The sequence below is a fragment of the Monodelphis domestica genome, chromosome 5 (genome assembly GCF_027887165.1).
Source record: "Monodelphis domestica isolate mMonDom1 chromosome 5, mMonDom1.pri, whole genome shotgun sequence".
In the NCBI taxonomy this organism is placed as follows: Eukaryota; Metazoa; Chordata; class Mammalia; order Didelphimorphia; family Didelphidae; genus Monodelphis; species Monodelphis domestica.
Genome location: NC_077231.1, coordinates 270,836,341 through 270,980,519, shown reverse-complemented (window position 1 = coordinate 270,980,519; position 144,179 = coordinate 270,836,341). Strand labels below are relative to the sequence as shown.

The following is a 144,179-nucleotide window of genomic DNA, read 5'->3' as shown; positions in this document are numbered from 1 at the left end:
ACACAATCAACTTTCTTGTCAGCAAAGAAAATCTTCAATTGTTTGGAAAGAGTGTGTGCTTGCTTGATACTGGGAAAAGGTATATTTGTTTCTTTCTTTCTCACACAGCAAAATGCGCACACAAAGAAGGAAAAAAAAATAACCCTAACTCAAAAGACCAAAGGACAGATTTGGCTCAAATGTTCCAAAAATAAATAAGTTAAATAGTGTCATAGAAAAACTTCACCTTTGGGCTGCAGCCATGTACAAAGCAGTTAAAAATAGAGGAACTTTACAACATTTAACTAGTTAGGGTACTACTCATTGATAGAAGCTGCAGGGGATAAAGATAAGATCTGGATTGAAAGCCAGCCACCCCATGGTTCTGATATGACCTATGGCAGATAACTTCATCTCACTGGACCTCAGTTTCTTCCTTTGTAAAATCAAGGCATTAGCCTAGATCCTGGACTCAAACCTAGGTCTGTGAACTTTTCTATATATTTGGATAACTATATTTCAGCTTAGTCGAGTTCCTTTGTAATCATAGGTATTTGATTTTGTGCAATTAGAAATGTTATTCTCAGAAAGAATTCATAAGTTTCACTAGAAACTCCCCAAAGAGTCCATAATGCAAAGGATTAAGAATTGCTGGCCTGGAACATCTCTAAGGTTCCTTCCCACCCTAAAACCTGTGACACTAACAGCAAACACATAACTTAATCACTGACTATTTTCTCTGAATATATTTCAATCTATCCCTTCAGTTAGCCTGACTTCAAAATCTAGAATGGAGGGAGTTTGGAAATTAGAAGATCTGGATTTGAATTCTGACACTGTCATTTTCTTTCTGTGTGACTTTAGGCAAGTCATTGAATCTCTGTGGACCTTGGTTTCTTCAGCTTTAAGTCAGGGGGATGCTTTAGGAAGGCAGGAAGGTCCTTTCTAGTTCTATATTTATGAGCCTGTGAATTACAAGGTGAAAGCCACATTAACATTATTTCAGAAGTGCTACTTTAGCCATTTACAAAATATCCTAAGGGGAGGGGCGAGTGTGGGGCATCCTTTCTTTAGAATTGTAATCAGATCCTCTAAAAGAAATGCCCATCAAAATGGAAGGCTGGTTGGAAGCCTGCTCTTGTCCCCACCCCAGGTAATGTGATCTGATTTCAGCCTTTTCAAGCTAAACACAACTTTTTCTCCCCCTCTCCCTCCCTGCAGTCCTTCTAATAGCTGATGAGTTCAAACTGATGAGTTCAGCTTCTCCGGAGGAGAGCAGCATCTCAATCAAAGACCTCTGTGTTAGGACAGACTCCCGTCTGCACATTTCTGGTCCCTGGAGGGTGTCTCTCATCATTGTAAATTATTTTTTTTTCTTTTTGATGATTTTGTTTGTAATTCTCTTTTATGATTTCCCTTCATGATTTTATTAGGCACTTTTAAGTTAAAAGCGCTTCAGCAGCGGTGCCTTTTATTGGCAGACATTCAGGCACTACCAACAGTTGGTTTAGCTAAAGGAAAGTTCCCATTAGTCAGAACCAGACTCAAATCTGTTCTCCTTTTAGGAAGGGCTTGTTAAGTGCAGCCCTTGCTCTAAAAAAGAAAAATTCCTTTGGGGGAAGGTTCCTGGCAAAGGAGATACTGACATTTAGGGACCATTTTGAACTTGGTATTTTAGGGAGTTAAACCTGCATTCTCAGGGTCTTAAATAATCTGTGGGTTTTAAGTAAGGGCATATTGCTTGTTAAAAAGTTGGCATTTGCAGGAAACCTTCGGGGTGTCTAGCTCTGCCCTCTAGTGGTTATGCTTATGCTTAGGAAGCAGAATTAACCGTGATAAATTTGGGTGGAATTTTCCATTCCCCCCCCCCCCAAAAAAAAAATTCTTTAACTGCCAAAAGGAGTTTTTCCAAGTGATGACCCAGGATTTTGCCTGGATTTTTAAAGGGATGGAAAATTATTGACACTTCAACAGCGCATTCTACTTGACTTCAGAAACTATGTTGGCTCTTACTACATTTAGTAAGCTCTTCCCCTTCCTGAGGAATGACCTCCACCTTTCATTTTGCTGTTGTTGTTAAGTGGCATTAGTTGTGCCTGACTCTTTGCCACCCTATTTTTAGGAGAATGTCTTAGTACAGGCAATGGAGTGGTTTGGCATTTCCTTCTCCAGAATGTTTTACAGATGAGGAAACTGAGGCAAACAAGTTCGGTGATTTCCCCAGGGTCACACAGCTAGTGAGTGTCTGAGACCAGATTTGAATTAAGGAAGATGAGTTTTCCTGACTGCAGATTTTCATTGTATCCGCTGGGCCACCTAACTATGTGTAATTCCCTACAGATAGCTTGCTATGAGAACTAAACTGTGAATGGATTTGTAAAGAATAGGGGCATATTGTACTTATGCTGGATTGCCTGCAAGTCTTTTCATCAAACTAGGCCACATAGATCATTGTTCATTTTTATGGCTTATCTCGAATAAATTACTTCATTCCAGAATATCATTAATATAAATGGTGGTATGATAGTTAGTGAGGGGTAGCTAGGAGCGCTGGGCCTGGCATCAGGAAGACCTGAGTTCAAAACCAGCCTCTAACCCTTACTAGCCATATGATCCTATGCAAATCATTCAACCCCTCTTGCCTCTGTTTCTTCATTTGGAAAATGGGTATAATTATTGCAACTTCCTCTCAGAATTTTTATGAGGATAAAATGAAATAATTCTGAATTACATAGTGTTTGCAAACAGAAAACACTATAAATATTAGATGTTATTATTAACAAGAGTAATGCCTAACATAGAGGTGTTTAGCACAATACCTGGTGCAGTAGATGCTAATAAATATTCTCTTCCCTTCCCTTTCCTTCCCTTCCCTTCCCTTTTACATGAATGATTTTTAAACATACAGACAAGTGACATTAACCATAATCAGTTCTAGGTCACTTTCCTCAGTGACTTGGCTAATTCCATGTTTTCTGGGGAAGAAGGAATGATGTTCAGGTGACATGCCTTTCTGAAACATTACCAATATATCATCTTTTATCTTGCAAAGATAAGAGGGTCTCTGGCTTGCATGATCGTCACTGGTTTCCAAAATGCAACTTTGGTGAATATTTGTCCTGCAGAAATTCATTCAAAGTGCTGGGCCAAGATAAGAAATTAAGTACCCTATTTAACCACACTCTTTCGACCAAATGCCATAAACCTGATAGCAGAATATTTGATCATCTGTATAACTTAAACAAGCAATAGATTGCTCTTTATCTTCAGACATCCTCCCAAGGCAACACATACTCTTGTTATATACCTATAAGTTTGACTAGTGCTTCTCCATTATTAGGAGCTCTACAGTGAAGAGATGCTAGTTTGAAGTACATCCTCTCGTTTGACTCCTTACAAAGTGCCTGTTTGACTTAAGTTGGCCTTCCTGGTTTTTATTATTTTGATTTATTAAAAAATGTATCCATTTCCCAAAGGCCTGCAGGCACATGTACAAAAACAGAAAAATGACAAGTTAAATTAAAGCCAGCAGATGAAAGTTAACATTCCCTCATAAAAACAAAATAAAAAAAGCCAAGAAAAATCTCTTACTAGAAGGAGAGAAGTAAATGGAAAGAATTAGGCTACCTAATGGCCAGTAATGAGGACTCTTCCAGGAGGAGGTATAGGCTTAAAGTTATTGTACCCTTCCCTGAAAAAGAATTTGCTGGTTCTTTTATTCAGTTTCTGCTCACGTCACCCTAATCTATTCACATCTGCTAAAGATTCCTTTACATTATCCTCAAGTACAAAGTATTGAAATATTGATTGAGACAGTTTCATGTAGTTAAATTATCAGAGATAAAATTGAGCAGGGTAGTTTCAGCTACATCCTTACAATAATATTTACTTTTCTGGTGGCTCAATTTAGTGATTCATGAAATCATAAGTCTTTTTTCTACATAAGTGATTTTCTAGCCAAAGCTCTCCTATCTTTTATTTATACATCTCTATATTGCCCAGCATATGTTTCTTTCTTTTAATTCAAGTACAGAACTTGGCATTTGTCTCCGGAGAATTTTATTTCATTAGATTCAGCCAACTTTGGCAGCCATGGGTATCTCTTGGGACCCTGATGCTATCACCCAATGCAAAGGTATTGAAACACTGGGTTCCTGAGCCCCTTGCTGGCCATAACACTCCTGAGTGCAAGCTGAATCAGATGGAAATGCAGTACCTATCTGATTTTAATATATTGATGTAGTAAAAAAGAAAAGAATCATATGGATGTGTGGTTTTCTAAACCAATAGGTGACCTACAGAGAACCTTATCTATAGTTTAGTAGCTCATTTCTATTTGAGTTTGACACCTCTGATCATGAGATTCATGTATTAGCTATAGTTCTGAGAACCCTATGGTCTAAAAATCTGACAGGAATGACATCTATGCCTTTGTCTGAGATACTGCTAAAAATGTGGAACAAAAGGGAATGAAGGGTAGATTCCTGGGGCATACTACTAGACATCTCTTTTCTCAGCTTGACTTTTAAAGATCTTCATTCTTTGGGGTATGATCATCCAAACAGTCTGAAACCACTATTTTATACCATAAACCATCATATCTCTCTCAGTCTCTCTGTCTCTGTTGAGAGAGAGAGAGAGAGAGAGGGGGGGGGGGAGAGAAAGAGAGGGAGAGAGAGAGAGGGAGAGAGAGAAAGAGAGGGAGAGAAAGACAGGGAGAGAGAGAGGGAGGGAGAGGGGAAGAGAGAGAAAGAAAGAGAGAGAGAGAGAGAGAGAGAGAGAGAGGGAGAGAAAGAGAGAGAGAGAGAGAGAGAGAGAGAGAGAGAGGGAGAGAGGGAGAGGGGGAGAGGGGGAGAGAGAGAGAGAGAGAGGAAGAAGAGCATAAGAGAATGTGTCAAATGCCTTACTGAAGTCTAGGGACACTATGTCCCTATGAATGGCCTGAGCCATTCCACTTATATACCAGTGTGCTCTACAATACATATATACATGCTCTACAATATATATAAAGACAGAGATCTTACCACTCTCTCCAAACTTTCTTTTTCAGGCTAAACATGTCCAATTCCTTTAATTAAGTCATATACGGAATCATTTTTAATATATTTGAATTGGCTCTCACTGTTACTTAGGAATGGCCTGTTCTCACTAGACTCATGCTGGCCCGGCTTGTCAATAACAATCTACTTATTTTAGGGTCCTTGAATATAATTAATCCAGGACATGAACTCTCTAAAAGCACTAAGTGCTCTCTACCATTTGTTCTCTTATCTAGGGCCCTAATTCCCTGTTCAGCATTATTGTTCTATACATCTCAGGGTGAGTATCATTTTCCTTGATAAAAAAAAGTAGAAACAAAACCAAAATGCTGAGTATTTTTGCCTTCAGACTCAAATCCAGGAAACTAATAGCATTTATATACCTTTATTCTTAATTTCCATGAAAATGAATGATGAGAGATACTATCTAGGATACAAGAGAATTCTTAGTAGTCTGTGCGGATCACTTACTGTGTACTTGGAGTAGCTTCTAGCTATCAAGTAATCAAATACTTAGAAAGCTCTCTGATTCCATGTGGGACCCCATCAGCAATGCCAACCACAGCTTACACCCTCTGGACTCACTCAATGGGACTATTGGCAATGCCCTGCTATAAGTGTGCTAACTTGTTTGAGGGAGTGTTTTTTTCCCTCTTAATGACACAAGTATGCCAGAGAAGAATGTGGATTATTCATCAGTTATTACTTGCTTTCACCAAATCATTTTGTTTTCTACACATACATTCCTTTGATGATGTCATTTATTCCTCATCAAGTTAATAGTTCCCTGTTTGTAATTCATTGGTACCTGCTCATACCCAGCTTGTGTCTCTCCATTGTTACCAGTCTTTCTTTCATTTTAGTTCTCTTAAGAATATGGTATTCCATGATTAACAGTTATGCAACAATTCTGGGAAAATATTACTATTAAAATGATAAGCATTTTAAAAAAGAAAGTTGGGACCACTGAAATAACTTCATTTTCTCAAAGAAAATCCAACCTTCTTTTCCCTTCCTGTTCAATCCTAGGGCAAAACCATTGTCATTCATCACTGATTATCCAAGATGTATGTGCAGGAATGAAAAATTTTAGGTGTTCTATACACATTAACTGACTTTTTGTTGTCCTAAATCTAAACTCCATGTCCAAAGACCAACAGATGGACGTTAAAAGGGGTATAAGGTAATGATGGCAACTAGGTGGCACAGTGGATAGGGGACTGGGCTTGAAACCAAGGAGACTCCTCTACCTGAGTTCAAATCTAACCTCAGACACTTTCTAGGTGTGTAACCCTGGGTAAGTCACTTAACCTCTTATTACTTGACAAACGGATCCATTGGCTCCTCTGGAGAAGGAAATGGCAAACTACTCCCATGTTCTTGAGAAGAAAATTCCATGGATAACTATGGCTCCTAGACTTACAAAGAACCAGATATGACTGAACAGCAATGATGATAGCAACATAAAGTAATGATAATAATGATGACAGCTGTCAAGTTAAATAAAATCAAATAAATAAGCACTTGTGAAATGTCTGCTGGAGGCCAGGCACTTTATTAAGTACTGGTGAAACAAGAAAAGACATAAATAGCCTCTACTCTTAAGGAGCCTACTCTCTATTGAAGGAGATAGTATGTGGACACTTATGCACAAACCAGAGATATACAGGATAAATTTGAGATGATCTCAAAAGGCAGGCATTAGTATGAAAGGAGACCTGGAAAAACATCTTGGAGAAGATAATATTTTCACCGAGACCTAAAGAAATACAGGAAAATCAGGAGATGAAGGTGAGGTTGAGAAGAATGGAAATTCAGGAGATGAAGGGTATAATCAGCAAAAATGCATGGAGTTGGAACATGGCATGTTTTGTGTGAGGAATGGCAAGAAGGCCATCGTCCCTGGAAAGGTTGGAAGGGACAAGGATATGAAAAGCTTTTAAGAACCAGCAGCAATTTATATTTGGCTCCAGACGTAATGGGGAGCAACTACAGTTTGAATAGAAGAGTCACAGAGTACTCTCTTCCCACTCTACCTTCTTCACTGGACTAGACAGAAACCATTTCACATTTGATTTTGCTGCCATGAGCTGCAATGATCAAAGAATATAATGATTTCAAAATTAAAGTGAAAAGTTTAAATTATTCTTGGAGCAACCGAAGTGATAAGGAGACTAGATATATTTTAGGATCACCTTTAATTACCTACTGGAAGCAATTGGATTTTTTTTCTTTTCCAATAAGCATTTTTGAGCACCTTCTATGGGGATTTTTGCATTCTAGTTGAGTAGAAGATACATTTTAAAAGAGAAATAATAATGGATCTGACTTGGAATCTCTGCTCTGCCAGAGACTGAACTTGAGGGAAGGATCCAACTTAGTATTATTAGTATAATAGTTCAGCTGTGGAATGATAAGATGGAAGCTAGACTAGTATAGTATAGTAAAAACTGGTATGTGAAAAAAAGGAAAAAGATCTGAGAACCATTACAGAGGAAGAATGTCAAAGACTTCGGAACTGATATAAGAGTATTGGAGGAAATAAAGAGTTAAGATGATTTCCAACCAGGGTGCCAGCAGAATGATGTTAACAGAACTGGGAAAATCCAGGGGAAAATGTTTTTAGGACAGAGATGGTTCTGGTATGAGATGCTCAAAATATATCCAGGTGGACATGCTCAGGAAAGCCTCTGGAGCAGAATATTCCAGGGAAGGGAAGAGCTGACATTTATATGAGCATTAAAGATAAATCAAAGTAGTTTCCCAAGTGAACCTCTAAGAAAAATTCACAATGGCCTGGGTGGCTGTGATTCTGAGGGAAAGACTCACCACCTTCATGATAATTAGGAATGATTAAAAACCAGTTGGTTCCTAAAGAGTTGCCAGAGGACAAAATGGGCCGTGGACTCAAAAGCAGGTAAAACTGGGTTAAACATAGAGATTCCTAAAATAAGGGAAGACAGTTTCCTCCCTTACATACCCCAGATGACTATTTCTATATACTCTCTGAGAAGTCTAATGAGAAAGTCAAGCAGGAATGATTCCACAGCAGTGTTCCGACAGGGTCTGCCCCATAAATCAGCCGTTTGCCATATCTTGGCAGAAGTCTTAGTAGTTTGGCGAGAAAAGAGCAGCAGTTTGAGCATGCCCACCTTGAGGGATAAATAAGGCTTTATCTTCTCTTCCTTTAAGAAGGTGTGTATGATCCTATACATATCTTATCTCTTAGGAAATCTGGGTTCCATCAAAATTTAGCTCAAATTCCTGTCTTCTCCGAGAGGCTATTCAGCTGCCAACGTCTCCCTTTCTGGGATTACTTTTGATCTACTCTGTATGTGCTATGTATGTGCTTAATCATTTACGTGGTTTCCTTACCTATTAGAGTCTAAGCATCCTGAGGGCAGGCATTGGCCTTGCCTTTTTTGTACCTACAGAACTTAGCACGGTGCCAGACACTAAAATATTTACTAACTTTGTGAGCATCCACTATAGATTTTCTCCCTCTCTCTATTTTTCAATTTTACTCTTCTTTAGAATTTAACAACCAGTTTTTTCCTTTAAAGATGTTTTGAATTAAGGTAACTATTATCTTTTCCCTGATACCCCTCCTTTGGTCTCTTTTCTCACATGGAAAATCCTGTATTTTCATCTTATTTTAAGACTTCATTATGAAACCAGATGCTCCAACTTGATCTTTTCCTTCTTGGGCTTAAAATAAAATGCTGCCAGGACTGCAGATTTTGACAAATACAACTGCCTTCCTCTCTAGACCCTGTCAGCTGCACAATTCTTACAATGTTCAGAGCTGGCCTTTTATCAAGAGCTGGATCTAACTATGTGGGCCCTCTAAACTTTCTTAACCCTTTCCTGTTTGGTCAATAAGTCTTGTTTTGACTACTCAAGTAGTGTTTCTAGGGATAGGGGTTGGGTCTGTGGTTTCTTTAGTAAGAGAATTCTGCCCTCTCAAAAAGAAATTAATCCTTTCCACCAATACAACTCAGCACCATTAGTTTTAGAAGATTGTACTAAACACTAAGAGGTTAAATGATTTGCCTAAGGTCATACAGTCAGTCTGTGTCAAAGGTAAAACTTGAACCTTCCTCTTCCTGGTTTTGATGACAACTTACTCTGTACTATGTCACAATGCCTCTCAAAGAGATGGGTAGTGTCTTTTATTAGAGAAGAAGCTGCTCCAATCTGGCCTTCTTTTCTCTCCATTGTGGAAAGAGTGTGATTCTTAGATGCAGCTCAAAATGCATTTTTAATGTTCTCAAACATTTGCTATTTTTCTTTATCTGCTTCTTGTCTTTTCCCTTTGCTGGTACCTTGTCTGCTTCTGGACTCCTTAAGGAAAGTCACCCCCAAGGTTTTGTCCTTGGTCCTTTTCTAGTCTCCCTCTACATTTTCTCCCTTAGCAAAAGTATTCAGTTCTTGGAGATTCAACTATCACCTCTGCAAAGACTACTAGATGTCTAGCTCCATGCCCAAACACCCTTAAGAATTCCAGATGTGTCTCTCCAATGACTTTTTAAAAATTATATTTTTTAATTCTTAATTACACATGGAAACAGTTTTTAAAAAGTTATTTTTGAAATTTTGTGATCCAAATTCTCTTCCTCCCTCCATCTCTCCCTGCCCTGCATACTCTCTGAGATGGCAAGTAATCTGACATGGGATATACTTTCCAACGATTCTTAAATGAATGGCCCATGGCTCTCTCAAATTCAACATGTCCAACAACCAAAAGGGTCTTTAGAAATCATCTGGTCCAGCTTCTTTATTCCTCACTCCCAAACCTGCTACTCCTTCTGTCTTCACTCTATCAGTAGACCCACCACCATTCACCAGCTATCCTATGTTAAAAACCTTGACATTGCTTTGAAGCTTCCTTTTCCTTCACCTTTCATATCCAATCATATCCAACTAATTCCATCTCTTCTCCCTCTAAAAGATCTCTCATATCCATCTTCTCTCTTATTCTCCTGTCATCTTGTTATTCTGTTTGTTGACCACAAGGCTAGTCCTTCCATCTCTACACTCTCCACCAAACCATTCACAATGCCATTAGATCTTGAGCTCCTTTAGAGCAGGAACTGCCTTTCACCTTTCTTTTGTAGCCATCAGGTTGTCAACTTGTCAAGGGCAGAGATATCTTTTTACTCTTTTTGTATCCTAAAAGCTTTGCACAGTGCCTGGTACATGGTAGGTGACTGATAAATGTTTATTGATTGCCTCAAAGACTTATCTTCCTTATGCATAGACCTGGTCATGCCATTCCTCTGCTCAAAAATCTTCAGTGACTCTTTGATAGAAGCTAAAGGCCAGCTAAATAGTGCCATAATGTATAGATTGCTGAGCCTGGTGTTAGGAAGATTCATCTTTATGAGTTCACATCTGGCCTCAGAGACTTACTAACTCCATGATCCTCAACAAGTCATTTAACTTTCTTTGCCTCAATTCCTCATCTGTAAAATGAGCTAGAGAAGAAAATGGCAAACCATTCCAATATCTCTGCCAAGAAAACCCCACATGGAGTCACCAAGAGATGGACATGACTGAAACAATTGAACAACAAAATGGAAAGTAAGTTTCAGATTTCTTAGCCACACATTCAAGGTCCTTTATGATATGCCAACTTATCTTTCTAGCCTGACCCCTTATTTGCTCTATTCTATAACCACACACACACACACACACACACACACACACACACATATATATATATATATATATATATGTATATATATATATATATATATATATATATTTGTGTGGCCAAACTTTCTTGCTTCTTGTGTCTTTGCTCATACTATTCCCTATCCTTAAAATGTTGTCTCCCATATTTCCCCCCTTGCTTATTATACCTTGTGAATTTCCCACTCATCTTTTAAATTCCAATCTCAATGCCACTTTAAAAAAACCCTTACCTTCCATCTTGGAATTAATACTGTGCATTGGTTCCGAGGCAGAAGAGTGGGGAAATGCCACTTCTTCCAGAAAGTCTTCCGTGATTCCACAGGTTGTTAATTATATGTTTTCTCTTAGATCTCATATAGTAGTAAGTTACTTGGCATTTAAATCTCTCTTACATTTATGCTGAATAATTTCTACTATAATTTGGGGAGATATGTCATATCTCCCCCTAGACTGTAAACATCATGTGGGTCAGGACTCACTTATTTCTTCTCTAAAATGTGTCTCTCTCAGGATTGCACACAGTGCATGCTTAATACATGCTGGTTAACTTTAAGTAAGTTGTCATGGTAATTTCAAGAATACAGTAAGTACACTGAAAGCTTTTATTTTTTTAATGCTGGAGTGATTTTTCAGTGAAAACATTTTAGCTTAGTATGTTTTAGATATATTCTGCATTGCAATTATTACTTATTCGGGTTCAATTATTTTTGCAATTGCTGTACAAGCCCAGGTGTTCCATTTAACGTCCCACATGCCCTGAGTGCCTCCCAGATGAAGCTTTTTCTTTGGATCTCAGAAGTTTTCAAAACACATGTCGCCCACATGATCTGCTGCCCTTGCACATGAAGATGGTCAGGATTTGGAGTTAATATTTAAGGCCAGCTGTAGACATATACTTACTTAATTGGCTCACAACCTGCCTGTTCCAGGCCATAGCACAGAAATGATTTGAATTCTGTTGCTAAAGACACTCATGTTTTTACCAAACAACAGTCTTCTGGAAGCTGGCCAGTACAAACACAGAGAGCATGCCGAGCTGAAGGCGTGTGCTAGTGATGGTGTGAGGGAAGACTCGATTCTCAAATACACAGCTTATCACACATCTCAGAACAGAATTTACAACATGGTGTCTTCCTCCATAAATACTCACTAATGCTGAAGAAGATGAGGGAAAAGATTAGTATTTCAAAATAGATGTTAAGATTTGGTGCTGGAAGAGATCTCAGGGACCAGCTTATCCAATCCTACATTTTACAGATGAGGAAACTGAGGCCCAGAGAGAGAAAATATATTGGCCCAAAGTGACATAAGTTGTAGTAGTAAAAGGGGAATTCCAACCAAGATCCTCTGATTTAATACATACTGTTCTTTCCACTGACCCAAACAGGGGGAAATTATACAATTGTCTGTCATAAGTTGTGCGTATACACACATATATGCATGCATATGTTGTCTATTGTTTCCCTTGACAGAATTCTTTGGGGGCAGAGGTGTTTCATTTTCTTAGTGCCTGGCATGTAATATATACTTAATAAATGTTCATTGATCATATGAAGAAATTGAGCACTGGAGAGGGGGAATGACTTATGGGTATATAGTTAGTAAGTAGCAGGGTGACAACTTCAACCCTAGTGTTTTTACTCCAAAGTAAGCAATTTTTCCCACTGTACCATACTTCCTTAATACATCTCAGATCTGTATTATAACTACTATTCGAACCCACATCTAAAGACTTTTCTAAAAGATCAAAGATTACCCCTGGAAGGAACCTTAAGGTTCATAAGGTACAATTCTTTCAGTTTACAAATGAATAAACAGAGGCATTGAGGTAAAGTGACTTGCCTAGGCTCACATAACTGGTAGATATGTCAGGATTTGAACTTACATGCTGTTGCTTAAATCTAATGCCCATCCTGCCTTTCACATTCAGATTCAAGATCCATATGGACCATATGATTTATCAAAACATATTAATTAAATTAATAACCATATAGTAGTAGTAGTAGTCTCTCGGTAACCGAGGATGATGATTGTCTTTGTGCATTTTCATCTATGATAGATGAGTGCGCACAAAGACACTGGCGCATGAGGGAGATTTAAGTGGAAAAGTCATTGCACAGAGACAGTCCCACTCTCTCCGCGTTGGAAGCCTGGGTCCATTGGCACGAAAAGTCGTTACACCTGGAGACTTCCTCAGCTGCATTGGATGGCCATATTGTCTTTTGTGCTCCAACACGCCCTGTGCGCTCCACAGTGCTTTGCTGCGTCGCCATCTCAGCCGTTGAACCTTCTTATTGGTTTCTTCCGCCTGTTCCGCCGAAGCAGTATTTATTATAAATTACATGTAGTATTTTACATAAAACAAATAAATTAGAATAGGGTAAATTACAATATTAGAAGACAACACCTCTATGATACTAAGAAGTACAATTTGGTTGGGGAGCTCATCTTCATCTGCAGCATCTCTCCCTTATTGCTATAAAGCAATAATCACTGTGAATAAGTTTAAAAAAAAACCATAGAAACCATTGTGGGCAATAAGCTCTTGATCTCCTTCCCTAGGTGGAAAAAATGTCATCCAAAAGTAGGACTAGATAAACTAATTTACAAAATTTTGGTGAAGAGGATGTTGAATAGTTGTAAGCAATACAACTTTATAAAACTTTAGTAATCAGTAGGGAAGAAAGTGAGTTTGAAGTAAGGTTGGCATAATATTCAACTAAAAGAGATCATCCTGAGAGCATTAAAAAATGAATCTGGAAGTGGAGCAACAGAGGAAAAATGGAAAATAATTGTCAAAGTTTTCTAAAAAGGATTATTTTCTACATGAAAGACAGTTACCACAGTTCCCAATGTGAAATTTTACTAAAGAAAAGATCTTAAAAAGAGCTTCACTAGTTTAAGTACACACAGACAAGGGTCATGTTGGAGGGGGACTTCTTTTTGAGGCCACTGAGGGTTTAGTTCTCAAGATACTTGAAAAAGGAGAAAATACAAAATTATCAGAAAACAAAATTACAGAAAGCATTATTAATAAAAACCAATGGTCAGAAAGATATCATTTCTATGAAATCTATATGTTAACAAGGGGCACATTGAACAAGAGCAGCCTCGATGAAAATTTATGAAAAGGAATGGACAGGCTTTTGCAAGTAATATTCTATAGCAGACTACATCTTTATAATTACAATTGTCCGAAAAGTAAAGAGAATACAAGATTCCAATATACATATTTTTATTACTAAAATAGTGATTTTATTTATTAGAGCAAAGAGCAATATTAATATCTCTCATCCAACAAGGTGTCTCCAATGTATATGATAAGAATTATAGAAGATTTCTTGAATGCTTCAAGTAACACTAAATGTAATTTTGTTCCATAATTATTTGGTAGCAATTTCAAGTAAGGCATAAGACAGGAAGACATTTGCTTGCCAAAGTTTGTCATGGAGATTCTTCACTGCAGATTCCAAATGGAAGAGGAATGAATTCCCTATAGATACCAAGGCTCTCCAGATGTTCCTGTTTCTGATGAACTGATGATTGTAGACAGGGGTCTTAAAGACCTTATTATTGAACTTCAAATCAAAAGTAAAATAATTGGCTGTAAGGAACAAGGACAGAAAGGTACTAGTTGCCCTTATTCCAGGCCACATCTGGGTGCTTGTATGTTGTCTTCCTCTCCTCCCCCCCCCCCTTGTCAGATTGTAAGCTTCTCAAGATCAGAATATAAACAGTCTTTTTTCTTTCTTTTTAACCCTAGAATTTAGCATAATGCCTACTATATAGTAGGTGCATACAAAACACTTGTTTACTTAGGGATGAATGTCAGTCCCATAGCATCATTTTATAGAAAAGGAAGCAGAGGAATAGATAGGTTATTTATATTGTAATTCATTAATTTTTAAAAAGGAAGGAACCTGAAAACATTCCCAATTAATACAAAATTCTATTATATACTTCACTACAACAACTAACAAAAGACATTTAACTATATAAATACATAAACAATTGACTTCCGGTCAAGATGGCGGCTTAGAGAAAGCTAAAGTTCAGATCTCCGGAAACCCTTCCTGACCGATCTCAAACTATAAGCTCCTAAGGCGCCGAAATTCAAAATGATCAACAGCATAGATCCTGGGAATCCTCCTCCTGGACCTGGACCTGGATCAAAAGGTATGGCCCCCCTCAAAAGCCAGAACCCGAGATCACTCGGACCTAAGGGGTAGGAGTACAGAGTCCAAGGCTCCGGGAAGCCGCAGCCCAGCGAAACAACAGCAACCCTCAGGGTGGGCAAGATAGCCTCACCAGCTGGATCCTGCTATCCAAGTCTCAGTGAAAGTCACTGCTCTCGGAGCTCTGGGAAGCCGCGGCCCCTTCCCCCACAGAGAACAGGGTCCTCTGAAACAACAGCAACCCTCAGGGCTGACAAAACAGCCTCACGGCCAGCTATTCTGAAGGCAACTTCTGGAAAGCAACCCGACCCAGTCCAGTCGAGGGGGCACCTTAGCAGCAGGGAAACAGAGAGAGCCAAGGGAGAGTGTGGCCCCCTGGTCCAACCCTTCCATTCCAGTTCCAGTGAAAGTCATTGCCTTAAGGCATACTCAGTTTAACCCAGGGAAAGCTCATAGAACTGACAATCTGCCCAGGACTAAAGCCTCTGAACACCAGACAGAGATAAGAAAAGCTAATCCTCCCCATTCAGAGATGGCAAACTCACAGAAGCACAGAAGCCCCAAAATCCCAAGAAAAATAAGAAGAAAGGGGCAACTTTGGACACATTCTACGGAGCCAAAATACAAAATACAGAGGATATAGAAGACGATACACAAGAAAATGCTCTGGAACCTTCCAAAGGAAATGGAAACTCTACACAAGCCCATGAAGAATTTTAATCAGAAATGACCAAAAAGATGGAAGCCTTCTGGGAGGAAAAGTGGGAAATAATGCAAAAGAAATTCACGCATCTACAAAACCGGTGTGACCAAACTGAAAAGGAAAACCAGGCTTTAAAGGCCAGAATCAGGCAACTGGAAGACAACGATCGTGTAAAAGAGCAAGAATTAATAAAGCAAAGCCAAAATACCAAGAAATTAGAAGAGAACATAAAATATCTCACCAACAAGGTGACAGATCTGGAAAATAGAGGGAGAAGAGATAATTTAAGAATAATTGGACTTCCAGAAAAGCCAGAAATAAACACCAAACTGGACATGGTGATACAAGATATAATCAAAGAAAATTGCCCAGAGATTCTAGAACAAGGGGGTAATGCAGCCACTGACAGAGCTCACAGAACACCTTCTACACTAAACCCCCAAAAGACAACTCCCAGGAATGTAATTGCCAAATTCCAAAGCTCTCAAACAAAAGAAAAAATCCTACAGGAAGCCAGAAAAAGACAATTTAGATATAAAGGAATGCCAATCAGGGTCACACAAGACCTTGCAAGTTTTCCTTAAAAAATTTGGATATTATAACACTTTATGCATACAGATACCATATTGATAATGCTTCATTATGTATAGTAACCCCAACATAATATAGTTACTCTGTTCATCCCTTCCAATTATATCCATTTTAGCCCCAACTCTATCAGAGATCATAATTACTGTTCTTGCCTTGTATCAATCAGTTGAGGCATAGTATATTCTGCTCTGGTCCCTTACCTTCGCTCTATGTTTGCCTCTCATTTTCAGTGTTTCTTGTTAACAACACATTGTCTTTTTTATAAATTTTTTTTAATAATTTCTGCTATCCATTTTCTTCCCATGTATGAATTTATCCTATTACACTCAATGCCATAGTTACTAGTTGTGCATTTTCATCTACTCCATTCCTCCTCACTTTGTCCCCATCTTCCTTTCTTTCTGCCATACCCCTCCTAAGATGTCCTATTTCCTTTCACAAATACCTCTCCTATTCACATCCTTTTCCTGGAATCCTCCCTTCTCCTCTCTGTTTGCCATCCTAATTCCAAATTGACCTAATTTTCCAAAGGTCACTTCCTTATTCTTTTCTACTTATCTTTTATTTCTTTTTCTATCCCCCTTTCCAAAAATCTCTTCCTTATTCCCCAATTGTACCCTCCTACTTCTTGATTCCCTTATTCTGTGACTTTACTCTACTACCTTTGATATGTACCTTCCCTATCTTTTCTTATCCCCTTATTGTCCTTTCTCTTCCTAGTCCCTTCCTTATCCCATCCACTTCACTCCTGTTTCTCTTTACATTAAGAAAATTTTTTACCCTTCAAATGATGTATGTTGTTTTTTCTTTATTCCAAGTCTGATGAAAATTGAGTTCTACTAATTCCAGCCCTTCACTCTCTTTGTCTCCTTCTCCATGAAGGTTCTTCCACTTATTCCTCCTCCAAATAAAATAGTTATTCCACTCTGCCTTCTCCTAACTACCATTTTGGCTTATTTCATTCTATTCTCTCCATACCTGCCCATTCTAAATATTCAGGCAATGATGCCATTCCTAGGAGCCCTTGAGGACATTCCTATAGCAGTATCCAACAATTTAAACCTTGCGGGTTGCTTATGATTAGTCTTTAATCACCTTTGTTTCTTAGAGATCAAATTTTCTTCTGAGTTCTGAATTTTTTCCAGAAAAGGTGGAAGTCCTTTAGGTCATTAAATATCTATTTTTTTCCTTTTATAATTATGCTCATCTTTTCTGGATCAATTATTCTTTCTTTGTAAGCCCAGTTCTTTTCTTTGCAAAATACTGTGTTTCATTTCATATGTTCTTTTATTGTGGCTGCTAAGTCTTGTGTTATTCTGATCATGGCTCCACAGTAGTTAAATATTTCCTCCTCCTTTTAGTATTTTCTCCTTAACCTGGGCCTAAAAAATTAGCATTGATATTTCTGTGCATTTTCATCTTTTGGTCTTTTTGAGGTGGTGATATGTGGATTCTTTCAATTTCTATTTTACCCTCTGTTTTGAAAATTTCTGAGTAGTTTGCTTTCATAATTTCTTAGAATATGTTGTCTAAATTCTTTTTAAAAAAATTATACCTTTCCAGGAGTCCAGCTACTCTTATATTATCTCTCCTTGATCTGTTTTCAAGGTCAATTGTTTTTTCTATAAATTATTTCATATCATCTATTATTTTATGCTTTTTATTTTGCTTTATTATTTCTTGTTGTCTTAGGAAACTGTTGGCTTTGCTGTGCCCAATTCTAGTTCTTAATACATTATTTTCTTCTGTAAGTTTCTGGATCTTTTTTTTTATATTTCAGTTATCTTTCATACTTTTTAAATTTTCTTGCATTGCTCTTATTTTTTCCTGATTTTCATCTACCTCTCTCATTTTGTTTTTTATTTTTTTCTTTTCTTCATTTCTTTTTTCTTTTTAATTTTATTTAATTGATTAATTTAGAGCATTTTCTCAGTATTATAAAAATCATATTCTTTCCCTCCCATCCCCCCAACCTCCTTCCATATCTGATGCACAATTCCATTTGGTTTTACATGTGTCTTTGGTCAAGAGTTGAGTCTTTTTTCAAGCTCTTCTGGCATCTCTTTTTGAGCTCTTGGTCACTTATTGTATTTCTTTGCTGTTTTTGAAGAAGGCATGTGGCTTCACTGTCCTCTGAGTTTGAGCTGAGTTCTTCTCTGACCCCATAATAACTATTGATAGGTGGATTCTTTCTCCTTTGCTTGCTCATTTTTATATTCTTTTTAATTATTTTATTTTGTTCCGTTTCAGAAATCAGGCCAATAAACTGAATTATTGACTTTTTCTGGACTCCCAGGATTCCTATTGTGTTGTGTTGATGTATGTGATCTTAAGCTTCAGGATTTTTTTTTTTTAGTGTGTTTGCTTTTCTTCCAAGTTCCATTTAGTTATTGCAGTTTTTATAGTCCAGAGTTGGATGTACCTCTACTCCCAAATCAAAACCCAGTGATTTACCTCAGGTGCTCCAACAAAAGCCCATTAGCAGTTCTGCCAATCCAAAAATAGGAAGCCAGTCCGCCTCCCCTGTGGCAATGACCAGGGTCTTCACTGTCCTGGATGTGACCACACCTGATGGTGCCCCAGTCCTTCAGCAAATACATTTGCCAGTACCTGCTCTTTCCTCACTCTTCCTGCCCCATCATTGCAGCCCTGAACATAACAGATGTCCAGATTTCTTAGGTCTCCAAAGTTTTTTGTTAGCAATGAAATTTAAGTTCCTGCCCTTAGGATCCGGCATCCCCAAATCTGAGGTGTGCACTCCTTTCATTCCCGGCCATGTGCCAGCTAGGGTCTCCTGAGCAGAGGTGACTATACACAGAGCTGTTCCCAAGGTCCTCCACCTGATAATTCAGGTTCCAGTTGTCTCCATGGGATGCAGGACCCCCAGTATCCACATACAAGCTGAGGTTGCTAACCCTGTCCTCCAGGGCTGCTTTGTGGATTCCTTCTGTTTGTTTTATCCCTGTCCCCAGGGCCTGCAGCAATGGGACCAAGGCCAGGGAAGTCAGAAATCTTTCTCCTAGTTGTCCTTGGCTGTTGAGTTTCTCTCTTGGGACCCCTATCTATTTTACCTGCTTTTAATGTCAATTTTATGGAGTTACTTTGGTCCTTTGTGGGGACTTTTAGGAGGACAGGAAAGCTTCACACTCTACTCTGACATCTTCCCCCAATTGTCTATAAAAATGTCCCAGGCTTTTTCTAGGATCACAATTTGTGTGGAACACATGGAATTGACATTGTAGATTTCATTCTCTATTAACATTTCTCCTGAACTCCTCTCTTCACAGACCATTCAAATTTCTTTGAAGTCCTATTTGGCATCTGCATGAGAATTTCTCTATCACTGAGCCTCCAGGCTACAGCTGGGGTCTGAGAGCCACACAGTTGGTGACTCAGGGTTGAAATCACATTTGCCCATCTCTTGCCCCTCTTCCTTTCCTCAGTAGTGAGACAGAGATGAACTGAACTGCTGGGAATAGAGTGGGAATAATACTCTGTTGCCAAATCCATCCACAAGGCAGACTATGTCTGACTTGTATTTACTGCTGTGAAACTACTCATAAGTATGGACTTCACTCACAAGTGGATAATATTCCATCAGAGCAAACATGCTCTTTTCCAGAGATATTTTCATTTAGTCCCTGGAAAAACAAATGGCTGGAGTTCCCTTTTCAAAGCGTGGTTATCAAAGCAAATATTTGGCCTGTTTGTTTGCTTAAGGTTTTAGTTATGCGCTTCCCCTTTCCTGCCACCCCTGCTTAGGACCATAAGAACATGCCGGGTAGCCGCATGCGGCACGCACGTGCCCTTTTTGGTACACAGAGTAACTGATTTGGAAACCTGTAACTGTGGCTATGAAGCTCTGTTTGGACACAAAGGTAACAGGCACAATGCAAGCTTAACTTTTGTGTGCTGGAGCCCTTGAGCAGTCTGGTGAAATCTATGAACCTCATGTTTTGTTTGCCTACATTTGTGCCTGAAAGAAATGCTAAGTTCCTCTTAGAGAGAAATGAAAAGAAAGCTGTGTTTTTTTCCTCATCCAAATTCAGACTCTCTGAATTAATTCACAGACCCCTCCAGGGGTAGAACCAGGCTAAGAAGTTTTTTTTGTTTGTTTTTTTCCCACTCACTTGCTTCTTAAACCTACATGGAAACCCTGAGGAAGCCCCTGCGGAGTACATCGTGGTATGCAGAGATCCAATTTCCCACTTGCAAGGATTCATAATAATACAGAAAAAATTATATGAAAGGGGGAAATATTGAGGTAGATCACTAGTCCCTTTTAGTCCCAAATGTGAGACTTCCTCTGAGGGAATGGAATTCCCTTTCTCAAGTCAGGCAATTGAATGTCTAGAGTCCTCCCATCTTTGAAAGACATCTCTAGAGTCAGATGGCAGCAAAGAAAAACGTTTCTGTAGCTTCACTTTTTTCTGGTTGCCATTGCTTGCTTTTCCTCTATCACTATGTAGATTTGGGGGGAGTAGATACATTTAATTCACTCTCACAACTGTGAAAGAGAGAAGGGAAGGAACAAATATTTTTGGATAATCAACACAATAGACTGTTCCAGGTTCTTTCTAATATTGTGATCACTGGCAGAAATGGATACATCCATTAATATATACAAGAGTAGTCCATGATATTTATTTATTATGAGGGGGAAGGAGAGAACAAGTATTTATTAAGTACTTAGTCTGTGCCAGGCACTGTAATTTCATTTGATCCTTACAACAACCTTGTGAGATAGGTGTTATGTTATCCCATTTTATAGTTGAGGAAACTGAGGCAAACAAGGAAAAAAACAACCCTTCAGTTCCATGGATAAGGGAAGAGTTCATGACCAAACAAAGGATAGAAAAGATAACACAAGATTAAATGGGCAATTTTGATGATATAAAATTTAAAAAAGATGTTGCAGAAACAAAACCAATGCAGTTAAAATTAGAAGGGATGGATTCAATTTTATAGACATGAACAGAGTTTTCAAAGGAACAAATCCTAGCTATCAACAAACATGAACAAAATTGTCTGAATCGCTAATTAGACAAATGTAAATTAAAGTAAACCTGAGACTTCACTTTATGCCCTTCAGATTAGCAAAATTACAAAAAAGGAAAATGACAAATCCTAGAGGGACTATGGGTAAACAGTCACACTAATGCACTGTTGCAGTTTTGAAATGTGCTCAAAAGGTCTCTATTCATTTATCTCACTGTGAAGTCCCAATCAAATAAAAGAAAGATTAAACACACCCAGATGTGCAGAAATATTTATGGTAGCTATTATACTGGTGAAAGTTGGAACTAAAAGGAACTAAATGAAGAAGAAATGAATAAATTGTGGTATATGAATATCATGGAGTTCTGTATGTTAAAAAAACAAGTAAGAGGATAATGTCACAGGAACTTGTCAAGACCTATATAAATTGCTGCAGAGGGAAGAAAGCAGAACAATTCAGGAAATAACAATATTATAAAGAAAAATAACTTTAATAGATATGATAACTCTGAGCAGTGTGATGGCCACCCACACTTACAGAAGACTGATGATGAAGCCTGCTCTCTTCTTCTTGACAGAGATGTGATGGACTCGAGAGGAAGAATGAGACATTTTTAGGTACACCCAGTGTGGGAATTTGCTTAGCTTGACTATATTTGTTAAATGACTTTTTCTTTTCTTTTTCTTTTTTTTGGAGGGGTAGTGGTAGAGGGAGAGATTGATATGGAAAAGCAAAAATGGAATAGTAATAGGGGAAACAAAAATAAAAAAGGGAGTTATTGAGCATCTTTAAAAAAACAGAAAAGAACAGAAGGAAAATAAGAATATTGGACAACCAGGAGAATTTTGAACGCTCCAGGTTTATCTTATTAAATACATAAGAAGAAAAAGGCAGCTATTGCAATAGAGACATGTACTTTTGATACTGATTTTGTGTTTCACTTGGAGAAAACACATTGTAATTGGTATTTAAGTTCATGATGAAAATTAAAATCAATTTAAAAAAGAAAACTATGAAGTATGTCGCATACAAAATAATATACACATAAGGTCTTATATATACAAAAAAGTGGAGTTCTTGGATTTTGTGGAAAGTAAGAGCTGATTTGTCATGGGAGAGAAAGTACATAATAGGGAGAGAGGGGGTGGGAAATGAATTCTTTTGTTTAAGGGGGAAAATTTTCTGTTTTTTCTTCTTCTTTCTTTTAGACTAACAAAGACATAGGCACAACTTTGTGATTAACTGGACCAACTAAAAGGAGAGCCTTTATATCAAAGAAGTCAGAGATCCTTTGTATAGTTGTAATATAAGCCTAGTAATTAGATTTAGCTTCTTTGGTTCTGGCTAGTGGTTTGGAGAGATGACAATGCTCAGAACAGATAAGCTGTGTCAATTAGACATGAGAAACTAAAAACTGTATTAAAACCAAAAAGTGGGATTCCTTAACCTTTTTGAATGGAGGTGAAGTTGGCCACGCCACTGAAATTTGGGTTACCAGCTGGAATCAAAGTACCTTTGTTTCTAAATGGTGCTAAGTTACAACTGCAAGTCTCCAGAAGAGCTTGGCTCTTTGGTTCAGTTTCTTTCTCTGTCTCTGTCTCTGTCTCTCTGTCTCTCTGTCTCTGTCTCTCTCCTAATTCAGAATGTTGGTAAGAAGGAAACTTAAGGAATCAGAAATTGCATCATGGCCTTCCTGGGGGTTGGGAGAATAGGAAACCACCCACCCCAGATTTTCTAAGTCTTATGCAGAAAGATTCAAAACTGAAGATTCTAGACAGACTTTAGTCAAGCCATTAAGTTTGTTTGCTGTCCCTGAATAAGAAAAGGCAATATGAAGTTCCTAGCCCTGATGAGACTTCCTAATGTTGGCTCTTAAAGCCTTACTGGTCATGAGACTAAACTGTTCCATAGTCCGCTTTCTTCTGCCAAGATCTGTTTTACGTGCAACTGGAAATCCCTAAAGAGTTCTAATATTAAAGAAATGATGAAATTCTCTTTTACCCCAAGACCAAAAAAATAAACCCCAAATACTCTCAAACCCAAATCCCACAAAACCAAGCCCCCCAAATCCAACCTCAAACCATGTATTTAAATTTAGAAGCACTCGAAGATTTTTAGGAAATTAGCTAAAGGAAAGAAAAATCAGCAACTCTTATTTAAACACTCACTCCAGAACATATAATTATATTCCCATGATTATGAGACAATTCCAAGGCATCAATGGGCTTGATTTTAAAAAGAAAGCCATGTATTTTGTCTTGATGGCATCGTTTCATATACTCTCATGCTAAATTGGATAAACACATGCTGAATTTAATACTCTTACTGAAAGCACTTAAAACATTGCTTATTATACATTGTGTTCCAAGTTGGCCAGGAAAACTATCAAGAACTGAAAGTGTAAAAAACAAATAAACAGGATAAACTAGATATATTTCTGTAAATTCCATGATTGAGTCTATCTGAGAATCCAAGGGCCAGAACATTTTTTTCCTCTTCCTAATAATACTGCCTTTATATGACCATGGCTGTATTTCAAATATTAACCTAAGGATTTAGTAATTTTCATGGAGAATTTAATCCATTTTAGTGGATGAACCAGGATAATCTGAATGAGGAAATGGAAATGAAGGGAACAATTTTTCCTTTAAATTAAGGGTTCCTTAACAGTTTTTTTATTGGGGATCCCTTTGGTAGTCTGGTGAAACCTATGGACCCTTTCTCAGGATGTTCTGTTGCTTTGCCTATTAGAAATATTACATTTCAATTAGAAGTTACAAAAAATAAAGGCGTAATTTCTTTCTTCATCCAAATTTAGGAACCTCTTAAATCTAGCCATCTCTTCACTATCAGTAGACTCCAAGTTAAGAAACTTTTTTGGAGACTTTTCCCTATTCATAGAACTTAACTTGATAATAGTTATTTATTAACATATAATAATGTAGCTTGCCACCTTGAACTATGAATTAGGTGTCTAGTGTGAGGAAAGAGTTTATAGGATCATAGGTTTAGAGTTGATGGGAGATTTAGAGATTATCTAATCCTAGGCTGTCACTGTATAGGACTGGAGATTAGAAATGATTCTTTCAAATATAGGATCAAAAGAGTCAGGATCTAAAAGCAAACCCAGTTCCTTTGATTCCAAATTCCCACTGTGCTCACCACTACGTTACACTCTTCACAGTACTGCTGAGCTGAACATACTGTCTCATCTAATTACTTTGGTTTTCTGGTTAAATAAGAGAGTTTTGATAGAGTGACATATTAACTGGCACAACAGATATATAAAAATCTGAAAAGAAATAGCTACAATTAGGAAGGGGAATTTTAATTACCAGCTGGGAAAGAACTCTTTGGGGATAGTAACAGAGTAGTCTAGCTTTCCCTTTTTATTTATTACTAATAACATTTTTTAAGAATATCGTTTAGATCTTTTTCTCTTCTACCTTTCTATCTCTTACTAAATACAAATTAGAAACAAATATTCTTTTTATTCACCTGTTGACATCCTCAGAGTTAAACATAGAAGTTCAACTTTGTTGTAGCACTTTATATTGTAAATGATGCCTACTTGGAATATAATCCAGGATTCCCTTTAAAGCTAATGCCAAGACTTGGTGGCATTTCCCACTTTTTTATTAATTCAAAGAAAACTCATGTTTATATAATACTTTATATATTTACAAAGAAATTTTCTATTAAAAATATGGTAGATCATGTAAGTATAATTATCTCCACAGGATCATTGAGGAAATAGACCAAGTGGGGTGAAATGATTCATCCAAGATGGCACAGATAGTAAATAGTGGATTTGGAACTCAAACTGAGCCAACACTGTTAACCTTTTCATTATAATCTACCCGGCCTCTCAGTGATAAGAATGCTTTATGAAACTTAGAAGTGCTTTTCAACAGATTTAAATTGGCTCTCTTTGTTCAAAAATGTGTTTGGGGACTATTACACATTTTTTTTTACAAAGGACTATGGTTAAACCAAGAGTGGATGCTACTATTTTGCTATAATTTTTTGAAAAGAGAGTGTACATCTCTTTGTTTTCGACTATTAAAAAGATCCATCCTTGACAAAAGTATGTCAGTAGGTTTCAGATCTGCACTGATTGTAAAACTGTTGCAATTGTATTTGAAAACTTTACAGAGAATTTGATAAACATGGTAAAATTCATCATGAGCCAAGCCCTTGAGGGCCTTCTCTTCATTAGAAATGTATTAGGAATGGCATACAAAAACAGCATATACAGCAAGACGGGCAGACTTTCCACCTCAAACCCCAGCTTGAGATATTGTAGGGCTCATGTATATCTCATATACCTTAGAAACATAAATGACTTAGGAAAGAAACAGATTTTTTAAAGAATGAAACATCCAAAGTGAAGGACAAGACATAAAACATCAAATGGGCACACCAAATGAGAATGGAAATTTCCAAGATCAGCAGGAAGTAAAATGAGAATTTATGTTCCTTAGTGAAAGCAAGTCAACTGAGTCTCTATTGGTTCAGGCTCTTCTCCTCTCCTCTTCTGGCTTCATCTACTTTAACAAATTAGCATGGAAAGCACCCAGCAATGATTCTTTTTTCTCTTGCCACCAGCCCCAAACTCTCTCACTCAAGATCTAGCTTCCTATTTCCAGCTACCTACACGATATCTCCACCATCATGCCACCATCTCAAATTTAATGCATACAGAACCAAACTGAGTTTCCTTTCTCTCCCAAACTGGGTCTTTTCCAGATCCTTCCTCCGAGGTTGTTCTAAATCTAAATTATCATCTTTGACTCCTCCTTCTCATTCTCATATCCAGTCAGTCACTCAGCACATCCTGTTGGTTCTTTCCATAGTTTTCCAAACTCATAATCTCTGTTTCTCTGTCTCTCTCTCCCCCTTCCTCCCTCACTCTCTCTCTGTCTGTCTCTATTGTTATGTTGGGATTTTGGGTGAGGAAAGAAGAGGGAACATATAAATAATTAAGATTTGTTGGTTGGAAAGGGGAGGAAGGAACAGGGGTTTAGGAGAAACTTATACTAGTTATCTAACATCTAATATCTATAAACTATCTAAACTTATCTCATTCATCCTTTGTCACACTATCTCTGTCTCTCCACCCTCCTGTCCTCCTCCCTCCCTCCTTCTCTATCCCTCTCCCCCTGTCTCTCTCTGGAATGTATTTAATGTATGATTGTATGGTGTCTCGTGTGAACCTCAAAAACAACTCAAGAAGGTTAATGCTATTTCTGTAAAGATTTATGAAATTAAGTCAGGAGTGATTTGCACTCTGATCCTGCCTCTGACACTGTTCAAAATCTCCATTTATATAACACCCAATAGCTGTTTGAGGGCATTACACTTAGCCTATGGAGAGCCACCATTTCCTCATTTGCAGTTCAAAAGGAGTCTCCTTATGGCCATTATTTAAAGGAGATATTGGTCTTTTTTTTTTTAAACCCTTACCTTCCATCTTGGAGTCAATACTGTGTATTGGCTCCAAGGCAGAAGAGTGGTAAGGGCTAGGCAATGGGGGTCAAGTGACTTGCCCAGGGTCACACAGCTGGGAAGGGTCTGAGGAGGAGAATGATATTGGTAAAAGCTAAGTGACCCCCCTAGAGTCTCACCACTAGTACATATGGGAGGCAGGTTGCAAATTTGAGTTTTCCTGACTCCAAGTTCAAGACTCTAGACACTACACCATCTATCTTCCTCAAAACTATCTCGTATTTATATCGCATCCTCTGTTTTCAAGATGCTTCTACTTACATGAACTCATGGATTCCTACAAATCTGGGGGCAGCTGGAACTAGCTCCAATCACATTGTTAAATTTTTAGGCCGAGCACTTACACCTCAGAAAATGGCAAAAACAAATCAGGGCTTGATTTTTGTTTTGTTGATTAGCTCCACTTAAGAATGTGATGGAGAAAATGTATTCACTATTATTTTTTCTTTCCAAGAGCTAATTAAACATTTATCGGCATACCACTGAGTAATAGTAATCATTACCTCCTTACCTAGGACTAAATAGTATCTGAGGTAAGATTTTTACTTGTCTTTCTCCCTGAGGGGCAGTTAAGAGGCACAATTCCTGGAGTCAGGAAGACTCATCTTCCCAAGTTCAAATCTGGCCTCAGATATTAGCTGAGATTTAAATTAATATCCAATGCTCCAAGAATTATATTTTATAAAGTTGAGTAATAATCACTTGAAGTAAAGGAATAAAAAGGAAATAGAAGTAAAAAAACCTAACCCTAATTATCTAACAAAATTAAGACCACGTGAGCAATAGTCTCCTGGCTCTCGCCTCATGCCACCTCCACCAAACCTGATCACAGGAAGAGAGAGCAAGAGGTGGGAACACACCAAATTTATATCCTGCCTCCATCAGCATGCAAGGTGAGGAGAGTAGGGTGCTGGGAATTGTAGTTTTGGGGTTCAGATTCCAATTACAGTGGTTTGACCCAGGGAAAGTCACTTAACCCTGATTGCTTCAGTTTCCTCATCTGTAAAGAGTCGAGAAAGGAAATGGTAAAACTCCTCCGGAATTTTTGCCAAGAAAACCCCAAATGAAGTTTTAAAGAGTCAGCCGAGACTGAATTGAAGGAAGAGAACCTTCTCAGTGACTGGATTACGCTTCTTGCTTATGACTTCCCTTCTGTTAGCTTAGTCTGAGAGCTGTTCATCTCATGCCTGTTTCTGAGATCACTTTTGGACTACAAAGGAGGAAATGGTGGCTCTCCAAAGGTTGAGTGGAATGACCTTGAATAGCTAGCAGGTGTCAAGAGCTGGATCAGAATCTGAGCCTCTCCTCCTGACTTTGTATCATGCTCTACTTGATACACAAATGAAATAAAAGAAAAAGAAAGGTTACTTTTTTTCACTTTCCAGTATGAACCGTATACAATGTGTTTCCTCTATTAAATATTTAATAAGATTTCATCATGTGTTTGCAGACAAAATGTTTTAATTTATTAATACTACAAGACAGCTGGAAATCCCTCGCATTTTATTTCTTGATCCAAGTGTTTGTTTGGGATTATTCAGATAATATAGTATGTAACATGGATTAGTAAAATGAGAAGAGTGTTGCCAGTGATAGAGAGCAAAACAGTGTTGCTTACTAGAACCGGAGGGTTGTTTTGACGGATGGCACAGTGCCAGTGAGGATGGTCGGTGACAAACGCTGTCCTTTCCAGACCTAAAACCTCTGATCGTACGAATCTAAGCCATCTTCCAAAAATTAGCAGAAGGAATTTATGTTCAGGTACAGATAACTACTGAGGTCCCCTCCAATTGGGAACTTCTGTGATTACCTTAGAAGATCTAGTCTCAGATGCGAATCTGAACAGACAGCATAACAATAAGGTTTACAGTTCCCATACCAAGTTGTACTTTCTTTCATTTTGGTGGACTTTGGCTCTCTGCAAATCCAGGTACACATATTAGGTGTCCTCCAAGAGCTTTGGTGCCCCTCCTAAGGTGGCCATACCAATCAATCCGCAAATTCTTATTGATTGCTTATTATGTGTCAGGACATGAGCCTGGAGTCAGGAAGGCATCTTCCTGAGTTCAAATCTGGAGTCAAACACTTACTAGTTTATTAGTCCCTTAACCCTGTTTGCCTCAGTTTCCTCATCTGTAACATAGGCTGGGAGAAAGAAATGGAAAATCACTCCAGTACCTTTGCCAAAACACCCCAAATGGTATCATGAAATCAGACACTACAGAAATGACCGAATGACAAAATGTATCAGGCTTGGTGTTGAACACTGGACATACATAAAAAGGTAAAAAAACAAAACAAACCCCCAAAACATGGTCCCTGCCCTCAAAGACCTCATAATCTAAAGGGAGAAACCACATGTCGAAAAAAGACACATACCAGATGTATACAGAGCAGATGAAAGACAATTTGGCAAGGGAATGAATGAATGAGTAATTGAGGAAAGGTCTGCAGAATACAAGACAAATTAGATCTTGGTAAAAAAACAAAAACAAAAAAACTAGAGGAACCAAGAGTTGGAGGCAAGGGGATAGGCATGGGAGACAGTCAATGCAAAGGTGTGGAAAGGAGAGATGTAGTGTTGTGCTTTGAAGATCATAAAGTCAACTACTCTAGGACAATTGCTGAGTGGGTAAAAGGCATAAGAAGCCTGGAAAGGTAGGAAGGGATTACGTTGTGGAGAGACTGAAATATCAAAAAATGGATCTTAGATTTGCCCCCAGAGGTAACAGGGAAACTTGGGAGTTAACTGACTGTTTGGGGTAAGGGTGGGGAGGTTGCTATTTAGTCACTTATGATTCTGAAAATTTCCTTCTTAGCTCTTGGGAGTAATCTCTGCCTAGATTCCTAAGAAGCCCAGGAAAATCTTACCCATGGGTTAGATCTGGTGGCTGGTGACAAAATAACTTAAGAAACTAAACTGAAAAAAAAAAAAAAAATATATATATATATATATATATATATATTAGCATGCTAAGGAAGTCTGCTTACTGATAGCAGCTTCTGCTACCCAGATAACAGATTTGGTTTTCATAGTTTTCTAGAACCATTGAAGGTGGTCAGCATTTTGCAGCAATTTAGGAAGGATGAATAAGACATTTCATAGAAGAGGAAGGGAAATCAGTCAAAAGGAAAAATGATTTCGGGGGAATATTTGTCATGGAAGGGCAGTGGAGAGAGCGCTGGCCTTGAAGTCAGGAATACTCATCTTCCAGGATCTTTGCCAAGAAAACTCCAAACGGGATCATTGAAGAATCAGACACAACTGAATAACATTTGTCATACAGCTGGCATAGTTTGTCATTAGAATGAGAAGACACCCTGTTCAAGGGTAAGAAAGAAAAGGAAGAGATCAACTACTTTTCTAGTTGTTAAAATTCCATTAGATTTAAGCCAGAAGGTTGAAGTAACAATTTAGACAAATCTGTAGGTGTCTTTTATCCAAAGACGATAGCTGTTGTTTTTTATTTTTTAAAACTATTTATAAAGTGAGGATAATAGCATTTATATTAATTATTTTATTATATTAATAAAGAGCATCCTAGTGCTGATGTGAGGAACAATTTGTAAACTGTTTACTTTGGGTATTTCATTTTCTCCTAGCCACTAGCATCCCCTTTACCAACTTCAGGTCTTGCTTGAACCCTCCTTCAACCTAATTGAATCTATCACTTTACATTGAGATCTTCCATTCTTTCTTCTCCTCCTCAAAATCAAGCTCTAACTCTCTTCATTACAACTATAAAGCCTTCCAAAGTGCCTTCAGGATTCCTTCTTTCTCCTTCAGAATAGTCTCCTCTGAAATCCCAGTCTCTCAAAATCTTCTCCATGTAAGATTTAAATCAATGTCCAACACTCCAAGTATTAAGTTTATACAGTTTATTAATAATCACGAAGTAGAAGGAATAAAAAAGAAATAGAAGTATAAAAACCTAATTAACTAACAAAAGTGAACCCCATGTGGGTAAGTTCTCCTGGCTCTCAAAAAGCCTGTGTCCACAGCTACCTGCAATCACAAGAAGAGAGAGGGAGAGGTGGGGCTACACAAAATTTATTTCCTGCCTACCTCAGCACTTAACCTGAGGAGAGTGGGGTGCTGGGAATTGTAGTTCTGGGGTTCTGATTCCAATGGCACATCCAAGCTATATATTTCCAGGTTTTTTTTTTTTTTAAATGATCTCTGTATGGCATCATCTAGTTTCTTCAGCATCCTCACTGACCTTGTCTGGACGTCTTATAGCATGTCCTTCATGAAACTTGGCACAATACACTGAACACAATACCCCAGACATCTGACGATGATAGAGGACAAAACAGTCACCACATCCCCATTTTCTACATATTCGCTAGTACCATACTCATGTAGCTGGAGCTCCCCTGTTGCTTGGGGATCTCTCCTGCATGAAGCATGGGAGAGTCACCATGTGACAACCAGAACAGATGTCTCTAGTTCCTCTTCCCCAACACCCATCTCTAAGGGTCACTCCACTCTAAGAGAGAAGAGCTACTGGACCAGAATTATATTTGCTCCCTTAAATATTTTAGTTTTCAGGTTCAAGCTAACTTCTAACCATTGGTTCATTATTAGAAGAACTTCAAGCTGTATACACATCCATAGCGTGACTCCCTTTCCAACAAATACTAGATCTACATCCAGCACAGGAGGTAGCAGAAAAATCCATGTTCAAACTAGTGACAAAAAAGAAATTTGAGAAGGTATACATAAATGAATATATGCCAGATAATACAGAGTAAAAGACGTCTAACATTAGGAGTTCAGTAACTCAGTTTATCTCAATTCCTTCTCCTTTCTTCTGTCCTATAGAATTTTATTCTTATTTTTTCCTATGACACATAGAAAAAAATTTTAACAATTTTTCCCTGATATTTTGTGAGCCAAATTCTCTCCCTCCCTACTTCCCTTTCCTCTTCCCCAAGACAGTAGATAATTTGTCATGCAATATATCCTTCCATATTCGTCATAAAAGACATATATCACGTACAAGAAAAAAAAACTCATGAAGGAAATAAAGCAAAAAATAGTATTCCTTAATCTGCATTCACACTCCAACAGTTCCTTCTATGGCTGCAGATAGCATTTTTCATGTCCTTTGGGGTTTTCTTGGATCCTTGCATTGCTGATAAGTTTAAAACGTCCTTTGCAGTTAATCATCAATATACTATTTGTTACTTTTCTCCTTGTTCTGATCATTTCACTTTGCATCAGTTCATATAAGTCTTTCCAGGTTTTTTCTGAAATCAGCTTGTTCATCATTTCTTATGACACAATAGTATTGTTACAACCACATACTACAACTCGTTCAACCATTCCCCAACTGATGGACATCGTTACATAAATTTAATGTGTATCTGACAAAGGTATGCTCAAAAATGTCACAATTATTCCTTTCTTAGTCTCTGTGCTCATGCAGGTAGGTACTCAAAGTTCAAATCGGAACTAGGTTACTCAAGTGAATTATTCTAAGTATTGCCATTATATGTGGTTGAACAAAGTCAAAACTAGAACTAAACTCTTGACATTTTCCAGATATAATTATAGTAGCTAGCTTTATATTTGGGCATAGAAGATGTTTCCAAGTTTATACAGACAAAATTACACCACTTCTTTCTTTGCTAACAGCTATTTAACCATTGCAATGAAAATGTGCCTTAAAAACAAACAAATAAAATCTCCGACAAGACATCTGCTAGACAGATTTTATATTATTCATAGCTTTGAAGGCAAACAAAAGTCTTTAGGCTTCTCTGGATCCAAATTTTGAAAGGCTTATGTTTCATTTGTTTAAACATCTAAAATTAAGTTGTTGTTTGTTGTTTAGTAGTGAGGAAGACACGATGATAAAAAAAGGTATGGCCCCTGCCCTCAAGATGCTTTTGATCTAGTAGAAGAAATCAGATATTATACAGAAATACCATAGTATTTTTGGTGCCCAGATGAGGCAGAGAGATCATTTCTATTTCTGTTAGAACAACCCCTAGATGGATTAATCAAGGAAGTGGCATTTAAGATGTATTTCCAAGGATGAGAAGGGAATCAACAGGCAAGATGGGAAAGGGAAGAGAGACTGAACATTCCAGTCACAGGGAAGAATGTGAACATAGAGGGGAAAGAATGCGATGTTTTTTGACACCAGTAGTCCAAATGGACTAGGATTTTGCTCTTTTCTTTGGGGAGTAGCAGAGGCTTGGAAAGTAAATTGGAATTGTACAGTGAAGAACCTTGACCATGAGACTAAGGCACTAAGACTTGATTCTAAAGGCAACAGGGAAGAATCAGAGGAGATTTTTCAAAAGCAGCGTAATAATTTGTACTGTATATAAGAAGGGGGTAAATTGTGTATTTTAAATGGATTGTTTAGAGGCAATTGCAATACTATAGATGAGAATAATTAGGACCTGACATAAAATGATAAGAGGGAATAGTAATAGCAGATGCTAACAATTCTTAACTGAACAAGTTTGTGTAATGGAAAGAAAATTTCTTACAGGTTGTCTATGTTTCAAAACCTTGAGCTACTCATACTATTTGTCTTGAGGGTATATATGCAAGTTAAGATTATTTGAATGTGGCTATTTAAGTGACCTAATGATGGATCTAACCTGCAAATCTGTCTTTTTACTTATAGATGACAGGTAGGTGGCATGCTGAACCTGGGATCAAGATGAGTTTAAATTTAGCCAAATATAATTATTAGGTGTACAAAATAGTAGCACTAACCTCCCAGGATTGCTGTCAGGATCAAATGAAACATTTATAAAGCACTTTGCAAGCCTTAAAACACTATCTAAATGTTAGTGATTACTGCTATTATTAGACCTTTCTAGATCAGCAGGTGTGTTGTTGACCAGAGAAGTCAATAAAGAATATGTCCATGTCAATAATACATAGCCTTGAATTAAAATGTTAAATGCCACGAGTCCTTATGCAGAGTGGGAGCATTTTCTTACAGGAGGATCAGAACCTTGGTGGTCTAGAACCTCATGACTTGGTTCATTTGGCATTTTTGCTAGGATATGAGATCTACTACTGGGTTAGCTAGATGTTGACAACAAATTTGAATATAAGAAAAGACATTCATTTTGAACAATTAATGTAAAAATAATTCTAGGTTACAGTCCAGGAAAAAAAAAGTTTGTTTATTTAGAGCCGTCAACTAGGATTGTAATAAATAATATAATATACTAGTGTAATAACAGATGTTCTCATGCAGTTAACACAGTTACAGATATACAAGAAAGCTGGCTTACATTGTTGTTGGGATAAATTCAGAAGAGCATTTGGCAATACAATAAAAATGAATAGTTACAATTATAGAACAGAATCTTTCTGTTGAACTTATTTTTACATTCTTCTCATACATCTCTGAATAAATTAATACATCATCCTCTTAGTTTCTGCCTTTCAGCATGCCAGACAATTAAGCCAAAGCAACAGACAACTGTCAAAAGACAGAGTTGATGATTTATGTTACAGATGAATATTTCTGAAGTGTACCATCTGACCACATTTGTACAAGTTACCTTGTTGAAAAGAGATTTTGGAAAAACAAAAACTTAAATTCATATGCATTTCAGTGCTGAGGCTGAGCTATGATATGAGCCAGTATTATTTAAGTAATAAAACATGCTGAGATGAATTAAAAATACAAGTAGAGGAGAATTTTTTCAATTTTCTAATGCACTGTAATGTAATAATTTTCCATTTTGATATCCGGTATGCTGTACTAGACATTTATATTCTGCCTGTAAGGGATGGCAAATTATCCTAGACTGTAAATAAACATATTCTATTTAAAGTTTAGAATTAATTTTTATTTCCAATGTCACAATGGCCCCAAATGATAAACTTTAACAGAAGATATTTAAAAAGAAATATAAATTAAATATATCCCAAACACTGAAAAAGTGTTTTAAAATTATTTACAATTTATCAATGATACCAGTGTATATCTTCATTTAGCCAAAAGTATAATATTTTACATCTAATTGCCATTTTTCAACCCTTCTATACGTATATGCATGTATCATCTTCCTTATAAACACATGGGCAAATCAGTTGAGCGAGGGAGAACGATCCGTGGTCCAGAGGAGTTCTATATACGGCCATTTGGTTTGGAGACAACGTTTAACTGGTGTGTCGTCTGTCTGAAGCATAGGATCTTCAAAGCCCATAACAACTGCCGTGCCTTCAACATACATGACCTGTTAAACAAAGATGATACCTACAAATTTAGCCTACATGTTAAAAGAAACTCCATGAGGGATCTAGGCAATCTTCACAGCAAGTAAACTATTTCACTCGGTTTCAAAATGTTACAATTAATTTTGTCTCAGTGGAAATTATGAATATAAAAACATCTTTTCCTTAGGTTAGAGACAGAGTGTGCATTTGTGATATGTTTACAGGGAAAATCCAGAAATAAAAAGTAATGGGTATGGCTGCCTGAAGATTTTGGGTTTAATTTCCAGTTTAATAGCAAAAAATACAAATAACCTCATTGAAAACATGCAAAACAGGGGCAGCTGGGTGGGTCAGTAGATTGAGAGTCAGACCTAGAGACGGGAGGTCCTGGGTTCAAATTTGTCCTCAGATATTTCCTAGCTGTGTGACCCTAGGCATGTCACTTAACCCCCATTGCCTAGCCCTTACCACTTTTCTGCCTTAGAATGATTCTGAGATGGAAAGTAGGGGTTTTAGTTTAAAAAAAAAAAGGAAAGAAAACATGCAAAATACCTCTAGCTTATCCAGCAAGACAGTCTCAATTAAAGACTTTTTAAATTTGTTTAAACTTTTTTTTACCTGTACATGCCTGTATGCTGCATGTATATGGAGCATTCAGCTCCATACAAGGTAACAACTAACACATTCTAAAATGTTCTTTTGGCAACAACCTTCAATGTCATGAGGCTCGATGTAAAGCTTGGGAGCACTTAGATTTTTTGGCAAAGGAATGATTCATTTCTTCAATAAATGCTTCTATGACTTTTTATTTTGTTTTGCTTTGGGTTTGGATTCATGATTTCATCAATGTGGAGAAGTATAGGGATGCAAACTTCTATTGATGCAGATCAGCAACTATGTACTCATAGTCTCAGAGAACTGCCTGGGCCATAGAGAAATTAAGTCATGGGGTGAGTATGTAGCACTGGGAGGAGGTGAAGTGTGTAGAAGGCTCTTTATGAGGCCACTTTTACAAATTTTAGCCAAAAACAAATCTCATTTCAATATGATATGGAAAAAGAGTAAATGAATATGTTAAAAAAAATTAGAAGCAACTAACAAAAAGAACATTAGGGAGAAAGATACATAAGAATAAGTTGAATTGTATGGAAGGAAGTAATAGAAAATATTTATATGAGGAAACACATATTTACCTATACAGACACATAATATGCAAGCACATGCACATACATCAAAGATAGGCCGAAGGGTAGCATATTTAGTGGATTCTACCTCCTAACCTATAAACCTAAATGAAAATCAAAAGAAAATATTCCAACCTAATTATTTTATTTCTTCATTAAATTGATTCTTATAATGCTCCATATTATTTTCTCGATTAAGAAATATCTGCCAATCAACAAGGGCTCTTGACCTAAGTACCTATTTTTAAACAATATAAAAAATGCAGTGTTTTATACTGTAAGAATGGCTAAACTTTAATTTCTAATTAAATAAAATTAATTAAAATTAACATATAAGAGAAGAGAATGTAATAATTAACTTTTTGAAAAGTATACTCTCAAGTAAAAAATGGTTCAAACTAATACAGGTGCCCTCAAAGTCTTGTTTTGGGACCCTCTGCATGAACAAAGTTTTGTCATTAAGATACAAAAACCATAAAATATTTAAATAACTATAAAAGATCAAGAAACCAAATAGCTTGAAAGGGTCTTTCCACTAGAAATACTTTAAATGAACTTGAGCACTGTTCTATATCATTTGATTAGAGAATCGGGCACAAATTCATTCTGTTCTACAGTTTGGCAGGCATGTTCTAAGGTGATTTGTATTTGTATTTTTATTTTAGCCAAAGCCTTTGTTTCCCTTTTTCCAAGTATAATTTTTTTAATTTTAAGTTTCCAAGTTGAGCACTCTTTTATGAAAAGCATACATAGAGAATGCCATCTATGTTTTTTTAAAGAAATAAGCCCATAAATCATTTTTTCTTGCAAAGAAATTCCCTAAATATTCATTCAGATCAAAACTCCTTTCATTATCATTATCAAAAACTTCTGCTCTAATTTATTTAATACTATAATTCTGCTCTAATACAGTCAATCTCCCTTTCACTTTATTAGCTTTCTCCTTTAACCTGTTCACTATATACCTCCATGATTTAATTGTAAAGATGTTCTGAGAACCAATTTCCATAAATTTTCCATTCCAAAATATGTAAAGTCAATTCTTGTGGCCTGTTGTGATTTTTCCTTTTTTTTTCCCTCTTTTTGGTTATTCAGACCTTTGTCATAGGTAGAGTTGACATGACTGCCTAGAGAGAGACTGTTATTGTTGTCAAGAAGGCCAAGTACAGGCCCAAGAGTCTAAGACTCAATTCTAGCTACTGTTCTACCAAAGACTTGCTGTATGAACATGGGAAGTAACTCAACGTCCCTCTCAGCTGCCTCACCTGACTTCTCTTGCAGAGATAACTAACCAGTGGCTAGATAGCCCTTTGTGTGACAAAGTACTAGTCAAATCTTCAACTTTGAATGAAGTTCCTATGGGCACACTAGTAAAGAGCATCTAAGTTTTATCTCTATAGATCTATATATAGGGTCACTATACAGAAATAAGATATATTCTCATGAAAAGAAAGAAACACCATCTCTTGCTTGCTATACCTTTTATATATTACAGAGGGGGATGGAAAGACCCAATAAGGAAGTTGTGGCTTTTTACCAAAGGGGAACTGAAGGACAAAGTAGACGAAGAGGTTCGTTAAGAGTGAGAGGTAAAGAAGTGCAGCCTGAAGGCTCTAGTGACAGTCAAGAAATATTAAAAGAACTGAAGGAAGTCACGGGGTAGATCTTTTCTGGAAGATTTATAGAAAGACATGGTCAAGAATTACATTGAGAGAGAGGACAAGGAGGGCTATGATTTGTCCTGGAGAAGAGAGAGGTAATGTGGATGATATATGAAACTAAAGTACAGTTTGCTTTTAGTTGTTAAGTAGAAATTTTTTTCATTTTATCCAAGAGATAATCAAGAAAAATGGTCCAATTCAATCCAATCAAGTTAGTTTTTGTGTGGCACAAGTTCTATTCCCTGAACTAAAAAAAAATGCCTGTGACAATAACATGCTACTTGTAATCTTTATAAAGAATCCATTTCCTCCTTTCAAGTAATTTTAAAAATCTATGTTAATCAGAACTTTATCTCAGGGAACTGACTATAATGCTGCCAGAATAGCATATGCACATCCAAAGATATTAATATGCACATAAATAAATCCTATTTTCTGATAGTGAGAAACAATGCTCTAAAATCAGATACAATTGATTAGAACATGGTATGTATAAAGGATAATATAGTAATTGATAGAGAAAATAAAGGTAATTTTGAGATCATGTGCTAATGAAGAGCTCTCATGAGTTATATACTCAAATATTTCTACCTCTGACCCAATTAAGAATAAATAATTTAGGCAAATAACCATACCTTTTCATTATAATTAGACTGCTTTAATCCATTGTAGTGGTATACGGTAAATGACTCTGGCACACTGGAATCCTATGACAAGTAAAGTATCATTAAATATTTAAATCATGAATCAAATTGTGTTTAATTAGTAACTTAAACTTTAAATGTTGAGCCTTCAGAAGGCTTAAAAGACATGTATCAAGAAAAATGCATTGGGGATTTTTATTGACTCTAAAAACACTTGTTCTCAGAAAGCCAGACTTGCTGCAGTATATTGCAAGCTCATTCCAATGGCATAGACTTTGGACTTTCTGAAAAGAATATTCCTTGAAGGCTGCTGACTCTTGATTAGCAGTAATAATGAAAAAGAAAGGGTGTCAGAGAGATGAACAGTTTTAGAGCATTAAGGAAATCTTACTCTACATATAATTGTCCTCTCTATGACACCATCTGGAGGATGGCTTCCAAACTAATGCTAATTTAATTTCCCTGCAACCACCTGTGATCAATCCCTGCCAAAAGGACAAAGAACCAAACTCCTTTTACCTGGCATTGGAGGCTTTCTGCACTCTGGCCCTAGCCTACTTCTCTAGCCTTTATTTCAATGTCTAATTTTCATGAACATTCAACTCAAACCAGATGTTTTATTCATCCTCTCTTGAACATACTTTCACTTTGAGGCACAATTTTCCTAATTGCTAAAACTAGACTATCAATTAGAATGTTCACCTCTCTCCTCCTGTAATCCTATCTATCCTTTCAGACCCAGGCCATATCCCATGTCCTCAAGGAAATGTTCTTTCAACTACCATGGCAATTGACTGAAGCGCTGATTGGGCAATTAATTCCCTCTCGCCTTATTCCATGTTTACCTGAGTCAGAAATTGTGAGTTCTGTATTCTCTGCTGTACCTTACACAGTTGGTGCTCAGAAAAAAACCCAACAACATATATATATATATATGTGTATATATATTTCTATAAATGTGCTGCTTGTGTGTGTTAAGGATAGCATTTTAATAGGAAAAATTTCAGGAACTGTCACAAATGACAGTGTTAATTCACTTTAATTAAAAAAATATATATATATATATATACACCCACTCCTATCTTATAACCACTTCTAAACACAATACCCGAAATTAAATAGGAAGATATCCAATTTCTAAAAAGGTTGGTCACTACCTGAAGTATTTGTTGGTTTATTTTTTTAACAAGTTTATGGATCTTCCTATTAGGATAACATACAAAATGAATGGGAATACCAATTATTTCTTGTTTATTTAAGATGTCATGTCATTGAGAAACATATTTGTGGAAAGCATATTGGAAATGAAATAAATAAAAAGAAGAGTATTAGTCCAACTAAAAAAACAAAGAGGACTAAGTCTATAATGGTAAAAAGCTAGTAAGAAACCTAATAGTTTAGAATATCCATTATTAATAAATCTTATACATTTTGAAACTTTAGAATCCATTGGAAAATACTTTTGTAACTTTCCCTCCATTAAGTAACTACAAAAGATTTTTTTAATCACTAGCTTAGGTTTTGAAAACCATTTTTTAAAAAAACAATCAATCTTTTTCATTCTCCTAAATTTCCATGGCAATTGTAAGTACAGAGGACGTGTAATCTAGTAATTTTTAAAAAATGATAAAAATTTCATGCTAATAATGCTGCTGACCATTTTAGGAATGTAAATATTATGACTCAGAGCAAGTGTTCAAATATGACACATAAGATTTACAATTTAAATTCTTTTAGTCTTCTAAAGAGCAATTAAGTCTTTAACATTTCCCCCCTTCGATTTTGAATTATTTTCCATTTGGCAGTTATCTCCTTTTTTGTAATAGTGGTGAAAATGATATGGATAATCTTATTAAAGCACTTATCTTCAACTTACAATTGTGTTATTATTTGAGGAATAAAGGACCAAGGCATATTCAGGTAATTGAGTAATTCAGTTAAGTGGCAAAATCTTAAATTCAGAGACAAGGAACAATCTATAGGAGAGGAGAATTAACTTGCCCATCATTCAGTCCCAGAATTCAGTGTGATAGAGAAGGGAAGGTAGAAACTTGTAGGGAACAGAGGGATAACAGTCAATGTAGTCCTATGCTGGCAGTTTCCCCTTAGATATATTTAAAAAAATTTTCCTCCTTCAAGAAGAAAGAGGTTGCCTTTCTTAGAAGGTATTCATACTACCTGCTCTCTTAGCTTCCCCCCCCCAACCCCCCCAGAAAAGAAGTGGTCTAGTTTTTAAAGATTCTGGGGTTCATGGGAATTGGCTGCAAGGAGCCCTGCTGCCATACAATCTTGCCTGTAAGTTTGGCTGCTGATACCAAACTCTGGTTTCAGTAGAGCTCAGAGTATTGTACTTTATGAAGTGATTTAGTGTGCTGCAATGTATTTTTTATATATAATTATGAATTATGCTATATTTTTAATAAAATAAAAACTACATAAAATTGCAATTTCTTTCCTAAAACTAAGTGAATATTCACAAATATCACCAACTCAGGGAAATATTCCCATTAAATATAATGTAATTTAAGTATGTATCTACATGGAGAGGTATATTTTTACTGTGAGAAGCTTTAACAAAGCAGAGATTTCTTGGCCTAAAATAAATTTACAAGTGGTAGGATAATTTTTAATGTGGAGAAAAGTTATTAGCATTATCTCTGAGGAGCTCAAATCTATTAGCACTCAACTAATACAATTCCTTGATTATTTTACCTGCTCAGGAAAGAACTCCTGGAGAAAGGGACCCAGTAAAATAATTCCTAGTCCTTCCGGGTCTAATTTGTTCTTCATGAGGTTAACACTATAAGAAAATCAGAAGATAAAAAAACAATAAGTGCACTGGTACATTTTTATTCTTACATGATTAAAATATGTGGCATTACAACACATCTCACTGCCAAAAATTCTGAGAGCTGTTCTTTTTAGAACCTTAATGACAAATACATAGGAATGGCACTTGATTTGCCAAAACATGGTTATTTTTAAATCAGAGTAATCTGTTACTACTTACAATTTAAATTGTGAAGATAATTTTGAAGGTTCATTCCATATTAGGTAAAGTCATTTTAAAATTGAGTTTTTATAAGCCTAGACTCATGACACTGCCTCTTGTCAGAAGAAATTTCTTTAATTATTTTTTTCTTACAGGGATATATTTCACTGTAAAAATGGAAATCTACTCCCTTCCCCCCCTTTTCCTGGCATAGTGGAAAGTATATTGGGCTTGAAGTTGGAGATCTTTTTCCTGCTTATGCTGGTATCTAGTTGTGAAATCTTGAGCAAGTCTTAATTTCCCTAAGCCTTAATTCTTTACCCGTGAAATGATGGCTTGTTGTTCTTGATCAATAATTTTACCTTGAGTTTTATCATGCCATTATTTAAGAAAGAATGTTGGACTAAGAATCTGAGATAGTTGGGATCAAATCCAAGCTCCAAAAACTTATTAGATTGTGAGATTATAGGCTTTTTTGAGCCTTCATCTATAAAAATGGGGACATAGCATTTATTCTAACTAATTGTGAAGAAACACCACCTTAGTGTGGTATGTAAAAGTGAGTTTATAATAATATGAAGCTAACTCTACCACATGCTATATAAAATGTAATTCTTATAAAACGTCTATCAAAAGGGTCATTTTCAAGAACCAAAATATAAGGCAGTTGAGTAGAAAATCTTGGCCTAACATTTTGGTGTGGAAAAAGTGAATTACTCAGTCCAGAAACATAAATGTGTTATGATTTAAAATGGTCATAGTATTGGCTGCTAGTTGAAGACCTCAAAGACAAACCACTTTGTGCTTTGCTCCATTATTATCATTTTATTATAGTTCTTATCTGTTGGGGAGGGTGAACACTATACACCAGTGCTACAAAATATAAAAATATTACTCTAGTTTGGTTTTTAATTCTCCTCTTTGTACTCAAAATATTTATACACATATATATGTAGAATAAGGATATCCAGCTACCTACTATTTTACAAAGCAGAGCCTTAAAAAGTAAAGGATTTAATTATTATATTTTATCTAATAAGTCTGAGATAATTATGTCAGCAGGTTAGGACAGAAGACCTATAAGGTCAGGGTCAAGGATTCATGCCTTAAGACTGCTTAAAAATTATAACATTTTTACAAAGGCAGAAAAATCATTTAAATACTACAAAAGTGGATGTCGGTGATTATACAAATGTATAAAATTGGTAACAAGAGTGACATGACTAAAATCTACCCCCTCATTGCAACTAGAAAACAATTTAAACAGGTCACTCTTGTCCTCTTCATACAGAAAGGACACCACCAAATATTGTGAAACAAGGGAAATGTGGGTTATTTTTAAATTGACTTAAACATAAGAGATGGGTAAAGAGAATAAGCAAAAATCATAAATGGAGAAAAGCCCCAACTTTCTCCCCCAAACTGAAAGGCTTTGATAAGGCACAGTCATATTTGGAAATAAGTTTAGTCTTTATTGAGAGGAAGCCTATTTGCTACATACTATTTGCTACAGCAATTAAGGCTCCTTAAGACATTTTCCTTTATCTTATAAACCTGCCCACCTATACTTAACTATTTAATCTGTCTAAATGATAGTTCAAGGTGATATGATTCTGGGATATTAATTTAGCCTTGATTAGTTTATAAGTGTTTATATGTAGTTGCAAACTTTCAAAGAGATCACATCTGAATTTCATCTAAAAAACACAAACAGGCCTGTGAATACCAATTTTGTTTATGTTGCTTATGCTGGATTCCCTTGTTACATACTTTGCATGTTAAAGTTTGTTTTATTATTGTCAGATGAAAAATGCACAGAACATAAAAGCAACAGAACCTGACATTCATGCTATTTCTCAGAAGCAACAGAAGATACTGGTCAAGTCTCCAGATTTAGTTTTACATTTGATGAACTAACATTCTCCTTAGTATAATAAAAATACAAATTATCCTTAAGGAGAAACAAAATGAAAAAAAAATGCATAAGTATATGTGAAAAGTGCCTCTGCATAACACCAAGGTCATGAGGACAGGAAAAAAAAACAAAAAACAACTAAAGCCTGAGTGTATGAATAATCCCTCCCTTCCTCTCCTCTTAAGGCCGTATAGAAAGACTGAATTCTTCATGTACAGGCATTTAAAGAATGCAGAAACAGATCATTTAGTCATCTAGAAGTGTTCCATATCTTTGTCTTTAATATACAAGGTTGAAAGTCAAAGTGCTACTGGTTATTAATAGAAAATACTATTTATCAGTATACTATAGATTTATTTATCAGTATACTATAGATTTTCTTCTAAGCTGCCCAAACCAGTTTTGAAATGGCAAAATAGAAAACTAAAAGGAGATTCAAAAACTAAGTTTGGTAGCTAACAAATAAAAATTTGAAGATAAAAAAATATTTTTAACATCATTCTTTTAAATGCCTAATAAAAGAAACCGATATAGTTAGGAAAGCTAATCTTTCAGTGACAGTCTCAAAATCCTTCTTCTTTTATCCATCCATCCAAACTGATCATTCCTTTAATGAGAATACTATTCACTATGACATTTGTGTAAGTGTACATAATCACATACATTTCAAGAAAATAATGATGGTAAAGTACATTTTGATTTTAATGAAAATTGTATTTGTGGTTAATAAAGGCTCTAATTTCTTATTATCTTACTATTCAGGATCTGATACAAGGTCCAAAGCTTTCATCACATCTTCTAGAAGTGTGTCAGGTATAAAGCCATTATCTGCAAAAATAACCAAAAATTCAAAATTATTTCAAGAAGTGTTAATATCTTTGTAAATACAATCTTCAAAAATAATTGTAGTGACACAAATTTTCAAAAAAATCAAAGGGGAAAAAAGTGAAACACATTAAATTTATTTCAAATTCATTACCACATTCTCAATTGGACTTCTACTTCTCTTAGCTTGGGCTTAAGGACAATCACTTCTTTTCATGGCTAAAACATTCTAAAATTAAAAAGGAAGCTTAATAATCTTAGTTTTAGAATTCTATCATGAAACTCTAAATAATGTGATCTTCCCTAAAAGCCTTTCCTACAAATGGTATTAAAAAGGACATAATTTAAATTGATATTTAAATATAAAAATTTATGGAAACATTCAGAGGTAAACACATCTTTTTTAAAAATTTTGTTTTAATCATCCAAAAATTGTTTTTTCACCTCCTTTCACTGTATCCCTCTTGACCTCAATTGAAGAACATAAGAAAACCTCATTCCAAACATGTATAGTTAATTAAAATGTTTCACTTTGGCCTTGTTCAAAAAGTACTTCTCCCATTCTGCATTCTGCATCCTCCAACCTTCTACCATGAGGTTAGGTTTTCATCATTAGGCCTCTGGTACGATTATTTGTCATTTTGCGTGTAAGAGTTCAGCCCAATAGTACCATCACTTTCACATACTATAACTTGTTCATCCATTCCTCAATGTATGGGCACACCCTTATATTCCTATTCTTTGCAACCTCAAAAAGGGGGAAATAACACACACACACACACACACACACTCTAAGAGTTTGTTCTGCTTAGGACAAATCCCTTCCTTAATTTACCCTCCTAGGATTTCCTTTCCACCCATTTTTCTCCTTTTTGTCTGTTTCCCTGTTGTGTGAAATATATTTTTGCATTTCTGTCTGCATGTTCTTCCTATTTTGGACTAGTTTAGATGAGACTGAGATCCAGGTGTCAACCATCTCCCACCACCCCTTCCTTCTTGTTTATATAGATATCTACTGGTGCACCTTCAGTTTTTCTTTCCTTCCCCTGAAACTCACATGTATTCTTCTTTCCCTCTCAATTTTTTTCTTAGTGTCATGAAGACATAAAATGAACACTCCAAGACCATGTCTAATTGGACTCCCTCTATGAAGCTTAATGATGATAAAGTTCAGAGGAGACATGTATCATCTCCACATATTTGAATGTGAGCAATTAATACTTGCTTTGTTCTTTATCACTGTTGATTCATGTTTGCTCTTTAATGTTTTTGTTCATTCCTGTCATTTAAACTATTAAGTTTCTATACAGTCCTGGTCTTTTCACCAAAAAATGCTTGGGAGTTCTATATTTCACTAAAAAAATCCATTTTCCCCACTGTAGCATTATACTCAAGTTTTGCTAGGTATGTTGTTCTTGGTATAAGTCCTTTTCTTTTGCCTTCCAGAATATCATATTCTAATTTTTCTGCTCCTTTTAAATTCTTACTGTTTGCTTACACAATTTTTATCTTTGATTTGGAAACTCTGAATTTTGGCTATGATGCTACTTGGAGTTTTTATTTTGGAGTTTTAAGTAGGAGGTGATTTGTGGATTTTTACTATTTCAACTATGTCTTCTGGTTTTAAGAGATTTGAGTAGTTTTAAGATCTTATATATGAGACTGAGGCTCTCTTTTAGGCCATGGCATGGTGTTCAGATAGCTTAATAATTAATTTTTTTTCTCCTCAGTCTGGTTCTAGGTAGGATGATTTTACTATAAGATGCCTTACATTTTCTTCAACTTTTTTTTTCAGTCTGTGGACTTTGTTTTAATATTTCTGGTTGCCTCAGGGAGTCACTGGATTTGATTTGGTCCATTCTAATTTTCAGGGAATTTGTTGCTTAGGTGAAGTTCTGTACCTCTTGTGCCAAACCATTAATTTACTTTCTGATTCTTTCTTCCACAGCTTTCATTTCTTTTTCTGTTTTTTTTTTTCTTTAAGTACCCTCTCTCCTCTTTTAAAAATACTTAATTCTTTTTGTTTCTTAAACTCCTGTTTTGTCTCTCCCAGGAACAGAGTTTGTGATGTTGTGAGTTGTTTGAGTTAGTGCCAGAGCTGAATTTTTCTCTGAGGCTTTGCTTGTAGCTGTTCTAGAATAATTCTCTTCTTCAATTTTGTGTCTTGAGTATCTTTGCCATCACAGTTCATTAGAGAGGGGTATATGGACTGGTACTAGGGTACTGAGGGTTGTTGTATTGCAATATCTCAAGGACAGTCAAGGAACTTGAAAGCTGCCAGAGTTCCCAAAGTGGTCTGATTTAGAGAAAAGTTTGATTGTTGGCCTCCTAGTTAGGGCTCTACAAAAAACTAACCTGAGACTAAGGCTGGACAAGAGTAAACTGATGACAGATTCAGTTCCTGCCAGCCAGTTGAAAAATTCTATTAGTTTAGAGTGGGGCCCCCCTTTGGTCTGGGATTTCTATATTGGTTATTCTTCTCTAAATTGGGCTAGATGGTTTAACAGAAACCACTTTTTTAGGGTACATGAAGTCTGAGCCATGCTACTTCTTGGGGCTTCTAAGTTTTTTTTCTTTCTTAGTGTGCTGCCAAGGCTTCTTTACCTAGGATGCCACTTCTATTCACAGGTACATATCTCAGTCCTCCTAGGATCTGTGACCCAGAATTGGATAGTGGGCAACAAGCCTATCAGTTGTCACCTGTACCCATTGGAGTGTCTCAGTAAGGATCTGACAGGGTCGCAGTTTAGTCTACAACTTCTTGTGCTGGTACAGTTTCTCCCTGGGTGCTGGAGTGTTTTGCTTGCTTCTGGTGGACTCAGTCCCCAGTGTCTTGTCTCTATTTGCTGAGCTCAAGCTGGACAAGACTCATTGTGGCTTTTTCTAGATTTCCTTATCAGGATTCAATTTGGTGCATTTTCTCAATTTGTATATACATTTATTACTGTTGAAATAATGGTTCTAAGCTCCAGTTGTAGGACACTATTACTTCATTTCATAAAGCATATTTATTTTTTAAATATAGTATTGTATTTAAACTTTGAAGGGAATTAGGTGGTATTCTTATTTAGACTAATGAAAATTTGCCTTCCCCTAACTGCCAACCTGAGATAATATGTTTTCATTTTTAATGTATTTTTCTGTAATAATTCCTTCACTGCTTTTACTAGGATTTAATTAAAGAATATCACAATGTTAAAATGCAATGTAGTATTTAATGTGGATAGAGGCCATTTTGTGAGGGAAAAAAAAAACCCTTTTCAGCATGATGAGAAAACAGTATGGGTGGTGGTCAAACATACTAGGCAGAAGAAAAATATGACAATAGAAAAGCTTCTAGGATATTTTAGAATTAAATCAGTCTTAAACAGACATATCATTTTATATCCATAAATGTATAATGCCTTTGCCCCCATACCTACTTACTCATTCCTGAGGATTTTCTCCGTTTTAAACTACCTTGCAATAAAATATATTGCTTAGCAATTTTACATCCTGCCAAGTAGAATAAGAGCACTGCTTCTATAATCAAACAAAGCAGTCACTGCAAAGTAAGATTTAGTTACTCTTCAACAAAATATGGAACATACTGTACTGCTTCCCTCTCGATGTTTTATTTTATTTTTCTGGCTCTTTTACAAAAATAAGCCCATGTGTTGTTCTGAGGAAATATATCAATGGGGCATGATTAAGTAATGAGAATCATTTAATAAAATTCAAAGTCACTACCCTTTTATAGTGGTTAATATTAAAGCACCTGTGAAGGTATTTTAATATAGTTAAGCGGAAATTTTATAAAAAGGACAAATTTAAGTACGTATGAGTCCTTCAGGCTTAGAGAACTCTAGGCAAAAAAAAAAGATATCAACCACTTATTCTGCTTAGTTATGTTCATAATGTTCATAATAATGTTAAATCATTTTTCAAACTTGGATAGAACTTATTGGGCTATCTAGAGAAAGAGCTTGATGTGAAAACCATCAGGTCCTTCATGAGCCATAGCACATACCTTAGATAACTCTACTTTTGCATTGGATGATGCTAAACTATCCATGTATGATCACTAGGTTCCCTTTTGGTAAATGGCAAATACCTATGAAGTTGTTGATAATTTCAGACTAGAGAAGGTTTATTTGTTGATGCATACAAAGTTTATTGGGCTTTACTGGGATTAAATCTACCTCCTTTGCTTCATGTGCACTAGAAATGGCAAACTTGCAGCCTGCAAAACACCCAAGTGTAGCCTGAATCAGATAAAAATGTAATTGAGAAATGTTTAAATAACAAAAAAATAAGACATCATAGATAATGATATAATTTGTAGTTTTTGAAGCCAATGTGCAGTCTGCCTGGAATTCATTTCTATTTGAGTTTGACATAGCTGATCTACAATATGTTCTAGCTTTAACATCACACGAACAACCTCCATATAACATTACTTGAATTCCTTCAAATAAACACACAAACCTAGGAATGTATACATAAAAAATGGAACCATTTTATGCCACTATTTTTTTCACATGTATTATTCTTAAACTAAGAAAATATTTAATAAATATGTTGAATATCTTAAGTAATCTGAAATATATCAACAGTTTTAAATATAGTTTGAGATAAGTAAGGTACGAAGAATGCCTATACCTTTCTCTTTATTGCATTTTATATCTAACCATACATATAAAGCTTTAAATAGAACCATCACTTTTAGAAAATGAATAGAAACACAACTTCTCAAAATATGTGTAAAAACTTTAGTAATCTAGTAGCCAGGAAATTAGCATTTTAAAGATATTGACACTATAGAGAAACTGGTAATTGAAGGAAGAGTATGGGGGATGCCTGGGCTATATGGATATAAAAATACAAATTTCAAAGGGAATTAAAAAAAACATATTGGTCAAGTTCTGTTTGTTTTGTGCTTTAATCAAAAGGCTACAAAAATCAAGACATAGAGATGTTGGAGTCTAGAAATGAGTAGTGTTATGTATGAAAATATGATATAGTGATAGGGCACTGAACTTGAAGTCAGGAAAACCTGAGTTCAAAACCTACTTCACTCACTTATTAGCTGTGAGTGGGCAATTTACTTATGACTCCGTTTCCATATTTATAAAATAAGTTTCCATATTGTAAAATAAGGGGATTGGATTTCATTGACACTAACGTGTCTTAAAGCTCTAAAATTTTAATATTAAAAATTGGCTAAGGTGAGGCAAAGAGAAGTAGAAAATAAGAGGTGGCAGGGATGAGAGGAAACCATTGTAAAACTCATTTTAAGAGATTCTATTTGAATTGTGCTTTTGAAGGTTCCAAGAGGAAAAAAAGGACATAGTCCGTTTAAGAAAACAGCAATTAAAAAGATGGCAGAAACCCAATACTAAAAACTATAGTTTCTGCAGTTTCTGCAGAGCCAAAGAATAATTAATGCTAAGTGAGTCCTGATGGAGTAAGGGACTTGGGAATATGACTGCTTTTATACTAGGAGGAAATCACAAAGCTGGACTTCACACAGATAAGACAGAAGTACTATTTTTTTCCCTTCATCTTTTCTGTTTCTAATCACAAACATAAATGATCAAAAGGATAGAGGATATATGGAAATGTTTGGGGCCTTCACTGAGTTTACGTAAAAGTTTAATGAACTGACATGGGATGAAGCAAACAAAAAAAAAATCATTATGTGTTTATTAAATGACTAATTGGTAGTTCAACAAAATTAAATGTCTTTGATTCCTTTGAATCCTGCTCTAGAATGGGCTCTGGATTTATAGAACATGAAGTAAAGGTATAATAAATTTTAATAGCCTAAAAAAGTTTAGATTCATCACAATTATTTGTTACTCTGAATATTTTTTGATTCCATTCTCATTTGTCCACTTTATGTTTAATCTTTGTGCTTAATCTCAAATCTAAGTGTTCCCAACTTAAAGAAAAATTTATGTAACATTAGCACATTTCAGTACATACACACTTAGAAGTTTACATACACACAGAAACAAATAGGAACTAATTAGCCAAGGATATCAAACTATTACATTTCTCTTGGGCCCACAGCCTGATTTTCATTAAGCCTGCTGCATGATTTCCTTTAGACCTTGAGCACATGGAATAGTGTTTATTTTTATTGTTGAATTAAGGATTACTCCATAGGTTGGGAAGTGAGTAATGGAAGTTGATCTGCCAAGGCCTTTCTAAAATTAAAATGCTGATAGAATTCCAAATGATGAAATAAACAGTTTAAAAAACATACATTATGTATATGTAAAATGTTAGACCTCATTTAAAAAAATAAGCAAATTAAGATAATTATTAGTCTAATGTGCATAGAAAAATATCAAAATCTATTGAGTGAATTGGAGAAGGGTAAATAATGTAATAATTTGGATACTTTTGCTTTAAAAATTATTGGAAATGAAAAGTGATATAGGATGCTGGACAGAATTAAGAGTCAAGAAAACCTACTTCACTTCCACAGAACTTTTCAAACAAGCTCATAACAGAAGTTTTTGAATGATAAGGATAGAGCAAGGATCAGGAATGACAGTGAGTAATAAGGAATTTGTGGCTCTTTCTGGTCCAGTGAATTAGAAAGCACTAAGAAGTCAAAACAGATGAAATCTTGGAAGCAAGATTTTCCTTCATATATAATTTGGAAAATTCAATACAAAAATAATCAAAAGTTTAACTATTACCTGTATGTAAATGATTTTTATATCTATATTTCTATATTCTAATTCATATCTACATTTTTACATAGCTACAACATTCCATGCTTTTCCATGTGAGTAGAGGGGAAAAAATAAACATTAACATGATTCCCATTATGTGCCACATGCTAAAGAACAACCCTGGAAAGTAAGTGCTATCATTAAGATCATTTTATAGTTGAGGAAATTGAGGCAAACAGATAAAGGGACTTGTCAAATGTCATATAGCTAGTAAATCTCTAAGGTGGATTTGAACTCAGTTCTTCTTCCTAAGTCCTGCTCCAGAGCTCTATCTAATCTCACTGCCAAAAGAACGCCTAAAGTAGACCTTTTGACATCTGAAATTTACATTATAATATCATTATGATTACATGATCTCTACTAAAGGAGCCAGAAGTCTTTTCTAAATCCTCATCATCTGCATGAAGCTCTTTTTGGAGCATTTGATATTGCTGATCATCCAGTCTTTCTTAAGGCTTTCTCTTGGTTCTTGTCCAACCTCTTTGATGAATTATTGTCTTCATTCCTAACCGGTTCTTTGCCCTCCACTCATAGATATTGCAAAAGACTCAAGTGTCTAACGTGATTTCTCTAGTTAAAAAAAATAATCTCTGCACTGTGCAAAGCATTGTAGGAAAATAGCATAAGGGCCCACAGCCAGCATAGCTCAATGTACTATTTAAAAGGACTATCTAAGTATACAGAGATTAGTAATCTTGCAATGCTAAATTATCTTTTGACCCTGTAATAACATCATCAGGCATATAACAAGGAGGTCAAAGAGGGATGGTAAGTAAGTACATAGGAAAATACTTGCTGCAATTCTTTTTGTTGTTAAAAAATGTACTAATCAATCAGGGAATGGCTGACCAAATTACAGTATATGAATATAATATTCCTGAATCTTAAGAAATGAAGAACGTGATGGATGTAGAGAAATTTGGAAAGACTTTTGAAATGATTCATAATAAAATGAGTGAAATCAGGACAGAAAAGTTACATGTTAACTAGAGTAGAGGAAAATAACTTGCAAGGGTTATAGTATTCCAATCAAACTGAGCCTTCAGGTGACTGATGATGAAATATGCTTCCCACATCTTGGCACAGATACTAGATGAGGAACAAAATGGGACCAATATATTGATTTGTTTTCCTTTATTAAATCTGTTATATCTTTTATATAGGGGACAAGTCTTCTACTTGGAGAAAGGGAGGTGATTAAGTAGAAATTGACAGAGATGCAAAAAAAAAAAGTCAATAAAACATCTTAAAAACAAAAAATGCAACAGAATCTCACAGTTTCAAACACAGTCTTCTTTGTTGCACAACAAATTATGTAGGTTTATGAATGATTGTTAAGTTCATAAAAAATGTAAAATTTTTACCTAAGTGGTATCTGGTTATTAAGCATGACAATTCTTTTTCTCTTCTATTTTTCACTTTTTGAGAAGTATATTTTCCTTTTATTCAATTTAATAATGTGCTCAACCTTATATTAAGACTAAGATGAATATTATTATATATGTGCATGCATGTGTACACATATATAGAATATACAGATGTGTACACATATACAGAATATAAATAGCACACATATATGTGTATGTACACACACATAATACACATGTAAGAGATATAGAAGAATGAAGTCACTAAAGTGAAAATAATGGAGTTCCTTACCTTCAGGGTCATAAGTTTGAAAAACTCTCCTGGCTTGCTCTGAAGGAGCTTCAGGGGCAACTAAGGCCATATCCTGAAAAGATAAAAATCTTCAAATGCAATCTACTTAATTCAACAAACACATATCTGTACAAAGCACCATGTGAGGCACTGGTAATGCACAGAAAAACAAAATAACCCCTGCTGTCAAGGAGCTTATGTTCATTAGAAGGATTTAACTTGTACACAAATAAGAATAATAAAAATCATCTGAAGAGCAATTAGCTTCAACAAAGGTAAACTAAAAAATTTCTTTATCAAAACTAAACAGAATATAATCAACAGCAGTAGATAGTTGTTTGACATTATTGACTTGCTGGGAAGCAAGAGGCATAACTCGAAATAGGCCTAACTTCAGAATGCTTGTTACTGACAGCCAGGTAGTTCTTACACATTTTTGTTCAGAATAGTTGATGGCATGGTGTACTATATGATATGACTAATATGTTGAAAAACCCATTAAATCAAGATCTATTTCAGATCCATGAACTCTTATAGCATGCCACCTGCCAGTGTTATGTCAATCTGAATGTCTTATATCAACTAAAATAAAATTATATAAAAGTTTTTATCCTCCATAACAAACTTCCCCATAACAGTATACATTACTATTTTACTAAACTTTCAAACAAGACATTTGGAACTTCACCTGTAAGTCTTCAGTCATATGTTCTTCACATTCTTCGGGAGGGGTCAGGGAAACAGGGAGGGGTTAAGCTATTTGCCTTGTGATTTGTGTAAGGAAACCCCCAGTATTGGAAACTTCCTCCACTGATACAACTTGGCAATTCACTCTTATGTTATAGCTTAAGTCTCTATGTATTCTTACATTGTTTAGCTGAGGCAGGAAGTATAGTGAATGGAAAGCTGGGCCCAAGAATCTAAAGATCTAAATCAAAGTCACAACACTGAGCTATGCTGGCTGTGGGCCCTTATGCTATTTTCCTACAATGCTTTGCACAGTACAGAGATTTAATTTTTTTTTAAACTAGAGAAATCATGTTAGACACTTGAGTCTTTTGCAATATCTACGAGTGGAGGATAAAGAACCAGTTAGGAATGAAGACAATAATTCATCAAAGAGGTTGGACAAGAACCAAGAGAAAGCCTTAAGAAAGACTGGATGATCAGCAATATCAAATGCTCCAAAAAGAGCTTCATGCAGATGATGAGGACTTATAAAAGACTTCTGGCTCCTTTAGTAGAGATCATGTAATCATAATGATATTATAATGTAAATAATATACAAATATAAATAATCATGGGAGACATATTGGAAGTTTGAGGATAGAATACTGAAAAATTAGGATAAAAACCTTAAGTAGATAAACTATCACTGAACATGTTTTGAATTCTTCTAAAACAGGGTATCTTGATTATTTTTTTTGTGTGTGGCTAATAGTTCTAAAAATAATGTGATTTTGTTTTCAAAAGGCAACTCACAAATGCACCGGGAAAAGTGTGAAACATCTTAAAAATATGTTCTTGAATAACCCAAAGAGGTTTCACAATTTTTTCCAAAATGCAAAATTTAAGTCCTAAGCCTTGTGAACTAAATTCAATTGAATGATTTTCAGTCTGACTGTTCGCAATCTCATTTGGGGTATTCTTGGAAAAGATACTAGAGTGGAAAGCCTTTCCTTTTCCAGCTCCTTTTACAGATGAGGAAACTGAGGCAAACTGGGTGAAGGGACTTGAGCAGGGTCATACAACTCATAAGTATCTAAGGCCAAATTTGAACTCACATAGTTGAGTCATCCAGATTCCCAAGGTAGTGCTCTATTCATTGTGCCACCTGGCTGCCCTATCTGGATGGGCCCCACATGAAGCACCTTTCATATAAGAGAGATCCACTTCTTAATAATACAAACTGCTTTGTGAGAAAGGAGGATTACAGTTGCTTCTTTGTTCCCTTTGATATGCTAAAAAAGGCACTTTGCTAAACTCAAAACAAATTTCTTCAACTTTAATAAATTAATTTTAGTAAACGTTTCTTATCCTAATGACCTGGTCCATTGCAGTTTAAAAGTTACATAAGAATTTGTAACGCTGAGATCATGTCTCTCCTTTTGGATCCTCACCTCTCTGCTCTCTACTGGTTCTCGTCCTACCAGTTAAACCACTCCATCTCCTTTGATAGCTCTTCATCCTGTGTTTGTCCCTAAAGAACTGTCCTAGGGCCCCTTTTCTTCTCTCTTCTCTCAGTAACCTCTTTAGCTCCCCATTCTTTTAATTATCCTATGTACATAGGCAACTCATAGGTCTATATATCCAGCTCCATCTCTCCCCTGAAGTTCATTCCCACATCACCGAGTGTCCACTAGGCATCCCAAACTGCAAGTCCTAGAGATATCCCAAACTCAACATGTCCAATGTTTCCTCAAACCCTCTTCTCTTCAACACCTCCCTACTTCTGCTGAAGGTATTACTACATTCTGGTGGCTTCTGTTCCTAACTTGGGATTCATGCCTAATTTCACTCTCTACCTGAGTTACCCAAATAACTACAACTCTTGACATTTCTACCTCCATGATGTCTTTCACCTACAACTCACACAGCAACCATCAAAGGTCAACTCCTTGACACCTTTCACCTAGATTTCTGCAGCAATCTCATAATCAGTTTCTCCACCTCAAGACTTTCATTATTCTAGGCCATTTCACACACAGCTATCAAAGTGATCTTAAGAACACATATGACCAAATCAACTTTAGCAGCTCCTTAATGCCCCTAGAACAAAATATAAACTGCCAAGGTTTCAAAGCCCTTTGCCAACTTATTCCAATTCATCTCTCCATTCTCATTGAACATTATTACTCTTTTACCCTCCATAATGCAGACCAATTAGCTCTCCCTCTGCTCCACGTACAGGACCTTCTCTCTCCTGTCTCCTCCCCTTTGAATGAGCTACTACATACTTGGAATGCATTCCCTCTTTCCCTCTACCTCCTAGAAGCATTTCAAGTGCCACAAAGGACTTACCCAGCAACAGCTAATATGTTCCCTCCAAAACTATCTTATATTTAACTACTTCATGTTTATTCTCTTAACACTTATTTCACATGTACTTATGTATGCACTTCTTGTCTCCCCATTAAAATGTTAGGTTTTGTTGTAGGTAATGTTCCATTCTTTGTAATTGTATTCTCAGCAGAAGAGGAGCTTAAAAAACGCTAGCTGGCTGACTGATGCAATTTCATGGAGTGTTCCTTAAAAAAGAATGGATGTGAAAAAAAAAGAAAACAATTCTTGAGAAGAAGGGAAAACCTAAGCTGAGTCAGGAGGTTGTAAGACAGTCACAAAAGGTAAAGGACCACTAAGCACAGGAACTGAGAAACAAACAGGCAACTTTTGCTATAGAGGATCATAGAAAAAAGCTTTCAAGTCTAGTCAAGAATGATAGATACGGATTCACAGGTGATGGAGAGATGAGAGACCATCTAATAATGGCAAGAGGAAGAAGAGAGGAGTGATGGAGGTTGGCATATATTGAGCAAATGCCCAATAGTGAGACCAATGGACCACAGGGTATGAATAGCTTAGTTATTCTTTCTGCATAATTCCAAAATTATATCTATAATGTTTAGAAAACTTAATAGCTACACAAACAGCACATGAGAAGTTCATGGTCCCCAAGCAGTTCAGAATTGTTATCACAAATGATTTTTTATATTAACAGTGCCATTCTGTTTTTGTGCAAAGAATTTACAACCTTCTTTTATGAATGAAAATAGAAACTGCATTCTAACATGGGAGATAGATAAAAAATATATTAAAAACCAAACAAAAGAAGAAACTAGAAGAAACACTTCCCGTTCCCAAAGCATGATTATTTAAATAAAATTTCATTTGATAACAAATATACCTGATTATAATCATTATAATGCTTTTTAATGATAGATATGAATACAATTTTAAATTCCAGTGAAACAGATTATGATTTGAAATGTAATATTTAATATTCCTAGATGTTACTAAAGCATATATACTATTAGGTCACTATAGTACTATCAGAGATAGAATACAGCTTTGAACTATGTAAATAGCATTCAATATTGTACAGTTTTGTACAGATACTTACTAGCTGTGTAACCCTGAGCAAGTCACTTAATTCTGTTGGACTCAGTTTCCTCATCTATAAAATGAACTGGAGAAGGAAATAGCAAACCATTCCAAGATCTTTGCAAAGAAAACCTCAAATGAGGTCACAATGAGATGAACATGATTGAAACAACTCAACAACAATAAAAATTGTTGAGTTTTGAACTAATCATCCATCTGATCCAATTTGATATATTTTTTTATATTATCTTTTCAGTACCCTAGAAATGTAGAAATGTAGTACCCTAGACAATGTAGGATTTCTTACTATTTTTTTCAATATCTAGTATAAATGTGTGCGCTATTGACATAGTAGCCTAGGATTTTCTTGTGGTATACAGTAACTTGTAAGTAAAGAGGAAGAGAGTTTACCTCTCAGGTTTCTTCTCTCCCAGAAGTAAAACTTCTGACTCCTAGAAAGGCTAGAATAAAGAAGGAAGTGGGTAGGAAAAGCCATTCAGGAGAAGATTTTTTTTTATTATTATATTCTAATCAGTATCACCTTCTGATATAAATCCTTCCTTGCACTCATCTTCATTAGATAACTTTACCTTTACAGTTCTTTTCAAAATGAGCGTGGCCTTTTAATTTAACTTCAAACATTCTACAATTATAGAGCTGAAAGTGTGGTATGACCTGGGATCCTTGCCACAAGCCAAATAAAGGCCTACATAATTTTAAAAGGTGCATTTTAAAAAAATCTACTTTTAAAAATATCTAGGGATGGAGTATCTCATTATACCAGATAACCTATTCTAATGTTTAGTCAGACTACTATCTGATCAAACTACTGAGTCAACTTAAACCCAGTTCCTCTGATCAGACAGCTATGCATATAAAAAAAAAAATTAGCAAAGTTTCTTTAGATAGTATAACACTCTGACATTTAAAATGCTTCCTCTCTAGTGTTCCCTCATCTCTGTTACACTGAACAAAGAAAAAAACATGTATAACATATTACAAAATACAACTCTAACACAGAATCATTATCCTACAAACCTACTACTTTTGTACTCTAGAGGAGAAGAGATGATAAGTTTTCTTTCCTTTTCTCTAGGATTTTTATGATAGCCACCCCCCCCCCCCCCCCAGCTTAGAGTTGATCCTTTTAGTGGTTACTTCATTTACAATGTAGTAGTCATTCAGCTTGGTTTCTTTAGGTTAGCTTATTTCACTGAGGCAGCTTGTCAAAATCTTTCCAGGTTTTCTGAATTTCTCTTTTTTTTCCCAACCACTCCCCACTAGATGGGCACCAACTTTGTTTTCTAGTTCTTTACTTCCACAAAGGGTGCTACTATGACTATTTTGGTATACAGTAGTCATCTCTTTTCTGTGGTTTCACTTTCTGAAGTGAGAGGGGGGTGGCACACAGTGCCAGAGGTCTATTTTTGAGTACATTGCCATGTTTTAGAATACTTTACAACTCTATGTTAATAGAACTGGTTTCCTTTGTAATTCTATTTTACTTTTTGCATTTAAAAATATTATTCTGAGATGGGGTCCAGACTGACAAAGCATGACAAAAAAAAAGACCACAAATTCCTGATTTAATTGCTCTTCTTATATAATTATAAACTGGAATCCAAAATAGTTAGGTCACTTCATATAGCTACATTAATGGTGAATCAGAATGTCCATATTCCCATATGTTCTTTAATATTGAGTGAACATTTCCATTTTTGATCTTTGTCAATCTGTATGGCTTAAGATGATAATTCAAAACGGGTAAATTGCATGACAGTTAGTGACTAGAAGAATGTATTTTCAAAGATTTGTAATCTGAAATTATTTTGAAATTGCATATTTATATCTTTTGACTATTAACTGGGGAAATGATTTTGATGTTACAGAATCATGTCAATTCATTATATATTTGGCATTTCAAATTTTTATAAAGTTGTCTTCTAACTTTTCTCCACTCTTCACTTTATTCATTCCAAAATTCTTTTTCACTGTTCCACTAATCTACACTTTTGTTTTTAAAAAGTATAAAAGAATTTTGATGATTATTTCTTTATAATACAATTTGAAATGTGACATTATACCCCTTCCTTAATACTTTTTTCTTCATTATTCCCTTTAAGAGTCTAACCTTTCCCCCCAATGAATGTGGCTAAAATTGGTCTTGTTCCAAAGAAATTTAATATAGTACTAGACATGTATATTAATTGAAGTTGAATGACATGTATATTAATTGAAGTTGAATTGTTAGTCATATTTATTGGCACAGCCCATCCACAAGCAGTAAACAGTTCTCCATTTAGGCCTCTATAAATAGTTGTTTTATGTTTGTATTCAAGATGAAATATTGTCTTGATAGTTTAACTCCCAGATATTTTATGTACTTTGTGGTTATTTTGAATGGAATTCCTTTTATTGCCTCTTCCTGATCTTTGTTAGTATTATTTAGAAATGCTTATTTTTGTGGTTTTATTTTAAATCGTGCTACCTTGTTTGTTGATTTTTGGGGTTTTTTAAAAATATACCATCAAATACACAAATATAAATATACAATCAAACCATTTGCAAAAGAAAGATTTTCATCTCATCTTTGTCAATATTTGTCATAATTTCCTTCTCTTGTCTTAATATTCTATGTCACTAGCATTTAAAGAGCTATGTTGTAAAGTAGTAGTGGAAGGAGATGTCCTTGTTTTACCCATTTCTAGTGGGAAAGCATCTAGTGTTTCTGCATTTGCAAACCATCTTAGCTCTTTGTAATAAATCCCTTCCTATCTCTCCTCCATACTCTGTGATTTGGGGTGCTGGTTTCTACTGTTGTTCAAACAAGTTACCGTCTCTTGTTTCCACACTTTTGCACTAGCTGTCACCACTGCCAGGAATGCTTTATTCCATTCACCTCTTCCTTCTAGCTTACCTGGCTTCTACCTCCCTGACTCAGGTCAAATCCTGACTCGTGAAGGATGCCTTTTGAGTTCCCTATACTTTTTAGTGCCTTCTCCATATTACCTCTCATGTACTTTATATATACCTTGCATATATTTAGTTATTGTTAAATCCTTGAGAGAAAGAAATATTTCGGGCATTATTTTTTCTCTCCTAAGTGTTGAGTACAATACCTTGAACACTGATGTAACATATTAAATTTGGTTCTATCCATAGCACAAGATGTTCCTGAAGAAGCTGTGCTAGGCTCTTTATAACACCAGTTCTTTTTCCATATATTGACTAATTAACCAACCAAGCAACTAGTATTTATTAAATGTCTACTACTTACCAGAAAGCATACTATGCTCTGGAGATGTCTGATAAAATAAGCCTATAATTCTGATAAGGAGTGAAGTCAAGCTCAATAGCTTATAATTTTCAGAGTTAATTCTCCCCTCCTTTTGAAAATAAGGACATTTCTCCTTTTCTAGTGCTATAGCATCTCTAGAATTTTTCCATAATATTTCAAAGATCGCTGCCAGCAACTTAGCAATCATATTTCTCCATTTAAGTTGATTAATTAAAGGATATTCTCTAAGATAGTCTCCCATTCTAAACTGATGACCCTATGGGTTCACTTTTAGGCAGCCAACAATTTGCTTACTATGGGTGGACATACTAAATTTGAGATGTCTGTGGGACCTCTTGTATGACATGTCCAAAAAGACAATTGGAATGAAGGTCTATAGCATTGGAGAGATAGTAGAGCTGGATATAATGATTTTGAAATCGTCTGGATAGTTATTAAAATGATGATAGCTGATGAGAACAATAGTAGTTAAGAGGGAAAAGAGGAAAAAATCTAGGACAAGGGCTGAGGGGATATCCACAGTTATGGGCATGACAGAGTTGAAGAAATAACTAAAGAGACTGAGGAGGATCATACAGAAAAGAAGTGGTGTCAATAAGAAACAGCTTGCAGGAGGTGAGGGTGATCAGCAGGGTCAAACTGGGCACAGAGGTCAAGAAGGATGACAACTGAAAAAAATTCATTATGGGGGAAAAGGAAAACTATGGGGACAACTATTCATTGGGGGACATGGATGAACAAATTATGGTTTAAGAATATAATGCAATACTACAGAAATTTAAGAAATGAGAAATGGTAGTAAAGGGACATGAAGTGCTTTATACATAGTGAAGGATGCAAAACTAGAAGAACAACTTATCTAATAAAAATGAGCATTTTTGAAAGATATATTGATTCCAATCAACCATGATTCTAGGGAACTTATATATAAAAATAATATTTTCTTCCCTCTTTTCTTAGTGGATGTGAATGAGTAGTAGGGGGGAGGGGGGAACAGTGATAATTGAATACAATAAAGAAATTAAAAAGTTCATTATCTCCAGCATTATCTTTAGGCAACCCTCTCTTCTTTCTCACTGGACTCATTTTTAGCGTTTCATTTTTTAAAACATCCCTTCTTGCCTCTTGCTCAACTCTTCTGTAAACATTTAGGCTAAAGGAAGTTCTCTGAGGCATGTGAAAGCTGTTCCTTATAGGTATTATCTAGGTTATATTCCAAGCTTCAAGGAAGAACTGGCATTTGAGTTGGGCCTGAAAGGCTGGCTGGGATTTCAATACAGGAAGGGAAGAGAGGAAGATGGAAGCATATCAGCTGTAGAGAATAAAAGTATGGGGAACAGGCTATTTTCAGGAAATTCTTAATTCAGTTTTGAAACATAGTGAGATAATAACACATTTATATGGTGCTTTATGTTTTATAAGGTATTACACATATGATGATCTGATCTTAACTGATCCTTGCAAACATTCCTATGAGGTACTATTATTATACTCATTTTACTAATAAGGAAAACAGACTTGCAGAAAGCCTAAGTGGTTTGCTATAGGTTACACAGTTAAGAAGTATCTAATACAAGATTCAAAACAAGAAATCCACAGCTCTAGATTATATCTTGTTGTCAGATTATAACAAGCCATGAGTACCAAGCTAAGAAGTTTTGAACTTTTATCATGTAAGGCAATAAGTACTAATTAAAAGTTTGAGCAAAAGTATTCAAATTACATCTGGAACTGGGAAAATGAATATACATGTTGGGAGCAATAATTTAAAGAATTAGAAGTTGATTAAATACAATTTCAAATATAAATACAAAAAAGAAGACTTAAAAAGACTTTTAAAATGTGCTTTTAAGATAATTTAATATGATTTCCAGAATTTTAAATTTAACTTTCCCATGCTACTTAACATATCAAAGTGCCTTCTCTGCATTACTTACTCTATTTCACAAGTGAAATATGTTCTAAGGGATCGTGTTCCAAAATAATGGTTATTTTTTTTTAAATTCACCAAAATATTAAACATTAAAAAAAAAAATCTGGAACTTAACCCAGCTGGCCACTTCACCTCTCTAAGAATATAGAACAAACAGAAATCAAACAAAACTGGACCACGAGCACCTAAAATATACACATTGAATTAGCTATTTTATTTTACATACATGCATACATGTATGCTAACAAGGGCAATTAGCTGGTAAAATGGAAATCAAAAAGACTCCTTGTCTTCCTGAGTTCAAATCCAGGTTCAGATACTTACTAGCTGTATGACCCTGGGCAAGTCACTATACCGTGTTTGCCTTAGTATCCTAAGCTGTAAAACAAGCTTGAAAAGGAAATGACAAACCACTCCAGTAGCAAATTAGAAGTGAGAAGAAAAGCTACCACAAGTAGGCACATTGGTAGCAGAGGGTAATGATAGTAAACAAGAGAGAGGTATGAAAAACACTAAAAAAGTCACAAAGACTCAAAAAACATCATGCTAGGACCACTTAGAGTAGGGACAAATTGTTTTAACTAAGTAGTTTACAAAGATATCACTCTTGCATGTATAGTAGAATCTAGTAATGAATTTGGACAAGTCACTCAACTTCTTTGATCATTTCTAACATTTTGTTGAAGTGAAATACTCTTTGATTTTATGTTAATAATGATGACTGAATCATAAAGGTTAAATTCTGTTCGGGATAGTCTATTAAGATAAAAGAAGTGAAATGGAATTAAAAATATGCCATCAAAATGGTTAATCAGTTATATGGAAAATCTGACTATTCCAAAATGACTAATTTTCCTGATAGCCAAGGTTTTTTTAAAAAATATATTTGGTTTGGAAAGCATTTTGCAATTGCACTGCTTCAAATTTTCATTTTAAATTATTAATCAATGGGCTGACATGAAAATTAACAGTCATTTTCTGGGTAGTGAAGTGATACATTCCCAAAGTTTACCAAGTAGTGAAGAGAAGAAGAGAAGAATTTAAAATACATGTATATTTTTAACAAAGGAAGTCATTTTAAACTTGGTTCTAGAAAACTGGTAGGTATATGTTTCTTATATAATTTTCTATCCAAACTCTTCAAAGTATTTAAGTAGCCAAGTAAAATATCCTCTGATGGAGATTGCTATAATTTTGAAAAGATAGTTATCAGAGGTCAGATGATACCTTTGTATCTAATCTATGAATACAAACATGCCCCTTTTTTAGTCATATCCACATTGTTCCTTGGAATAGAGACAAAACATTAAATGTAAATACTAAAATTTTTCCTATAAAAAAATGAAAGAAGGGCAGCTAGGTGGCGCAATGGATATAGTGCCTGGCTTAGAGACAAGAGGTCCTGGGTTCAAATAGTGACCTCAGACACTGTGGTGGGGTGACTTTGGAAAAGTCACTTAACTCCAATCGCCTATCCCTTACCACTTTTCTGCCTTGAAAATAATACTCAGTATAGATATTAACACAGAAGATAAGGGTTTAAAAAAATAAGCAGGTTAAGTCAATGAAACTATATGATTTAAATATAGTAAAACCTCTTTATCATTTGTTCTAGGTTGTCAGGTTTACCAACTACAGTAACATACCTTTTCTCTTTAACAAAGAAATCCTACCACACACTTATCTTCTCAAATTAATGCTATAATAGAAATTTACTGCATTCAATATAGAGGAAATTACTAAAGGAATAATAAAATAGCCCTGCAAAATTCTGGAAATATTTACAAACCCTTCTCCCTCCAAAAAGCAAAAAGGATTTTAAATAGATTTCTAATGTTACTTGAGTAATAGACAAAAGAAGCCTGACTGTAGAAAAAATCCTATTTAGTCTAATGGTAACATATATCACAATAACATTGTCACCATACTAGGAAAGATTAAATGCTTCCTTCTCTCTTTGGCATAAAACTAGTTTCTTTATATATTCAAGTTTAGATTTTAATGTGTTTTCATGTACCCTCAATCTGAAAAGAAAAGTGCTTCATCAGAAGAAAGGTCAAAGGTAGTATTCTGAATATATACAAAGAGTCCCTATGAAGGGGCCAGTTAAGGGATGGATGTAAAACTCATTATTTCCTGCCACATCAAAAGAAACTTGGAAATGGATTTTCAAGGAAATTAGTCACCCAGCTTTGAAGAATGAAACTAGATGCCATAGGTAGGTTTCAAATTTTTTTTGGTTGTTGAATCAATAGTTGTCATGCAACATGGTGAGGGTTTAGCTCTGTCCCCTACATGACAAAAGACAAATTGCTTTTTAAAGTTCCCATGCATGAGTTTTATTTTAATGTCAGTGACATTTTTATGTTGTTTTAATCAATCATATTTTCTTAAAAAAATTTTTGTCACTCTAAATAATCTTTTAAAAAGTGACAGGATGTTTTCTGTTCAAAGGAAAAGCATTTACTTTTTAAGAATGATTTCTTATAAATTTATTTTAAATAGATCTATTATGCACACACACACACACATATATATATATATATATACATATACATACATATATATATATACACACACACACACACATATATATATATATATATACACCATAGGTAGGTTTCAATATATAAATTCAATGTATAAAATTTCTTATAAAGCTAACACCTAACCAACCACAGAAAAAGTACCACTTCATTCCTTAGCACCTATAACAACAATCTCTGGATTATATTCAGTATTCAACATCTGGAATTAAAAAGGGAAAGGGTTCGACAAAAACATACTTCTAACTGATTACATGTGTGTATGATGGTTAAAGTTACCTATAAATTATTTATTAATTTAAAATGAAGTGTATATATATATATGTATATATACACATACACATACATACATGTATAATTCTTTGACTTTAAAACGCTATCAATAGTTTGGGTTATTTTTTAAAATACAATTTTCAGAATTACTGTCTCCTGCTCTATCTCCCTTTCCTAACTGCTTTTCTGAGTCACTTATACAACTCCTAATTGAACAGAGAGTTTCTCAAAGAAAACTCCTGCTGTGCCCTAGAGACAGCTCTGATGACATGATAATGAAAGCCTTTAACTCCACTTAAGGAATAACTCTCCACTTTAAAATAAGTTATGTTTGTTATTTTCAATCTAATAAGAGAAAGAGATATTGAATTATAAGAGCACTGGGGTCTTGGTCTACTGTTATGTTGAACTATTTTCATGAATCTTTTATGATTCTGATTTCTTATCAAAGAAGATGATTGTCAAAATAATTATAAATTAGAGCTCACAAGATATCCCTCAAACAAGGTAGGGAAAATTGAATGTATTATTTTCACTCTCCCCTCCCACACCTGACAAAACAAAACAACAATAAAAAACACTTTTGTTTACATACTTTCCTATTTTGGGTCAAGGGTATCACAACTGCTCCTATCAACAAAACTTACCCGTAAATCTATCTTTATAACATTCTCATGAGAGATGTCTTTTCTCTACTCAAATAACTGTTACCCTAATTTAAACCTTTTACCTGAAAAATTTCAATAGCTTTTAATTGGTTTCTCTGTCTCAAGCTTCTCACTAGTCCAGTCTAATTTAAATGTTTCAATTAAATTTACTGGATTAACTAAAATTTTCTATTATCTTCAGGATCAAATACAGGGTGCCACCAAAGTCTGAGCAATTTTAAAGTTTTAATAGTTTCAAAAGTATTAATGCCACAAACAAATAAAAAATATAGAAGTTCAATTATTTAAATTTCTTTTTTTTACATTTAGTTTTGCAAATTGTTATTAATATTTTTTTCAGTCCTGACTGTAGATGGAGAATACTAATTTAAAAGTCAACTGTGATCTCTATTTAACTGAACTCAAGTACACAATGGCAGTTAGAAGAAAATTCACTTCCTGTTAAAAGAGATCTGCCATGCAAATTTAGGGGAAAAAATAATCATAAAGAATTTTGACTCAAGTCACAAGAAACCTAGATGCAGAAGATGCCAAGAAAGAGAAGAGGCTTTGAATCTACGAGGGTATTTGAACAATCTCCCCAAATAAGTGTGCCACGAGTCTGCTGAATTGAAAATTCCAAATCATTGTAGACAGAATTCTAATGGTGAAACTTCATAAGCATGCTTCCAAGATCACAATTGCTCAATGCTACAAAAAGATATTATGCAAGGATAGATTTCTGTTAACTGATGAAGTCAAAATTTGAAAATTCCAATGGTGTTCTTGATAAGTTGACCTTTTCTGACGAAGCAACTTTCTACATAAATGGCAAAATTAACTGCCACAGTTGAGGCATAGAAATGTCTCAGAAGTCAGGCAACATAAGACACCCCAAAAGTTAGCATTTGCTGTGCCATTAGAAAGTCTTGCATTATTGGCCTTCTCTTTTGAAGAGTCTATAATCAATAGTGAATCTTACTTAGCAATGTTTTATAATTTTTGCATTCCTGAACTGCAGAGGTTACATCTATTAAATAACCTAATTTAAAAAAAAGATAAGCCACTTTGTATGAGAGTTTCTGAGACAGTACAGGCTGGTGGATCAATACAGAAGGCCTTCTTAGTTACCCTTTAGACTTTTCTTTTGGAATTAAGTCAAACCTGTCATGTATGTATCAAAACCTCTTATCTTTGAGATTTTTCTTGCCTAGGCTTAGTCATGAAATACAAACATAATCCTTTCAGTTCCTGGGCAGCAAATGCTGGAAAGTTTTCTAAAATTAAAAAATTCACTATAACAATGTCTAGCACTTCAGTGGTTATTAAGAAACATTGCTATTTAAATATTTTGAATTGCTAGCCTTTCAAATGTTTCTAAGTTTGTGGCATTTATATTTCTTGAGTTATTAAGGCTTAAAACTGTACCAAGGCTTTTAGGACACCATGTATAATTCCTATTTGGCAATTACAATGTGGTCCCAATCTAACTTTCAGACTTTGTCATGTATTATTCTCCTACTACAAACAATATGGTTCAGTCAAATTGATCCTCATATATAGATAACACTCCATGTCTCCATCTCTGACTTATGCCTAGAATACCAGCCTTTCTAATAGTCATCTATCTGGATGTCTTGATTTTCTCAAGGATCAGCTCAAGTGCCATCTTCTTCACAGTACATTTCATGATCTACCAACTGCTAATTTCTTCTTCTCAAATTACTTTATCTACACATATAGGCATTATGGCTTCTGGCTACACAAAACCTTGAGGGGCAGGGAATAATTTAACTTTTGTCTATTTCTAGTAGGTGGATCACTGCAGTACTATAATAAAATGTTTGTTGATTAATTAAATCTTTCAGTGTCCTATGTAAAATTTGTAACTATCTTTCATTGCCAAATCTCTCTGCTTGAAAACAAATCAAATGTCTGCTCATTATGGTAGATTTTAGGCCTTTTGGTTTCCTTGTTATGACAAATGATTTACATCAGTTAACTTCCTTTCATCTGTCTATAATACATTTCCATCATCAGTAACTTGCCTAAACAAGTTAGTTTTAGAGCTGTTTAAAGTGTTATTTTAATCAAAGATTTTTTTCATCATTTTTTATTCTTTCGCCTAGCTTTGTATTAATTTTGATCTTTGTTCTAATAGACTAGTATACTAGTCATATTGACTATTTGGGAATAGTTCCCATATTGATGTGAAGACATTTGCTGTTAAAATATAATCAATTTCATTTTCTAAAATGTTATTAACTGATCACCATGTCCAGTATCTCCCAATTTTTTAAAGAAAGTATTTATAATACTTAACATTTGTAACACATATGCATGAGATATCTTTATGAAAATTTTTGGTCTCATTCCTTATTCTTAATACATATCTTCCAAAAACAGTTTTAATCACTATTTACTATTCTCAACTTTGTACTTAATTACTAAAAATTGAACTATATTGTTTTCATTTCTTCTTATTAAGTTCTTCATAGAGTTTTCTATCTCTGTGACCATCTTCTGCAATATTTATTGGTACATAACTAGAACTTATTTGGTCACAGAAAAGAATTTATTTAAAACTTACTAGGTGTCATGTACTGTACAAACTGCTAGCAATACAAAGAGAAAATCATGGTCTCTCCCTCAAGGAGTTCACAATTTAATGGGGGAGATTACATATCAACATTAATCTTGTATGTACATAGGCAATGAAGGGTAATTTTACAGAAAAGGTACTAGTAGTGGGAAGGTCAAGAGTTGGGACTAAGACACTACCTATAGTATATTGGTTCTAAGGCAAAAGAATGGTAAGAGCTAGGTAATGGGGATTAAGCGACTTCCCCAGGGTCACACTGCTAAGAAATGTCTGAGGACAGATTTGAACCCAGGACTCCTTTATTTAGTCCATGGAGCCATTAGCTGTCCTACCACTTAAGTGGAGTCTTAATGAAATTCAGGAAAGCTCCATAGCAGAGGTGAGAAGGGAGAGCATTTGAAGCATGGAGGAAAGTCAGTGAAAAAGCACAGGGCTAGGAAATAGAATGTTGTGTGCAGGATCCACAAGAAGGTCAGTGTCACTTTCTTCTAGAATATGTGAAAGGGCATAAAGATCCTGTAGGAAATAGAGAACCAGCAGAGTTTGAGCAGGGGCTGGTTAGACCTGCTCTTTAGGAAAATCATTGGCAACTGAGTGAGGAAAGAGGAAAGAAAGCAAGGAAGAGCCAAGGAGAAAGAGACAGGTGTCTACTAAGGGCCTCCTATGTGCCCAACACTGGGCTAAATACTTTACAAACACTGTCTGGTTGGATCTTCACAAAAGTCCTATGAGTAGAGGATGGATTAGAGAAGAGACTTGACAGACAGAGACTGACAAGAAGAAGGCTATTACAAAGGTGTATTTAATTAGCAAGGATGGTGGGACAAAATGAATATGTTTTCTACAAGTGAGAGAAAGATATTTCAATGCTTTAAGGGAGGAACTCATAGCTAGAGACAGAATAGAAAATGGCTGATAGATTAGAATATGATGAGTACACTGTTTCTTGTTTACTTGTAAATATTTAAGAATTTATCAGAAAATGCATGATGTATGTTTTTTGACAAACTATATTGCCTTATAGACATACTATTTTCCCTGAATTTAAATTTACTTGCACACAGATGATATGCATTCCCCAATCATCATCACCAATTAGTTATTGGTCTCTTTTGGTATTATGACTCCAACTTTATAATTTTTAGTCAGAATAGAGCAAAATGTTAGTGTTCATTAGCAAATGTTCTGGGCCAAAAAAATCCCTAATACTTGGATCATAGTTCATGGCAAAATAACATTTTTGTTTCTGGCATTAACATTATTACATAGGTAGAATGATGCTGTCAAAGGAGTTCTGTAATAATTTAGGTCATACCTTTTTATAGCTTACTCTAAAAAGAAGATTTTTCTGAGGTGGGTTTTTTCACTTGTGAATGTTGGGTATGATAATTAAAATTAAAACTAAAATAAAATTCTACAAAAAATGGATATACATTGCTAAGAAAATCAGAGCAATCATTTTTCTGACTAATTCTACTTTAAGAGAACAATTAAATTAAAGAAAAAATTATCTTCTCCTGTGGCCATCTAAGTGCCTTTACTAGGCAACTTCAAAAATCTGATAGGAAAAACAACAAACCTATGCATAGATTTCAACTATCAACATAAAATAAAATGTATGGAAAATCACATAATTTTAGAAATAATAAAATTCTATTTTAAAAAGCAAAGATCAAATATTAAGCAAGGGCTATTTTGCATAAATTACTGGACTAGCATTGGGATTAGTAATTTATTTTCTAGTTAATTTAGTCAAATTTAGCCAATTTTTCCTTTGTAATTTTTATAGCTACCAACTTAATTTTGGTTTATTTTATAGTTCTGAATTTCAAATTAAATTGCCCAAAACTGTCACTCCCACATCTAATGAAATTATTTTACTTGTTCTTTCGTTCTATAAAGCAGAAAAATTAGGATTTCCATTAACATAGAATAAACAAAATCTTCTTTCTGATTCCTGAAAGGCAGGTTCCCATTAAGGATAATGCTTTGGTAGGAAACAAGAACAATTTAATTTGCCATAAACTGAACTTCACAAATGTGTGAAATCATAACTTCATTAAGTGTGTAGGTCAGCACCCAAATTAAGAATCAGAAATTTGTACAACCAACATTTCCATGGCACTTCACCCCTACAATTTGAAAAGTTAAATACCTCATCATAAAGGGAAAACACAAAACATATGGATAAGTGATCATTTCACCAAAAGGAAACAATTTTCTTGTTCATCTGAGGGTACATGCAATTATATTTTCATGGTCTACATCAACCAACCATGAATATTAACTTTAAACAAGCTATTTAGAACCTATGTATCGGGACAAGGTCTGTTAAACAAAGAGTTACTTTAGAAAGAATTACTAAATATTAATTTAAAGAACTACTTTACCAGTTTGGGACAAATCTTAAAAAAAAAAACTGACAAAAAGAAAAAGCAAAAGGAGCATTATTTAGAACATTATTAGTTCAGCTCAATAAATGAGTTAAAATAACTACATAGATTAACATATAGTTGTATGATCACCAAGACAGAGCTGTGATCCTAATCAGGGACAAGGAAATAATTATAAAAAAACTAGTCAAAAATCAAATTAACTACAAGTCCATTATCAAGAAGATAGGGGAAAATCCTGTTATTAAATATATGCTAATTCCACTAGAACCTCTGCTTAATAAAGAAAATGACTGAGTTCTAGTCTACTTTTCTCAAATTAACAGTCTATAAAAGCATCACATAATAAACTATACAGTTTCTTGCATTTCACTGTAACGGGTCCTGGTCATGTATCCTTCTCACTGAGGAAGAGAGATAAGAGACAATCATATAGAGAGATTAAAACTGAAGCCTGATGAGACTTCTGGTTATATTATGGCTCTAACATACCAGTGAGAGTCCATAGGTGAGGCTCTTGTATATGTTTTAAAAAGTTCTGTGAGACCTCACTCAGAGAATGCTCTCCAGGTCCCTATGAAATTTTATGTGTTTTTGTGCCTTTAATGTCTGCTTCCTTGAATTTGATTTGTTTGCACCTAGAGGGAATGACCATGATCAAAGGATGAGAGTTCCTTTACTGGAAAGGTATACCTATGTTAAGAACTTTGGGATTCTACAAGACAAAGTTCAAGGGATACCTGACCTGCAAGAGGAATAAAATGTGCTCCAGGATCAGAGGAAGAAACTACTTCTAGCTTGGGGAAGGAGAATGGGCAGAAAGAGGGAAGAAGACTCAAGAAGACTTTACAAAAGATGTGGCATCAGTTTGGCCTTCAGGCAAGGGTAGGAAATCTATAAGCAGAGATGGAGAAAAATTATTGCAACCTGAAAGAACAAGCATCAAAAGCAGGAGGCAACAAAGCATGAAGAATGTGTGGGAAATGGAGAACAAACTAGTTAGGCTGTGCACAGAATGAGGAGAACAGTATATGGAAAAGAAAGGTTAGAGTTAGAATGGAAAGGTTTTGAATGCCAGGCCAAGAAGTATTGCTTTCATTCCAAAGACAGCCTGAATATTTTTAAGTGATGTGATCATATCTATATATCATTTTGATCAATCTGGCAAATAAGTATGGATTGGACAGGGAAGAGATAGGTGGGAACATATGTACCAAATTTTTCTGTGCCCATGGCAATTAAGAGTATCTGTGTCCAAAAGATATTTTTTAAGGAGGAGAAAAGGTCCTATTTTTAAACAAATATTTATAGCAGCTTTATGTGTGTGTGTGTGTGTGTGTGGGCAGCATAGAAATGAAAATTGTGGGGATGTCCATCAATCTGTGGATAGCTAAACAAGTTATGATATATAATTGTGATGGAACACAATTATGCTATGAGAAATGATGAGTAAGATTTTAAAAAAAATTCTAGAAAGGCTTATATGAATTTGATGCAGAGTGAACAGAACAGGGATAATATTATACCCAATAAACAGCAATACTGTACAATGATCAACTGTGAAAGAGTCATTTAACCTTGGCAATATAATGATCTAAAAAAAATCTCTGAGAACTCATGATAAAAGATGCCACCTGCCTGCTGAGAAAGAATTGATGGGAGTCTGAAAGTAGAAAGAAGCACACTATATTTTACTTCCTTTATTTCAGAAGCATACAATATTTTATTTTTTTGTTTGATATCCCTTCAACAAAATAACTAATATGAAAAATGTTTAACATGATTGAACATATAAAATGTATCAGATTGCTTAGTCTCAGGTGGAGTAAGGGAAAGGAGGGAGGAAGAAAATTTAGAATTCAAAACTAAAAAAATGAATACTAAAAATTGTTTTCATATTTAATTAGTGGAAAAATAAAATAATATTTAAAAAAAGAAATATCATGAAGCACTTGTTCATCTTGTGTTATAGGGCTCATGATGAGCATTTATAAGATAATCATGAAAAATTATAGCACTATGAACCAACATCAATTGTAAGGAATAAGTCAGTAATGAAATTCCATGAAAAACATAAGATTCTCCAAATAAAATCAGAATATACTTCAATATTCAGTCTTCATTGTAAAGATGGATATAGGGGAAGTTTTTTTTTGAGGGAAAAGAGGGTGAAAGCATGGTTTAGGAAAGAGAAATGAGAGAAGTCAAAGGCTGGTAGATCAAAGGCTTGTAGACCATTAAAGAAGCCTCTCAACTATATTTATCAAGAATGTTTTCTTCCAAAGAGTGGAAGCAGTATAGCACTAAATAATATTAAAAATGCAACTAGTTACATTATAATATACAGAAAACAAATAATTATCAATGGGGGAGTTATTTCCCAAGTAGCTATTTGTGTACAGTATTTGTGTTCTAACCTATTGGGACAAAGATAATATTATATATGGAACTAGTAGAATAAATATAAATGAGATAAGTATACCTATTTTAAATAGTGGGAAATCCATAAAAGAACAGGCAAAGACATGGATTGTCATTTTCAAAGGCCATTTATTCAATATAAATTAATTTTGATAAAGCTGAAATATACAACAGCTCAGGGAAAAAATGATTTAGAATAGACTTCTTCTGAATAAAATAAACCCATTTAGAATCATAAGTTTCATACCTATGAGTTCAAATTTGTCCCTTAGTGTTAGGACATGAAGTTTCTCTTGTCTGATGCTTAAAACTTGAGCATTTACGTTTAGGTCTTAAGTCTTGTTACAAACTCTTTTCTTGATTTCATTTTCTCTAAATTTCTGAATGTCTCAATTGCTATTTTTCTTCTTTAATTATTACTCATTTTTTTGGTATTTAACTTAGGAGGTAGACATTCACCTTTCCCTTTCTTCTTAAATTTAAAACACTTTTCAACTGATTTGTCAGATGCCTACCAATTAGATTCTTACCAGTACTTTTAGGCATATTTAGAGCTCTGTCTAGTAATATGTCATCTCTGTTGTAAGTCACAGTGGAGATATCCAAATCCCATTGTCAGGCATCAGCTTCTTAACCAGATTTTTCACTTTCCAAAATAATTTTTCCTTTCCCGCATTCCTTGACTGTTAATGGACAACAGTGAGGAAAACATAACCTGTGCTCTTAATTACTGAAAGTATTTTTTGAAACCCTTCTAGAAGTGTAATTTGTGATACATCTTGGGAGGTTTTGTCATGCCTTGGAAACATTCCTCCCGGAAGACAAGAGCTTTCTACTATTGCTAGTAGGTAGACAAATAGCAGGCTTAGTACCTCTGGACACAGAAACTCCAACTAAGGCTATTTTTCTCATCTTCGTTTGATCTTTATTTGATGATGTATTACCCAATAGCTTCTGTGGTTCTATTATATACCCTTCACTGAAGAGCAAGCAATATCCAGCACTCTCTTTTTCCAAGAGTTTTTAATAATTTTTAAAGCTCTAATTGTACAGAAGCACACATGATAAAAGGGAATGGATAAATTGTTGTCTGCAACATTGGTGAGAGTACCCACAAAAAGAAGAAATGTGGCATAAGAGCAAGATACCATAGTGGGTATAAGAGATACAAAGACAAAACAAGACAAAAAAAAAACAATGCCTGCTCTCCAGATGATTTTACTTCATTCCCTTGATTCTGTAGACCAAAATGGCACCTTATATTGTCTCTGCCAAAAAAGATGCCTCCCAAATATATGACAAAAATCTTACATATAAGATTCCATAACAGATGTAAGATTCAAGATTGGTTTTGAAAAATTATTTTTAAAACAGAAAGGCATAAAGTAGGGAAATATGTTCATGAAAGGTACTTGTAAACATCATATAAGTTATTAAATGCAGAGTTAAAATTGAGGAGGTTTCCAATAGAGGGTTAGATACTCCAAATGTTTTTGTGTTTAGAAGACTCTGTCAATCGCATCAAGTCTTTAAACACTGCATAGACTCCTAAATAATATCAGTGATTACTCAAAAGACTTTGGCCTAACTATCCAAACAAGAAAAACCAAATGGAGAAATATTTGTTGTTTAGACTATGATAACACGTTAGATAAGAAATCCATAGAGCACATCCATCTGTAAATATTGATTATGGATAAATGCTAAAAATGAATAACAAGCTAGTATCAGAAATAATCAGGACAAAAAAGACTAGGCCATAATGCCTTTGCAAAAAGCTCATAGTTCTTTTATGACAAGACAGACAGGAATGGAGATTGTGATCTAGATTGGAAGACTCGCTCACAGCAATGAGATCAAATATCAACAAAGTATTCACATTTAAGGTTACAAAATGCATGATATATATATGTATATATCTATATATATATAATTTCATTTCATGCTATTAAATAATTGTTTCATTAATATTCAGAATGATGTTATTTGGGGAATATTTATTTTCACTGCTACTTGTGAAGTAGTTTAGGAAAAAAGCCTACAAACTACTGAAAAACATTTATATATTAATTTGTGAAATTATATCAGATGCTGGATGCAACAAATAACAGTATCGAAAAGTGAAACTTTAAAAAGCCTATGGGATGATTTTTAATTATAATTCTCACTTTGCATTTCCAATATAAGACAAACAATTCTAACTGATAACTTCTTTTCAAAATGGTATACATACAAATAGTGGTCATCAAAACTATAGGGTACTGGCTAAGAGAAAAAAGGGTGGATCAATGGTTAGAGGTAAATGATCTCAGTAAACTAGTGTTTGATAAACCCAAAGACCTCAGCTTTTGGGACAAGAATTCACTCTGACAAAAACTGCCGGGAAAATTGGAAAACTGTATGGGAAAAGTCAGGTTTAGATCAACATCCCATATCCATAATAAATTCAAAATGGGTAAATGGCTTAAATATAAAGAGTGAAATCATAAATAAATTAGATGAACATAGAACAGTATATCAGTCAGATCTATGGGAAAGGAAGGATTTTAAGGCCAAGAAAGAGACAGAGAACATTACAAAATATAAAATGAATGACTTTGATGATATCAAATTAAAAAGGTTTTGTACAAACAAAAACAATGCAACCAGAATTAGAAGGAAATCAACAAACTGGGAGAACATTTTTATAACAAACCTCTCTGACAAAGGTTTAATGTCTCAAATATATAAGGGACTGAGTCAAATTTACAAAAATTAAGTCATTCCCCAATCAACAAATTGTCAAGGGACACGAATAGGCAGTTTTCACAGGATGAAATAAAAACTATCAATAAGCACATGAAAAAGTGTTCTAAATCCCTCCTGATTAGAAAAATGCAAATCAAAACAACTCTGAGGTACCAACTCACACCTAGAAGATTGGCCAATATGGTAGCAAAGTGATAAACGTTGGAGGGGATGTGACAAAATTGGGGCACTAATACACTGCTGGTGGAGTTGTGAATTGGTCCAACCATTCTGGAAGGCAATTTGGAACCTTACCCAAAGGGCTTTAAAAGAATATAACTGTTGGGTTTGTACCTCAAAGAGACAATAAGGAAAAAGATTTGCACAAAAATATTCATAGTTGCGATCTTTGTGGTGGTAAAAAATTGGAAAATGAGGGGGTGTGCATCGATTGGAGAATGGCTGAACAAATTGTGGTATCTGATGATGATGGAATACTATTGTGCTGAAAGGAATAATGAACTGGAGGAATACCACGTGAACTGGAATGACCTCCAGGAATTGATGCCGAATGAAAGGAGCAGAATCAGGAGAATACTAGACACAGAGACTGATACACTGTGACATAATGGACTTCTCTACTAGCAGCAATACAAAGAACCAGGTCAATTCTGAGGGACTTATGAGAAAGATGCTCTCCACATCCAGAGAAAGAAATGTGGGAGTAGAAAAGCAGGAAAAACATATGATTGATCATATGGTTTGATGGAGATATGACTGGGGGTACTGATTTTAAATGATCACTCCATTGCAAATAGTAATAATATGGAAATGGTTTTTGAACAATGATACATGTTAAACCCAGTGGAATTACTCATTGGCTCTGGGAGGGGCTAGGGAGGAGTGGAGGGAAAGAACATAAATCATGTAACCATAGAAAAAGATTATAATTTAATTAATTAAATAAAAATTTAAAAAGTGGCATACCCAGAATATTAAATTGTACAAAATAAATATGACAGGTGGATAAATCCCTGACTTGTAGTATTATAATATATGCCCAGTACTGGGGGAAGGGGTGCAGACAAGATTGCAGAGCACATATGTGGACCTAGCTGATCTCTACCAAATTACCCTCACAAAACTATGATATAATGCCTCAAAAAATTTTTTAGAGACATATAACTCAAAAGAATAAAAGATGAAGTTATTTTTCTGCCCAAAACCACTTAGAAGGTCAGAACAAGAGATCTAGTACACTAAGGTAGAGATGGAGCACATCTGCCAGGGCAAGCCCGACCTGGCAACTGGCCTAGGGCAGCAGCTAAAGCAGAAAGAAAGACTTCCAGAGCTTTCAGCTGCAGACCTTAAGGAGGGTTGGTCCACTACTCAGAAGATTATAGGGTTTAGATTGCTCTGGGTGCAAGACTTGTTATGTTGCCCATATGGAGAAGAGGGTTGCAGTTGTAGGGGGATAATCTCAGGGTGAGGAAGAGTGTCAACAGACACCAGCACATACAGCCACAGGGGAGCAGAGGACCCTAGTCATGGTTCCTGGGCTGAAAAGACTTCTTGCATTTACTCACAGATCACAACATAGGCTGGGAGAAAATTGTACACACGTCTCCTTAAGTCATGCTACCTTGGAAGAACCAAAAGCAGACACATCACCAGAGCCAGCTCTAAAGGCAGCTACACAAAGAACCTGAAGCTTGGAATAGTGCTCCCATTACCACAGTTCCAGAGACTCATTTAGACAGTTATTTCTTGAAGTAAAAGAAAAGAAAAACAACAAAAATGAAATACAACATGGAAAGTCATTTTGGTGACAGGGGAAACCAAAACACAAACTCAGAAGAATACAACAAAGTCAATACTACCATATCCAGAATCTCCGAAAAAAAGATTAATTGCTCTCAAGTCCAAAAGGAATTAATAGAGGAGCTCAAAAAGGATTTTAAAAATTAAATAAGAGAAGTAGAAGAAAAATTGGGGGAAGAAATGAAGGTGATACAAAAAAATGATGAGAAAAGAATCAAAAGACTGGTAAAAGAGGCACAAAAAATATTGAAGAAATTAATATCATAAAAAACAAAATTGGCCAATTGGTAAAAGAGGCACAAAAATCCAATGAAGAGAACTTCTTAAAAAACAGATTTGGCCAAGTGGGAAAAAACCAAAACACAAAAATTCACTGAAGAGAACTTAAAAGGCAGAACTGACTCTAAAAAGAGTCTTGTGTTGAAAACATAAAAATTCTTTACAAATTAGAATTGACTAAATGGAAAAGGTGGCACAAAAGCCCACTCAAGAAAATCATGCCATAAAAATTAGAATGGGGCAAGTAGAAGCTAAAGACTCCATGACACATTAAAAGCAATCAAACAATTTTTTTAAAAGAAAAAAATAGAAGAAAATGAGAAAAACAACTAACCTGGAAAATAAAATCCAGGAGATAATTTTAAAATTATTGGACTACTTGAAATCCATGATAAAAAAGTATTGATATTGTCTTTTTAAGAAATTATTAAAGGGGGCAGCTGGATGGCTCAATGGAATGCGAGCCAGTCCTAGAGACAGGAGGTCCTAGGTTCAAATCTTTCCTCAGTTGTGGGACCCTGGGCAAGTCATTTAAACCCCATTCCCTAGCTTTTATCACTCTTCTGCCTTGGAAGCAATACATAGTATTGATGATAAGGTGGAAGGTAAAGGTTTTAAAAAAATTAAGGAAAACTGACCTGATATTACAGAACCAGAGGACAAAATAGAAACTGAAAACATCTACCAATCACCTCCTAAAAGAGCTTCCAAAAGCATAACTACCTGGAATATAATAGCTGAATTTCAGAATTCCCAGGTTGAGGAGAAAATATTTAAAGCAGCCAAAATGCAATAAATCAAATATTATGGAGACACAGCTAAGATAACACAAGATGTAGCAGTTTCTACATTAAAGAATTGGAGGGCCTGGAATTGGATATTCCAGAGGGCAAAGGAACTAAGGCTTAATCCAAGAAACATTTACCTAGCAAAACTGAGCATAATCCTTCAGGAGAAAAAATGGGTATTCAATGAAATAGAAAACTTTCAAACAATCCTGATGAAAAGATCAAAGCTGAATGGAAAATCTGACTTTCAAATACAGGACTCAAGAGAATCATAAAAAAATTAAACAGGAAAGAGAAATCAAAAGACATTCAATAAGGTTAAACTGTATTCATTCCTTCATAGGTAGATGATTCTCATAATGCCAAAGAACTTTGCTATTATTATGGCAGTTAGAAGGAGTATATAGAGACAGAGGGAACATGTGTGAGTTGAATATGATAGGGTGATAAAAAGAAATAAAATTAAGTCATGAAAAAGAGGAATGCAAATGGGGTAAATTATCACACATAAAAGAGGTAAGAAAGAGTTTACAGTGGAAGGGAAGATGGGGGAGGTGGAAGGGGAGCATGTGAACCTTGATCTCATCAGAACTGGCTCAATGAGGGAAAACACATACACAATCAATGGGTTATAGAAAACTATCTTACCCTGCAGGAAAATGGGAGAGCAAAAGGGTGAGAAGGGGGTTGGGGTGGGGGCTGATAGAAAAAAGGACATATTGTAGGAGGTGGTCAGAAATGAAACAGAAAATGGAATGGAAAGTAATGCATAGTAATCATACTGGTTCACAAGTTTTTTAGAAGTGTCTCTAATAAAGGCTTCATTTATCAAATACATAGAGAAATGAGTTGAATATATAAGAATATAAGTCATTTCCTAGTTTGTAAAAGATCAAAGGATATGAAGAGGCAGTTCTCAAAAAAAGTAATTAAAGCTCTCTATAATCATGCCAAAAATATACTTCAAATTACTATTAATTAGAGAAATGCACATTAAAACAACCAGCCCACTGCTATCAAATTGGCTATTATGACAGAAATGGAAAATGAGAAAACCTGGAGGGGATTTGGGAAAGTTGGGATATGAATGCACTGCTGAGGGAGTTGTGAAGTTATTTAATAATTCTGGAGAGCAATTTGAACCTATTCCCAAAGGGCTATAAAATAGTACATACCCTTTGACTCAGAAATACCATTACTAGGTTGGTATCCCATAGAGATAATTCTTGTGACTTTAACCCCAATGTTTTAATATTCTGGGTCTTTTCGGCCCCACCATAGTGATTACTGATCTTGAGTCAGAAAACCTGGCTTAAAATCTTTTCTCTGACATTTACTACCCAGGTGACCTTGGAAAAGTCATTTAACCTCTCCCTGGGTCTTAGTTTCCTCACTGATAAAATGGATGGGGTTATCTTAGATGACAAGAAAGAACAGTGGACTTGGAATCAAAAGATCTTCTAATTTAATTTCAATCCTTATTGTAGTAATTTAATGACTATAGTTTTAGTTTCTATATTTGTAAAATGGAGGTAATAATACACTATCTGATTCACAAAGTTGCTATGAGGAGTTTATAAATCACAAAATGTCAAATGCTAATTCTATTATTCTTATTACTGATATTACTAATAGAATTGTTTATTGTATAGATTATTGTTTACTTCTAATAGGCTAGTAGTAGAGTACCCTGATATTTTTAGGCAGTTAGTCTTTCTACAACATCAACAACTTTTGTGAAACTCTAGAGGCAAAAGCTACAATGTAAAGAAAGGTAAATAATTGTAACTTGAAATGATTCTAAAATTAGCCAAAAATAACAACAACAACAAAACACAAAGAAAAATGAAGATGCCTTACTGAAATTTTTAAAAAAGATTCAAGGTTTATGAAATAAATGTCTCAGAAAAAATATTTAATAAAGTTTATACAAAGATCTCAACTTAAAACAGCCACATTCAGTATCTGTATGTCTAAAGTTTTAGAACAAAACCCAAATTATCCAACTATCATACCTTGGCAAAAAAGACGGTGAGGTGAGTTTCACTGCCAACAATCCAAATGGGGAATTTTGGCGATTTCAAGTAAGAACCAACCTAGGGCAAATTCAATAAAACAAAAATAATGTCAGAGAGATTGTTTTATTTCATCATAGTAATAATCATATAAAATTTTAAAGTACTTTCATTACCAGAAATAGTTTTGATATTCTGCAGATTCAGGTACAACTAACACCAGACTGATAATTCTCTACTACTCATTAACTAAACAATAAGGAGGTGGCAGAAATCACAAGTAGAAACAGCCAGAATAGCACTAATAAGCAATGTGGTTGGTCATGGAAAATTTTTCTGTTATGACATGGAGATCCTAAAATGCAGGTCTTAGTCAGGTCATCAAGACCTTTGTAATAACAGGCTTATAATGAATCTGAATATCTCTCTAAAAAATAAAGTCTGCCAAATATCTCATACTAAAATCATTCTACATTTTAACCATTGTAAATGAGAATTCAATCAAAATGTTTTTAAAAAGTATACATTCCCAATGAAACTTTATGACAAGCAAAAAATGATAAAATTTAACATTTGTATAGTGCTTTCCATTTTATAGAATGCTTCCATATGTACTGTTTTATTGGCTCCTCAAAGATATTCTATTCATGATGCAGGCAAAACTCATCATTAAAATGGGGACAGATACTACCCCATTTTTACAGAAAAGGAAATGGAAGCTAAACAACTGAATGATCTACCCACACCATTAACAGCAGAGCTCGGGTAACAATTGCAGATGTCCTCAATGTCAGAAATGCACTACTTTCTCCAATCAGTCAGTCAGTCAGATAATAAACATTTATTAAGTCCCTACTAGGTGTCAGGCCATGTGTTCCATGCTAGGATATAAAAGATAGGCCCTTCCCTTCAGGAGCTCACAGTCTAATGGGGACAAGTGGCAAATAATTATGTATCAGCAAAGACAGAGAAAATGAAATAATAAAAGGGGAGGCCCTAGACTTCAGAAGGATTGGAAAAGACTTCCTGACAAAAGTGGAATTTTATCTGGGACTTGAAGGAAGACAGGAAGTCATTTGGGATTACATTTTATAAATTATTAACATTTTTCATTGTGATAATATAATCTCAAAAAAAAATAAGACATGTACTAATTAGGTTTGATTCTTCTCTAGGCTTGGTTTTCTATAGAGATTATAGATAAGACATGGTCCCAGCTGCCAAAAAGCTTGTGATATAACTAGCAAAACTAACACACATTAAAGAATAAGGAAAAAAACAACAACATCATATAAAGATATGCTGGAAGATCAAAACAAATAAAATATAAGCTACTAAATAAAAGTTTGACTCTCATCTATGGCTCTAAATTGCATCATCTGAGAACCTAAAAACTTAAGGTTAATAAGTAGCCCTGTAAGAACACCACCAAAATGATTTAGTCATGATCATACCTAAAATTTATTCAGTAAACAACTAACACTCAATGTTGTTAACTGACTATTAATAGTTTAGATTTAGAAGCTTAGGTGAATTCTCCTGGGAATCTAACAACAGGCTATGATGATGTCCTTATTGGAAAAATAATTGTAGATAGGCAAAGTATCCCTGTAGAACCTTTCAAGTGATTTTCACATGGCATAATCCCAAGGCCTTCAGTTGTCCTGGTTAATATACCAGGATGCTGTTCAACTTATTAATATCTCTTTTTAAAATGGTATATATTAGATATATTATAAAGCAGTAATTATAAAAATATATGGTAATGCCTAAGAAACAGAAAAGTAGATAATTATAATAAAATAGATATTTTTAAAAGTCATAAGAGATTATAATAGCCTTGTGTTTAACAAAGGTTAAGTTCCAAGTTTTTTGAAAAAGAATTCACTCTTTGGTAAAAATTGTTGGGAAAACTAAAAATCAGATATAGACCAATATTTTACACCATTTACAAGGTTAGATCAAAATGGATATATGACCAGAGATATTAAAAAAAAGGAACAGGGAATATATTATCTATCAGATTTATGAATAGGAGAAAAATCTGTGAATAAATAAAAGAAATTATTGTGAAATGTAAAATGGATAATTTTGAGTGCATTAAAATTTTTTGTACAAATAAAACTATTGTAGCCAAGATTAGAAGAAAAGTAATAAAGTGGTGACAAATTTTTATAGTTTCTGGATAGAGTTCTTATATCCAACATATATAAAGAACTTTGTCAAATATATAAGGATATAACCCATTTCTCAACTGACAAGTGGTCCAAAGATATAGACAATTTTTGAATGAGATCAGTTAGAAATAACTATATGAAAAACTGCCCTAAATTATTATTGATTAGAGAAATGTCAATCAAAATAACTCTGAGGAATCATATCACTGCTATCAGACTGATTAAAATGATAAAAGAGCAAAATGACAAGTGTTGGAGGGATGAAGAAAAATGGAAACACTAATATAATACACAGTTGGGAGAACTGTAAACTGATCCAGCCATTTTGGAGAGCAATCCTGAATTATACTCAAGAGTTATAAAACTATGTATACCTTTTGACCCAGTAATACCACTATTAGGTTTATTTCCTAAGATGATCAAGGAAAAGGGAAAAGAATCTACTTGTTCTAAAATACTTATATCAGCTCTTTTCATAGTGGCAAAGAACTGGAAACTGAAAGGATGTTTGTCAATTTGGGTATGGCTAAACAATATATGGTACATGTTTTATTATTTTTTTTTGTTTCCCTAACCTTTATTTTTTTTATTTTATTTTAAACATTATTTTTATTTGGTCAATTTCAAACATTATTCATTGAATACAAAAATCATTTTCTTTTCCTCCCTCCCCTCCTACCACCCCTCCCATAGTCGATGCATAATTGCTATGGTACATGTTTATAATGGAATACTGTGAATGCCATAAAAGATGATCACAAAAAATCTGTAAAGACTTATGTGTGGTGATAGAAAGTGAAGTGAGCAGAACCAAGAGAACACTGTACACAATGTATGATGATCAACTGTGGCAAGGATCAATGAGGCAAGGATGCAGACAGCTCCAAGGGATTCATGATGAAAAAGACTACCCTGCCACAAAAGGAACAGATGGAGCCTGAATGCAGATTGAAATATACCACTCTTCACTTTTATTTCCTCCATGAATTTTTCTTGTGTAAGTAAAATGTATCTTGTTTTACAACATGATGATCAGGAAAATATATTATATGCTAATATGTGTAAATTATATTATATTACTTGCCTTCTTGGGGAAGGGAGAAGTGTAAGAGAAGAAAAAAAGAATGATACATAGATTTTTGGACATAACTAATTGGAGAATTTGTTTTTCTTGGATGAGCATATTTATTTAATTCATAAAATTTATAACAAATAATATATATTATCATCATGTTACATATTATGTTTACATATATATATATATAAATGCTAATTCAAATAATGGTATATGCTTCCAATGTAGTCTGACAAAGGAATTGGGCATAATAATTTCCCTCACTTAAAAGTATGGTTCTTTTATTGCTCTCTGAGATCTCATTAGTATACAAAGGCTCCTTAAGGGCAGGAACTATTTTCATTCTTGGGTTTGTGTTTTTAGGACCCAGCAAACTGCTTGGGGATTTAAAATAGTATGTTGACTTACTCATGATAAGCCTTCAGCACCGCCAAACATAAACAACTGATTTATAAAAATATTTTTAGATTTGTAAGATTGTGGTAGCCTATATCCAGGTTCATGTTTAATATTTTATAATGATGTAGATAAGGCTGAAAGTAACAAAAGTGAAGGAATTGTGCAGGCCAAGTGATATATTAGGACCTATGAAGTATTAAAACAACTAGATAGCTCCTAGGATATTGGGTGGATCATGTAGAGGCATTTTTAGAACGATATGGACAAAAAATACCTACTGAAATAGAAAGTAAAGAAGATGAAATCTACCCTGTGAAGGTTATGTCCACAATTAGTGGACTGAATGGCATCCACTCTGTGTGCTGTTGGATTTTCATTTAAAAAAACAAGAAAGGGCTCTAGTACCCAAATGCCTAATAAATACAAATCACCTACACATGAAGACAATGACGTCTGCAAAGTTGAAGTTACTGGGCCAACATCAAGTGGGCAGTACTCTTAAGTACCAAGAAAAAGGCCTTAGTTTTATGTACATATATCTTTTTGTTAAATGATGCCTTCTCTAATGGGGGGTAGGTAGGAAGGGAATTATTTAGGCATTTTAATAAACAAATAACCTTCTCCATCTTTAACTGCAAGCTGGATGGCCACATTCCCTGTTAAAACCTGTTTTGTCCAATGCATAAAGGTGGATTTGGATATAGACAGTGACACAAGTATTAGAACATTTTAGTGAATATCTTCTATGTAATATATTATCCAAGGTTTTTAGAAAAGTAAGCAGACTAAAAAAAAAACCAAAAACCAAACCTGTCTAAGACTGTAGAGTAATTGTAACAAAACAAAGGTACTGACAATTTTAAACATAAAATATTCTGCATGCAATTTTCTCAATAGTCACTACAGCTACAAATACCACATAATATTTTATTTATCAAAGTTTTTTCATTTGAGCCTCAATATTTATTCATCAAAGAAATAAAAAAAGGTCTTGTATCTGGTTGACTGAGTCTGAAAAAGGTAAAGTTGTAAAATAATTCAAACAACATTTTACATCCTGGTAACATCTAGTAATATTGCACTTGTCAGAATCTTTAAAGCATACAAACACAGATGCATGTGTATGCATACAAACAAAACTACTTGTTTTGCTGTTCTGCCCCATGCACTTTAAGGGTCCATACAGTCTTCTGTTGGATTCCAAACTGGCATCTCTTCTATGCTGTTTCCCTCCATCAGAATGAGACACCTTGAGAATGGGGGCTATTTGCATTTTCTATTTATACTGCTAGCACAGCACTTTGCACACTAAAGCATAATGCTTCTGAACTCATTTCTATCTTAATTTGTAATAAGTGAGAAGGGCAACTGCTTTGTAGTATGCCAACCACTGGAAGTAAATGTGAGATGAGTGGGAAGGGCCACAACTGCAGATCAGAGAACAAATTCTAATTTGTATGTGAGAAGTGACTGTTAAGATATACTGGCCTTTAAGACAATTATGCCATTAATATTATTGATTAATAAGTCAATAAGAAATAAAAGAATATAAGACAGAAAAGGTATGACAAGTAGGAGGGAAGGCAAAATCTTATTATCATTTAATTATTATTTTTATTATAAAATCCTATGACTGTTAAGGGCATGAATTAGATGAAAAAAATTCCCTATACCTGTCCCTTTCCCAAAGAAATAATACCTACATAAATATAAACCCTAAGAAGCCATTACTAAATAAAATAAAGGTTATTGATATTCAAAAATTAAGTTCACATATATATTTTAGATTGTTAAGCAAAGGATAAGAGGTACAACACAAAAAAAAGGTGGCAAATACGTGCCCCAAGAACAATAAGTAACTTTGGAAAATGTCAGAATAAAATGATTGTTATTTATAAAATGCTTGAAATTAACTTTAGCAAATTCTTTTTCTTTTCCTGATAAATAATACTTTTAGTAGTCATGGCTTTTGCTTTGAGAGGACATATGAAAGCTTGTCCAAGAGCTAGCAAACCATGGCAGTATAAAATACATTTGTCTTCATGAGATACATTCATATACAGACACTGATTCATTTGTTATTTTCAGAAAATGAGACCTGTATGTAGTTAGAAGCACTAATGGCCAATCGTTGACCTAGAATATATTTGCAACAAATCCTCTAACAACAGAATATATTCTAAGGAAGTTGGTGTAAGAATTAAAATAAGTATTTCTACCCAGATATATATTTTATAAAGTTTATTGAACGGGTAGACAACGTTCCTATAAGTAACCTGACTGTGTGGTCCCTAGTCTGCCAGTCTCTTCCTCATTCCTTTCTCACCTACCTGCTCTGTCTCTTCTCCTTTCTCCCTTTCAATTCTCCCAGTTTTCTGGTGGTTCCCCCGATTCTGACCCAAACCTTAACTTTTATTTACGTACAGAAAATACACTGATGCAACCCTATATAGAATCAGGTGCAACTGTGGTATGTCAGGAATGTTTGATAGACAGGTAATGTTACTCAGGAGGGGGAGGGGATGAGTTTCCTTGACACAATGGACATGGGAAAATTGCATTGAAGTTATTAATAAATATGTAATATTAAAAATCAACTTACCTTACAATATCTTAAAGATTCCATTAATGTTAAAAAGCCTATAGCTGCTTGTTTATGTATGCCAAGAAGTTCTGTTTAAAGAAAAAAAGTTATTTTATTACTACAAAGATCTGCAAAAGTGTTTCCTCAGTTTGGCTCAAATGAACAATCATTTATTTTCTAATAAGATAATTTCTATCTCTTAATAACACTACTATTATGTCATATAGAATATCTATTCATTATCACATGTAATTTAATCTTTTATCGTAACCAATAAAAGCTAACACAATTTTCCATTATATACTTGCACATTACCAAAATGTGGTCATTCACTATAATATATTAAATGTTTCTATACTTAGCAGATATAACAAAACTTCACTAATTGAAACCAAACAAGGGAAAATATAATTCTGAATTAATGAAAATCTTGAATTATGAAGTTTACTTAAAAATTTATATTAAGTATTTTAAACAGTTCTCCAAAAGTCCCTTTTATGCCATTAACTTAATTTTTTCATTGTATATTAGTTGACCAATTTTTTAGGCACCAACAATGTAGATGTTCTAGAAATGTTTTCTTTCTAAATGCTAAAAAGCAATATCAGTTCTTCTCCTGTCTAAACTCTGAATCTGGTCTAAGTTCTGAATTAATAGAATCAAAATTGAAATGCCTTTTTATTCAGTATTCCTTTCCATAGATCACTGAGTTTTTTTTTAGCATTTTAATTTTAATTTTTGCTATTTTTAAAAAATCTGTTTTAAATTACACTGAAAAGGAGCTAAAATGTTAAGTTCCTACTAAAAGCCAGGTTAGTAAAAGATACTTCATTTGACAGAGCTTCCTAAATTGGTACAAGTAGAGCAAATAAAAGTCTGAAAACTAATTTGCTTATAATCATTAACTTTCCCACAGATGAGAGGCAAAACTTTTTGTTGTAACTGTCTTGATCATAAAATAAACAGGGCTCAAAATACTTTAACTCACCTATATAGAATCAGGTTAATTTTTGCCATTTTATTGGCCAAGAATGATGTGATTTAAAACTAGACTTGGCATACCATCTTCCTAAGCTTGTAAAATAGGATGGTGCAGGGAGTAGTAAGGGGCATTGTGTGATGAATGGAAAAATCACTGGCTGAGGGGTCAGGGGATTTGGATTTTAATCTTGTGTATATCTCTGACTAGCTATATGACTAACCAAATTATAACTTCTGTAGATGCGTCTATGCTTTACAAGTTATGACTATTTATTATACATTCTAATAATATTATATATTATTAAGATATTAAATATGATTATGTAGGAAACTCTTTTTAGGAAAAAAATTAAAATGTCTTTCTATTTCTGGAATAATACTGAATTTCCAATTTCTTAGAGAATTGCAGATGAATTATATAACCTTATGTAACAATGACATAAATGAAATAATCACTAAGGTCCTAGAATATTCAAGATAACCCAGCTAGGTGGAAATCCAGAATATAAAAAGTGACATATCATTAATATCCTATTTCTAATTCACCCATACCATTTTAGTTTAAGGCTACAGAAGACAATAAAGACAAATTTGCTAGTTCACAAAGACTTTCATGTATTTTAAAAAGATTTAAGTTGAAACATTCTAGGTAGAAAAGGTCTTATTTTCTTTAAAGGAAGTATTTAACTTTCTAGAGGGTGGTACCATATTCTCTTGATTTATGGAACTTAATTTAGAATCCCCAAAATTAGCAATAGCCTGCCATGAATGCAGGTTACCTACTTCCTATATGCCTATATCAGTAAAACCTTGAAATTCATTTAGATGGCAGAATCATCAACAAAGTCAGTGAAAAATGAAAATACTTCGTTCACTACATACATTCACAAAAAATCAGCTAACCCTCATCACCTTTAGCAAATCCAGCACCAGTACAGGGTAAGGTCCCAGTTAAGACCAGAAATGATCATGGACACATGTAGCCTGAAAAACTTTCAGAAAGGGTGAGAGTAGGTGTGAGGTACAGGGGCTCTAGAAAGGCTCTTAATGATTTAGTATTTTGAGTCTCCAAGATCTAAAGTGGCTAAACCCTGTGGAGATAGAAGGAAATGTAAGAACCTCGGGGACGCAGGGCAAGACTAAGCAAGTCTGACAACTCCATCTGAAAGCTCAGCAGATAGCTTAGTCTGGCCCCAGAAGAAAGCCTCCATTCAGGCACTGAAGTTAAGAGAGAGATAAGTAAATAAGACACCATGAAGTAAGCATTAAAAGTTCTTTCTTTTTAAAAATTAATTAAAATAAATCCATATCCTCTGTCTTAAAATCAAGGAAGAAGAGCAGTAAGGGCAAGGCAAATAGTGTTAAATCACTTATCCATGGACAAGTGTCTTAGGCTAGATTTGAACTGAGGACCTCATGTTTTTAGGTCTGGCTCTCTAACCAGAACCATCTAGATGCTCCTAAAACTTATTTCAAATAACAGATTAAAAGGGAAAAAATTATTTCCCCTACAACATTATAAAAAATGAAGCAAGAATTCAAGATGAAATGAAAACTAGAATTACAAAATAAGTAGCTTAGAAGAAAAAGTAGTCAACATTACACAAGAAAAATAATCTTGCAAAACTAAAAGAAACCAAATAGAAACCAAAGACTATAAAACAGCAAGATATTTTAAAGCAAAATTAAAAGTTTGAAAGAGATAAAATAAAATGAAAAATAATAACAAAACAGCTGACTGGTGAAAAAAAAAGGTTGAAATAATTTTTAAAAGCTTAAATACTATTATTTCAAGATCTAAAAAATGAAAATGCTCAGCTTTATTAGAACCTGAGGTCAGAGATTCAAAGAATCCACTGGTCGTTTTGTGAAAGAAATTCAAAAGGAAAAGCCTTAGGAAAGAATTAATTAAAATGCTGAGCTCATGGTGAAAAGGGAAAAAATGCAGCAAGCATATACAAAGTAGCAGTCCAAGTTCCAAAGAACTATATTTAGGATCAAACAAAACCTGGCAGCTTCTACTAAAAAACAATTATCTTGGAATATAATATTTCCAAATCCCACATATATAGAATTACAACCAAGAATATTTTATCCTACAAAAATGAATGTAATATTACAGAAGAAAAAAAATGGCCCTTTAACAGAAATGAGGTCTTTCAAGAATTCTTGAGGGAAAGATCAGAGTGGAGTAGAAATCCTGAAATACAAACAAAAGAACCCAGAGGAACCTTTTCTAACTTATAAATGGAAAGTGCTGTATGATGATGTAATGCTATCATATTAACAGTAGGAGAAGGGCATGGATTTTGTACAATAGATAGTGTTGGGCCTGAAGTCAGGAAGATTCCTCTTCCTGATTTCAAATTGGGCTTAGATACTTACTAGCCGTGTGACCATGGGCCAGTCATTTAACCCTATTTGATTCAGTTTCCTCATTTGTAAAATGGGTTGCAAAAGGAAATGGCAAGCCACCTCAGTATCTTTCTTAAGAAAACATCCAATAGGACTTTGCTACTAGTAGCAATTCAATAAGCCAGGACACTTCTGAAGGACTTATATAAACAAATGCTAGCCACATTGAGAGAAAGAACTAAGGAAGTAGAAATGCAAAAGAAAACATATGACATCATTTATCACATGTATATATGGGTATATGATTTGGGGTATCAACCTTAAAAATGTTACTCTATAGCAAAAATGAATAATATGGAAATAGGTATCAAGTGACAACATTTGTACAAATCAGTGGAACTGCTTGTCAGCACTGGGAGAAGGAGATAAAGGGGAGGGAAAGAAAATGAATCATGTAAACATGGGGAAAATATTTAAAATAAAGAAAGAAAAAGAAAACACCCACTGGGGTCATAAAGAGTCAAACACAACTGAAAACGACAAAACAAAAACAATAACAATGGGGGAGATGAAACAAGTTGAAATAATACTGAAGGAATTAAGGATGAAAAATAGAAGTTCTAGGGTTAAACTGCTTCTGTACTGGTGACTTTAGGAGGGGAAAGAGAAGGGAAAATAAAAGGAATATACTGAGGTATAAACAAAGAAAGGAATTGAACTGATTATTTCTCATAATTAGGATATTTCTGAAAAATATACAGACAAGTGGAATGGGCATCAATACATTCACTCTTATCTAAGATAAAGAGAGGTTGAACATAGTTATAGTTTGGTGTAGAAATATATCAAAGTCAATCTTAACTAGGCTCCAACTTAGTCTGGTATACTCAACATCTCTGCTCCCCATATCCAATTTCCATTAATTTTACTTTCACACTATCTCCTGTATGTTCTCTCTTCCCTTCAATCATAGTGTTGAGGTTCTTATTCCCTCACATCTGGACTACTACAATTGCCTGACTACAAAGTTCCCTGCCTCAAGTCTCACCTCATCTTAGCCCATTTTTTGCTTGCCTACGACAGATTTTCTGAAAGCATGGGTCTGACCATGTTACTTCCTTACCCCCCAAAACTTACTCAATAAACACAATTGTTTCTCAATTTTATGCTTTATGCATGGTAGTAATGGATTAAATTACCTCTTAAATCATGCCATTTTTTAATCCCCATACAATGGCCATTTGCAAAGAAAAATAAATTTGATGAAGTAATGTTATATTAATTCAATATGATCTAGATATTTAAGGTGATAACAAACATCTCAATAATAAAGATCCTGGTTAATATAAGGTTTTGATTAAAAATATTTTTGTAAAGTTAATAGTGTTGTGCTGGCATTCTTTTAGTTGTATGTGGTTTTTTTTTAAACCTTTACCTTTTGTGATAAAGGCTAGGTAATGGGGGTCAAGTGACTTGCCCAGAGTCACCTAGCAAGGAAATATCTGAGGTCACATTTGAACCCAGGATGTCCCTTCTCTAGGCCTGGCTCTCAATCTACTGAGCCACTCAGCTACCCCTTTGTTTTGTTTTGCTTTTTTTTTTTCACAGAATTACTCACTTCATATAGGCTGAATCTGAATAAAAGTTCTGTCAAAAATGCATTTGACAAATAGTCATCTGGTTTTTGAATGAAATCTTCCTTTGAGAGAGAACTCATTCTACAGGCAGCCAATTAAAATTATGAAGAGCTCTAATTTTTAGGAAGTTTTGTTTTCCACCAAACCTACATTTGTTTCATTGAAACTTCCACTTCTGTTCTTAGTTGGGTCCTCTAAAGTCTAGAAAAGTCTAATTTCTCTATCATAAACCAGTCCTTCAAATGTTTGAAAATAGGGATTATGTTTCTCAGTTACTAATCTCCAGTTTAAATATTCCTAGTTCCTTCAAATGATTATGACATAAACTTCAAGATTGCTAATACTGATTTGCCTTCTATTGGATGTCCCCTGCTTTAATCAATGTTTTTTTCTTAAAATGTGTCTCCTAAAACTGAAAACAATACTTAAAAATTGGTCTGATTAGGACAGAGTATAGAAATGTTTAATTCAATCTAAGCTTTTATCAAGTTTTTTTGTTGATATTTACTTATTGACATATTTGAAACTTTGCAGTCCCTTAGAACTTTTTCAAAAGACTCCCATAACTTGTACATGAAAAATTAATTTTAATTTGTTTAAAACAACATTTATCTTCATTAGTTTCATCTTAATTTTTTGGCAAATATTAATAGGTATTCTAGATAAGATCTGACCTACAATAAGATATATGATTCAAAGTTTTCAAGATTTATTTCCTATCATCCACATTAAAAGAAATTCTTTCAACTACATGTAAAAACATCTTGCACCTTTTAAAAATAATTAAGCTGAATTTTTCACCCCTTTTCCCCTTCCTGAGACAGCAAGCAACCTGCTCTAGATTTTACATGTGCAATAATATAAAACATTTTTCTAGCTCATTTTCTTAGAAGTATTTGTAGGCTTATGTCTAAAATCTACTAGTCTTTGTTCTAAAAAATAATTTCTGGGGGGAAAAATCCTTGGAGATGACATGCACATATTTTAAAACTCAACTTGTAGTGTCATAATCAGCTTAATTTCAAGATAGTAATAATAATGTCAAGATCTACTAAAATGCCTAGGATAATAATGGGCACACTTTTTCCAAAGTTACTGAAGCTTTGTCTCATGTACAACGTCCTAGGGGCAGCTGGATGGCTCAGTAGACTGAGAACCAGGCCTAGAGATGGGAGGTCTTGGGTTCAAATCTGGCGTCGGATGTCCTAACTGTGTGACCCTGGGCAAGTCACTTAACCCCCATTGCCTAGCCCTTACCACTCTTCTGCCTTCAAACCAATACACAGTATTGACTCTGAGACAGAAGATAAGGGTTTAACAAAACAAAACAAAACAAAACAACTTCCTATAAACTGTTCCCCAGAAGGTTACCCATCAGGAAAGCCTTCTTAGTTTTAACATTATATGGGTACCAATGCATTATATTACTGGTTCATTTACTCTCCTTTATTCTTGATATATGGTTAGCCATGTATCTATTGCATGATATCTCTTGCACAATCATTAGTAATATGTAGCAGTCTATTTTTTGCTAAATACATAAATCTCTCTACTGCCTTTGAGAAGACACACAATTTTTTAGGAAGTATAGTAGTAGTCTATGAATTAGAATTGTATGATTTAAAGACTAATTCTGTTAAAAGGTTTCTGTTACAAGGAGCTAGGAGTCACTTAAAATGCTATGTAATTTTCCAAATTATAAACCACAGATTGTCAACCTACATATAACCCCATATACCATCGCACTATTTAGGACAAGATACTAACTGAAAGTTTTGGCACCTACTGCCCAGTTCCAGGTCACAGATTCGAGGAGACTGAGGAGGGTAACTGAACCCAGGAGTGATGTTCCTCAGGAGGGACCTGCCATAGGTCCTCAGTTATTTATCAGAAGAGAAGCAAGTTCAGAAGCAAACAACAGTGGTGTGATCTCCAGAAACAAAGCAAGGTCTGAGTTCCAGCTTCTAGCCCAATCTGAAGCCTGCAGAGGAAGAACCAGGACAAGAATCCCAAATACAAGTAAAGACTAGTTCACTTTGAACCAGCAGAGCTTCCCAGTTGGCTGACAGCAATTGAGTCTAATATATAATGTCTCATCTTGCTCAACTGCAATTCCAGGTTGGGAACTTGCAGAGCTCAGACCTGAGGGGCAACAATCAATTTTCCTGGATGAGACCACTTTAGAAATACTGAAAGTGGAGGCAGCTGGGTAGCTCAGTGGATTGAGAGCCAGGTCTAGAGACAGGAGACCCTAGGTTCAAATCTGGTCTCAGACACTTCCCAACTGTGTGACCCTGGGCAAGTCACCTAACCCCCAATGGCTGGCCTTTACCACTCTTCTTCCTTGGAACCAATACACAGTATTGATTCCAAGATGGAAGGTGAGGGTTTAAAAAAACAAAAGAAAACACTGAAAGCTTACAGATCCCAAGACTAAACTGTGCCTGTCATTCTGGAATAATATAGCACTTAAACCCCCAAGAAACCGGCAATAAGACCAGCCCACTCCATTTCTCTGGCATGTGCAGAACCCAGCCCTAAGAAGTCCAAAGTCATGAAGTAGGCTGGAAAAATAAACAAACAAAAATAAAATCCCATGATAAAAAGCTATTATGGTAACAGAGATGCTAAAGACACACGAGAAGAAAATGACTCAAAAGCATATACAATCAAAGCCTGAAAGTAAAACACAAATTCAATTTGATTTCCCAGAAGAGATGAAGCAAGTGTTTTAAAAACGAATTAGAAAATACTTTTATAAGTTAATTTAGAGGGGGCAGCTGGATAGCTCAGTGGATTGAGAGCCTGGCCTAGAGACGAGAGGTCCTTGGTTCAAATCTGGCCTCAGAAACTTCCCAGCTGTGTGACCCTGGGCAAGTCACTTAACCCCCTTTGCCCTTACCACTCTTCTGCCTTCAAACCAATACACAGTATTTATTCCAAGACGGAAGGTGAGGGTTTTAAACAAACAAACAAACAAACAAACAAACAAAAAAAGTTAATTTAGTCTTAGAAGAAATTAAAAAAAAAACAAGAAAAAATAGCAGCTATGGAAGAAAGAACTAGAAAGGGAATTAACAATTTGGCAGAAGAGGTACAAAACCTTGCCTAAATAAACTATCTAAATATGAGAACGGGCCAAATAGAAGCCAATGACTTTATGTGACAAGAAATAATAAAGTGAAAAGACTTAAAAAAAGAAGGAAATGTAAGGTATATCGCTTTCTAGCAAAAAACAATTTACCTGGAATGGAGATTGAAGAGAAAAAAAATTAAGAATCACTGGACAACCTGAATATTATGACCAAAAAGGGACTAGACATACTTTTAAGAAATTTGAAAAATAAAAAATGCTAGGACTACTTAGTTGGTCATCTCTTGAAAGAACCATTTATATGAAAACTCTAAGGAACATTAATAGTAAAATCAAGAGTGTACAGGTCAAAGAAAAAAATACCTTTAAGTAGTCAGAAGGAAAGATTTTAAGTACTAAAGAGTCAGAGTCAGTATCACATGCAATTTAGTAGACACCACTAAAAAGAGCAAAGAGCTTGGAATACAATATAATGGAAAGCAAAGTATGATATAGATTCAGCAAAAAATAACTGACTCAGCAAAACTGAATATGAACCTACAGTAAAAAAAATGGGATTTTTAAATGAAATGGAAGAATTTTCCATTTTATGGTAAAAAAGATCAGAACTACATAAAAACTCTGAAGTTGAACCACAGGAATGAAGAAAAACATAAAAAGATGAAGAAAAGTCAAACAGATTAAATAAAAATAAACTGCTTACATTAAAATATGGAGAGATGATACATGTGTCCCTTTTCAAACCTATCATCATTAGAGGACACAGAGAGAATCTAGGTAGATAAAATCTAGGAGTAGTTCTATAGGGGCTTGTTGGTCTTAAAGAGGAATAGAAAGAGAGAGGAAGAGAAACAGATTGAAGGGGGCAAAGGGAAAGGAAATTTGGAAAATTATCACACATAATCAAGGTACACAAGTAAACATTCATACAAATGATGAAGGAAGAGGTTGAAGAAGCAGCTTAAACTTGAAACTCAGTCTCATCTAAAATGGTCAATGGAAGAAGGAACCATAAATGCACATATTTAGACACAAATAAATTTCACTAAACAAAGAAATAAGGAAAAGAGAAAGGAGAAAAGGAAATGAAAAGAAATTAGTTCTGACTGAAATAAACTAACTCAGGATGTTCAAAAATATTTAAAATTCTTTATTTGAGACAGAAAAGAATGGGAATCTGAAGGGGTATTTGTATATTAGAGAATAAATAAATAAATTAAGGCATACAAATGTGATGGAAAACCATTGATGAAAGGATGAAGGGGATAGTTTCAGAGAAAGAAACTAGAGAAGACTTTCAAGAGGCAATGAGGAGTGAAGTGAATAGAATGAGGAGGACAATACAATGACAACAATATGGTAAAGACAAACAACTCTGAAAGAATTAGGAACTCAGAATAGCATAGGGAGCTATCATGATTCCAGAGAACTAATGATGAAACATGGTAAATACCCTCCTGACAAAAGAGGTGAAGTACTCAAAATGCAGAATAAGACATATTTTTCTGATCATAACCAAGTGTAAAAGTTGTTTTACTTGATTCTATATGTTTACAATGGGTTTTGCTTTTCTTTTATTCTCACTTTGTGGTAAGGGGGAATTGGCAGGAGTAAGAGGGAAAAATGGATTTTTTTGCTGAAGGAAAAAAGCAAAACATAAAGAAAAGGAATGGGAAGAACATAAATAACAAAAATTAAGAGTAATCTAATGCATCAAGATTTATAATTTGTTGGTGAGGGGGGAAAGAATATGAATAATGTAACCATGGAAAAATATTCTAAAATTAATTAAAAAATAAAGTTAGGTTTTCCTCTTTCCTTGTTTTAGAAAACAATGTTTACTTGTAGTGTAATTTTTAAGGAATTGTTGAGGATTGAAAAGGTACAGGGGATAAGGAAGGTTTTGTAACAGGGAATGGAGGAGTTGAAGGGACAGAGGGAATATAGCTAGCTGCTGGTGAGGTAAAAGGAGAGAGATACCCTCTGCTGGGAGGCTGTCTTTGAAAATGGGGTTCCCAAGAAATGGGCCAACTCTGATAGCCTGAGGGGATGTCTTCTCTATTGAGTGATGTTGAAGATAGCCCCAGGGGAGGTAAGCATGGACCCTCCTGAGGGATAACTCACCCACCCACCCAAAGACCTTTTATGGTTGAATGGCTGTCTTTAGGTTCTGCTCCCTCTATGTCCCCTGAAATGATAGTTCTCCTTTTATCTGACTGCAGGTTACTTAAATAAAGATGAATTTAATAATAAGTTTGGATAGGGAAGATATCAGGGTACAGGGAAGAGAGGTTCCCTATACTTTTTCCCAGACTGGGTTTGAGTCTCTCTTGGCTTTTGAGCCAGGCCTCCCAGGCTGGAGGAGGGTTTCTTTTATTCCTGTCTATGCTATATCTATGCTAGCTTTCTTAAATTCAAAGTCTTTAGCAGAAGATAGCAAGAGGAAGAAAAGGCTCTGATCTTCAGAGCTGGTTGGACCTGTCTCTTTGGGTTGATGCTTCTAAAGACCAGTCTTACAGTTCAAACTGCTCCCCTTAAATCCTTTTGTTCAATGACATGATCACAGGAATTCAGGTAGACCACAGTTGGGAAAAATCCAGGAACAGAGGTACTTCTATCCAGAGACAGGAAGAGAACACTCCTTCCAGGCAGAAGGCCAGGAAAGAGAGTCCTTGTGAGCAAATATCACTCTCCCATTCCCCTCCCCCCACCAACTGTCATCGATGTTCATCAATTTCACTCTAACTTTCCAACTGCTTTTTGCTCCACCTCAGTAGCAGAAAATCCCAAAGCTTGATTCAGCTTTCCTTTCCACAATGGTTAAGGTTAAGATCTAATCCTGTCTGCAAGTTTTGGTTTTTTTTAATATGAAGAAGTAAAATTATTTTTACTTATTTATTTGAACCTGAAATAATTCTTTAAGTAATAAAATGGGTCAAATAAACATGCTGCTTATGGCTTCCTAATTCCTTAAAACGTCTCAAATCAAAACTGCTTTAAAGTTTAAGATGTTAAATTAAGTAGAGAGAGAAGGAGGTACAGGAGAAATAGTGAGGAAGAGAGATTTCAACAAGGTAATTTATTTTTTCTAAATCAATTACTGCCACCTAGTGTTAAGATTAAAAATTGCATTAGTTATTGCCTCATACTTTTAAGTAAAATATGACCAATAAGACAGAAGACTAGATATTTTCTCCAATCTTCACAATCTCTAAATAATTTCTAAAATAGGTATCCATGCATACCATTATGGAAGGCAATTTGGAGTTATACTCAAAGGGCTTTAAAAGAATGTATGCTCTTTGATCCAGCAATACCACTGCTGGGTTTGTACCCCAAAGAGATTAAAAAAAATGAAAAGGATATGTCTGTACAAATATTTATAGTTGCATTTCTCGTGGTGGCAAAAAATTGGAAAAGGAGGGGGTGTCCCTTGATTGGAGAATGGCTGAACAAATTGTGGTATATGATGGTGATGGAATACTATTGTACTATAAGAAATGGTAAATTGCTTGATTTCTGTAAGAAATGGAAGGACTTACACAAATTGATGTGTAATGAAATGAGCAGAACCAGGAGAACATTGTATACAGTAACTGAAACATTGTGGGATGATCAAATATAATAAGCTTTGCTACTAATAGAAATGCAATAATCCAGGACAATCTCAAGGGATTTATGAGAAAACACTATCCATATCTAGAGAAAGAACTATGGGAGCAGAAATGCAGAAGAAAAACATATGATTTATCACTTGTCTTTATGGGTATATGATTTGGGGGTTTGGTTTTTAAAAAGATTACTTTTTTACAAAAATGAATAATATTGAAATAGGTCTTGAGAATACTATGTATTTATTTGTGGATATTTATTCTCTCGGAAACCTCCTCTTGCAAGCAGGATTCATTCATTTTTTATCTTTGTAACCTTAGCAACAGTACCTTGCAAAAGAAAATCCTTAATAAATGCTCCTGGATTACACAATAGATAAGAAAGTTGAGTGAAATATAAAACCAACAGCCACAGAGCTGCATGGTTCTAAAGTTAACAATTTACTGTTTATTCTGCCCGAATTTCTGGATTTGTTACTGCTTTTGGGGACTTACATGAGGAGAGATGTAAAATCTTAAAAACAACCTACACACTAACAAGCCATCTTGTTCTACCTCCTTCAGCACACTATCAAACTCTTAACTATGAACATCATCTTCTTCCTCCTTAAATGTTTGGCCCTTTGATGAACAAAATTTTTTCACTGTATATTTCTGAGATGGCTATGTACAGAGTTCAATAACATCTAATTTCAAGGGTGCATGTAAGATAGGCAGTTAAGGGACACAGAGGAATTAATCCATTTGTTACCAAAAAGGACCAAAGGGAGTTAGAGGCACAGTAGAAAAAATTAAAATCTCTTCCTAGTCTTTGCTAGTAAAGAGCTGACTGATACTGATGATGTACTTCAACTCTCTGGGATTTAGTCCCCTCATCTGCAAAGAAAGGAGGTGGGATAAGAAGATCTTAAAGGTCTCCTGCAGCTCTAGAACTCTGTGACTTTAGGATTTTGGAGAGAAGGGAGGACACAGATTCCTGTGGTTTTCTCCATGATTCTGTCCTCCCATACATTTCGGCTACCTAGAACTAAAACATTTTAAACATATATTTGTAATGTCCTGTTAAAAATATATATTTGTGTTAAAAATAATTATTACAAAAGAAATGTCATTATTTCAAATGCATTACTGGTATATAGCTTTATTCTTAAAGAAAACAAGAATTTCATTTCAGCTTCCTTTTATGGTTGGCATCTCAGAGAACTGTGGCCATAAGTTAGTCTTATCACATTTCCAGCTGTGTGCAACTAAAAAATGTCCTTTCCTTGAGGAGATGGACGGATTAAATGATTTAACATAGAACTTATATTCATTGCCTTTTTTCTGCAACATATAATAGTAAATAGGAGAAAAATTGTACAGATTTCCAAAATGAAAAGTTTAGATTTATTATTAGGTATGTCCTAAAAATTTTAAAGCACCCAAAATTTTAACCTATAAAGATGGGGATATAGTATTCCAAAACTGTGGGTATTTTTAATGGTTCTCCTACACATTCATGTTATAAAAGAAAATTTAGGCAGCTTCTTTTAGATTTTTTTATAATTTTAATTTACAAAAATTAGGTAGATATAAGTACCTCTGACCCTAAAGGTAATTTTACTAGTGGGACACTTATCCTCTACAAGAAAAGGGAAAGTAGAAAAGACAGAAAAAAATGATCAATTTGTACTAGACAAAAATTTATGCAATCAGAAAAAAATATATTTATAAATATTAAAGAATATACTTACTCATTCCTGAGCACTCTCTATCTCCATCCCATACGTTAGAAACAGCATGCCCGGTTAGTAGGAGATTAATTAAACTTTGGCTATTTAACATAAAAAACTTTTAATTAATAAACAAAGAACCAGTAGCAACTATTTGCTTTCAATAAAAATTTTTTTCAACAAAATTATTTCAAAGGTATATAACATTTACCTTTCAATTGATTTTATTTTGCTACATTAGGGGAAGATGGAAGGGTCTCTTAATTTCAAAATTTTTCATTTCTAAAATGTCATCTGATCATTAAAAATCAACACTGCTAATTTTATTCCACAACATATACTATCTTCTATTTTCTATAGAAATTTAAGACTTTTACAAAAGATGGCCTATGTAAGTGAAGAGAATGTTGAATTATAATGTTTAATATTAAGTCCATTTACTTTCATTACTGAACATCTACATTTCTAGAAAGAAAAACTAAAATTACTTTCTATTTTTGATGATACATGTGTTGAATTTATTCCAGAAAGCCTGTTTGATGTTAAGAAAATAGGCAACTGATGATATCAATATACTGGAAAGGATTAATCTTTATGCTGTTTTCTTTCCACATCTCTCAAAAATTATTTTGAATAAGAGGATCAGAATGAAGAAAATAATTATTAAAACAGTAAAAGTTGTAAACATGGGATGAAACTGCAACTAATTTGCACTTTTGAGAAAATATAAATTTTGTTTGAAAAATAAAGAAAAAATACTCATCTATATAAACAAAACAGTTTTAAAAAGAACTGTTTCCTTTTTCAAAAGCAAAAATAATTCTGTAAAATATAAAACATTATTGAATATATTGAAGAAAACGTCATTTAATAAAATATTATACAGAAGAAAATTAAGTAATAAAAGAACATTTCATGTTCCTGAACAATACCATTCTTAAACACTGATGTTAACTAGCTTCTAGAACAATGTCTTACATTAGGTCATGACTATATTAAGAAATCTTAATTCATTACCTGCCATGTCCATATACAGGATCTATCAAAGGTTCTGTTGAATCTTCAATTTCATTTTTTATGTTTTCAATACCCTAAGGAAATCAATTATTAAAATTCATTGATATATTTAAAAAAATTAGATCACAGTAGTGTTTCACATCAATTAAGCCCTAATAAAAAAATTAGCAAGTAAGAAAAAAATAAATGCCAGACATATCAAGTAAAAAGAATGAGGAACTTTATTTGAAAGGAGCACTAATTCTAACAGTATTTTTTGGGGGGGGGGTCAATAATGGATTCTATGAACTGAGAAGATTAATTGGTTCCAATGATATGTATTATATTAAAAATTATTAAATTATGCCCTAATATTAAGAAGTAATAGGAAGAAAAATACTTAGTGCATTAATTTATACTTTTTAGGGGGATGGTGTAAAATCTCAACCTGTACTTTTATCAGTAGGGAACATATGATGTAAAAATTGCTTCTACTGATATTACCTGATAATTTCATTAGTCTATAAAGTATAAGACAGCTATCTGAAGTCACTGAGGGGTAAGTGATTTGTACCTGGTCACACAACCAGTATATGCCTGCAGCAGGATTTGAATGCAGGTCTTAATTGCCAGTCCAGAGTTCTATTGATTTTGACAGTTTACTTATCTAATTTATCTACTGAGGTATACATTTGAATATGGTTTCTAAATGAGACATGCCCAAATAGCCTATTTCTTAGAATTCTATGCACTCACAATAACACTAACTGTTTGTTCTTGGCAAAAGAACTCACCTATAGTAAAAGGAAATGTTCACAGTGAACATGAAAGGGTTGATTCTAATTTTGTATCAATACAATCTTTTAAAAATCAAGCTGAATACTTAAAACAAAAGCTTGCAACAACTAATCCATGAGTAGTGAACCTCTACGTGAATAACATGGGAAGAACTAAGATGCTTAGCTTCTATAATCTACTGATTACAAAAAGAAACTGAAATGCTCAAATCAGTATGAAGATATAGTTGAATCAAGCTAATGGCTCTGTGAATAGCACATGATCAAATGTATCCTGAATACCTCTAATTCTCAAAGGGACTGGAAACCTCTCAAGGAGCTTAACTGATCATCTATAATACAGAAAAACACACAGCAAGTACCAAAAGTGGAGGAGAAATCACTGGACAGAAATGATCTGAGTAGGCTTCTTGCACAAAGGATTCCTCAAGCTAGATCTTGACAGACAGATAGGAATTAAGTTAAGGCATCAATTTGAGGACAGAAAATGTTATCTGCTAGGAGTAGGATGGTCCCAGTAGTTCATAAGAATAGATCAATGTGGATAGTGTAAGGGCTTTGTGAAGGTGAGTAGCAAAAAGTCTGAATAAAAAAGTAAGTTGGGACCAGACTAGAAAGAGACTTAAGATGCTACACTGAAGAGTTGGAGTTTCCTAAAAAATGAGGAGAAGCATGGAAAGTTTTTCATCAAGACAGTAATTAGGAAAGCCAACTAGAGAGTGGCACGCAAGATGTACTGGAATATAAAGAGCCCCTAGTTAGAGAAAAGTGAGAAGGTAATAACAATAGTGGTAAGGCCCTTAGCTAGGATGGTGGAAGGGGAATTAAAAGAGGCAGATTCAAGAAATATTATGAACAGAGAATCAGTGGGCCTGGCTGACTAATCAGTCAATGTTGAGGTTAAAGAAGGTAAACACATTATTAAAGATCATAATGACAATAAGAATGTTTGGCAGAAATGGGTGACCAGGAGGAGGGAGAATCTCTGGGCACCAATAAGTTTGATTTAGTCTTGAGGAATTTCAGAAAATGATAGGATATTAAAGTGAAAAAAAAATCAGTAAGAAGTTGAATATGAGGAACCAGAGCTGGAGAGAGGACTGGATATGAATTAAGAACTAGCCAAATAAAAGTGATCACTGAATCTCTTAGAGTGGTTAAGAGTTCTAACAAAGAACAGAAAAATTAGGATTGAATTTTATGAAATTAAGTTTGATGTGAGATGAAGAAAATGTAGAATCAATGGAAATAGAAGGTTCCATCAGAGGAAAAGCAAGAAGATGAATATACTATGAAATTATAGCCACCAAAGAAAGAGAGGCAGGGTATAGAGATCAAAAAGAATAAAAACTCAGAAAAAGCCACTAGATTTTGGTCTTTAGAAAATTACAGATAATCTCTGCAGGTAATTTCAATATAATGCCTGAGAGTGAGGAAGCCAACTCTTGAAGGACTAAAGAGTAATTAAGTAAGTGGATGAAGAAACAGAATATAGTTGTTTCTAAAGGTCAAAACTAAAAGATCTAAACTTTAAGACTAAATAATATTCACCTCAGATTTATCTCAAAAGGTATAAAAAGTACTCAACTGAAATGAACAAAAGTCGTAAGTACTGACTTTTTTAACAAACCTTTGTAAGTATCACAGAATACAGAAAAAGCAATACTCCAAATTTGTTTGCCCACATGGAATACTGATCCCAGATAGCTTCTTTTAGTTCAGGAAAACTTTTGAATGACCTTTTGCTGGGAAAAAAAAGAAATTAACATTAGTAACTTATTCATAAAAAAGCATAAACCAAAAATCAAGGAAAAGGAAAAGGCAGAATGCTGAAGCTTTAAATTATTTTATATGTTTAAATAATTATAGGAAATGAGAATAGTAAGTATTAAAAATGCTTTCATATAATCATATGTACTAGCAGAGATGAGTTGACTATTCGTTTCACCTAATATATGGAATTAAATGAGAAAGAAATCCTAATAGGCAGGGACCACCTCTATCCCTGATCTGTGTATGACAGAGATCAATTCTGGGGATTAATAGCATTACCCAATAATATATTACAAAAATAATTTAGAAAATAAGGTAACTTTATTTTGAGACAATCAAGTAGAAAAGAATCTTGAATTTATGATAATAAAAACATTTGCTAATATACCTGAACTGGTAGAAAAAACTTCACTAGAAGCTCCCTGTAGTTATGAAATCACAACTCTAGTTAAAAAACAAAAACCTGAAACATATGTAAAGAATTGGTCATAGATATGAAAATTAAAAACTAAGTCACAACTGAGAACTAATTTCAAAGAAAGTGACCTTTAAATTTTGATCCAAATTTCATCTTAGTATACTCTAATAAGGAAGTATGTCTACTCTTTTATCATGTAATAAAGAGTTGAAAAAGTAATTCAACAAAGAAGTTAGATCTGGAATGTATAAATCTTTCTATTTGCTTAGAGTAAAAGACAATAATTATGTTAGCATTAATTATATTTTCCATTTTCCCTATGAAAATAGATTTTAATAAATAAATATATTTAGGTACTTCAGTTAGGATTTGGGCAAATTTTAATATATTAGAACATCACTATTTTCTATTCTTTAAGTACAATACAAAAAAAAATTCAAAATATTCATTTAAAATCCACATCCAACAGTTTCAATACTACATTTTTTTTAAACGCTTTCCCCTTTCCATAGTGTGAATAAACTTCAAAAAGCAATGTGCCCACAAGATAAGTATTTTAAATGTTCCAACATGTTACTTACTGAAGTAATGAATGAAACCGCTCAAAGCCAAGCTCTTCGACAGCCAAGGCAGCTATACATAAAAGACACTTTTCAGCACTACACATGGCAAATAAATGACACAAGATACACACAGCAAGCTATAAATATTTTCAAGCTTCAAACATAATGTCTCCTATTTCCTTCCCACTCTTAAAATTACCAGTTGGTCTTCAATTTTATTATTAATATAAAAATATAAAACATTTTGGAATTTAAATTATTTTAATTAAAACTAAGATTTTTTTACATAAATTACAAAATAGTAGCTCAATAATAACATTGTCTTTTAATTAAACTAAGCTACTATGGCTTGCAGAATGGGGAGAAATTTCAGGTTAGTATTTTGTCCAATTTATAATTGCAAACAGAATTTCAGACATTTAATTTTGTCTGTAGCAGAATTGACTAAATTACACTTTACAATCAGATAAAAAAATACTATTTTTAAAGAAAAGCAAGCACAGTCATTTTGTAAATAGATGATTTCTATTTTTGAAAGTTAAAATACCTAATACTCATTTTAGTAATAAAACTGCTTTTTAAAATTACTTCTCATCTTTTAAATTATCATTGATTGTGAAGTGCCCATTCATTAATATTTTTCCTTGTCATATTAAATTTTCATGTTTACATTGCCTCAAATATCTAGAAAAAGACACAGCATTCTGAGTCCATCCAGGTTCAACAACTGCTTTGGATCTGTTTCCTTGCATTTACTCATATAACTTTTGAGTGCTTTTGTCAATTTACCTCTTTAGATGGCATTTTAAGTATGTGCAAATATAAAAAAAGTTAAAATAATGAAATAATAAATCTCCTTAAACAATTAAATGTCAATGAAAATGTCTCATTTCATTTAAAATAAAGAGGCCTTCAATTCTAGCATTTAAAAAAATAAATTTCAGAGTTAAAGAATAAGGCTTCTCAATGATCAGCTATAAAAATGACTGCAAATTCATTTTGAAATCATAGTTTAAATCTGAAATGAAGTTACATTTGGAAAACACTTTAAAATATTGTTTTACTTTGAAGACAAAAAACTTGAGATATTTTAGTAAATAAGTGTAAAGATTCATTTATGTATCAAATATAATTACTTATGATGGAAACAAATTGTAATTGAACCTGAGACTCTAATATTGCAAACAAGTGTGCATTACCAACAAGCCACAAGAATACATCACAAAATAAGCCACTGAAATTGGTGTGCTTACATAGAGTAAAATATGCAATTCAAAACAAAAACCAAATAGGTCATATCAAAATGTTAAAAATTGTGCCTAATATTTTACAAATATTACTAACTGTAATGGCTGACAATCCCAATGATTTCTATTGGGGTGTATGCCATAAAAGCAGACATAAAGGAGTTAATTTAGAGTTAACTGTAAAGCAAAAGAAAAGGCTTAGCAGGCAAGAATAATGGAAAGATACTACAGAAATACAAGAAACAGAACAAAGCATAGAAGAAGGGAAATGACAGTTTATTTCACTTTTAAGCATCTAAGATAAATGTTCAAAATTCCCTGACAAAAACAAAAACAATACCACATCCCCAAACACTCCAAACACTCCAAAAATTTAGGCACTATTTTAAAGGATATTACACTATCTTAAAATATTTTTAAAGTCTAGTTTAAATGAAATATCATATTGGGCCATGACTTTCAAAAATGAAGCAGCAAATATATTAGATTTAACAATTTGCTACACAGAATACTTCAGTATGACAATAAATATCTTGGGACTCATTTGAATTAGATAAGGAAGTATGAGTCTAGCCTTCAAAAAGCCTACAGACTAGATATGCAAGTTAAATGTCTGACCAAGTATGGGACAATATTGAGAAAACAAGAAAGTCTACAAATCTATAATCAAGCTTCTAAAAATCCAGAGTTCTCTAGTTTTCTCACATCTCATATATAATAGGCTCACTAAACCATATATTTGATTCCTGGTCAATTAAGGAAGTTAAGTTTTAAATGAAATAATTTATGTACACACATAACATTTATATCACAAAAAAGAATATTGTTAACTATTTAAATGATCTTTATAAGTACCCTATAGCATTATACATGATAATTTCAACATAAACTATAAACAGGTTTATTATTTTCACCCATCTGGTAAACACTAAATTTTCCCCTCAAGACATCTATCAACTATAAAAATAATTTGAGTAATTTGGAGGGTCATCTTTCTCAAAAGGGACAGGAATCTTTTCATTAGTTTAATAAAGGGAAATACTTTATTGCAAATGTACTTGGGACAAAGACATAACTAATTAGGCAAGCTCATAATATTTTAATTTTAAAAGTGAAATGTAGTAAATAGTTACATTAGATAGCAATCATAGCCCAGTGGCAAGTGAATACGGAAGAATGAGGATGGCTGTCATAAATATATTAAAAAAATATTTTAGAAATCAGGTGCCCAATTTGAGAAGGGGAGAGGGAGAGGGAAGCAGAAAATGAAGGGGAAGAAGAGTTTCTATGTTTCTTTAGTACTTTGATTTCTTTGTCGACAAATTGGAATAGAATAAAATATATAAGAGATGAAAAACTATTCTGCAATATATTTAGATTTGTCTTTGGCATAAAAATGAAATCTTGATAGTAATCAACTGACTTCTACAAACAGTTCAATATTTTGAAACAAAAGAAATATAGAAGTAATTTATATAACACCAAAATATTACACATCATAAAATTTATAAGTTTAGGTAATATGTCAATTGATTATGAAATATACAAAGCCAGAGTACACCTTCAGGGAAAAAATGGATAGTTAAAATAGCTAAGAATTTCTTGCAACTGTTATTTTAGACAAAAAAAAGTCACCACCCAGTATTTTGATATATTTAAATACAACTAGTTTTTTTATTATATTGGCTTGCCATTTTAAAATTACCTGGGGGCAGTAATGCCAATTAGTTCAAGAAGAATCTCAGTTTTGTAGAAACAAGACAAACAATAAAGGATGACATTAATCTACTATGAAATGTCTCTTGTGGAAAAATTCTTCTAACTTTACTCTAGGAAAGATCTAAAGAACATTTACGATATTTTTTTTAACAGTAGGAATTTTATTATAGATTACCTTAATTTTCCCTTTTGGAATGTCAAAGAATGTTAATTATAAGTAAAGATGAAGGTACAGTAAAGAGATACTTTAATAGATTGAGCTCGCAGGATGAGATTTGAAAAGCACAAGAGATTGTAATGAAGCAGAAGACAATCAGAATTAAAACATCATTCCTGGGGGGGCAGCTGGGTAGCTCAGTGGATTGAGAGCCAGGCCTAGAGACAGGAGATCTTGGGTTTAAATCTAGTCTCAGACACTTCCCAACTGTGTGACCCTGGCCAAGTCACTTAAGCCCTATTGCCTAGCCCTTACCACTCTTCTGCCTTGGAACCAACACACAGTATTGATTCCAAGACAGAAGGTAAGGGTTTAAAAAAACAAACAAACAAACAAAAAAAACAAAATCATTGCTTTGGATCAATGTATATATGTTTCCTTTCTGAAAAAAGAAAAAAAGAAAAAGAAAGAGGACCACTAAAAGAAAGTTAATGCCCTCTCTTGTCTCTAAATGAATGGAAGACTTATTCAAAAAGTGTTGGTATTCAGACTTTAAGTGTGGGCTAGCATTGAAGATATCATATGAAAACAAAGGGTTTTTTCCTTTATAAAACTGTATAAATCATTTAAATTATGTGCAAAATAAATAATATTGAGAACAAAATAAAAAGGCATCTTACAAGTATGTTCCTCTTGGCAACTGGACTCTGCAGGGCCTTCAGAAATACTCGCAGTGTCCTCTGTGGTCTTTCCTCTTATCCATGCTGCCAAGCAGTAAGACCCAGAGTTATCAGAGAGAGCAGTTTCTAAAATATCACACAGGGTATGACAAAGAAGATCCTTCCGTTCTTCCTCTAAAATTGACATAAGTTACAAAGTTATAATAAATACTGCCCCTAAAAAAGATTTTAAAATGTATCGTTCCATCAATTACAACACCATTAAAATATATTAATTTGATAAAGAAAATCAAACATGATTTTTACTTTAAAACATATACAAATGAGCAATTTGACAATTTGAGGATGTGCTTTATTTGGAGGGTCAATTTCACCATTATTTATTTTATGGAAAAAAAAGACACATTAGTGACAGGAATAGGCCACAAAAAAATCTGATATCATTGTCTGCTCGCCATAAATTTATAAGCTTTGTATGTTGAATCCAAAACTGCCTTCTATGCCTCTGTTGTAGAATGATGTTATCTATACCTTAATTGACCTTAATTCCCCAATCTCCCTTCCAGAAATCAGTTTAACAGCTTTAAATTCTTTCCTCCAGAAGGGGAAAGAAAGAAATTCTGTGCAATCACTGATGCAAAACTTTATTGAGAAAAGGATTGTGGAGATCATCTTATATACTATAAGTAAATCATTCAAATAAATAATCAATAAACATTATTTAAGTACATACTATATGCCTGGCATTGTGCTAAGCACTAGGGACACAAAAAGATACAGGATAGTTCCTGACCTCAAAGATTTTGCAGTACAATGACAAGCCAAAAAAAAAACAACAACAAAAAACTCAAACATAAACACACACATACACAGAGTACACTTTATGTAGAACAGAAATAATTAATAGGGAAGGCAAAGGAATTGAGAGGGATTGGGGAAGGTCTTGTAGAAGGATGGATTTTAATTGGGATTTAAAGGATACCAGGGAGTTCGGAAGTCAGAGTTAAGAAAGAAGACTATTCCAGACATGGGGGCCAGCTAGAGAAAATGCCTAGAGCTGAGAGATAGAATGTGCCTTGTTCATGGAACAGTCTGAAGGCCAGTGTCACTGGGTCAAAGAATATACTGGGCAAGGTATAAGAAGACTAGAAAGATAGGAGGGGGTAGGCTATGAAGTGCTCTGAATGCCAAAGAGGGGATTTTGTATTTTGTCTTGGAGGCAATGGGAAGCCCATGGTGTAGGGATGACATAATAGGACATAGGAAAACCATTCTTGTAATAGGAAGACTCTTAAGGCAGGCTGACCCATCAACACGTTATTGTAGTAATCAAGATTTGAGGTGATGACCTGCACCAGAGGGGTAGCAGTGTTAGAAGAGAGATGAGGGCATAATTGAGAGATACTGTGAAGTGAAGTCAAAAGACCTTGGCAATAGGCTGGATATGAGTCGAGAGGGGGAGAATCCAGCATGATTCCTAGATTGGGAGTCTGAGGGACTGGGGGGGATGGTGTTACCCTTAATAGTGCCTGGGAAAATAGGATGTGGGGGTTTGGTATAGAGAACTTAAGATGTCTTCAGGATATCCAGTTAGAGATGTTTGATAGTTAAGTTAGAGATGCAAGTTTGGAGGTCAGCAGAGAATTTATGACAGAATAGACAGATTTAAGAATCATTAACATAAAGATGGTAATTAATACCAGAGGAGTTGATGAAATCCCCAAGTGAGATAGTATAGAGGGAAAAGAGAAAAGGGCCCAGGACAAAACACAGAGGGACACCAACTTAGGTTAGGAGGTATGATCTGGAGGAGGATCCAACAAAGGAGACAGAAAAGTGGTCAGATAGGTTGGAGTAAAAATAGGAAAGAAGGGTGTTCTGAAAATCTAGAGAAGAGACTATCAAGGAAGAGAGAGTGATCAACAGTGTCAAAGGCTGGAGAGAAATCAAAGAGAATGAGGATTGAGAAAAAGCCATTAGTGAAAGGAGAGAGCAGTTTCTAGGAAATAAGGTCAGAAGCTAGATTATAACGAGTTAAAAAGAGAGTTAGAAGAAAGAAGGTGGATAGCTTTTTCAAGGAGTTTAGTTACAAAGAACAGAAAAGATATATATAGCAAAGGATCAAGTGAAGGTGTTTTCAGGATAAGGGTGACATATGTATGTCTGTAGGTATTAGAAAATGAGCCATTACAGGGGAAATGATTGAAAATAAGTGAAAGAGTGGGGAATACAGAGAGGTTAATCTGTTAAAGAAGATGGGATGAAATAGAATTACTTGAACAAGTAGTGTGTAAGAAGTAGGGAAACTTCATCATATGGGATAGGAAAGAAGGAACAGAAAGTGGCCAAAGACACCTGAGTAACAAAAGATGAGGAAGAGGGAAGAAGGAGATCATGGTGAATAGCCTCAATTTTTTCATTAAAATATGAGACAAAGTTTTTAGTTGAAAGAATAGGGGGACAGAGAGCCATGAGATGCTTTTGTTTTTAAATAATATTTTATTTTTCCCCTATTACATTTAATGACAAATTTTAACATTTTTTTAAAAGTTTTGACTTCCAAATTCTCTCCCTTCTTCTGACCCTCTCTACCCTCCCCCTCCTTGAGACAATAAGCAATGATTAAGATTTTACATGTAAAATCAGGCAAAACATTTTTCTATATTAGTCATTTTGTAGAAGAGAACTTAAAGGGAAAAAAGGAAGTAGAAAGAAAGTGAAATATAGTAAATTTTGGTCTGCATTCAGACTCCATCAGTTTTTTTCTCTGAGGGCAGATGGTATTTTTTTTAATCATGAGTCAGTTTGTCTTTGATCACTGAATTGCTGAGAATAAAAAGCTCATTCATAGTTGTTCCTCAAGAAATACTACTATCATTGATTTTGTTCACTTCATTTTGCATCAGTTTTGTAAATCCAAATTTTTCTGAAATCATCCTGCTTTTTCCATCCATTTATTACAGCACAATATTATTCCATTGAAATCATATGTTACAGTTTGTTCAGTTACTGATAGATAAACCCTCAATTTCTAATTCTTTGCTACCATAAAAAGAGCTGCAACAAATATTTTTGTATAACATGTGCATTTTTGTACAATTTTGTATAATATATGCAATAATTTGTACAAATAAATCCTTATCCCTTTAAGGCATATGATGTTTGAGAAGGGATGAGAAAATTTGAAAACACTTTGGAAAGTGGGACTGAGTTGATAAGGGAGGTATTAGATTACATAGATTTGTAATGGATCCAGTCAGAACAGTTATGTGATTTTCTCCACCTTCATTCAGTAGCACATGTATAGGAGTGAGTGAGTGACAGAAAAAGTAATCCAATGCTTAGGATTTGTTGGGTTTAATTGGTGATATTATAAAGGGCCCAAAAGGGAGAGGGTCAGAGTTTTGTTATTTTATATTATTGGATTATATATAGACATACACTTTTTTAAAGGAAAAAGTCATGATGGAAATGTTTCTTATTTCTAAGCTGTACCATCTAACAGTGGCAGGGAGGAAGGGAGCTACCTAGATGACCCAAATTTTAAGTAGTAAGTGGTAAGTTATATTTTCAACATCATGTTTGTTTGTAAAACAGTTCATGTTTTATTTTACATTTTTAGTACTTTAAAAAAATAAAATTTACATCAATCAACATTGATGCAAATCAAATGACTATTAGATTCTTAAGGACAAGATTTAAACACCTGATACTATGCGATATGACATCTACAAATATGGAAGGCCTGCCAAGTCAATAACATTTACAGTACAATGTTCTATAAGATTAAGCCAAGATCTTTAGTTAAAACCATAATATTTGTAAATATTCTACAAAAAAAGGACTTTTATATTTGGATTCTATATATATATATATTCATGAAAATTTCTGAAAGGAATCTGACTTGAATAACATCCATTTTAAAAGTTATTTCTATGGTAGCATTTTATTTTGCCAAACGTATTATCTCTTGCATAAAGTTTTATACTTATAGCCAAATATGTATTCAGCAGTAAGATATCACTTATAGATGTGTATTTAGAAAAATTATCCATTCTACACATTAATAATTTTATTGCTTTAGAAATATTTTCAGATGAAAGATTAAATAGTAAGATTTATAAATTAAGGAAAAATTATTTTAATATGAGTACTATGAATTTTTTGAGATCCCTGTTAAGGCTGAAAAGGGTAAAAAAGAATATATGCATTTGAGACTCAGTTGTACTATTTACTATTGTTATTACAAGTTGTAATTTCTTAGCCTTAGTTTCTGCATCTGTAAAATCAGGATAATGCCTATTCTGCCAAGATGAAAGGTATTTAAAAGAATCAACTGAGAAAATGTATTTTGTAAAATGTAAAAAACTATTTTTAAAAAGTGATATAATTACAATATGCTTGTTGATGAAAATAAGATTTTTAAAAGCAAAATGAATCATTATTTTAAAATAGTACCTTGGCAATCTCTCCAAGAAGACTTTTCAGAAGTAAACAATAGCTTCTTCAAAAGAAATGCCTTTACAAAATTAAAGCAACAATCATTAGGATACATAATAAACATACCTAAAAAAATCAAATAGCAGTCTCTAATTTTAAAGCATAAGTAATCTAACTCATTGCTCTGTTGAATTCTTTTAACAATGCTTTAAAGGTTTCTTTTACTTTTAGTTTCCTCAGTATGAAAATATACTTTAAGTTTTTTTCCATATGAACTGATTTTTTATTAATAAAATTGATTTAAAGTTATAGCTAATTTTAAAACTATAAGGTGACCTTGACAGAGGTTCAAAAATATTATATATTTTATATATTCTAGAATATATATTTTGCATGTCACTTATGATATTTTAATAGCTCCTTCTTTGTCAGGCATATTATTTTCAACAAATGGAAACAAAGGCAAGAAACTTAACAATCATGTATCTTTGGATTTCTCCATCATGCATCAGCCTTTGTACTCATACCACATCCATATCCTCTGATCCTAAGATTTCTCTGATTGAAGAGTAGAGTTAAGAGCTCCTCTCCAAACCCCACTTAAGGAGGGTGCCCAGGCCAGCCATCTCTTCTCCAGTTAGCCTTCCCCTTTAGCTTCCTTTTGTGTACTGTCTTATTCCAATAGATGATGAACTGTTTGAGAGTAGGAACTTTCCATTAGGTATTTGTATCTCAAACACTTATGACAGTGACTGGCATAGAGCAGGTACTTAATCAATGTTTGTTAATTGTTTATTAATCTACAATATAAATTGTTACTTATGCACAGAAAGCAGACTGGTATACTGAGAAACACACTGGTCTTGAAGTTAAGAAGCTCTAGGTCCTGAATTTACCTTGGCCATGCATTGCTGTATGACCAGTATCACATCAAGGAACCTCTCTGAGTGTCAGTTTCCCCTACCTCACTGTTTTGCTCTGAAAGTCAAATAAGATATTATCTGCAAAGCACTTTGTGAACTTGAATGTATTAAACAAATAAGTATTTATACCTATTATGGTGAAGGTTACTTCTCTGGAGTATGGATAAATTTCTTTTTAAGTATTTAAAGAAGTGCATATATAGACACTAAAAGTACACATTATAAATCTGCATTTTCCCCTGTTAGGCTTGTATAGCAACTTATACAAGTTCAAGTCAGGAAAAGTCTTATGTCAATGAATAAGAATAATACAGTTTTTACAAACCAAAACATGACAGGCAGTGTGGCACAGGAATAATGGATATAGGGCCGCCATTAAAGGCAGAATACCTGGTTTCACATTGTGTCCCTGACAAATAACTGGCTGTGTGACCATGTGCAAATGGCTTAACCTTAATGCCTCAAGCACTTTCTAGAATTTTAAGTTAGAGGTAAAGTGCCCAGAGATATACATTTCTTGCAAAATTCCCAAAGCCATGAAATTACCAGTTCAGACTAATTCTTTACTAAAACAAACTCCAAACTTAAAACCAAGTCTTCCCATCATGCAGTTTGTAAATCATCATTAACATATGTTACCTGAACAGGTGCAATAACTGCACAGGGGCCACCTTCCAGTTGTTCCAGGGCAGAACCTTCTGATTCACTAAATACAAAGCCTAAAGGTTTAAAAAAAAAAAGGTTAAAAAACCATTAAATAAATTTTCCTAAGAGAAATAATACTCATCAATGTAAGAAAATAACTTTGGGGCTAATCAGTTAGTGAGGTAAGTCTGAAGACACCTCAAGTCTATTGACTAGGAAAGGGATATATAACATGGCTATAGGTAGCTAAAAAAATTCATAACTCTGTGCCTTGATTTTAAATTTGTAAAATGAAGAGAATAAATGAGATATAACGTTATTATGATCTTTCATCACTATAGATTTAAAAATATAATAAAAATTCAGGATTTTGCACTGCTCTATTTTGTTATCTATACTGCTTAGAAGAAAATTGGTATGAGTTTTCTGATAACTTTTAACACAGTGCTTTGGCTTTTCAAAGCCCACCATGAAACAATAAAGTTTGTCTTTTAATACTGAACCACATTCCCTAAAATAAGAATGTAGTGTGCTATCAAAGAATAATGATAATAACAATAATAATAGCAAAAATATGCATAATACTTCATTGCTGGCAAAGTCCTTTCCATATATCATTTCTTTTGGTCCTGTAATGTAGGTTCTATTATAATTTTCAATTTACAGAGGAAGAAAAGGAAGTATGTGGGTTCAGTGCACTTCAGACCTTTGTGAGTTTGGCATTAGGGTGATGATCTCTAAAACTCCCTTTTTCTTATTTAATTTACTTAATATCCAATCAAAAAGAGGCTGGGCAAAGAAATGGCAGAGACTTTTGAGTATTTACAGTTATCAAGAGTATTCTAGGGATTATAAAAGTTGGTTGTCTAATATAAAAGTTCTACGTAGGCACAATTTGTATGACAATCAGGGATATAATAAATATATGTTAATAACTAGAATGGTTTCATTCTTTTTTAAAAAACTAATTATAAAAAATCAGTCTTCAGTATCCTAGTAATAAGAGTGCCTTAAATGACCTTCTCTAGAATCACAATTGAACAGAAGAGTTTGTGGGGGAGAAAGATGCAAGAAAGCTAATGAGGAAAGATTATAAAGGGCTTTTTAAAGAAAAACAGAGAATTTTATAGTACATTATAAGGGACAGGGACCAGTATATTAGCTAATTCTCCTAGCTTAGGTCATCTGCATATTTGATAAGCATAATATATATACACATAATTATATGTATATGTTATACATATAGATTTATTGCTTATATTTTATTTATAATGTATACTGCATAGATATGTGCTATATAGAATACATATATCATATCTATAAATATCTACATATGTCTAGATTTCTCTGTATGACTCTCTTTCTTGTATATTCAAGTCATTTATAAAGGTATTAAAACAGCATAGGTTCAAGAAAAGATTCCTGAGTATTCACTAATGTCTACCTTCCAAGTTACTACCAAATTATAATTGATTATTCTTTCTGTCATTCAATGAGTTTCTCACCCAGCTACCTATCAGCTAGCTTATATTTCTCCATCTTATTCACAAGATTAACTAATTATCAAATATTTTGCTAAAATCTAGGTAAACCACAATCCATATTTATTGTATTCTTCTGATACCAGCTAACCCTAACCAAAACAAATAAAAAAAAGAATGAGATTAGTCTGGCATGACTTACTCTTGATCAAGTTATGCTAAATTTATATGATCACTTTTGTCTCTAGATATTCATGAAAATAATCTATTCTGGAATTCTACAAAAAAGCGAAGATTTATAGTTTAGTTGAAGAAAAATACATTTCAAAACTGTCCCACTTGGTTAGTCAATGGTGATTCTAGAAGAGAAACATTATTTAAACAAGGATTTAAAAAAAAAAAAAAAGCTACAGTTGTGCTCCAATATCTACTGATTTGGTATCTACTGATTCAGTTACCCACAGGTTAGCTATGAGGAAAAAAATGGAAAATTTCATAAAGTAGAAAAAATAAATAGTCCATATGTTTCAAATTGCCCACCAAGCAAGTAGAAGTGGTTAACATGGCGAAGTCCTTTAAGACCAGGGTATAGCTCATCAGTTTGTCTCCATTCCTAGGCTCTGATGCAAAACTTTTCTCCAGCCTGTCTCTATTGTTCTCACTAATCACATTCATGTAGTGCTATCCCAGTGCCTTTAAGAAAGTCCATATTGAGACTTCTGCTTCAGGAAGCCACAACAGCAGAATTAGGACAACCCTAAGCTTGCCCAGCCCTACCTCCAAACAAGCACACATACACAAAGTCTCAAAACAAATTATAGAATTAAAGAACCAACAAAAGACAGGGTGAAACATTGTTTCAACCCAAGAAAAGAGAGGGAAAGCAGGGGAGGGGAAAGCAGGGGAACCAGCAGTGTGAGGAGCAGCCTGATGAAAGTACATACACCTGAGGGAAAGCTCAGCGGGAGAAGCAGCCCACTGCCTCCAACCCTTGAGGGAAATGGCAGCTGGGGAGTGCAAACCAATTCAATCCAGGGTATCTGGCACCTGGAAGAACCCAGAGATAGTACTTCTTCCACCTTAGGAACAGAGTTGAACTTGTTATGATTGAATTTTAGGGGAAATCGAGGCAGGTAGAAATTAGTTTCTCTCTACAAGGAGTATTATATTTTTATGAGGTTTATTAAAGGCTAAGGATTAAAGAAAATACAGAATAAGAAAGCACGTGTCTAGGCCCAGAGAAGCCTAGACAACTTCACCTACATCATGAAAGAGACATGTCTGCAGGAAAGCGTAAGTAGGAAAGAGGCCCAGTAGCCTTTACAGCTAGGTTAAATAGAAATTCTTGACCTCGCCCAGGTGGAAATCTCAGTGAGATGAGAGGGCATTTTGTGAGCTAGCAAGGACTCCTGGGGATTGGAGTCCTGGATTCAAATCTCCATTTTTACAAACTTCAACATATAGAAAGTTAATGAAAAAAAAAAGGACAGGAAAACATCTGACTTCAGAAAATTACTTGATTGACAGGAAAATAAAAATACAAACTCAGAAGGGAATTTTGATACCAAAAACAGGATTAAATGGAAAAGGAAGCACAAAAATCCACTGAAGAAAACAACTTTTTAAACAGTAGAATTGTTCAAAAGGAAAAGAAAACAAGCTCAAGGAAGAAAATAATGTCCTAAAATTAGAATTGGTCAAATGGAAGCTAACAGTATGATCAGACAACAGGAAATAAAACAAAAGGGAAAAAAAGAAAAAGGAAAAGGAAATCTGAAACATATTTCAATGGAAAAATAACTGACCTGGAAGAATCACTGGAAAAGGTAGGATAAAAAATAAATAAAGGGGGAAATAGAAATTTAAATTCATAGACCACATCCTGAAAGAGACCTCAAAATAAAAACTCCCAGGAGTTCTATGGCCAAATCCCAGAAAACCTAGGCCAAGAAAAATGTACTGAAAGGAATCTACTACAAGAAGGAAATAATTCAAATACTGTGGAGCCATAGTCAAGATAATAGAGAATTTAGAAGGTTCTACATTAAAGGACCAGAGAACTTAGAATATAATATTCTGGAATATAAAGGATCTAGGATTACAATAAAAATCACCTACCCAGCAAAAGTGTGCATAATTCTTCAGGGGGAAAACTAATAGATAATGAAAAAGAGGGTTTGTAGATATTACTGAAAAAAGACCAGAGCTAAAAAGAAAATTTGCTGATCAAATTCAACACTCAAAAGAAACATAGGTTAAACTGATTACATACCTACCAGGGAAGGTGATAATTAGGATATCTATGATACTTATGATACTCAAAATACCTGTTAAACTGATTATATTCCTTCATGAGAAGGTAATAATCAAGATGTTTGGATATGAAACTTGAAATATTTAAGGTACTTGTTAAACTGATTATACTCCTACATGAGGTAATAATTAAGCTTCTTAAGATATAAATACTAGATAACACTGGAATGAATGGAACATTCTTTAAAATAATAAATAGCATCCATCTAAAACTATCATCAAGCATTATCTATTATGGTGATAGCTAGAAGCTTTCCCAATAAGAACAGGAGTGAAGCAAGGATGCCATTATTACCATTACTATTCAATATTGTTCTAGAAATGCTAGCTAGGACAATAAGAGAAGAAGGAATTCGAATAGGCAATGAGATAATAAGGCTATTACACTGTGCAGACAGTAAAATGGTATACTTAAGAGAATGCTAGTGAATCAACCAAAAAAAAATAATAGAAATAAGTAGCAACTTTATCTAAGTTTCAGGATATAAAATAAACTCATACAATTCATTAGTGTTTCTAAATAAAACCAATAAAGTTCAAGGACAAGAAACATAAAGAGAAATCCCATTTAAAATACCTGTAAACAATATAAAATATTTGGGGGTCTACCTGCCAGGACAAACCCAAGAACTATCTGAGCACAATTATAAAACACTTTTCACACAAATACAGTCAAATTTAAACAATTGGAAAAATATTAATTGCTCATGGGTAGACCAAGCCAATATAAAAAATAACAATTCTACCTAAATTAATTTACCTATTCAGTGACATACTCAAACTACTAAATAATTATTTCATAGAGCTACAGAAAACAATAAAATTCATCTGTTAAAACAAAAAGGTCAAGAACCTCAAAGGTACTTAATAAAAAAAAGTGAAGAAAGGAGGCCTAGCCTTACCAAGCTCAAACTGTATTATAAAGTGATCATCAACATAATCTGAAAATAGAAATAGAGTACTAGATCAATGGAATAGATTAGGTACTTAGCAAATGACATAAATAACCACAGCAATCGAGTATTTGACAAGCCCTAAGATCTAAGATTTTGGAAGAAGAACTCACTTATTGACAAAAACATCTGGGGTTAAATAGGAAAACAGTATGGCAGAAACTAGACACAGACTAACTTGTCAAAAACATACCAAGATAAAGTGAAAATGGATATATGATTTAGAAGTAAAGAGTAATATCATAAACAAATTAGACTAGATAAGAGTTTATGACCATAAAAGATATAGAAAATATTACAAGATGTAACATGGATAATTTTGAATACATTAAATTTAAAAGGTTTTGCACAAACACAACCAATGCAACCAAAATTAGAAGGGAAAAACTGGGAAAACATTTATACCAAATGTGTCTGACAAAGGCTTCATTTCTCAAAAATATGGAAAACTGAGTCAAACTTATAAGAAGACAAAACATTCTCCAACTGATACATGGTCAAAGGATATGAACCAGCAATTCTCAAATGTAGAAATTAAAACTGTAGTGACATGAAAAAATGCTCCAACTCACTACTGAATAGAAATGCAAATTAAAACAATTCTGAGGTACCAAATCACACCTATTGGATTAAACCAAAAAGAAAAAAAAAGGAGGGGATGTGGAAAATTAGAGATACTGATACTCTCTGTTGGTAGAGCTGTGAACTAATACAACATTCTGGAGAGCAAATTGGAACCATACCCAATGGCCTATAATACTATGCATACCCTTCTACTCAGCAATACCATTACTAGGTCTGTAGTCCAAAGAGATCAAAGAAATGGGAAAAGGATCTATTTGTATGAAAAATTTAAACAGCTCTTTTTTGGGATGGTAAAGAATTGGAAATTGAGGGGATATCCATGAACTGTGGAATAGCTAACTGCGGAATAGTAGAACAGGTTATGGTAGAATAATGTAATACTTTTGTGCCATAAGAAATGATGTAGAGCATGATTTCAGAAAAACCTGTAAAGACTTGTATGTTCTGATGCAGACTAAAGTGAGCAGAACCAGAATATTGCACATAAAAACATCAATATCATGTGATGATCAATGTGCAAGATTAAATTACTACCAGCAATGCAAGGATCCAAGGAACTCAATGAAAAATGCTATTTATCCATTGCCATAAAAGGAAGTAAAGGAGGGAGCAGCTTGGTAGCTCAGTGGATTGAGAGCCAGACCTAGAGATGGTAGGTCCTAGGTTCAAATCTGGCTTCAGACACTTCCCAGCTCTGTGACCCTGGGCAAGTCACTTGACCCCCACTGCCTAGCCCATACCACTCTTCTGCCTTGGAGCCATATTAGCTCCAACACAGAAGGTAAGCGTTTAAAAAAAAAAGTAAGTAAAGGAGTCTGAATGCACATTGAAGCATGCCATTTTTCACTTAAATTTCCTTCATGAGTATTTTTTGTATGTGTGGTATTGTCTTCTTTCATATCATGATCAACATGGAAATATGTATTGCATAATAGCACGTTAACTATATCACATTGCTTGCTGCCTCTGGAAGTGTAGAGGGGAAGGAGAGAAAAAAATTGGATCATAAAATGTCAGAAGACATGTTAAAAATGGTTTCTGAATGCATTTGGAAATACATATATATATACACACATTATAAATAATAAGGTTTTTGCCAGGGTTGGGGAGGGGAGTTTGGGAGGAAAGAAAAGTAGTGGTGCTAGTAATGCAACTATGCCCTTTTATCAAATGTATGTGCTGATAACCATGGTTAACAGCCAGTGTTCATTTATATCCACAGTTTCAGCCATCCATGAAGTAATCCATAATAGATCTTAGAATGTGTCCTCTCTGGATATTGGGGCACTATTTGATATTATTTAAAAAAAAAACTCTTAAATATCAATTGTTTCTTAAGGATCCCTCAAGACTTGAATTCAGTCCAACACTAAGCACCATTATATATTCATGAATCAATGCCAAAATTGATGTCAGAACACTAATGCAACATTTTAAGTGCAGCAAAGTGGAGTCTTATTGTCTACTTCTATATCCCAAATGACCACTAGAACAATCTCTAGCAACTGGAATTTCAAAAAAAAAACAAAAACATAAAAGAATATTCCAAAAACCTCATCTCAGTGTAACAAACGTCATCACCAAATACACATATTCAGTTGCCCTAAAACATTAATAATGTTTGGAACTGCTCATCTAAAGCATTTTATTCTATTAAGTTTTTCTAAGTGAATATGAAACACTGTAAATTCTTAAGTGTCTTTTATTAAATTATTCCCTATTAAGAGCAATTTCCCTGGCTAGTACTTCAACAAGCCCTTTTCAGCAATTTTATAAATATAACTTTTTATTTGCAAAATAATTCCAATAGTCCCATTAGTTCTTCATATAGTAATGCTGAAAAGCATGCATTAAACAATTTTATTAAAGTCCAGGTCAAGATTTAAGAAAAGTATACTATAGTTGAAGTAATATTAAAATTGCAAGTAAGAGGCCTATACTAAATAGCAGTACGGCCATAATTATTTCATCTCCCCTAAAGAACTCTCTTATATTATTACCTCTTTAAAAAAAATGGAAATAAAAATGGTAATACTACTTATCTTACCCTCTACAGTAAGGAAAAGCATTAAAAAAATGGGAAGCATTAAAATAATAATTAAAAAAAAAGGTAAGTAGTTACAGTTGTTACTTAGGTGTGTTTGATTGTCCAAGAAAACTTGGGGGCACAAGTATTTCTGACAGGACTAAGAGTACATTAGGGTAGAACTGTCTAATGCAGAAGAACCCCAGTATATGAAAATGATATAGTTCATAACTGTGGGTCTTCTTGAAAAGTTAAGTCCCATTTTATTATATACATTCACAAAGGACATATTCAAGATGAAATTCTCTAATTTACTAGATTTGGAATTAGAGATTATAAACTCCTCAAGACAAGACAAGAGCACCATCTGATCTCTTTTGCTCTCAGTTTCCTTATCTGTATCTAGGTTTGGGTAGACGGTGGGTAGACGATTTCTAAGGTACCTTTATGGTCCAAAAATCTATGACCTCTAATCTTTGGCAGAGCCTACAATTAAATTATTTCATACTATAACTCCCATACTGTAAGTTTAACTCAACAATTCAAAATAAAAGTTTAGTATTTCCTATTTCTTAGCAGAGTAAAACAATAAAAAAAAGTTTTGTATATAGAAGATGGTCAGTAAGTGTTGAAGCAAGCAAAATAATGCTTCCTTTAAAAGTTTTAATAGTTTTGACTATTTCAACACTATGTATAAATATTACCAGTTTATGTTTATCAAAATGCAAAGATCCAAATAATAAATAATTAAAAGGCAAATGTAAAATTTAAGATAAAATTTGAAAATGCAGGATTTTAAATCAAATAATTATATTCCATCAGGTAAGATCTAGTCCACACATACACAAAAAATTCAATTGTATCAAATTATTAGAAATCCAAACAAAACACTATAAAGGACACATAAAGGGGAGCTGTATACTAACTAGTGTTCTAGAACCATAATGATTTGATATAAATTCAAAGTTCACCAGTGCCCTAAGGGATCTGTGCTTAGTTGTGTGCTAAGTATAAGAATTTTGATCAATGAAGTTGTATATAAAGCCATAGATGGTTTAGTTATCAATCATTCCAAAAAAATCGCATTAAGTTTGCCAATGAAACAATACTTAGAAGTAATTTTAACAAAGACAAGATTCAAATATTTTGATAGTTTAACACTGGACATAGAATTTATTCAAAGAGTATTACATATGTATTTCTGCCAAACATCATTGTAGCACAAGGGATACAAAGGCAAAACAAGTATATACATATGTGTGTGTTTAAAAACAAAGTTATTTTAAGGATTAAGGGCACTACTAAGGAGGAGAAAAGGCAAAAATTGGCATAGATCTCAGGCAAGAAAGGAGTTAGGGATTCTAAAGCAGATGAAATGTATTCCAGGTATGAAGGACAACTTTTGCAAAGGACAGAGGTGGGAGGTGTCTTAAGGTGTATGGGAAATAGCAACTGATCCAGTTTAAATGGAATCAATTTAGTAAAGAGACTCAAATTCATGTCATATATTGATCAGTTGAAGAAGGAGAAATCAAGGGCAGTAGAGATTGGAATATGATAGCTGTGTTCATATATTTAAAGAATTATTACATGGAAGAGAGAGAAGACTGTCTTCTAGCCCCAGAGGGGGCAAATCTAGGAGCAAAGCATAAAAGCTGCAAAAAAAAAAGGCATAGTTTAGGTTCAAAGGAAAAATTGACTAATTCAGTCATTAGATCTGACATAAAGAAAGGTTGCCTCAGAAAATGTTCTCTCTTACTGGAAGTATTCAAACAGATGTAGGATATAAAAAGGATTCTTTTCCAGGCATGAATTGGACTATTTGGTCACTTGAAAATCCTTTCAACTCTGAGAGTCTATGATTCTACCATTAACTAGTGAGTGACTTTGTGCAAACCACCTAACTCTTGGAGGAAAGCCATTCTTAATCTGTCAATGATCAATAAATATATAGTAAGCAACTAGCTATTCACTGTGTTAGGGATTAAGATTAAATAAAACAGCAGTTGGCCCAAAGTGAGCGGGGTTTTGGGGGGGGAGGGAAGGTTGGAGTAGAATAATCTCTAAACTTCTAGCTCTAAAACACTATAGTTCTAATTCTAAAAGATGTTGAAATAATGCCTACAAGAGGAATATTATGTTTTTCTTTACGATGTGTTCTGACAAAATTACCTTACTACTGGGAGGAGTTGATTTGTGACCTAGGCTTCCTTGGGCTCTTATGGACAGAAAAAACCCTTCACCCCTCCAAAACAGAGATCTAATGCGCTATGATAAACAGCCTTTCAGTCTTATCTAGCCTTTGCAAGCAATGATGTAGTCCTATATTCTATACACCTTAAACATTAGTGACACACCAAAAATTCACAGCAGGAAAGCTGTAATAAAACAGCTTTTCTGGCCACCCATTCACCTCTTATTTCCCTATTCCCTGCCTTAAACCTAATAATTGTCTTCCTTTTTTTTTTTTTAATAAGCACAATAGGTCTTTTTAAGAAACCTATGTTAAAATAGTCTAAGCCACCAGGTAGAAGAAACTGATGTCTATGGCAAAGTGTAGATCAGGGGTTCTTATTAACTTTAACCTAGAACAATCTAATTGTCATGCTTTTTTTATTTTTATTTTTAAAGGAAACTGATGAGGACAAAATGTGTAGATTAGGTTTTTTTTCCCCTTTAAATTAAATTTACCTAAAACGATCCAACTTAGTCACAAATTTTTAGGGGAAAACTAAATGGACACAAACTGTAGTCAATACGTTCTTAATTTTAGGCTAAAAGAATCCAATTAGGTCATCTTTTTAAAAATGGAAATTGATTTGAATGCAGTGTAGACCCGAGGTTCATAACCTTAGCCTAAAAAGATCCCTTTATGAGGAAACTGATGTGGACACAAAGTACAAACCTTGAATTCTTAACTTTTTCTGTATCTGGGTTTCCTCTGGCAGTTTGATGATGCCTACAGACTTCTCTTAAGTTTCTTTTTTTTTTTCCCCATTAGGAAGTGAACTCCCAGGGAGCAGGGACATTTTGCTTAGCCTTTCTTTGTATTCCCGGGTTTTAACAAGGTGCCTGACACGTCGCAGGTGCTTAGTTAATGCATGTTCACTTGAATAAATGCCCAACATATGTAGGGTTACAAAGAAAAACACTTATATTGACATAAAGTTGTTTTTTTGTTTTGTTTTGTTTTTAGTTCCGGACTCCTGGTTAATTGAGCAACGCTCTGGGAGCCACCCACACCACCGCCCTCTCTGTAAGCCTCGCCACCAGATCAGCTGCCACCTCCCCGCCCCAAGTGGGATGGGATCTTGGGGAAGTCCGGCACTTGCTCGCCCCGCGAGAGCCCAGGTTGGGGGAGATGCGACCCCACCGGACCCGGAGAGGGGCGCGGGACCCGCGGTACCTTGAGTCCAGCGGCAGAAGATGGTGTCGGAGAGGCCGGGGCTGGTCTTGGGGCCCCACACCAGCTCCATCAGCTCTTTCGTCAGTTCGGACATGATGAGGTGCCGGCGAGCGGGTTTTCGCTTCCAGGCCTCCCGCCCCGAAACATGGGGACAGGGGAGGCTGGGGGACTCTGAGGCAGCAGAAGTGACGGGGAGGAGGAGGAGAAGGACGAGGAGAAGGAAGAGGAGAAGGAAGAAAAAAAGAAGAAAAAGAAAGAGGAGGAGGAAGAGAAGGACCACCAAAAGAACGACGGAGAGAACCTGCTACTGCCACAAGGAATACAGCGTCTGTCAGCTAAGCCACCGTGCTGAGTTTCCGCAGGACCGGAAGCTCCTCTTGGCCACTTCCTTCCTTTTTAGTCCCACCCATCCTTCGGCGCTCTAGAGGCGGGAGCGATTTAGGGGTACCCTCCCCGGAAACGGAAAGGACAACAAGAAGGTGGGAGGAGAGAGTTCCTCCTTGCTGGTCTGGGAGCTGTCCAGCCAGATTTTACTTTTTGTCTTAGGAACCAGGATCTGCACCATCTGGGAGCCATACCCTCTGTTCCTTTCTCCCTTTCTGTACCCTCTCGCCTCCACAAAAGCATCTCAGTCGTCCCCTTCTAGGGACAACTTTCCAGGGCTCACCTGCAGGCAAGCTTCAAGCTCCCTTATTCTATAAAAGTATTATTATTTTTTTTTAAATAGTGATAATAATTTTGTTGTTCAGTTCTGACTCATAACCTCATGTGGAGTTTTCTTGTCAAATACACTGGAGTGATTTGCGATTTTTTTCCCCTCCAGCTCATTTTAAGAATGAGAAAACCGAGGCTAACAAAGTTGTGTCTTGTTTGGGGTCACAAATGTCTGAGGAGTCACAAATGTCTGAAGCTGCATTTGAACTAGGGAAACTGAGTCTTTCTGACTCCAGGTCTAGATGATTAACAATTTCATCATGTACCTTTCATAACCAACAACCACAACATCTATAATTTTTAAAGCCTCTTAAAATTTGAAATGGGTTTTACAAGTACTGTTTTATCCTCACAACAACGCCAGACGTTGGTGCCTCTAAAAAGTAATAAAAATAATCCTAATTTTAGAGATGAAAAACGAAGCCTATATGGTCCAGCTCTTTGATTTCCCACTCCCAAAATAATAATTATCAGAAAAAGGTATTATTAAATTGAAGAGAGAAGGATGAAGGTGGAAAGGTTGGAGGAAGAAGGATGAGAATGAAAAAAAATCAGATACTGATTGGACACTTTAACCTTGGAAAATGGACATGTCCCTGGTCATTGAGGCATATGACTCTTTCCTGCTCTTCCTTCATGTTTCTGAATTATGAATTTTACACAGCAGTAGGAGCATTAGTAGAAGTAGTGAGAGATAGAAATATATTGGAGGGAAAGCCAGCCTTGGAATAAAGAAAACCTAGCTTCCAAGTCTATGTAACCTCTCTTTGTGTAACTCATGACAAGTCATCTGATTGCTCCTAAGCAACTCTTGTAGAAAGAGTCTCTAAAACTTGGAGCCTTGTAACTAAATTTGAATTTGAGCTCTATCACTTGCTGTGTGAATCTAGATTAGGTATCCTTAGGCAGTTCCAAAGGAACTGTATCATCCACATAAATTTGAATCCAATTGAGCTCTACCTTTTAGTACATGGGTGGAACAAGTCCCAAACTCTCTGGGTTCCTTCTTCCTTCAGTGGGATTTGGACTAGATTATTGAATTTGACATTTACAAGTCTAATTCTACAGTACTATAATTTGCAAAATGGTTGCTTCTACATTCCCTGTTTAAACTTGAATATTTGTGAATTATCATTGGTCACCTGTGTGACTGTTAGGTAATAACATTGGGTCAAGTGACAAAGATTAAAGAATTCAAAGCAATTGTTATAGATAAGTGATCATGGGAAATGAAAGTATTCTAAAAAGTAACATGAAGTCAGGTCATGAATAAGCATCTACTAAGAATTTATGTGCCAGAGATTTTTCTCAGTGCCAAAGATACAAAGAAAGAAACAACTTAAAACAAAAATAACCCTATATTCAAAGAGCTCACAATCTAATGGGGGACATGATATCCAAACAACTTTGCACAAACAAGTTGTAAGCATGGTAAAAAGCTTAGTAGAGGAAGGTTGTTTTTCTCAATAAAATATGTTTTGTAATAAAAAAAATCATAAACCCATTAGGAGTTTGTATTCTAATATACTTGTCAGTAACAAATATATGATATCTGTTAAAGAAAATCATTAAAGGGGAGTAGCTAGGTTGTTCAATGAATAGATTGCCAGATCTGGAGTTGGGAGGACTAGTGTTTAAATCTGGCTTTAGATGCTTCCTAATAGTGTGACTCTAGAGAAGCCATTTAACCCATTTGCCCAGCCCTTGCCTTTTTGACTGAGTTGTTACTAAGACAGAATGTGAGATTAAAAAAAAAATCATCTAAGGCATTGGGCTTAAGTTTTCATCAAGGAGAGTCTAAGTTATGTGTGTAGACTATGTTTGTAGTTTTATGGAGAGGAGCAAATGGTTACATAAACCAGTAATTAATGATGTTCTTTTAATCACTTTTTTAAAAATGACAATTGTATTATTTGGCATCTTCTTTTCTTTAAAATATGTTGAAAGATATCCCTTAGTACTTTTAAAACTGTCAGATAGTGGATATAAATTGTAGCTTATTAGTAATAATGATTCTAATGCCAAGAAAGGATCCTATCCAAGGAATATATGACCAGAAAAAGAGGTAAGCCGATTATGAAATAGAGAGCAAGGAATAACAGTAGATAAATTGAGTAACACACCTGTACTATAAGATATAAAAAAGTCTTTAAGGAAGGCTTTAAGTTTGGCAAGTTGATCTTGTATAAAGGATTTATGAGAGGACATGAATGAAAGCCATTCAAGATAAAGACAGATTCTGTATAGTCTATATCCATATAAAGATGGCTTTTGTCAATATCACATATGTACAAAGTGTTTTATAACTATTTCACAAATTACTAATATGACTATCTTCAAAGTAAATTAGTATCACTGCTTTTTTAATAATAGCTATAGAAAGAAGTAATTTGGAAAAAACTAGGGAAATGGTACCAGGAAATTAGGTGGAGCTTCCAGGAACAACTGACCTTTTTAGCTTTTTAGCTTTCCTACCTGTTGTGTAAAATCTTTGAATATGTGTGAACTTATACTGTGTGACCCAATTTCATCTTCTAAACCTTGGATTTGAAATTATAACACTTGCATTAAAATCCAACCTCAGCTACTTGGTGACCTTGAACAATGTTAATTGTATAGGCCTCAGTTTCCTCATCTGCAAAATTAAATTGGAATAGACTTTGAAAGTACTTTGTAGTGCTAATTATATGATCCTAAATGACATCTCTTCTTCCTTATATGACATATGTGTTGAGGTTTTAGAATCTAAATATGGCAGGGATCCTGGCATCGGTAACAAGAATGGTGATGGATCTTGTCAATGCAGTTTATTTTTTGCTTTCATTCCAATTCAAGCTATTAATCATCATGGGAACATCTTTTTTTTATTAATTTCTCAGACTAATTTTTTGCTTGTGGTAGGAAGTCCTACCCCATGCAGGTTAGGCTAGTTTTTTTTTTTTCCCTTGGAATACATTATAGCTATCCTTCAGATTTAAATAGCATAGGTTTTTAATTTGGTTTCCTGACCTCCTAAGGTACAAAGAAACCCTTGAAGATCCAAATGGGCCCTGAAGTTTGATGGGCAAGACTAACATGGGAAGCACTGGAACAGAGAAGCTGCCCTCAGCTGAATCATAACTGTATTTTCACTAAATATTCTTACTGAATATCCTTCACCTGATATATCTATATCTTTGCTAACTGTCACATTTTTGAGTATTTCTATTTAATACCAGTTTTGAACCTAAACTACTAGGAACATAATAATATTTCCTATAGCACTGTTTTTTATTGTTTTGTGAGATGATATTGCCTGTGATCTGCTCTTTTTCTCTCTTTTGTGAATACACTGTAACATTTGGCTATTCTGTCTTTGCAGTTGTCAAAGAAAACAAATATTTGTTTACTTGTAAAATTTAAAATTAAATCTCAATAATAGAAATATTATATTTTAGGAGATTTATTAAAGGATGACTAGAAGTAAAAGAATAAAAAGGTAACAAATTAAAAAAAAAAGACCACGTGCCCATTGCTTATCAGCCTCTTAAAAATCCCATTCACCACTATCAAGCCAGATTGCCTAAAAGATTGAGGTCTGCTAACCCACTGGCTAATATCTTCTGTCTACAGGAAGTACATAATGACAGGACATCAGTGGGCTCCCAGGAAATTTAGTTTTTTAGAGTAACAGATTTCCAATTACACAGACTGAAAAAATGTCTGAACTCTTTTGACCTCTTTCTACTGATAATATCAACTGAAACTTCTGTAAGATGAGTATAGCCTGATTTTGTGTATCATTTGTTCATTGATTTCTTCTCATTTTTAGCACTATGAACTGGTTTGGATAGATTAGAATAAGTCTGTCCTGGTCATATGCCATTTCTTCTCATCTTAATCTTTTGTTCTAATTTGCTTTTGCTGTTGACTTTTATTCTAACTTGTTTGTTTGCCTGCACAAAGCTGTTTTAGAAATGACCCGCAGGCCAACTACCAATCATTTCTTACCTATTAGAATCAATTTCATTCTGTTGCAATAACATTTAGTATTCACTATGTCCAATGATATCTTACTGACTTCTTTCAAATATAAAGCACTAAATTAATTCTATATAATAACTACTTGTTATGAGTTTCACTGTTCAAAGAATTTTATGTTATGTGTGTTGGGCACTAAAAGAAACATGTTAGATATAGGATGTTTCCTGCCCTCCAAGAATTTTTGAGTCAGTAAAAGGGATGAAATGTAGCCATATTGCTATCATTTGATATGTGTTATAAAGCAAAATATTATATAATATGGAGCATTGAGGGATTAAATTGTTACTGACCAGTACTAGAAAAGCATTTTTGAAAAACAGACCTTAATGGAAAATATCATGCTGTCATTTCTGGTTCATGTCAATTCTGCTAATACATCAACAGGTGGTGCCATTGTGTTACAGTTGAATTTATTTTATGGCATAATAGTATATGCACATCTCACATTGTTAGGAATCTTAAGATGTTGAATAGAAAACTCCTAGTGATGGAACTTTACCTATGCAGATGAGTAAATCAGAATAGCCCAGGGCACTAAGGGTTTAAGTTATTACTAGTCGGCTGTCACATAAGCATGTGTATCAGAGGAAGAATCTAGTCTTCTTTATTCCAAGGCTGACTCTTGACCACTGTGCAAGACAGTCTTTCATATATGTATATATGGGTGCATGCACACACACATCACACACATATACTCAATCTCTCTCTCTCTCTCTCTCTCTCTCTCTCTCTGTTTTTCATTTTAAGATGAAATTGAACTAAAAGGCCTCTGAGTTCCTTTCCATCTTAGATCTAGGATCCTAAAAATTATTTTCTAATGTTATTTTGTTAAAAGTTTTTCCCTAAATGGGAAATTGAAAATTTTCAGAAAATTCTTACATTATACTAATATTATTTATGTATGCAATGAGTTTCTGATGGTCATATATCAACTGAATATGTAAGGTGAAGTTTTGCCCAGGTTTTCCTGACTTCTAGTGTGTTATGTGTCACATTGCCTCTGAGAATACATATATGCATACATACATTCATTATACAAATATATGGAGATATGTACTCTGATCAAGGCTATCTCATAACTATGGGGATATAAATTTAAATTATAAAGCCCCTAACAAAAGGAGATATATCTGAGATAACAGATTTGTCTGAGGAGAAAAAGCCTCAAAAGATACTGACCAAGATGCTGATGTTTTGATCTTCAGTGATAGAGTCACAACCAGCTAAAACTTAATGTTCTCTGTGCCCAAGAGTTTAATTAGCTTGCTATCCAATCATGACACAGGAATTTTCTAGGAATATATGAAATGTAAATATCTCTGTTCACATACAAAGCCCTTCATAACTTATTCCCCATGACCCCTCATATTTCTAGTCTTCTTATACTCTATCCCTCCCCACTCCACCCCACCCCCATGAGCTGGTGACATTGGCTTCCTTTGCTTTTCTCAGAACAAGATACTTAATCTCTGGTCATTTTTCATTGGCTATTCCCCATGCCTAAAATGATCTCTCTTCTTATCTCTTCTGGCTACCTTCCTTCAAGTGGCAGCAAACATTCTGCCTTTCATGATCACCCTTAGTTCTAGTGCCTTCCTTCTGTTGATCATTTCCAACTTATCCTATACACTTTGTTTGTACATAGTTGTTTACATGTCAATTCCCCATTAGCCTGAACTCCTTGAAAGCAGGAGCTGTCTTTTACCTTTCTCTTTATCTCCTGAACTTAACGTATAGCCTGGCTTAATGTGACAGAGGCTGGCACTAAAGAAAATGTGCCAGACTGAAGAGTATATGAAATTGATCACCTCAACAGGGGAGGGGCCCCAGGAGTGAATTTCCTGTGGGGAAAAGACTCTGGCTGGAGAGCAGGGAGGGTCTCTCCATCTTGAGATGTCGAAGAGAGAAGGTAGATAAAGACTTTCTCCTGAGGGTTACCCACTTTTCCTGCTGGTGACTGGAAATCTTTCCCCCCAACACTTCCGAATTGAAGGGACTTTCTGAAGAGAAACCTGAGCAGACTTTACCTCAGCTCCTCTTGCCCAGGGGTGAGTCAACTTGACTTTCTCTTAAGGGGCTCAGGCTGCCAAGGCCCGAGGTCCTCCCCAAACTTGAGGAGGGAGGGGAAAGGATTTAGATAGCTACAGGGACCCTCCTTTTCCCCACTTTCCTTTTCCCATTTTCCCTGCCCATTATTCCTTTTGTATTATCTGATTGAGTTAGCATTAAAGTTATCTGTTCCCCAAGCTGAGTGTGAGTGAATGGATCAAGGGGAGACCTTTTGGTCTCAAGTAGTGGAGGGGGGGGCAAGAGTGACAAGAGCGAATTGGGGAGAGCAGCTTTAGCTAAGGAGGGAAGGCAGAAGGGAGAAAATCTTCAAACCCCCTCTCCTCTCTCTGAGCCAACCCATTAAAGCTGCTGTCTCCCCTGAACCCCGCTTTGTGGAAAGGGGGTTCTCCTCTCTTTCCCTCTCTCTCCATACCTTGGGGTCTAAGTCTCCCCTCAGGACTACATTCCTTCTCTCTTTTTATTTTTTAAGACAGATTGGCACCCCAGATTTAAAAGGACCCAATTTATTTAAAAAATAATAACCTTTAGTGACTGTCACCAACTGCCATCAACTGTCAGTTGTCAATTACAACTCCTGAGGCGAGAAGCCTTTGTCACTGACTCTGCCTAGCAGTTTCCACACAGGATCAAAAACATCTTGATTCCTTGTGGTGGGGGAGAACAAGTCAGTTACCAACTGCCACTCTGGTCAGTTACACTACTGAGGGAGAGAGGCTGTACTAGAGCTGTCAACAATAGGATCTAGCCATCTTGGATCCTATCTAGCTAGAAGCAAAGCTTGGGGGGACAACAACCATTTTCTAACTGTGAACTCCTGGCAGTTAGAGCCTAAAAAACATCTAATGGGGAACATGTTACAACTAATACTTTGGTCAACTGTGCAAGGAATAATTGCCATTTACTGTGGCTACTGTATCATTTATAATACAGTGACAGGGATGATAGACAATGTTCTGGAGACATTAACCAATATGACTATGGGATGGACACAGTTGCCAGTGAATTATCTAGATGTAAATTACCTCTGGCAAACCATACCCCAGTTCTATGTTGTGTTCATGGTAGTGACTAACATCTTAAAGAATATCAAAGCTGCTGCCACCCTGATATTGAAAAAGAAAACTGTACATGCTCTAGTCATTTATAATAGATTAGAGACATTGCTTGATCAGCTCCCTATTATAACTGAGATATGCCAGGATTATATGCAGAGAAAACAAAGCATAGGTAAGGGAACTGAAGAGACTGGGGACGTGATGGGACAGACCAATAAGGATGAAGTAGTTACTAATATTAATACTGGGATACCATTAGGTGCAGTAGGGGGAAATGACCTTGCCAATAACAAACAGGCACCAATTAATGCATCTGCTAACAATATTTCAAATGCATGAAAGGCTCAAAAGATTATGCCTTTGCGTGATGTAGTTAAGGTCACTGATAACTCTGGCATTTTACATGCAAAGGTTCATAAGTCATTCACCACTCATGACTTAGAGTCTTTACGTAGACGTATGCCTAAATGTTTATTAGAGCTGCATCTCGCAATTAAAGAACTGAAAATAGCATTTTGCCTATATGAACCAGATTTTGAAGATGTAGAAATTCTTTTATATGAACTTTTTACACCCCAGGAACATAAACATTTTATTGAGCAAATTAGAAAAGATTCTTCACTCACGAGGTGGCTGAAAGTTTTTGATGATCTGGATTTTTCTAATCCAAGATGAATGGCTTATCTAAGAAAATGCCATGAGGATCTATTGCAGGGAATGAAACAATTGTCAGAAAGACCCAATGCATGGGGAAAATTTGACAGATTATCCCAAGAAAAAAAATGAACACCCAAGTACATTTATCAATCGCCTTATTGAAAAAAATTGAGGGACTGTTAGGTTTTAGCCCTGATTCAAAAGGTGCAGAAGTATATGTGAGGAAACAATTTCTCAAGGATTGTGATAAGCACTTGAGGGATTTCTTCAGGAACTATTGCCTAAGTTTGACACCATCTCACTTAATGAACTTAGAGACATTGACACCTATCTTCATGATAACAAGGTAGATCAAGAAAAAGAAAAGAATGATCTAAAGAAAAAGCTCCAATAGACCTCTGAAATATTACGGGTGAAAGAATTGGAGGAGGTTAAAAACCTGGGTACAATTAAGACATTTAACAGACAAACTACACAGTATAGACAGACACCCCAAAGTCAACAGAGGGTGCAAAGAGATACCAGGATTTGCTTTTTGTGTTCTTGTCAAGGACACATAGTAAGAAACTGCCTGATGAAACATTGCTATGAACAGGGCCAAAATAAGAGAGATAGGAAAGGTCAAAATGCAAATTATCAGGGAAAAGTATATAATAACAAAAACTATGGGAGACAGGACGCTAATAGCAAGCAGTGTTGCTCTCACTGCATACTTAGAGAACAGGAGACCCCAGACCTGAAATCCAAGGAAGCAGCAATAGCTTCTGGGGCAAAACCCTGTTATGCAGAAGTTGTAGTGAGAAATAAGCATTATACCACATGATGCCAGGCTCCAGCATTGTCTAGTGAAAAAGAAATGAATTTGGGAGGCACCCCAGGGAGGAAACATGATGGCATAAGCATAAAGGGAAAAAAGGGAGATGGTAGAAAGGAAAATGAAAACTTTAAACTTTTAGTGGTGGAGAAACAGAGAGTTGGGCAAGATGCCAAGTGAAGCAACTTAAGTACAAAACAAAAAGCCAGAATTGAGGTGGAAAATGAAATTGCACAGATAATAGCAGACATGAAACATGATATTTATGGTTCACAGTGCATGGGTACACAAAACTGCATGGAGAAAAGCAAGGAACAGATTAAATCCTTTTTGGAAAAATTTTTAGCTTGCATTATGGATTTAGGCAGAGGAAAATCAAACAGGGCTAGCAAATCTTTCAAACAGCAACTTAAGTATGCAGACCATTCTAAACCACTCTAAACGTGCTAGAGATTTTGGAGCTGAAAAAATTATACATTTAAGAGGGGAAAGAAAGGAAAATGAGGGGAGAACTAACTTAAATCCAAAACCAAAGACTTTTACCCAAGAAAACCTATAACACTCAAAGATACCAGTCCTGGGGATGGGTTTAGCACAGATCAATACCAAACTTCCAATGACATTCTATTCCCTGAACCAGAGACTGCAAAACAATGTAAGGGAGTGGGAACAGAAGAGTCTTTGATAGTGAAAACTCATCTAAGCAGTTATCAAACTGAAATTAATACAAACACAAACTTTTCCTCTGAGCAAGCTGTTAGCTCATGGACAGCAGTGGTCCAAAGTGATACAAGTGCATTACAAGCCCTGGGGCAAGAAAGTAAAGATGATAATAGGAAAGCTGTGTACATAAAGACCATAATAGCTAATTTACAAGAAACTCCAGAAGCATATCTTGGGACAAAAGTGGGAGAACAAAAGCACAAACCTCTCACTGGTATAGGGGCAAGTGGATCTGTATTGAAGTCATTCCCAGAAGATGCCACCATAGAGGCAATGGTTTCTATGTCAACAGATTCACAAGAGGGAGTAGATACACAAGAACCTGATCCAAAAGATATGGTAGAACCTGTGCACTCCAGTAACATAATAGAAGATCTGCAGGAAGCAGTAAACTCACAAGAATCAAATTTGTCACCACAGAACTCGAAATTAGAGCATATTACTGGTCAACAGATAGAAAAAGAATTGCGAAATACAGGAATCACTGAAATAGGGTCAGGCCAAGACACAAAACCCGGGTTAACAACACCCGACACAGAATTACAACAGGTCACTGAACAAAAGCTAATGAAAGACCTAGAGAGTACAGAAATCAGTGACTAAGAGTCAGACTTAGCCCCAGATGATATAGTACCAAATGGTACAATAATAGTTGAACAAAACAGTGATGAAGAACAGGAACCTTATGAGTACAGTAAGCTTTATGATAAAGTTCATAAAGATTTAGATGAATGGGACACAAATTGGCATAGTGAACACCTGAATTCAGACCACACAAGCTTTTCTGATTCTGATTCTGATTCTGATTCAGCAATTCAAAACATAGGAAACTCTTTATCAGTAGAGGAAACACTGCATATTACAGGAGTCAGTAGTTTTGAAGAATTTTGTAAGAAATATGACTAAGGGGACAGTGACACTGAATTGGAAGTAATATGTTAAAGAACTTGGTACCAGGACTAGTTTGAGTTCTATAGGGTAGCAAACAACACAAAATCTTATAAGAACCCAGACTAGGTACTAGGCATAAGATCTGACACATGATCCACTAAGAAACCTTATTCAAATCAGGAAAACCCCATAGCCCATAATGACAGTCCTTGGCTGAAAAAAAAAAACTGAGACAACTCCATGAACCCCAGTAAATGTAGATGAAAAACATCCAAGATGCTATTGGAGCATCTTACCCAAACAAAAATTATTACATGAAACTAAATAGAATAATGCCCAAGACAGATAGTATAACTTTGGTTTAATTAGATCAGGGAGGATTAGTGTAGCCTGTGAAACAGAGGAGAAGTGGTTCCTTGTGGAACCTGGGAGTTCATTTGGGTGGATTTAGAATCCCTTAGAATTATTAAACCTATATACAAATTACAATCTCAAGCCTAGACTAAAATAACCTTTAACCTCTACAATTAACCACATAGGAATAGAATAATCTCCCTTACAATCACACATTAAGAAAGTTACCTACATTCATTACATTAAAAAAAAATCTCACTTGCACTCATGAGGATGGCACAAACATCCTATATAAAGTTTCATTCACATGCATCAAAATATTCACTCTTACATGCATGAACATGTTAATCTTACACACACGCATGATCCTGTAGTTCCGAATACCAGAGAACATCTTTTAAGTTGAGACGGCAGGCAAGTATGTATGCTGTAAAGGAGAAGGCATCCTGGACCTGTGACAATCTTCAAGCAATACCAAAGGATGGAAGATACATGGACAACTGTAAAGAACTTTGAATCAAAGACATTATGGGAAATGAACTTCAGGAAAATGGGTCACAAAAAGATTAATCGCCAATCACATTAATTTCACATATAGGGAAGTACATCCACATATACATTGGAATAAATATGCATCCACCATAACATAACTAGAACATGAACAAATATCACATTGACATTAGGGGCTGTGCCGTAAATAAGGACAACCCATAAATTGTATATTTGTAAATAGAACTCTAGTACCAGAAGATATATATGTATAGTAGTAGTCTCTTGGTAACCAAAGATGACGATTGTCTTTGTGCGCTTTGTGCGCTACATCTGTGATGTAGATGAGTGTGCACAAAAACACTTGTGCATGAAGGAGATTTAAGTGAAAAAGTCGACGCACAGAGACAGTCCCGGAAGCCTGGGTCCATTGGCACAAAAAATCATTACACCTGGAGACTTCCTCAACTGCATTGGATGACCTGGCCGTGTTGTCTTTTGTGCTCCAACATGCCCTAAGCACTCCACAGTGCTTTGCTGTGTCGCCCTCTCATCCATTGAACCTTCTTATTGGTTTCTTCTGTCTGTTCCGCCGAAGCAGTCTTCACATGCTGGGTGAGCAAAGCCTTCGTTCACCAGGGGTCCATGACCCGATGGCTACCCTCACAGGGTTTTGCCGGCCTGTCGAAGCCATTGCCCCGGGTGTGGCTGCTGCCACATGCAACAGCTACTAGGAGCCACAAGTGAGAGCTGGGTGTCAGGTGGGGGTCAGAGGCTGGAGAGCTGCCCTAGAAGGGCATGACAAGCCCTTCATACCAGAAATACTACCCCTCCCTGATAACATGTGAAATATGTAAATGTGTAAAAATAGCAGACGTGTGTATATATATAGCATAATAATGATCTAATCCACTAATATAGATAGAAAGGAGAGTTAAAATACTAACCATTAATAGACATGAACAGAGTAGTTTAGGGTGGAAAAGGGAATATTGTAACTAGAGAGGTAACATAGGGATAGAATAAATCAGATTTCATTAGATACAAGTTAATAATAATAATGTTATGAATTGTTATATTATAATTAGCATTATATAAGGCATAGTATAGTTCAATTTTACTTAAGATTTGAATTTTATATTGATTGCAATATGAATGACTTTTGTATTAAGAATTTATGATGTTGTAAAATTTTTTTGTTGGTACATAATATAATCCTAACCCTCTTCCCACAACTCAGTCTTAGCATAAGATAGCATAAGATAGAAACTTAGCATAAAGATAGAAAATATTAGCAAATAGACAGATTAGAATAAGATTTATTATTTTGGGAGGGGGAAGGTTAGATGGGAACAATAAATAGCATAGATAGATTAGAATAGACATAAAAGATAAGTAACTGGCGTGGGCCAAGGTGGCACCACGTAAACAAAAGGAAATGGAGGATTTGTGACTGAGGCTGGCAATAAATAAAAAGTGCCAGACTGAAGAGTATATGAAATTGATCACCTCAACAGGGGAGGGGCCCCAGGAGTGAATTTTCTGTGGGGAAAAGACTCTGGCTGGAAAGCACTGAGGGTCTCTCCATCTTGAGATGTCGAAGAGAGAAGGTAGATAAAGACTCTCCTGAGGGTTACCCACTTTTCTTGCTGGTGATTGGAAATCCTTCCCCCCAACACTTCCCAATTGAAGGGACTTCTGAAGAGAAACCTGAGCAGACTTTACCTCAGCTCCTCTAGCCCAGGGGTGAAAAACCTGACTTTCTCTCAAGGGGCTCAGACTGCAAAGGCCTCAGTTCCCCACCTCAAACTTGAGGAGGGAGGGGAAAGGATTTAGATAGAGACAGGGACCCTTCTTTTCACCACTTTCCTTTTCCCATTTTTCCCTGCCCATTATTCCTTTTGTATTATCTGATTGAGTTAGCATTAAGGTTATCTGTTCCCCAAGCTGAGTGTGAGTGAATGGATCAAGGGGAGACCTTTTGGTCTCAAGTAGTGGGGGGGGGGCAAGAGTGACAAGAGCAAATTGGGGAGAGCAGCTTTAGCTAAGGAGGGAAGGCAGAAGGGAGAAAATCTTTAAACCCCCTCTCCTCTCTCTGAGCCAACCCATTAAAGCTGCTGTCTCCCCTGAACCCTGCTTTGTGGAAAGGGTGTTCTCCTCTCTTTCCCTCTCTCTCCATACCTTGGGGTCCAAGCCTCCCCTCAGGACTATATTCCTTTTCTCTTTTTATTTTTTTAAGACACTTAATAAATGTTTACTGAATGACTGACAGGGGAATAAGCACAACTGGGATTGCCATTCAGGAATACCAGTATACCAGTGGTGCACAGTTATAAACACATCGACTCATTTTCTTTTTTTCCTTTCTTCAGATATTCATAGACCCATGATTATACTCTAACATACTGGTCAAAAACATATATTCTCTCTCTTTTTTTAATATGCTGTCTACAGTTAGATTCAAAAAGGAAGAGGAGGCAATAGGGCTACTCGAAATAGCTATTGCCTTATTGCCTCACACATCTATAGCCCACTGGATGAACCAAGGTCTTTTTCTTGTCCTGCTTTCTGCCACTGACCTTGCTATGCATTGGACAATCTTTTTTTTTTAAACCCTTACCTTCTGTCTTGGAGTAAATACTGTGTATTGGCTCCAAGGCAGAAGAGTGGTAAGGGCTAGGCAATGGGGGTCAAGTGACTTGCCCAGGGTCACATGGCTGGGAAGTGTCTGAGGTCAGATTTGAATCTAGGACCTCCCATCTCTAGGGCTGGCTCTCAATCCACTGAGCTATCTAGCTGCCCCTGCATTGGACAATCTTAAGGTGGTTTGTCAGTTCTAATATAATCATAGGGCAAAGTGATGGGGAAGTAGTACAAGGTGGTGACTGAAAATGTTCTAAAGCTCATTGTGATGTTAACTCAATGATAATTAATCTACAGATATGTTTTAAATACCCACTATGTGTTTCAGGCACTGTGATAAGTGCTCTGGGGATATAATAAAAAAAGAAGAAACAGTCCCTACTTGCAATGATTTATCCCCATTCTAATGGGGATGCTATTAAAAATTAAAAATAATATGTAAGGTATACAAAATATGAATACATGTACTCTAATATTGGCATAGAAAAAATTATACAGTTTATCTTTCTAAAGGAATTTTAGGTAATCTTGACCTCAAGGGGTTTCTGAAAAGATCTGAGCCTCCCAGTCTTTGTCAAGTTTTGATTTCTGTGATGTCCTATAGGAGATAGCACTGCTGGACTTGGGAGTCAGGAAGACTTAAGTACAAATGCTTTCACAGAAATTTAGTAGCTCTGTGAACCTAGGCAAGTCATAAAAAATGGAAAAGATCATTCAAGAATTTTATAACAAATATCTTGACTTTTCTTCCATTTGTTTTCTTTTATAATTAATTCTTCATCAAGAACTCTAATTTTGCTTCTTAACATTTGAATTTTTAATGTTTATTAAGCATTTAAATATTTTGGAAGACTTTTTTCTGGAAGTTTAGTTTTAGTTATTACAGAATTAGTTCTTTATTTTAGTGTTTCTCACTCACCCCTACTTTTCTTTTGCTTTGTGATATTTCTACATTGTCAGGATTTACCAAAAGACCAATAGTTTTGAGACACTCTATAAGCTTTAAACTGCACTAACACTTTTGGGATACCATGTATATGAAACTTTCAAAAATATAAATTTGGATTCTTTTTTTTAATTGGAAATTTTCCTTATGAGTATGTCTTTATTTTCTTATTATTTTAATATATGTTGAAGATTTCCTGCTATTTTTGCACAAGAGGAGCTGGACATTACACGTAGTTATTTGACAATGTGTGAAGATTGGATTTGGCTCTCCCCTGATTGTAACAATGAAGGTACTTAGCTCTTCCTTTATTGTGAAGATTAAATCCTCTGTCTGTTTTTAGCTTTTAATCTCCAAGGTGTAAACCCAGTACTTAAAGTAGATCTACCCATTTTAACCAGAAAAAGGTATGGACTAACTACAAAAAGGTGTGAACTAACCACAAAGGTATGAACACCCATTTCATACATTGAGTGGGAGGTCTGTGACCCATGTGTGAAAAAGCGGGCAGTCCTGGAGAGGAGCTTTGACTGTGATTGGTAGACATAAAAATTTAAGGAAGATGAGAAGAGAAAAAGGTCTTTAAAAGTGGAAACAGAGACACACAGAGGGATCAGTCCCTTGGGCTTGTAGTGAAGAGAGTCACTCAGAGTTGGAGTGAAGAGAGACACTTGAGGAGAGACTGGAAGGCAGATACTCAGACTTGAAGTAAAGACACTTGGCAGTGGAACTGGACCCCTGGAGGAGCTCATGCAAGAGACCCAAGACTGCTTTCCTTTTAGACATTCACCATGGTGAGTTTAAAGGCTGACTTCTTTCTTTGCCCTTTCTGGAGGTGTGAACCTCTGAAAAAGGCCCATCATCTTGAGACTCTTTTCCCCTGACTGGTGCCTTAGAATTTCTAACTGATTCAGAGGAAAACTGAGCTCCCTCCCTCTCTCTCTCTCCCCTTTTCTCTCTTCCTTAATAGCTTCCCTCTATTGTAAAATAAGCTACCATAATTCTATTTACTTGAGTAATTCATTTGGGATTTAGAAATTAAATCCCTGGAGACCACCAATTAAATCTATTCAGTCCAACCATAAATCTAACACAATGCCACCAAAAATCATAAAATTTCTATAAAAATTTTAATATAGTGATCATAAGGGATATAATGGTCTAATTTAGTTGTCATTGTAGTTGCAACAAGACACCACCCCAGCCAATGTTTATAAAATAAGCTCAATCTGAAATAAGCTTAAGTTTCCACTTCTTTTAAAAATTATTTTCTTGTTTTAACAGAACTTTATTTGTATAATCTTTATTATTTAGTAGGAATTCCATGACAAATATTAATACTGTTATTTGTCAGCCTTGGTAGTGAGGAATATTGTTGAAAAAGAAGCTTGATTATAATTTAAAGTACCATTTTAAATGCTATTTTTGCTTTACCAAAAGTTTATTTGATCATTTTTGACTTAGTAATTATCTTAGTCATTTAATCTTTGCATGCATTTTATTTTTCATTTATTGGGTCTTTATAGTACCTTGTGTTTTGGTCATAGCTCCAAATTACCCTTCAGAATGGTTGGATCAATTTGCAACTCCACCAGCAATGCATGAGAGTCCTAATTTTGCTATATATCCTCAAACATTTATTACTTTCCTTTACTGTCATATTGGCTAATATAATAGGTGTGAGGTGGTAACCAAGAGTTGCTTTAATGTGAATTTCTTCAATAAATAGTAATCTAGAACATTTTTCATATGATTATTAATAGCTTTGATTTCTTCATCTGAAAATTACTTGTTCATATGCTATGATCATTTGTCAATTGGGGAATGATTTGTGGTCTTATGAATTTGAATAAGTTCTCCATATATTTGAGTTGCATGCCCAATTCATTGACCTCTTCCCTTTCTGATTTGTTGATGTATGTACTCAAGGATATAAATTTTCCCCTTAGTACTGCTTTGACTGCATCCCATAAATTTTGATAAGTCATTTCCTCATTGTCATTCTCTTCAATGAAAGCAGTAATTGTTTCTTTGATTTGTTCTTTGATCCACCAGTTTTGAAGAATTAGATTATTTAGTTTCCAATTAATTATAAATCTGCCTTTCCACAAGCTCTTATTGATTATGATTTTTATTGCATTATGGTCTGAGAAAATTGCATTTGTTATTTCTACTTTCCTACATTTGTTTGCAATGTTTTTATACCCTAGTACATGGTCAATCTTTATATATGTGCCATGTGCTACGGAAAAGAAGGTATATTTCTTTTTTCCTTATTTATTTTTCTCCTTATATATATATATATATATATATATATATATATATATATATATATATTAGCTCTAAATTTTCCAACATTTCATTAACTTCCCTTACTTCTTTCTTATTTTTTTTGTTTGATTTATCTAGTTTTGACAGGGAAAGTTTGTGGTCCCTTACTAGTATGGTTTTACTATCTCTTTCTTCCTTAAGCTCCTTAGTTTCTCCTTTAGAAATCTTAATGCTGTACCATTTGGTGCACATATATGGAGTATTTATATATCTTCATTATTTATACTGCCTTTCATCAAGATGTGATTGCCTTTCTTATCTCTTTTAATCATTCTATTTTTGTTTTGGTTTTGTCTGAGATCATAATTGCTACTCCTGCCTTTATTTGTCTCAATTGCAGCCCAGTAAATTTTGCTCCATCCTCTTACTTTTACCCTGTGTATATCTATCTGCCTCAAATATGTTTCTCATAAACAACATAAGTGGAGTTCTTGTTTTTAATCCATTGTGCTATCCGCTTCCTTTTTATTGTTGAGTTCATCCCATTCAAATTCACATTTATGATTACTGTCTGTGTATTCCCCTCCATTTTGAATTCCTCCTTTGGTTCTGCCATTTTCCTTATCCCTCTTACCCTCTCCTTGAACTTTATGCTTTTAGTCATCTCCCCCCTTTCCCCCTTTCTAATGTTACTCCCCTTCCACCCCTCCCCTATTATTTATTTCCTTCTTACTATAGTGCCTTTTAAATGACCCCCTAAATTCTCTCTCTCTCTCTCGTTCTCTCTCTCTCTCTCTCTCTCTCTCTCTCTCTCTCTCTCTCTCTCTCTCTCTCTTGTATTGGTCCCCTCCCACCAGCCCATTTATTACCCTTCTAATTCTCAGTAGGGCATGATACAACTCTCTGCCCCAATGGATCTGATTGTTCTTCCTTCTCTGAGTCAATTTCAATACAGGTAAGATTTAAGTATTACCTGTTGTGAACCTCTTTCACCCTTCTATTGTATTGGTCTTCTCCCTTTTCCCCCCATGCACTTCTTTATGAAATATGTATTTACCCCCATTTTATCTTTTTTCCCCATTTCTCTAAGTATTTTCTTTTTTTTTACCCCTAACTTTTTTTTAACATTATTTTATTTGGTCATTTCCGAGCATTATTCATTAAAGACAAAGATCATTTTCTTTTCTCCCCCTTCCCCTCACCTATCCCATAGCTGACACGCGATTCCACTGGGTATCACATGTGTTCTTGATTCGAACACCTTTCCATGTTGTTGATATTTGCATTAGAGTGTTCATTTAGAGTCTCTCCTCAGTCATATCCCTTCAACCCCTGTAGTCAAGCAGTTGCTTTTCCTCGGTGTTTTTACTCCTACAGTTTGTCCTCTGCTTGTGAATAGTGTTTTTTCTCCTAGATCCCCGCAGATTGTTCAGGGA

At 34.7% G+C, this 144,179-nt stretch overlaps 1 protein-coding gene across 4 annotated transcripts; it reads right to left on the bottom strand.

Moving 5' to 3' along the window:
* Nucleotides 1-33,828: 33,828 nt before the first annotated feature.
* Nucleotides 33,829-125,554, bottom strand: MINDY3 (MINDY lysine 48 deubiquitinase 3). Of its 4 annotated transcripts, XM_001368392.5 has the most exons (15): nucleotides 125,094-125,554; nucleotides 114,324-114,403; nucleotides 112,780-112,840; nucleotides 108,322-108,495; nucleotides 104,537-104,588; nucleotides 103,395-103,509; nucleotides 100,989-101,062; nucleotides 99,993-100,072; nucleotides 86,600-86,670; nucleotides 80,347-80,427; nucleotides 52,503-52,575; nucleotides 44,046-44,118; nucleotides 41,096-41,183; nucleotides 38,375-38,446; nucleotides 33,829-34,914 (listed from the first exon to the last, which is right to left on the bottom strand). In XM_001368392.5, exons 1-15 carry the CDS (start codon nucleotides 125,185-125,187, stop codon nucleotides 34,765-34,767), a joined length of 1,338 nt encoding a protein of 445 aa, XP_001368429.1. In that variant the 5' UTR covers nucleotides 125,188-125,554; the 3' UTR covers nucleotides 33,829-34,764. The 4 variants fall into 4 exon arrangements, with proteins under 4 accessions (XP_001368429.1, XP_016281861.1, XP_056656135.1 ...); XM_016426375.2 differs by lacking the exons at nucleotides 112,780-112,840; nucleotides 125,094-125,554 and having other exon boundaries at nucleotides 104,537-104,614; nucleotides 114,324-114,405; XM_056800157.1 differs by lacking the exons at nucleotides 112,780-112,840; nucleotides 125,094-125,554 and having other exon boundaries at nucleotides 114,324-114,405.
* Between the last annotated feature and the right edge of the window lie 18,625 nt (nucleotides 125,555-144,179).

Coding starts and splice junctions, on each gene's coding strand:
- MINDY3 (XM_001368392.5), bottom strand. CDS start 125,187: ATGTCCGAACTGACGAAAGAGCTGATGGAGCTGGTGTGGGGCCCCAAG. Junction 112,841..114,323: donor CAGTTATTGCACCTGTTCAG/GTAACATATGTT, acceptor AATTTTGTAAAG/GCATTTCTTTTGAAGAAGCT. Junction 108,496..112,779: donor TTCTTGGAGAGATTGCCAAG/GTACTATTTTAA, acceptor TGTCAATTTTAG/AGGAAGAACGGAAGGATCTT.